This window comes from Bombina bombina, chromosome 1 (genome assembly GCF_027579735.1).
Source record: "Bombina bombina isolate aBomBom1 chromosome 1, aBomBom1.pri, whole genome shotgun sequence".
NCBI classification, from domain to species: Eukaryota; Metazoa; Chordata; class Amphibia; order Anura; family Bombinatoridae; genus Bombina; species Bombina bombina.
In genome coordinates, this window is record NC_069499.1 from 1,274,435,453 (window position 1) to 1,274,570,600 (window position 135,148).

Consider the following 135,148-nt stretch of genomic DNA (forward strand, 5'->3'; position numbering starts at 1 on the left):
AAGTGTCCTGTAAGTCTATTGTGGACATGAAATGACCTTGCTGAACAAAAGGCAGAATAGTCCTTATAGTCACCATCTTGAAAGTTAAAATTTTCAGATCCAGGATTGGTCTGAATGAATCTTCTTTCTTTGGGACAATGAACAGATTTGAATTAAAACCCATACCCTGTTCCTGCTGAGGAACTGGGACAATCACCCCTGAAAGCTTTAGGTCTAAAATACACTTCCGAAAAGCCTGAACCTTCACAGGCTTTGTTGAAACATGAGAAAGAAAGAATCTTCCCATGGGAGATCTTATTCCGAAACCTATTCAATACCCTTGAGAAACAATATCCTGAATCCACTGATTTTGAACAGAATCTGTCCAAATGTCTTTAAATAAATTCATTCTTCCCCCCACCAGTTGAACTGGTTTGAGGACTGCACATTCATGCAGTCTTAAAGGCTGGATTTGGTTTCTTATAAGGCTCAGATTTATTCCAATTCGGAGATGGTCTCCAATTAGAGCCAGAGGCCTTAGGGGAAGGAGAGATTTGTTGTTCTCTATTCTGACAAAAGGAATGAAAACGATTGGGAGCTTTAAACTTACCCTTAGATTTCTTATCTTGGGGCAGAAAAAAATCCTTTTCCCCCAGTGATAGTGGAGATAATAGAATCCAATTGAGAACCAAATAAATTATTACCCTGAAATGATAGAGATAGTAATGTAGATTTAGACACCATTTCAGCATTCCAAGATTTAAGAAATAAAGCTCTTCTAGTTAGAATAGATAAAAACATAGATTTAATATCAATTTTAATTACATCAAATATAGCATCACAAATTAAATGATTAGCATGTTGAAGTAAAAGAACAATACTAGACAGTTCAGGATCTGATAACTGCTGTGCTAAGCTGTCCAACCAAAAAGTTGAAGCAGCAGCAACATCAGCCATAGAAATAGCAGGTCTAAGAATATAGCCAGTATGTAAATATGCTCTTCTAAGATAAAATTTAATCTTTCTAAAGGATCCTTAAAAGAAGTACTATCTTCCTTAGGAATAGTAGAGGTTTCCAAGAGTGGAAATAGCCCCATAAACCTTAGGTACTTTTTCCCAAAACTCGAAATTGGCCACAGGTAAAGGATACAGCTTTTTAAACCTAGAAGAAGGGTTAAAAGAAGTACCAAGCTTAGACCATTCTTTAGTTATCATATTAGATATATCATTTGAAATAGGAAAAACTTCAGGAATATTCTCAGAAGTTTTAAAAACAGAATTCAAACCATTACTAGTTTTGTTATCAAAAGGACTAGACTCCTCAATACCCAAAGTAAACAATACTTCCTTTAATAAAGAATGAATATATTCAATCTTAAAAGGAAAAGAAGATTTGTCAATCTCGATCTCTGATGTAGGATCCTCTGAGCCAGAGAGATCCTCATCAGCAGAGGGTACTTCAGTATACTGTCGATCAATACAAATTTCATCAGATTTATGAGGTTTGGAAAGACCTTTTACATTTATTTGAAAGCGGTATAGCAGTCAAGCCTTCTCTATGGTTGCAGCAATATAATTTTTCATATCTGCAGGAATATCATGTACATTAGACTGTGAAGGAATAACAGTAGATGTATTTGTACTTATAGAAACATTATCAGCATGTAATAATTTGTCATAACAAGTGCCATATATTTGAGCTGAAGAAAGAAGATCAGCTAATTTACAACAAACACACTTTGGTAGAATTGTGTTCAGGATCAGATTAAGACATCTTGCAAAATGTAACAAAAAAGAAAAAATAACATTTAAACAAAATATCCAATTTCCTCAAAATAGCAGTTTCATGAATGGGAAAAAAGGCTTATGATAAAATTATTATACAAAGGTAAAATCAAAAGCAAACATCATAGCCCTCTATAAACAAATGAGGGCAGAGAGCAAAAGAGGGAGAGACTTAATATAACACATTTTGGCGCCAAGAATGACGCAAACAAAGATAATGCAAATGTAAAGGTAAAAACTTTTGGCTCCAAAGCTAACACAATGAAATGATGCAACTCGTGTCATAACAGGCACAACTTCGGGCTCCAAAAAAAATTGCGTCAACAAAGACGCAATAAATGACGCAATAAAAAGTAGCATTTTGCGTCATCGTGAGCCTAGTTTGCCCACGAAAATTTTGAAAAACAGACTCCAAGTTACAACTAACTGGAACCCCAGGTAAAAAAAAATACCTAAATTCTCCCATAAACATATGGCAAATATATGCAATATATATTAAAAACTGTATAATATAAAGTGCCAAACATAGCTGAGAGTGTCTTAAAAAATTATATATACTTACCAGAAGACACCCATCCACATATAGCCAACAGCCAAACCAGTACTGAAACATAGTAGAGGTAATAGTAAAGGAGTATAATGTCGATCTGTAAAGGGAGGCAGCAGATGAATCCCTGCGATTGATTTACAGAGAGCCCTAGAATAGATTTCTTATTGGCAAAAACATGGTATCATCAGGCAATACTCCCTTCCCATCCCTCAAACAAACACTGTATTTTCAGAGGAATTGGTCTTCAAAATGCTTAGAAGCACCTTTTACAGATGAAATCAAGCACATCTTGCTTCACCACCTCCAAAGTTTGTAAAACTGAGGTATGAGTGAGGTGGGAGGTGTATTTATGGGAATTTTGGGGTTTGGGAAACTTTACCTCCTCCTGGTAGGAATGTATATCCCATACGTCACTAACTCATGGACTCTTGCCACTTACATTAAAGAAATGACCACTCACAGTTTTAGTTGGCACCAAAAGTAAGGTGCTGTAAAGGCAGGCTGACTCCGGCATATATTGCTTCAGTGTTTCCTTCTGGATTTTGCTACATCGAACGGTATTCTGAAGTAGACATTACAACCACCGATTCCAATGAACAAGCTCAGTCTCATGTTATAGCTAAATCTTTTTCAGTTCTTATGTTCCAGTGGTCAGCAACCTACAGCACACTAGTCATGTGTGGCACTTCAAGGTGCACCAAAGGGTGACGCAGTTTTAGGGCAAAGCTTGTCTGTGTGAACTCAGGTCCAACACTACCCTCTTCAACACCCTTGCACTGGCCTTATCTGTAAAAGCTAAGTCAGAACTGCAGCTAGATGTCCAAGGGGATATTAAATCTCAGGGCACTTAGTCAGAGATCTGATAAGCCTGACAGAGGTGATGCAGAGCTAGTGGTCTGTCCTTTCTTTATTATCAGATCGAATAACAAAAAATAGGTTGTCACACCTGGTCATTTTATAGTATTACTTCAGCACAACGCTCATGAAAAGTTACTACCGTGTCCTTATACATTTCCCATATATACAGGGAGTGCAGAATTATTAGGCAAGTTGTATTTTTGAGGATTAATTTTATTATTGAACAACAACCATGTTCTCAATGAACCCAAAAAACTCATTAATATCAAAGCTGAATAGTTTTGTAAGTAGTTTTTAGTTTGTTTTTAGTTATAGCTATTTTAGGGGGATATCTGTGTGTGCAGGTGACTATTACTGTGCATAATTATTAGGCAACTTAACAAAAAACAAATATATACCCATTTCAATTATTTATTTTTACCAGTTAAACCAATATAACATCTCAACATTCACAAATATACATTTTTGACATTCAAAAACAAAACAAAAACAAATCAGTGACCAATATAGCCACCTTTCTTTGCAAGGACACTCAAAAGCCTGCCATCCATGGATTCTGTCAGTGTTTTGATCTGTTCACCATCAACATTGTGTGCAGCAGCTACCACAGCCTCCCAGACACTGTTCAGAGAGGTGTACTGTTTTCCCTCCTTGTAAATCTCACATTTGATGATGGACCACAGGTTCTCAATGGGGTTCCGATCAGGTGAACAAGGAGGCCATGTCATTAGATTTTCTTCTTTTATACCCTTTCTTGCCAGCCACGCTGTGGAGTACTTGGACGCGTGTGATGGAGCATTGTCCTGCATGAAAATCATGTTTTTCTTGAAGGATGCAGACTTCTTCCTGTACCACTGCTTGAAGAAGGTGTCTTCCAGAAACTGGCAGTAGGACTGGGAGTTGAGCTTGACTCCATCCTCAACCCGAAAAGGCCCCACAAGCTTATCTTTGATGATACCAGCCCAAACCAGTACTCCACCTCCACCTTGCTGGCGTCTGAGTCGGACTGGAGCTCTCTGCCCTTTACCAATCCAGCCACGGGCCCATCCATCTGGCCCATCAAGACTCACTCTCATTTCATCAGTCCATAAAACCTTAGAAAAATCAGTCTTGAGATATTTCTTGGCCCAGTCTTGACGTTTCAGCTTGTGTGTCTTGTTCAGTGGTGGTCGTCTTTCAGCCTTTCTTACCTTGGCCATGTCTCTGAGTATTGCACACCTTGTGCCTTTGGGCACTCCAGTGATGTTGCAGCTCTGAAATATGGCCAAACTGGTGGCAAGTGGCATCTTGGAAGCTGCACGCTTGACTTTTCTCAGTTCATGGGCAGTTATTTTGCACCTTGGTTTTTCCACATGCTTCTTGCGACCCTTTTGACTATTTTGAATGAAACGCTTGATTGTTCGATGATCACGCTTCAGAAGCTTTGCAATTTTAAGAGTGCTGCATCCCTCTGCAAGATATCTCACTATTTTTTACTTTTCTGAGCCTGTCAAGTCCTTCTTTTGACCCATTTTGCCAAAGGAAAGGAAGTTGCCTAATAATTATGCACACCTGATATAGGGTGTTGATGTCATTAGACCACACCCCTTCTCATTACAGAGATGCACATCACCTAATATGCTTAATTGGTAGTAGGCTTTCGAGCCTATACAGCTTGGAGTAAGACAACATGCATAAAGAGGATGATGTGGTCAAAATACTCATTTGCCTAATAATTCTGCACTCCCTGTACTGTGTATATATATATATATATATATATATATATATATATATATATATATATATATATATATATATATATATATATATATGCTTTTCAGTATTATACAGGTTTCTTTTTAAGATAAACCTCAGTTGCATTTTTCTATTGCTACTCTATTTTATCTTCTTGTGCATCCTAGAATCCTTTTTAAGTAACCCCCACTGAGAAATGCTGAGAAAAGTTAAAGCAACTGGGACCTGTAACACACTGCAGACCGATATCATGCAGGTTCTCTAAACTGATAATAAACACCTAAACTATATATATTCAAAGGCTGTTATAAAGCTGAGTTTTTAGCCTAGGGTAAAATAAAAAAACACCTTTTGTTCAAGAGAGTATTTTATTTATAAAAGCACTTATTTTTAGTGTACCGAAATCACGGAAGAGCACCTAGGTACTTATAATATAAATACAGAGAATGCAAATATACATGCAGTGTATTACACAATGTGGATTTCCATTTTATTTTACCTTCTGGTTCCTTTCAACGTGCTAATAACAATAAAGAGTCATGTAAATTGAATGTTTTACAAGCGTGTAAATTTTTTAGATTACATTTAAACTATTTTTCTTTGGCTGAATCGATTTCTGAAAGAATGTAGAGATGTTAGAATATTTTGAGATGTCTACAAGAACATACAAGTAATATTTATACTAAATATATAACATAAAAACAGTACTATGACATTTTCTTTTTTACTTTGTATTTAATACATTTGTAAACACCATTCACTGGAGCTTAGGAGCATGGGTAATTTGACCAGGCACCCAATTCACTCTATTATCAATTATATGACAAAACATGTAAATATTGGTATAACTGTCAGATTCTTAATTGAACGTTAATGATTACAATTTGTAATAAATTCTAGTACTTTTCATAACATTTTTAGAATGACATTTTTCATGGAAGGCAAAAATATTATATAGCATTTACAATTACAATTTCATTTTTTAGGTAATGAAGCCATGTTGTGTAAACAGGGACATTTGTCCTGATGGGGAGAGCTGCAGAATGAGGGAGTCATACTTCCCAACCCATCACAACCCTTCTATATCCTAGACAGGATATTGGCAGTATTGCTATCACTATAATTTTATAGTAGTTTACATAGAAAGTACTCAGTCTTACTATTACTTGGGAGCTGTCACAGTATGAGTTGCTGTAATTGTGTGAAGTTTCAGTATGATTACACACAAGCAACCAATAACCCCTTAATGACCATGACTTACCTTGTACGTCGCTGGTCGTTAAGGGTTTTTTGGTTATAATAGTGAGGGTCTTGCCGCTATTAAAAATGCAAGCCCCATAAAAAGTACATGGCACATTGCTGGCCCCTAAGGGGATAATAGAGGTAGGACTGTAACTTTGCTTTAACTCAGAAGTTATCAATATTTGCAAGCAAAAATGATTGACTAGTAACACTAAGCTGACTTTTTCTGGTACTTTCCCATATACATTCTACCTTCTCTCGGTTTACAAAGTGCTTAATTAATCATGAACATTCAATTATTTTAATAAAGCTTTGCACATAAACAAACTGACATCATAGATAAACTATTACGCAAGTTTTAATGCTTTGGTTTAATTAATTTATCTACACAGATATGAATCATAAAAATAAGCATGATTCCTTCTATGCCAGGAAATTTAGTTGAAAACTACTCAAAGTCTCTAAACCATTAATGAAGACAGGAATTCTGAACCTCATACCCTTACTGGCAATTTCAGATCAACTTATTGAGTTTTGTCTTGGTACCATCTTAAAGGGATATGAAAACCCAAAAACTTGTTTTGTAATTCAGACCATTTTAAAAAAAAGTTTCCAAATTTACTTCTTTTATGAAATTTGCTTATTTCCCATGATATTCTATGTTGAAGAGATACCTATGTAGGCATCTGGAGGAAATGGCAGGAAATAGTGCTGCCAAACATTCTTGCAGAACTGCTGCCTCTAGAAATGGGCCAGCTCTTAAGCCTATATCCCTGCTTTTCAACAAAAGATACCAAGAGAACAAAGAAAACTGATGATAAAAGTATATTAGAAAGTTGTATGTAAATTATTAAAGAAAATGTTGGGTTTCATTTTGCTTTAATACTGGTTGACTCTTAAAAGACACATATCTGATCTAATATACTGGCCATCATTCATTTTCCTTTAACAAGTAAGATAAGACAATATTGTCACAAGAGTATGGAAAAGACATCATTTCTTAATTATATATTAGAACAATCTATTGTATATTAGATTACTCCATACAATTTCCTTAAATATATTTATACATAATACAATAAAATAACACATAAAACAGTGCAAGTGCATCATCCTAGCATGGGTGTTACTTAAAAATAAATAACTGTGAAGGAAATAATCCCACCAAATACAAAGCAAGCATAACTTTATTGATTCTTGTGAAACACAAGCCTAGATTTTAAGACTCTGAAAAAAGCTATTTTGATGTTTTAAACAGCTTTTCTCTAGCAATTTTCTATACTCATTGCAGTTATGATTCTTCTAATGCATCGTGAAAAAATTCTCATACATCTTTAAATTACGGAAAATGAGATACATTGCTGCTGAATACGTATTTAGTTGTAATTTCTGGAATGTTTAGATTTGGCAGTTTGAGAATGGTCAAACATTGTGGTCAAAAATAATAAATACATAATAAGGTGCCATGGTTATTTAACAAATTATTTACAAACTTGTTTAAAATATAGTAAGTACAATAGTTAAAAGGACATCATTTTAATTTTTTCATTAAGTGGGTATATACATTGTATGTATGTATGAATGTATGTATGTATATTTTAATACACTGGCAAATAGTAATTCGCCTTATCCCACTGGCTTCCAGTAAACCAAAGAACTCACTGATTAAACCAATGGTGGAGAACGACACAAACAGACTCAATCAAAGTCTGGAACTTGCTTGCTCTTAGCCACAAGCCAGTTTAAAAAACAGAGCCAGTTGTAGATGTGTATGCATTAGGGCCACATAAGACTCGGGTCAGCAGGTTATTAGGGAAAACTGCCAGGTCCCAAGTGTAGCTACCATGGTGATCTTGCAATTAGTATTTGTCAAGCCTAAATGTATAAAAATGATGGAAAATGAAAGCTCACATAGGTTCCCAATAATACATTTTCAAAATGTTAATTTTACAGACCAACCATATTAATTTCTGTCAAGATCATTCATTACTGATGTTTATCAGTTGGACATATTTACTCGTGTTTAGAAAACCCAGAAACCATGGAATCTAGGTAAAAGGTAGGCAAGCTGGTGTATTTTTGCAGCTTGCTTCCTGAGTATTGGTTTAATGGTCCCATTTCAATTTTTAAGCTTTAAAACAGCCAGTATTCTACTGACCTGTGTCTATTTAAGTAGGAAAATAGCTCAAAAAAATGACCTGTAACAAAACTCTCAAGTGCTGAATTTGTCCATTCTGCTATTAGATTTGTATAAATAATTGATGTTCTTTCGTTGGTTATTAGCAGCAGACTGTAAGATTTAGAAAGTGTATTAATAATAAACTTTTAAGCCACTGGCATTTTGTAATAAAATTGTTATCTTGTCTGAGTAAAGGAATGGAACACATTAAGCATTTCAGGTAAACATTTCAATTAGGGTAGTTAACAGAGATTATCAGGTCGACTTCTAATTAGTGGAACAGAAACCAAATACTTGATGTTCCCCTTTTAAGCAGTGCCCCTTTTATGCATTCAGCCATTAAGCAGACTTCTACAATTACCTGTGGATCTACGGGTTAAAATTTCAAAGAAAAGTGGTGGTATTCTTGGAAAACCATTAAAACCTTTAAAGAAAATAAATTTTTCAATTTACAATTATCCAGATGATGTTTTTTGATTTACATTATAGAATTGCACCATTTATTCCAGGTTCACAGATGCCTAAGAATAAAAAGGGGAAAAAGGATTAATTAAACCACGCTGTAGTAGAGCTCCCCTTCAAGACCTGCCTTGCTGGTCTGTTTAGGTAAAGCAGCTGGTTTCTGTGATGTGGGCTTGTCCTTCTTCTCCACTCCAGCATTGGCTGCATCTCTCACCATACTGTAGCTGTTGGTGGTCATATACATCTGTCTCCTTTGGCTTTCATGCTGTCCACACTTGCAAAGCTTCTTAAAGGCAGTGCGGAACTTCTGAGACATTACATTGTAGATGACGGGATTAATGGCGCTATTAGCATACACACATATTCGACAGAACAATAGGAACCAGGGATCTAGATAAGGTTTGTCCATAAAGGAGTTTACCAGGACTAAAGTCCTGTAAGGCATCCACAAAAGAGCAAAAAGTATAACAACTACAGCCAACATCTTGGTGACCTAGAAGACAAAAGAAGTAGGTTAAGTACTTTTAGTAATAGTTCTGGTATATTTGTTTATATAGTGTCATATAGAGGACAGGACAGCTAGGTGTAGAGATATCTATGTGCCAAAAACAGTGTTTGTAAAGTGAACTTTATGTAATTGTTAGATATGCCATATACAATTGAGGAATTTATTCATCTCAGTAAAATATTTATCCTAGTATTAGATGTTTTATTAGACAAATTTCTCCTAAATACAGAACTACAGAAACAGACATTTTGATAACCAATAAGAGCCAGAAGGCCAATTTAGTATACCATATCTATCAATATCTATCTTTCTATCTATATTTCTTTCTTTCTCTCTTTATTTCTTCCAGTTTGTCATTGTTTTGGTTATATCCCTTAAGTCTTGTAACTACTCAAAGCAAAACAATTTGGGCTAGGTTACAAGTGGTGCGGTAACTACCGCTTGCGCTAGAGGATTAATTGCGCTTGCAGTAAACCCTTTGCACAAGTCGGGTTGCGCTGATATTACAAGTTCAAAAATCAACATTTTTGCTCTAGCGCAAAACCTTGTTAAAAAAAAGTTACTGCTAGCGCAATAATCAAATTTAAAAAAACAAACAAAACCAAAGGAAAAAGCTTTCATTCTATTGGCTGATTTGAAATTGAAGATTCAAATCAGCCAATAGGAATGCAAGGGTACCCCCATATAAAAGGGGTACCTCACATTCACTATTCAGTGTGCAGCTGGGGACCACATGAAGATGAGTTCCCTGTTCCTGCTCTGAAGAGGAGGACCACAGTCACCGCCACCTCCTCTGCCACCAACGGGGTGAAAAAAGAAGATGAACCACCAGGAAGAAGATAAGAAGATCGATAAAGATGGACCGCTGCTGGGATGTAGATGGAGTGCCGCTGGGATGTAGATGGAACGCCGCTGGGATGTAGATGGAGTGCCGCTGGGATGAAGATGGAGCGCCACCGCCATCAACATTGGTAAGTACCAATTTAGGTGTTAGTGTTGTTTTTTTTTTTAGAGTAGGTGTTTAAGTTTTTTGAGCAGCAAAAGAGCTGAATGCCCTTTTAAGGGCAATGCCGTCCAAATATTTTAGTTATGTTTTTTTATTTTGGGGGTTTGGGGGTGGGGTTAGTGTTTTATTTTCATAAAAGAGCTTGATTGCTTAAGGACTATGCCTTATTTTGGGGTGTTTTTTTAAGGGGTATTATAATAGGATTATTATTTTATTGTTTTTGGTAATTACTTTTTTTATTTTATGTAATGTTAGGTTTATTTTTAAGGTAAGATTTGAGTATTTTAATTTGGGGTGTTAGGTGTTAGGTTAGGGGGTATAGATGTTAGTTTTTGACTTTGTGATATGGGGGGCTGGTGGTTTAGGGGTTAATAGTGTGGTTTAGTGTAAGCCATGTGGGGGGATGATGGTTTGGAGTTAGTAGTATAGTTAGGTACTTTGCAATGTGGGGGGATGGCGGTTTAGGGGTAATAATATAGTTAGGTAGGTTACGATGTAGAGGGGTGGCGGGCTAGGGGTTAATAATTTATTTAGGTAGTTTGCAATGTGGGGGATGGTGGTTTAGGGGTTAATAGTGTGTTAAGGGTAACTATTTCACCTAGACAAACTCTTTACGCAAACTTTAAGTTTGCGTAAAAAGTTTGATCGTAAATGCGATTGCACTTGCATGATTGCATTTACTTTAAACTTGTAATACAAGCGCTACTTTTAAATTACCGCAATTTCACGCAAACAAATTTGCAGTAATTTTGAGATGGATTTGAGCGTAAAGAACACTTCAACCTTGCGATCGTGTTTACGCTCCTAGCACTATTGATTGTCCTCCACTTGCAATCTAGCTCTATGCATTAATAAAGTTTATCATTAAAAATACATTGTTATAATCACATTCTCCTATGTAAGATCATGTCATTGTAGCTACAGTAACTATAGAGTTACAAAAAAAAGCTCACAAAAAAGGGGATAATCACAATCTTGCACTTGTTTTTGGCGGATAATGATTTTTTAAACTCGGTATTGTATTGTGTTTTTTCGAGTGATCACAATACCAAAATGCCCCTGAAAATTGTTACCTAACCTAATTGTTACCTAACAAAAGGCTAGATTACGAGTTTTGCGGTAAGAGCGGCTTGGTACTAACTTGCAAGTTATTTCCACCGCTCACCTCCCTATAGCGCCGCTATTACAGGTTTTCATAAACCCGGCGTTAGCAGGCAATATGTGAGCGTTGTGCAAAATTGAGCTCAATACCCCACCACTAACTTTAATATAATAAAATAAATCTAAATAAAAATTACTATCATTAACTAAATAATTTCTATTTAAAACTAAATACTTACCTATAAAATAAACCCTAAGCTAGCTACAATATAACTAATAGTTACATTGTATCTATCTTAGCTTTTATTTTTATTTCACAGGCAAGTTTGCATTTATTTTAACTTGGTAGACTAGTTAGTAAATAGTTATTTACTATTTACTAACTACCTAGCTAAAATAAATATGAATTTACCTGTAAAATAAAACCTAACCTGAGTTACACTAACACCTAACCATACACTACAATTAAATAAATTTCATTAATTAAATATATTTAACTAAATTACAAAAAAAAACCACTAAATTGCACAAAATAATTAAACTAATTACACCTAATCTAATAGCCCTATCAAAATAAAAAAGCCCCCCCCCCCCCAAATAAAAAACCCCTAGCCTACAATAAACTACCAATGGCCCTTAAAACGGCCTTTTGCGGGGCATTGACCCAAAGAAATCAGCTCTTTTACCTGTAAAAAAAATAAAAACACCCCCAACAGTAAAACCCACCACCCACACAACCAAACCCCCCAAATAAAATCCTATCTAAAAAAACCTAAGCTCCCCATTGCCCTGAAAAGGGCATTTGTATGGGCATTGCCCTTAAAATGGCATTTAGCTCTTTTTTCGCCCAAACCCTAAGCTAAAAATAAAACCCACCCAATAAACTCTTAAAAAACCTAACACTAACCCCCGAAGATCCACTTACAGTTTTTGAAGACCCGACATCCATACTCAACGAAGCAGCAGAAGTCCTCATCGAAGCCGGCAGAAGTCTTCATCCAGACAGCATCTTCTATCTTCATCCATCCGGCGCGGAGCGGCTCCATCTTCAAAACATCCGGTGCAGAGCATCATTCCGATTGGCTGATAGAATTCTATCAGCCAATCGGAGGGTAAAGGGTAAAAAATCGAAGGGTAAAGGGTAAAAAATCCTATTTTTTTTAAAGAGTTTAAAATCCTATATAGGATTGAGCTCACATTCTATTGGCTGATTGGAACAGCCAATAGAATGAGAGCTCAATCCTATTGGCTGATTGCATCAGCCAATAGGATTTTTTACCCTTTAATTCCGATTGGCTAATAGAATTCTATCAGCCAATCGGAATTCAAGGGACGCCATCTTGGATGACGTCCCTTAAAGGAACCTTTATTCTGGAAGAGACGTCAATTGAAGAGGATGCTCCTCGCCAGATGTCTTGAAGATGAAGCAGTTCCGCTCAGGATGGATGAAGATAAAAGATGCCGTCTGGATGAAGACTTCTGCCGGCTTGGATGAAGACTTCTGCCGGCTTGGATGAAGACTTCTGCTGGCTTGGATGAAGACTTCTGCCGGCTTCGATGAGGACTTCTGCTGCTTCGTTGAGGATGGATGCCCGGTCTTCAAAAACTTTAAGTGGATCTTCGGTTTTATTTTTAGCTTAGGGTTTGGGCAGAAAAAGAGCTAAATGCCCTTTTAAGGGCAATGCCCATCCAAATGCCCTTTTCAGGGCAATGGGGAGCTTAGGTTTTTTTAGATAGGATTTTATTTGGGGGGTTTGGTTGTGTGGGTGGTGGGTTTTACTGTTGGGGGTTGTTTGTATTTTTTTTTACAGGTAAAAGAGCTGAATCTTTGGGGCAATGTCCCGCAAAAGGCCCTTTTAAGGGCTATTGGCAGTTTAGTGTAGGCTAGGTTTTTTTTTGATAGGGCTATTAGATTAGGTGTAATTAGTTTAAATATTTGATCATTTCTTTTTTATTTTGTGTAATTTAGTGTTTGTTTTTTGTAATTAAGTTAATTGTATTTAATTAATGTAATTTATTTAATTGTAGTGTAAGGATAGGTGTTAGTGTAAGACAGGTTAGGTTATATTTTACAGGTAAATTTGTATTTATTTTAGCTAGGTAGTTAGTAAATAGTTAATAACTATTTACTAACTAGTCTACATAGTTAAAATAAATACAAACTTGCCTGTGAAATAAAAATAAAACCTAAGATAGGTACAATGTAACTATTAGTTATATTGTAGCTAGCTTAGGTTTTATTTTACAGGTAAGTATTTAGTTTTAAATAGGAATTATTTAGTTAATGATATAAATTTTTATTTAGATTGATTTTAATTATATTAAAGTTAGGGGTGTTAGGGTTAGACTTAGGGTTAGGTTTAGGGGTTAATAACTTTAGTATAGTGACGGTGATGTTAAGGACAGCAGATTAGGGGTTAATAACAGTAATGTAGGTTGCAACGATGTTAGGGACAGCAGATTAGGGGTTAATAATATATAACTAGTGTTTGCGATGCGGGAGTGCGGCGGTTTAGGCGTTAATATGTTTATTATAGTGGCGGCGATGTCCAGAGCAGCATATTAGGGGTTAATAATTTTATTTTAGTGTTTGCGATGCTGGAGGGACTTGGTTTAGGGGTTAATAGGTAGTTTATGGGTGTTAGTGTATTTTTTAGCACTTTAGTTATGAGTATTATGTTACAGCGTTATAGCATAAAACCCATAACTACTGACTTTCAGTTTACGGTATGGATCTTGATGGTATTGGCTGTACCGCTCACTTTTTGGCCGGACAGGCAATCTTGTAATACCGCCACAAAGGACTTTTAGAAAGCTGCGGTAGTTATGTTGCGTTATGTTGCGTGCAGGACAGCTAAACCTGCAAGACTTGTAATACCAGCGGTAGTGAAAAAGAGCCATAACGCTGCTTTTTCACTCATACCGCAAAACTCGTAATCTAGCCGTTAAACAACAAAAAATTGTGATTGAAAAATGAAATGCACAAGATTAACAACAAATAAAATGATAATTTTAAGGGTTTAGTGATTTGTGATTACATCACTGGTTGAAGTGCCTCTATGTTAATTAATCCCTTTTCATTGTGTGCAGTGATGCTGATAGGTAATTTATAGAATGAACCCTGGATAATTTATAGAATGAAACCTGGATAGCGCTTGCTGACTGGTGGGTACATTTAGCTACCAATCAGCAAGCTGCAAGCAGGTGCTGAACCAAACATGGGCCGGTTCGTCAGCTTACATTGCTGCTTTTTCAAATAAAAATACCAAGAGAATGAAGAAAAATTGATAACAGGAGTACATTTGAAAGTTGCTTAAAATTGCATGCAGTGTCTGAATCATGAAAGAAAAAAAAAACTGGGTTCAGTGTCCCTTTAACAGGGACTTTGGGGCCGAATTATCAAGCTCCGAATGGAGCTTGATGCCCCCGTTTCCATGCCAGCCTTCTGGCTCACCAGAAAGACCGCTGCTCCAGAACTGGTCCGCCTGCTCTGACATCAATCCGCCCGATCCTATAAAATCGGGCTCAATTATACCCCCTGCTAGCGGTCGATTGGCCGCGAATCTGCAGGGGGCGGCATTGCACAAGCGGTTCACAAGAACTGCTTGTGCAATGATAAATGCCAACAGCGTATGCTGTCTGCATTTATCGATGTGCGGTGGACATGATACGCTACATCGTATCATGTCCGCTTGCACTTTCATAAATCGGCCCCTTTGTCTTTATAGTAGGCAGGTGTGTTTGTTGAGTTACCGATTTTACAAATTTGTATTAGTATAAAAGTTGTTATTATTCATTTTTCAACTCAAATTAATTGAGCGGGAAGAGTTTGTATCTGTCTGGGAATGTTGTTTCCTAACATCATTTCATATTGCAGAAGCTAATAGCATGTTTTACCCAAGAGCAAAATCGGATTTTAGGTACTCAGTAGTAAGTTGAAAAGTGTTTTCTGTCCTTTTAGCTGTTGATTTTGACAATTGAAAAACGTCCCTATATATATATATGTCTTTAAGTATTGAGAATTTGGATTGTGATACAAAACAGGACTGGCATGTGTTAAGTACAGGGCCATTTTTCACTGAACAATAATGTAAAGTGCTGCCGATAAAAAATAAAAATAGTTGATTGTGATTGTATCAGCAGTGAAAACGTCAGCTGTTATTGTGCCAATAATTATAAAAGGATAGATTATTATCAAGCCCTAGTTGTTTCATGGGTTAAACACAAAGTTATATGTGCAATTGAATGTGGCAGTGCAATTGAATGTCTCATAATAAAAAGCATCTTAAGAGATTTTAAATTGATTTATTGCTACTATAGAGCGATTGGAAACGGTGTTATAAATAACAAATTCAATAGAAATAAATTAAATCTAAAAATATACCAGCACTTCCATAATAGGGATTATATAATTTATAGTCATGTCAAATAGTCAACAATTACTATGCAGTATTCAAACTGTGCAAAAAAAATCACATGGCTTTCCACACGGTTTACTTATTCAAGCTCATTCCAACCCAATATAAAATCATTAGAAATCTCTTTCATGATTCAGGTAGAAAACGCAGGTTTAGGAGAATTTCCCATTTAAATCCATTATCAAATTGTACACAGTCTCTGTATATGCACGCTTTCTGAGGCACCAGCTGTTGCTGAGCATGTGCAAGAGTTTACAGTGTATACGTATATGAGCCTGTGGTTGGCTGATGGCTGTCACATGATACTGAGGGCTGGCAAACTGAAGTAAATTTGAAGTAAAATTCAGGGTAAGTTTTATTGCATTGTCTTTTTGTTAGGTACATGTTGATTATGAAATTCTACTTTAATGACCCTTTGAAGATACATGAAAGTCAAAATTAAACTTTTATGATTCAGATACAGCATACTATTTAAAAAAAAATCCATATGAATTTTATTATCAAATTGATCTCAAACTTTAAAGCATACTGTGGTAGGCTCAAGAGTGTGCATGTGTCTTTTGCACTGTATGTATAATATTACATTATCAAATTGACCTTAAACATAGCTACTTTCCATTAAAGCATACTGAGGCAGGCTCAGGAGTGTGCATATGTCTTCTGCACTATATGAATAACATTATAACAAACATTAATGCAAACACTGTTGTCATATATTGCCTAAGATACATGCATGTACCTGATCCTACCTACAGAAACAATGGTCCGATTCTCTAAAGCTCATTGGTCTGGCAAGATTATTTAAAGGGACACTGAACCCAAAAATTTTCTTTTGTGATTCAGTTAGAGCATGCAATTTTAAGCAACTTTCTAATTTATTCATATTATCAAATTTTCTTCATTCTCTTGGTATGTTTATTTGAAAAGCAAGAATGTAAGTTTAGATGCCGGCCCATTTTTGGTGAACAACCTGGGTTGTCCTTGCTGATTGGACAGCACCGTTAAACAATTGCTGTCCATGGTTCTAAACCAAAAATTTGCTGGCTCCTTAGCTGAGATGCATTCTTTTCAAATAAAGATAGCAAGAGAACAAAGAAAAATTGATAATAGAAGTAAATTAGAAAGTTGCTTAAAATCACATGCTCTATCTGAATCATGAAAGAAAAAAATCGGGTTCAGTGTCCCTTTAAGGAGTCTCATAAGTACTGTCCCTTAAAATGTAAAAAGACAAAAACTCTCTCACTATAGGGATTTTTGATGTGAAGGAGAGACTCATTTGTTTTATTTAAAGGGACATAAAATCCAAAACAAATCTTTCAAGATTCAGATAGAACATACAATTTTAAACAACTTATAAAAGTACTTCTTTTAGCAAATTTTCTTCATTTTCTTGTTATTCTTTCTTGATAAGCAGGAAGGTAAGTCCAGGAGCGTGCACATGTCTACAGCACCATATGACAGCAATTTTGCTAAAATGTTATACATTAAAGGGACATAATACTCATATGTTAAATAACTTGAAACTGATGCAGTATAACTGTAAAAAGCTGACAGAAAATATCACCTGAGCATCTCTATTTTTTACCTCACAATCTCCTCAGCTCAGCAAAGTAAGTTCTGTGTAAAAAGTTATACTCAGCTGCAGCCCAGCTGCAGGTAAAAAAAAAATATGAAGAAATGAACAGCAGCCAATCAGCATCAGCAGTGCTGAGGTCATGAACTCTTTTACTGTGATCTCATGAGATTTCCCCTAACTCTCATGAGATTTCATTGTAAACTTCCTTACACTCAATAGGGAAATAAGATGAATGTGCACGAAAGCTCGCTCCTTCCACTGTCCCGGGACAGACATACTGATTTGCTGCTTAGAAGTCCTTTACAATGGGATGTGGCTACTGAGAAACTTCTGAGGTAAAATATCTCTTTTTTACATAGAGATGTTCAGGTGATATTTTCTAGTCAGCTTTTTACAGCTATGCTGCATCACTTTAAGTGTTTAAACATTTGGGTATTATGGCCCTTTAACAAGAGCACTATAGAAGGCAGCACTATTTCCTGTCATGTAGTGCACTAGAGATGTGCACGCTATACCGATCTAGATATCTCTTCAACAAAGAATAACATGAGAATGAAGCAAATTTGAAAATAGAAGTAAATTGGAAACTTTTTTAAAATTGAATCATGAAAGAAAAAATGTAGGTTTTATGTCCCTTTAATATATTTTTCTTCATGGCGTTACATAATTATTATATTTGTCAATTTCATATATTTTTTATTCATATTTATAGGTACTTTTTGTGTATAAAATACATACATTTAACGTAATTCTGAATTATTCAGATAATTTTATTATATATATATATATATATATATATATATATATATATGTCCTGCATGCTATAAAAGTGTTTACCTTTGTGAATACTAGTTGTAAAGGGCATTTGAGCTAAAACAGATGAGTCCATTAATGATTAAGCTTTTAATCGCCTCAATATAAACTTTGCACACATTAAGGGCTAGATTGAGCGCTAATTTACGCTCCCACTTGAAGTAAGCTTTTTGCGCTGGTTGGGTTGCACTCATATTATGAGTTGAAAGTAAACTGTTTATGCTGCTGCGCTAAACCGGAGAGTGCTAAAAGCTGAACTTACAATATTGCATGCACATTCACGTATTCCCCAAAGAAGTAAATGAAAATAAGACCCCCCTCTAACGCAAACCCGATTACATATTCTCAAGTGCGCTAACCCAACTTGAAAATATGAATATTTGACAATCCAATTATCTTCACACATAAGAATATCTTAAATAAATATTTCTACATATATCTGATTTTTTTTGTACAATATATATCTATACCTATTTATTTATAGACTAGTCCTAAAGCCCGTTCACACGGGCCATTTTTTGCAGTACAGTGGTCCCACCCCTAGCGCTCTCTCCCTCCCCCTCTCTTTTGCTCTCTCTCTCTCCCCCCTCTCTTTTTGCTCTCTCTCTCTCCCCCTCTCTTTTGAGCTCTCTCTCTCCCCCTGTCTTTTGAGCTCTCTCTCTCCCCCTCTCTTTTGAGCTCTCTCTCTCCCCCCTTTCTTTTGCGCTCTCTCTCCCCCCCTCTCTTTTGCGCTCTCTCTCTCCCCCTCTGTTTTGCGCTCTCCCCCCTCTCTTTTGCGCTCTCTCCCCCCTCTTTTTTTGCGCTCTCTCATCCTCTCTTTTGTGCTCTCTCTCCCCCTCTCTTTTGCGCTCTCTCTCTCTCCCCCATCTCTTTTGTGCTCTCTCCACCCCCTCTCTCTCTCCCCTCTCTTTTGCGCTCTCCCTCTCCCCCTCTCTTTTGTGCTCTCTCTCTCTCCCCTCTCTTTTGCGCTCTCTCCGCCCTCTCTTTTTCGCTCTCTCTCCCCCCTCTTTTTTGTGCTCTTTCTCCCCCCCTCTATTTTGCGCTCTCTCCCCCTCTCTTTTGCGCTCTCTCTCTCCCCTCTCTTTTGCGCTCTTCCCCCTCTCTTTTGTGCCCTCTCTCTCCCCCCTCTTTTGTGCTCTCTCTCCCCCCCTCTTTTGCGCTCTCTCTCCCCCCTCTCTTTTGTGTTCTCTCTCCCCCCCTCTCTTTTGCGCTCTCTTCCCCCTCTCTTTTGCGCTCTCTCTCCCCCCTCTCTTTTGTGCTCTCTCCCTCTCCCCCCTCTTATGCTCTCTCTCTCCCCCCTTTCTTTTGTGTGCTCTCTCTCCCCCTCTTTTGTGCTCTCTCTCTCTCCCCCCTCTTTTGCGCTCTCTCTCCTTCCCTCTCTTTTGTGCTCTCTCTCCTCCCCTCTCTTTTGCGCTCTCTCCCCCCTCTCTTTTGCTCTCTCTCTCTCCCCCCTCTCTCTCCCCCCTCTCTTTTGCTCTCTCTCTCCACCTCTCTCTCTCTCCCCCCTCTCTCTCCCCCCTCTCTCTCCCCCCTCTCTTTTGCGCTCTCTCCCCCCCCCTCTCTTTTGCGCGCTCTCTCCCCCTCTCTTTTGTGCTCTCTCTCCCCCCTCTCTTTTGCGCTCTCTCTCTCCCCCCTCTTTTGCTCTCTCTCTCTCCCCCTCTCTTTTGCACGCTCTCTCCCCCCTCTCTTTTGCGCTCTCTCTCTACCCCCTCTTTTGCGCTCTCTCCCCCCTTTCTTTTGCGCTGTCTCTCCCCCCCTCTCGTTTGCTCTCTCTCCCCCCCCCTCTTATGCTCTCTCTCCCCCCTCTCTCTCTTTCCCTCCCCCTCTCTCTCTCCCCCCCCTCTCTCTCTCTCCTCCCCCCTCTCTCTCTCCCCCCCCTTTCTCTCTCCCCTCCTCTCTCTCTCCCTCTTTCTCTCCCCTCCCCCTCTCTCTCCCCTCCTCTCTCTCTCTCCCCCCTTTCTCTCTCCTCCTCTCTCTCTCCCCTCTCTATCTCTCTCCCCTCTCTATCTCTCCCCTCTCTCTATCGTGCACCCGACCACGCCCCTTCACGCCCGACCACGCCCCCTTCACGGCCATCCGTGCCCGGTCACGCCCCATTCACGACTGGTCACGCCCCTTCATGTCGGTCACGCCCACTTCTGCCGCAGATCAGCTAGGGACTCAAAGGCCAGGTGTGTTTGTTGTCGTGCTGTCTCTACTGTGCATGACAGCTTCGTACAAACACACTTGGCCTTTTTTATTATAGGATGGTTATATATAGGTATAGATATATACAGATATATAAAGGAATATTATTACAATCCATAATAAATGCTTCTGCCAGGCTGATCTTTCTTACACGTTGCTCCTAATCTGCTGCACCTCTCTGCCAGTTCCTTCACTGGCTTCCTCTAACCTCCAGACTCCAGACATAAAATCCTGACTATATCTTTTAAAGTTCTATATAACACTGCTGCACCATATATCTCCGACCTAGTTCCCAGATACTCGCCATCCCACTCCCTTCGCTCTGCTCATGACCTCCTCTCCTCTTCCCTTGTTACCTTCTCACATTCCTGTCCCGTCTACAAGACTTCTCCAGACTGGCTCCTATTTTGTGGAACTCTCTGCCTTGCTCTACACGACTCTCCCCTAGTTTTCATACTTCCAAGCGCTCCTTAAAGACTCTACTGTTTAGGGATGCATATAATATACACTAACATTTTCCTGTTTTAGCCCCTCCTTTAGCTATCCCCTTGAACCCCCTTAGCATGTAAGCTATTAGTCTAGCTGCTTTGTAAATCACTTTCATTAGAGATGATTTACAACAGTGAAACTTTTGCGATTGTGCTCAAGTGATTGCATTTACTTTCAACTCGTAATACAAGTGATAAACCTAAGGAGCTCAAAGACTCACGTTATATCCCTTATAGCTCGCGTGCAAATGTTTGTGCTCCACTCATAATTTGGCCCTTTATCATTTTTCAGCTACCATTGACATCAATAAGAGCCAAAAACAACTTCCCTCTGCCGTACCTTGGCTAGTGCAAAACGAAAAACCAAGAGCTTTGTAAACTACTTGGGTGGTTTTTGCAGCTGCTGATTTATAAATCGGTGTAATCTATGCTATAATAAGCTAAGGTCAGTAATATAAAATGACATGTTCTAGCAAATAAAAACATGTAGATTTTACCATATAACATCCCTTTAAAGCTGGGAGGCATATTTTAATAAATATAGCAAACACTCTGCAAATTACTAACAATATTGATGCTTGAGCAATAAACCAATTTAGAAAAACAGCTTATGAATTCTGCTATAGTAAAGGTGGGTCAGATGATGGGATAAATAATAATTAATAATTTAACTGAATTAGTTTTTGTGTAGTGTCTACATCTTCTATTCAAGTTTAATCTTTTCTCTCAATATTAAACTTGGGATGAGTTATAATTGACTTAGAGGTACATGAAACCCAAAATTGTTCTTTCATGATTCAGATAGTGAATACAATTTTAAACAACTTTCTAATTTTATTACAAGACCAGAGACTCCTATTTTATGCATTACTCTTTCTTTACTACTCAATGCAGCCTTTTAAAGAACAATAACATTGATAAGATAAATATAACATAATACATAAAATAAGCAGCTAACAGAAGCTTATTATAATGAGAGAAAAAACAACCAATCAGCACAGAGAATAGTCTATAAACTGAGAACCTAGCTAACACTCTTCCTCTTTCTTTTGCTGCTCAAATTCAGATAAGTAGTGCAGTCTTATAATAAAATTTTTTTATTTATTGTTATTGCATTTATATATGTTTTATTCTTATTTTAGCTTAATTTTCTGTTAATTTATTGGCTTTCTATATCCCTTTTTCTAATTCCGTTTTTTCTCCTATTTGTTTTTTACTCATTTTTTGTTTTATTTTTTGTGGCTTTATTCTTCTGTTTAAATTTTCCCCCTTTGTCACCCTTATTCATTCGCTTGCTCGTTTTCCTATCTACACAAGCGTTTTCTGCCTAATCTTACCTTTTTCATTTTTTCCCCTCTCCTGTTTGGTTTGTCCTTTCGGCCGCCATTTTGTGGGCCGCCCCCTTCCCGCCCATTATCGCTGACGCGATAGTTCTCTCCCCTCAGGCAGCCGAAGTCTCATACCGGGTGGTAACTTTGATGCTGTTTCACTCGGTCGACATATTTCAAGACAAAAACTATTTACAGCCCTATACTGCCATCTTCTGGCATTTTATATTACATTATAATTGTTTTACAAATTTAGCAAACGTTTTCAGTACTTTAGTTTGCAAGCTATTATTTTTACCTCAGCTGTGTTTTCAAAAAATGTTTTGGGTCAAATTCTTTTATTAATTGAAGCTAATATTAATATATGTATATAATTCTTTCTTAAAGGAGATATTTATTTATTTAAATATTTTAATATTTTCTTTTACATTGCTACCTGTTAAAACATTTGATAAGCAATGTCTGAAACACAAACAAAATCACCTCCATTAACTTTACATACAGTACAATCTATGATAGATTCCTCTATGGATAATTTATTTAACAAAATGACCTCTTTGATGGGAGAGAAACAAAGAAAAATATCTTTAAAAAGAAAGAACCCATCTATTGCCTATAAAGCAAGTAAACAACTTATTGAAAAGTCACGTCAGCTTTTAGCTGAGCCTAATATTCCTCACAGCAAAGGAAGAAAAACCGCTGTCAGTAGAACCCTGCACCCCGAGGGTAACCAAACGGGGGATACCTATATATGCAAAAAATTAAAATTTAAATAAAAAAACATTACTGATAATCCATCTTCAGAATCTGAGGATTCAGATGGTGACGAATATACTGACATTAATTCAGACAATTTCAATGAATCGGATAATTCTGATGGCTCCCCTGCAGCCAAAAAACTGAAAAAGAAAACCAAAAAATCCTATGATTACAGTGAGTACGAGGAGGACTTTATAGATTGCTTGGGCAACCCTAGGTTTAAACCTAACGAGTTACACCATCCCCGGTCCGCCGAGTGGTGTCCCTCCATTGATTTAGCCAAATTCATTGACCATCAATTACGTAAACCCCTGAAAAAACAAACCCGTAACAAAATGAAAGCTGAATGTCCTCGTCCCTTGTTACCAAAAAATGCCTCTATCACCCCTGAGGTTGACCCCAAAATCCTAAAATTATCGGAACCCCAGGTTATAAATTGAAAAAAGGAGTAGATAGATCCTGGAAGATTTGCCAGGATAACCTTTTAGATTCTGTTGGGCCCCTCACTAAAGTATTCGAATTATCTGAGCAAGGTGTAGCTGAGAATTGTCCTTTGGACCCCTATGTAGTCAGAGAATGGGTCCAAAGACTTCTCTGTTTTATTGGAAATACTAATTGTGCAATGTCTGGAGAAAGAAGACGTAACATCTTGAGGAAAATAGATCCTAAAATTTCCGATTTTTCCTCAAGCAATATCGCTTCAGACAACAAGGGTCTTTTGTTTGGAGACTCATACTTCAAAGATTTAAGCCAATATGTCAATACTTTCACTAATTTAAACAAAGTAAAGACATCTGTAAAGAAAATTTTCTACCCTAACCAGGGTTTTTCTGACAGGGCCGGGAGAGGCAGAGGCCGCTTTCCCGGCCGCCAATCCTTTTCATCCAGGTCTCACTACTATCCCCAACAAAACCAATACCAACATCAGTTTCAGACCCAATTTCAAAGAGGTTATTCAGAACCATCTACCTCCTCCTTTTTCCCGACAAGAGGTCGACCCTGGACTCAGAGAGGTTTTAGGACCAGAGCCAGAGCTAGACAAGCTCCAGGTAAGTTCATTACTTCCTCTCCAAGTCTTTTTTTTCCCAGAAAAAAATTGGTGACAGACTCGCCCTTTTTGCTCAAAATTGGGCTTCAATTACTTCAGACCCCTGGGTCTTACAAGCTGTGTCAGGTATTCTCATAGAATTCATTTCTCTCCCAACTCAAACTTGTTTTCCTCATCCCATTCATTTTTCTCAGGAGGACTCTCTTTTGGTCAAGAGAGAAATTTCTACTCTCTTTTCCAAAAAAGCAATTCTTCCAGTTATTCAACCCCAAAATTTTTACCTAAGCAACCTATTTTTAGTAAAAAAGAAAAACAATCAGTTCAGGCCAGTCATAAATCTAAAGTCTTTAAATGCCTTTGTTGTGTACCATCATTTCAAAATGGAGGGAATTCATTTATTAAGAGAATGCTTAAGAGGAAACGATTGGTTGGTTCGGTTAGATCTTACAGACGCCTATCTAACCGTCCCAATCGCTCAAGAACATTGGAAATTCTTGACATTCCACTGGGAAGACCAGTTTTGGAATTTCACTTGTCTTCCCTTTGGCCTGTCTTCAGCCCCTTGGATTTTCACCAAGTTACTGAAACCAGTAGTGGCCTGGTTGAGACTCCGAGGGATTTGTCTGATAATTTATTTAGACAATATTTTAATTATGGACCAAGACTTTTATTCCCTTCAGAATCATCTAACTACTACAATTTCCTTACTGGAATCCTTAGGTTTTATTGTGAACAAACAGAAGTCAGTTCTTTTCCCTACAAAATCGCTGATTTTCTTAGGTTTCAAAATCAATTTGATACTCTCCACTCTGAGTCTTCCTTTGGACAAAGTGAAGAATATCAAGAAAGAAATTGCCAAAACCGTATCCAAAGATTCAGTCCCTATCAGAACTATAGCCAGAATAGTAGGGTTACTATCATCCTCTATTCAGGCTATCTTTCCTGCCCCCTTACACTACCGAGAACTTCAGAGATTAAAGATTCTTCATTTGAGAAAAGGGTTTTCCTACTCTCATTTGATTCCTTTGTCTCTGGAAGCCAAAGAAGAACTATCTTGGTGGCTTTCTCACCTAGAAGCCTGGAATGGGAGAGCCATTTTTGTCAGAACTCCAGATTTCGTTATAGAATCCGACGCCAGTCTTTCAGGCTGGGGTGCGCGTTGTGGTTCTTCCATCACAGGTGGCAAATGGACATTGGAGGAGAAATGTTTCCATATCAATTGTTTGGAATTATTGGCTGGCTCGTTTGCAGTCAAAAGTTTTGCCAAATTTTCTTCTCCAGTTTCTATTCTCCTTCGCATGGACAATATTTCAGCAGTGCGATATCTCAATCGTTTGGGAGGCACCAAATCAAGAAATTTGTCCAACATAACCAAGGAATTTATTCATCTTTGTTTAGACAGGAATATTTCTATCAAAGCGGAATATATTCCAGGACAGTCGAACGCAGCTGCAGATTGGGGATCTCGTCATTTGACAGATTCCAGCGATTGGAGATTAGACAGGAAAATGTTTTTATTCCTTCAATCTCTCAGAGGTCCATTTTGTTTGGACCTTTTTGCGTCCAGGACCAATTTTCAAATTTGCCCATACTTCAGCTGGCGCCCAGATCCAGAAGCGGCGGCCATAGATGCTTTACTTCACCCATGGCCTCCCCAGAAAGCTTATGCTTTCCCTCCATTCTCAATGATCCCGAGGACAATTTCAACAGTCCGCAGGGATCTCCTATGCCTAACTATAGTGACTCCCCTTTGGCCAACCCAATCTTGGTATCCCTCCCTTCTGGAGATGTCCATCAACCTTCCATTTCTTTTTCCTCCGCATCCTCACCTGTTAGTCAACTCGGAGGGCGAATATCACAGTCTAATTCTCCAAGGCTCTCTTCTTCTGATAGCATGGACAATATCAGGGGACCCTGGTCTCTCCGAGGCCTTTCGGAGGGAGCTAGATCCCTCATTCAAGATTCCTGGGCCCCAGGTACCCGCAGATGCTATTTTGCCGCATGGTCAAGATGGTCTAGCTGGTGCTTGCGAAGGGATTTGGATCCCGTTTCTTCGGATTTAACCGAGATTATTAACTACCTGTCCCATCTTTTTGACTCAGGCCTAGCATACAGAACCATTAACGTTCATAGGTCAACTATTTCAGCCAGACATAATTTAATTAATAATTTGCCTGTTGGCAAACACCCCTTAGTCTGTAGAGTTCTTAAAGCCATTAGATTAAAACGCCCTCCTGTTCCCAAACATGAATTGTTCTGGGATGTAGATTTAATTTTCTCTCTTTTTAAATCTTGGCCAGATAATAACTTGTTGTCTTTAAAACAACTTTCCGCTAAACTTGCTACCCTACTCTGTCTTATTTCTTTCAGAAGAGTATCTGATGTGAAAGCCTTGGACTGGAACTCTAAACGTTTCTCTCCTGAAGGAGTTACCTTTTTTCTTTCTCGCAGAACTAAAACCTTATCTACTTCCATCTTCTACCCTTATCTTCCTTCCGAACCTTCTCTGTGTGTGGTCGAATGTTTAAAGTCATATGAATCTAGAACCTTGATTTTTAGGAAACTTAACTATAATCAACTGCTTATTTCTTTTGTTCCTCCTCATGCTCCTATCACTTCTACCTCTATTGCTAGGTGGGTTAAATGGGTCATGAAAGAGGCTGGTATCAACATTTCCTTTTCAGCTCATTCAGTCAGAGGTTCTGCTGCTTCAAAAGCCTTTTTAAAAGCGGCTCCTCTCCAGCAAATTTTAAATGCTGCTGATTGGTCTTCTGACTCCATTTTTAAACAATTTTACTTCAGACCCATTCAACATGCCTCGCTTAATTTATTCTCCTAATTTGCTTTAAACTTGCTTAAAATAGGAGTCTCTGGTCTTGTAATAAAATTCCGATTATCCTAATTTTTTGAAGGTATAATCTAGATTTTATTAAAGACACAGAGACGAGTATTTTCCCTCCACAAATTGATAATTGTATTTTTTCCCACCCTTATATTTATTATTATATGTTATTAATATTTCTTGTTTCTTAACAGTATCCATGTAATTTCAACCCGTTTTCATCTTCTGGATTTTCTCCTACAACTCAGAGGCTTCATCATCCATCCATCGAATTCTGGACATCTAATCTACCTTCTATCAAATTCAACTTTCCATGGAGCTCCTTACATCAATTCTACAGGAAGTTGGCGTTCACTTTACTTTGTTGTTTCGGACTTTTTGGACTTATCATGATGCTTAATATTTTATTTCTTTTGAGCATCAATTAGAAAGAGGAAGAGTGTTAGCTAGGTTCTCAGTTTATAGACTATTCTCTGTGCTGATTGGTTGTTTTTTCTCTCATTATAATAAGCTTCTGTTAGCTGCTTATTTTATGTATTATGTTATATTTATCTTATCAATGTTATTGTTCTTTAAAAGGCTGCATTGAGTAGTAAAGAAAGAGTAATGCATAAAATACTTGTCTCTGTGTCTTTAATAAAATCTAGATTATACCTTCAAAAAATTAGGATAATCGGAATTTATTTCTATTATCTAATCTGTTTCAATCTCTTGGTATCATTTGTGGAAGGAGCAGCAATGCACTACTAGTTTCTAACTGAACACATGGGTGAACCAATCACATTCAATATATATATGCAGCTACCAATCAACAGCTAGAACCTAGTTTATCTGTTGTTCATGAACTTGCCTAGATAAACCATTCAGCAAATGATAACAAGAGATGGAAGCAAATTAAATAATAGAAGAAAATTGGAAAGTTGTTTCAAATTGTATTCTCTATCTGAATCATGAAATAATTTTTTTTCTTTGTTTTTCTATTTCACTCTGGCGTTCTGATTAGATAGAATTTGTCTTTAAATATGCTCAGTGTTATCTGTCTATTGAATAGAAATGTTAGTTCATTCACAGAACATTATTTAATAACGTTACAGTAGAAAATGAACGTCCTTGTTTTCTTACTCCTACAGCCCAGAGGATCAGAATACATTTAAAATATTGTATGATTTGAGAATAAATAGTAAAAATAAATGTTATGACCTATTTAACTTGTTCAGTAGAGAGTCATTGCTCATTTGTCTGCTTAAGCTTTTTTTTTAGATCTTTCTGCTATTTGAAATGTAACATCAATTTTAGATCCTTTTTACATTCAAAATTAAACTTTCATAATTGAGATAGAGAATAGCTTTTACAAAAAAAAATTAGATTTTATTTCTATTATCAAACTCATTCCTTGAACCTTAGCTCCTTTTTCATACAGTCTTGAGCATTATGAGCCAGATTACAAGTGGCGCCCTTATTAGCTCTGCGTATTACAGATGAAAGTAAAATGTTTTCAAGCGAGTGAAACCCTATGCGTGCCAGCTTTAGGACTTCGAATATCACAACTGTGCTAACTTCTTCTCCCCATAGACTTCAATTGAGCCCTTTATATATAAAAAAACAAAACTAACATGTAACGTTGGCGTTTTCACCCGACGCCGCATTAGACCTACAGAAGAAAATGTTCTTTTTATATTTAAATATATATTTCTATAAATCTGCTTAAGTAATAAATTTCTTTTGCGTGTGAGCGATAAGCGTTTTATCGCGGATCTTTGTGCACTTCAGAAGTAGAGCTCATATTGCAGGTTGTATTTACTGTAAATATTTCACACTTCAGTGTTCTTCACATAGGGGAATATGTTCTAAGTATTTTTAATTATCGGTTGCAATATTTAAAGTTCAGAATTTTGTGTGCATGAGATTAGTGCTCGTGCGAAAAACGTTTAACTTTTAACTTATAATATGCGCGTTACTCAACATGCACAAAAATCTTACTTCTAGTGGAGTTAATGTGCGAGCGATAAATTAACGTTCCCCTCGTAATCTAGCTCTATATATACCTATATATACCTATAACCTATATACAGTGGGTATTGAAATAAATCAGCCCCTCCCCATAAAAATAATCACATTTTGTTGCTTAGCAGCCTGAAATAAAGACAGACACAGTTTTTGTTTATCCAGTTGTATTTACTCAGTGCAACTTATAATAGCCAAGTGAAAGATATAACACCACAAATATAGAAAATTCAAAAACAGAATCACTGAGTTGGAAAAAGGATTTACAGCCTTTAGTCTGTTGAGATATGTCTCTACTAACTTTGCACATCTAACTTGCACATTTGATGGTATTTTGCCCCATCCATTATTCCTTCTATGCTGACAAGTGCTCCAGTGCCTGCTACAGAGAAACACCCCCATAACAGGATATTACCACCCCCATGCTTTACTGTAGGTATGATCAGGGATAGGCAAGGTGTCCGTACACGGACACTGGTGTCCGTGACTGGCCCTTGTAGTGTCCGCCACCAGTTTTGGAGGGGAGGGAGGAGTAGGACAGATGAATCCTGGTCCTCACTCCTTCTTGACCCAAGCAGCGCCACACTTATTAGCGGGAAAGTGAGGGAAGAAGCAAGCTGCCTGTAGTCAACTAACCGTGAGTCGTGACCCATCCCAATTCTTTGATCTGTGCAGCAGCGTGGTGCTGGTGTCTGTGTGTAGAAGACCACTGCCTACTCTGACAAACCTTACGTAACCAAGTAAGTAACCAACCGTGATTATCATGCAATTAACATCAAGGTGGGTGGGTTTGGTCAGGAGTTGCAGACTCTCAATATAGTCAAAAATAAATATAAGGTAATACCATAAGCAGTATTTATATAAATGTTATTTTAAACTTTTTTGATTAGATGACTAATTTGTACTTGTGGAACTAGACCAGGGGCATCCAACGTGCAGCCCATTTCACAGCAAAGTGTCGCTCTCCTGACTTATAGAAACATAAAATATGTCAGGAGATAGGAACCATTCGGCCTATCTAGTCTGCCCAATTTTCTGAATACTTACATTAGTTCCTGGCCTTATCTTAAATCTGGCATAGCCTTATGCCTATCCCATGCATGTTTAAACTACTTCACTGTCTCTACCACTTCTGCTGGATGGCTATTCCACCATGTATCCACTACCCTCTCTGTAAAGAGAGTGCTTTTTGATGTTTTTAATTTGAAATGTACCTTGGTGTCCTTCACTAATGTCTGTTTTTTGGAAAATGGCCGCCACAGCCTTGGTCCGTGCCTATCCCTGGGTATGATGTTATTTGGATGGTGAGCTGTATTGGATTTCCTCCAGCCATATAATTTGGTGTTGAGGCCAAATAATTAAATTTTCATCTTATCTGACCATAACACCTTTTTCCATGTGGCCTCAGAATCTCCTAGGTGTGTTTGGCAAAGCTTAGTCCTGACTGCATGTGGCCTGTCTTGAGGAGTGCCTTTTTTTTGCAACCCTCCCATACAAGCCACATTTGTGGAGAATTCGTGATATTGTTATCACATGCACACAATGACCACTCTTACATAAATTCTTGCAACTGCTTCAGAGTTGCTGTGGGCCTCTTGGTAGCTAGTGATGTCCCGAACTGTTCACCCGTGAACGGTTCACAGCGAACATAGCTTGTTCGCGCTCGCGTTTGTGGGCGAACACATGGCGATGTTCGATCCGCCCCTATGTGTCATCATTGTGGAAACTTTGACCCTTTATGTCACAGCCGCCTGACACATTAGAGCCAATCAACATCAAACACTCCCTCACAGACCCTCCCAGCTACTTGGAATCCGCCATTTTAGACTCATAACGACCTTGCTTTCTTAATAAGAGGACGTGTTGTGTTTTTGCTCCTGACATTAATAGGAAAAACATAGCTAGGCTAGTGTATTTACAGTCCAGAAGGACTCCACTCATCTCTGCTGCAAGCACAGCACCCCAAAAAGCCCTTTTTAGGGCTATATTTCGTGCCGTTTTTTTTTTTTTTTTCGTTTTTTTTTTTTATTAGCATTTGCCTGGCTTTCAGCTGTGTGTTTAAGGCTCACAGCATATGCTGTGACTACTGCCACCACTGATATCTCCCTAACAACATTAGTTTAAATTTAACTAATCAAAAAATTTAATTATTTTTCTAGTGTAATTTTATTTCATTTTCTATCAGGCCAGTGTCAGCCAGCAGCCAGCAGCCACCAGTGTTAATATCCGTTTATAACATTATTTTAAATCTAAATAAATAAATAAATATTTTGCTAGTGTAATCTAATTACATTTACTATCAGGCCTGTGTCTGTCAGGCTCACTCAGCATTAATATACCTCATTTTTTTTTCAGTCTTTTGGTTAATTGGTCTGTGCCAGGCAGCCACCCAGCACTCATATCTATTCTTCTTCACCTTAATTTTAATATAAAAAAAAAAAGTTTAAATTTGTTTGCTAGTGTAATCTAATATAATTTTCTATCCGGCCTGTGTGTTTTGCTGACATACAGAGCCTACTGTGTTTACTTGCTGCCCTCCCAAGTCTATGAGCCACAACTCATATGTGTTTAACCTTTTTTTAATTCCCCCCCCCCCCAAAAAATAATTTCAATAATTTTTCTAGTGTAATCTAATAGTATTTTCTATCAGGCGTGTGTGTATCCGACTTACAGAGCCTACTGTTTTTAATAGCTGCCCTTCCAAGGCACGACTCATATGTATGTGCTTAACCTTTTTCTTAAAATTTCCAAAAAAAAGTCTTTAAATCATTATGCTAGTGTATCTAATTGTATTTTCTATCAGGCATGTGTCTAACTGTCTATCTGACTTACACAGCATACTGTTGTTATAATTGCTGCCCTACGTAGCAGCCAGCCAGTGCGACCACTCATAGAGTCATATGTGCATTGCACTTCTTAACATAATTTTAATATTAAAATCTCAAATTTTAAAATATTTTGCTAGTGTAATCTAACTTAATTTTCTATCAGTCCTGTGTTTTTGTCACTTACACAGCATACTGTGTTAAATTGCTGCCCTACCTACCATCCACGACTCATATCTGCCAGCCTGTGTGCCAGGCCCAACTAGCCAATTAGTGGCACCAATCACAATTCTTGTAACAGTAATTAAAAAAAAAATCATAATTTTTTGGACTGCAAATATTCAGTCTCCTAGTGCCATTGAATTGCATTTACCTCCTGCCTGCCACTGCCAGCCTTTTGTGCCAGGCCGTCTAGCCAACTATTTACACCAATCATAATTGTTGTCACAGACAGTATAGTTAGTAATTTAAATAAAAAAATTTTTTATTGCTGATCTTAATCCTCAGTTTGCTCGTGCCCTAGAATTGCACTTTTCTACTGCCTTCCAAGCCTGTGTGCCAGGCCTACTTGAAAAATATTTACACCAATCATAGTTGTTGGGACAGTATTCTTAATAATTAAAAATTAAAATTGTTGGTAATAGTTGTTGAGAATCCTCAGTTTGCTGGTGCCATTGAATAGCACTTTCCTGCTGCCTTGCAGCCTGCTGTGAGCCAGGCCCACCTAGCCAATTGTTGCCAGCAATCATATTTTTTTTAGCAGTATTGCAAAAATTGTCAATCATCACTGTTTTGACTGTCAGTAATCAGTCTCCTAGTGTCCTTGAATTGCATCTACCTCCTGCCTGCCAGCCTTTTGTGCCAGGCCGTCTTGCCAACTATTTACACCAATCCTAATTTTTTGTCACAGTATAGTTACTAATTAAAATAAAAAAATTCTTGATTGTTGATGATCTTAATCCTCAGTTTGCTCGTGCCCTAGAATTGCACTTTTTTACTGCCTTCCAAGCCTGTGTGCCATGCCTACTTGAAAAATATTTACACCAATCATATTTGTTGTGACAGTATTCTTAGTAATTAAAAATTAAATTTTTTGTTAATAGTTGTTGTGAATCCTCAGTTTGCTGGTGCCAGTGAATAGCACTTTCCTCCTGCCTTGCAGCCTGCTGTGTGCCCGGCCCACCTAGCCAATTATTGCCAGCAATCATATTTCTTCTAACAGTATTGCAAAAATTGTCAATCATCACTGTTTTGACTGTCAGTAATCAGTCTCCTATGAAGACCTATGGAGGCCTATGAAGGCCTATGAAGACTGAGCAAAGGTTGGATTGTAGTATTTTGTTCGGCTAATCATGATGGCCATATAGACCACCCGTAACAGGGATGAAAGTGCTAAGAATAGTACTAATTGAAACAACCGAGTTAGCCATGGGTGTTAGTCTAAGACCACTCGGCTTTTTTTTTTGGGCTTGGGTGCAGCTAATCATGAAGGCCAGATAGACCTGCCACCATTTGGTGTTGTAACAGGTATTAAACTGCAAAGAACAGTACTACTTCACACAACCTACTTACCATGGGTCCCAGAGCATATGTTTGGTTATTATATTTTGTAAGGGTAATCATGCAGGCCATATAGACCTCCACCGATAGGGTGAGTATGAGTAACAGCTATTAAAATGCGAAGGACATTACTAATTAACACAACATAGTTACCATGGGTCGCAGACCAAGAGCAGATGTCTTATTATTATATTTTGTATGGGTAATCATCCAGGCCGTATAGACCTCACCAAATAGGGGGAGTTACAGAGATTAAAGTGCTAAGAATGGTGGTACTTAAAACACAACCTAGTTAAAATAGGTACCAGACCGCATGTCTTATTATTATATTTTTTCAGGGTAATCAGGCAGGCCATATAGAACACCCCTGATAGGGGGGGGGGAACAGGGATTAAGTGCTAAGAAAAGTACTAATTAACACAAGCTAGTTGGGTCCAAGAACGCATGTTTAATTATTAGACTTTATTAGGGTAATTATATATCTAACAAATCTATCTATTTCTCTTCTATCGATTCTATCTAACTATCAATCTATGTATATCTATCTATCCTATCTATCAATCTATCTTCTGTCCGGGATGTTTTGAGACAGCCACTTTGGGAATGTTAGTTGATTTAGGCCCATTATGGCTTAAAAGCAGACTCTGCATAAACTATGTAATTTTCCATGGGAGTTTTGCCAGGGATCCCCCTCCAGCATGCGACAGTCCAGGTGTTAGTACCCTTGAAACAACTTTTCCATCACTATTGTGGCCAGAAAGAGTCCTTGCAGGTTTTAAAGTTCACCTGCCTATTGAATTCAATGGCGGTTCGCGCGTTCGCGAACAATACCGGAAGTTCGAGTCCGCCGTTCGCAAACCGAAAATTTTAGGTTCGCGACATCACTATTGGTAGCCTCTCTGACCAGTTTCTTCCTGACTCTTTCATCCAGTTTGGAGCGACGTCCTGATCCAGAGGGGGTCTGTGTTGTACCAGATACCTTCCACTGCTTAAAGGGACACTAAACCCAAAATGTTTCTTTCATGATTCAGGTAGAGAATACAATTTTAAACAATATTCCAATTTACTTCTATTATCTAATTTGCTTCATTCTTTAACAATGCACATGGGTGAGACAATCACATGAGGCATGGAGCAAAATAGATCATAGAAGTAAATTAGAAAGTTGTTTAAAATTGCATGCAATTTCTAAACCATGAAAGAAAAAAATTGGGTTTCATGACCCTTTAATAATAGACTTCACTGTGCTTCTAGGCATTGATAAAGCCTTTGATATTTTCTTGTATCCATCTCTTGACTTGTGCCTGTCCACAACTTTATCCTGGAGATCTTTTGACAGTGCATTGCCACCCATAGTTGATTGTTTGCTTCAGTTGCACTACCATGGACTGATATGTTCCAGGAAAGCTCTTTTCATGCTGAGCTAATCAATATGCCCACAGCTGATTACAGTTGAAGGTCAAATGACTTTGTGTGTGGCGTTGAGAATGTGATTAGCTACATCTGATTGAGTTTACAAGTAATTTTAGTAGGAGGTGATCCTTTTTCCAACTGAGTGATTCTGTTTTAGAATTGTCTTTATTTTTGCCTGACATGTTGGTGTTATATCTTTCACTTGAATGTTATAAGTTGTACTGAGTAATTACAACTGGATAAATAAAAACTGTGTCTGTCTTTATTTCAGGCTGCAAAGCAACAACATGTTATTATTTTCAGGGGGGTGATTCTTTTCAATACCCACTGTAGCTATATGAATTTATACAGGTATAGATATATAGATATAGATGTATAAAGGGATATACAGTATATATATATATATAAAATACTAAGAACATATTATACTATGGGAAGAACATTGAATGTAAAATATGTAAAGAAAATACACAGTAAAACACATTTTAAAATATTAAAATTAAATAAAAATTATTTTTAAAGTATTAAGGTATTTAAGGAGAAAGTGTGTATATGCGTGCATATATGTATATGCACATATTTATATATATATATGTTTATATGTGTATATATGTATGTATATACATATATAAATACACATGTATATACACATATATGTACATATATACACACATACACATAGTTACACACACATATATATATATATATATATATATATATATATATACTGTATATACAGTATGTATATATATATATATATATATATATATATATATATATATATATATATATATATATATATAAAATCACCAGCCACTTTATTAGGTACACCTTGCTAGTACTGGGTTGGACCCCTTTTTGCCTTCAGAACTGCCTTTAATCTTTGTGGCATAGATTAAACAAGGTGTTGGAAACATTCCTCAGACATTTTGGTCCATATTGACATGATAGCATCACATGATAGCATCAGACAGTTGCTGCAGATTTGTCAGCTGCACATCCTTGATATCAAATCTCCCGTTCCACCACATCCTAAAAGTGCTCTATTAGATTGAGATCTGGGGACTGTGGAGGCCATTGGAGTATAGTGAAGTCACTGTCATGTTCATGAAACCAGTTTGAGATGATTTGAGCTTTGTGACATTGTGCATTATCCTGCTGGAAGTAGCCATCAGAAGATGGGTACACTGTAGTCATAAAGGGATGGACATGGTCAGCAACAATACTCAGGTAGGCTGTGGCATTTAAACGATGCTCAATTGGTACTAAGGGGCCCAAAGTGTGCCAAGAAAATATCCCCCAGACCAATACAACGCCACCACCAGCCTGGACCGTTGATACAAGGCAGGATGGATCCATGCTTTCATGTTGCTTACGGCAAATTCTGACTCTACCATCTGAATGTCGCAGCTAAAATCGAGACTCATCAGACCAGGCAACATTTTTCTAATCTTCTATTGTCCAATATTGGTGGGCCCGTGCGAATTGTAGCCTCAGTTTCCTGTTCTTAGCTGACAGGAGTGGCACCCGATGTGGTCTTCTGCTGCTGTAGCCCATATGCTTCAAGGTTTGACGTGTTGTGCATTCAGAGATGGTATTCTACATACCTTGGTTGTAACAAGTGGTTATTTGAGTTACTGTTGCCTTTCTATTATCTTGAACCAGTCTGCCCATTCTCCTCTGACATCAACAAGGCATTTTCATCCACACAACTGCCACTCACTGGATATTTTCTCATTTTGGACCATTCTCTGTAAACCCTAGAGATGGTTGTGATTGAAAATCCCAGTAGATCAGGAGTTTTTGAAATACTCAGATCAGCCCGTCTGGCACCAACAATCATGCCATGTTCAAAGTCACTTAAATCCCCTTTCTTCCTCATTTTGATGCTCAGTTTGAAATTCAGCAAGTCGTTTTTACCACGTCTAGATGCCTAAATGCATTGAGTTGCTGCCATGTGATTGGCTGATTAACAATTTGTGTTACCAAGCAATTGAACAGGTGTACCTAATAAAGTGGCTGGTGAGTGTATATATATATATATATATATATATATATGTGTGTGTGTGTGTGTATAATACATATATATATACATACATATATATATATATATATATATATATATATATATATACTCACAACAACCAACTCAGCACAGACTTAATACTTATTTAAAGGGACACTCAAGTCAAAATAAACTTTTATGATTCAGCTAGAGCTTGCAGTTATAAGACACTTTCCAATTTACTTCCATTATCAAATTTTGCACAATCTTTTTATATTCACACTTTCTGGGGAACAAGCTCCTACTGAGCATGTGCACAAGCTCACAGTGTATACCTACACTAGTTTGTGATTGGCTGATGGCTGTCACAGGATACAGGGGGCCGGAAAATGGGAGAAAAAATAAATTTGCCAGAAAAAATGTTTATTTAAAATTCAGAGTAGGTGCTAAGTGATTGTCTTTTTATTATGCACTTGTTAATTATGCAATTCGGAGACAGACATAATACTTCTTTACTACAAGCAACAGACACTCTCCTTCCTGTTACTCCACTGCTAATCTCTGCAAACACCCATCTTTCTTGCAATGTAAATTCCTCTCTGCAATCAAGGCATGTGTGACCATGTTTTCCACATTTGTTTGTGCCATTTTACAAACTCTCTGTGTTTCCTGCTCTGTTGCCTTATCAGATTCCCATCTCTGTCTGCAACTAATTCACCCCCTTTAACACCCTGCATAGCTTCACATATTTACTCACAACAGCCAACTCAGAGAGACATAATACTTCTTTACTACAAGCACCAAACACCCTCCATTCTACTGCTAATCTCTTCAAGCACTTCCCACCCAGTTGTTTTTATTGTATTGTATTATGCCCTTATGATTGTAATGCACCTTTGTATAGCGCTGCTTAAAATATTGGCATTTTATAAAGAAACAATAATAATAATATAATAATATATATTATAGCCCTTTCCATTCAAATACCTTGTCATATATACTTTTAACCAATATATATAACCCTTATATTATTTTTGTATTAATATTTATATTAATTTTTTCTATCATATAGTGTATATGTGAGTGTAACACATGTATTTATGTTGTGTTTGGTGCACATTTATTTTTTAACTCTTATACTCGAGCAAACAAATTTTTTTTTATAACTTGTTATAGGCGAGCCTGGGCTCATTTCCATTGAGCCGTAATTAGGTTTACGCGCGCTTTCAAAACGATAAATATGCTGTCGGAAGCAATTTCATTCACCAACTGCTTCCAAACATGCATGCCGAAAACATTTTTGTACCCCATAGAAAGTATCAGAAGCTTCTAATCTATAAATAATACCAGGTTTCCAATGACAGCAAAAACGTTAATACACTGTAGATACATTGAGGCTGTCGATATAGCTCTTTTGCTGCCCATTAAAAATTCCCTAATCTAAAAAAAAATAAAATAAAACTAACCCCAAAGAATGTACTCACCGTTCCTGAAGTCCGGACATCCATCTTCTTCCAGGCAGAGCAAAGTCTTCATCCAGGTGGGGACATCTTCATCCAGCACGGGGACATCTTCTATCTTAATCCCGGAAGTGTGGAGTGGTCTTCCGATGCACTGAGTGGTCTTCGGTGGCGGCACGGTCATCCGACACGGAGGCTCCTCTTCATGCAATCATCTGCCACACACTGAAGTTTGAATGCAAGGTACCCATTTCATATTGGTGTACCTTGCATTCCTATTGGCTGAAAATTTTAAATCAGTCAATAGGATGAGAGCTGCTTAATTTTCATTTTTTTTTAATGTAATCTTAGATTTTGTATTTAAATTAAATCTAAGGGTTTTTTTTATGTAATGTTAGGATTTGTGATTTTAATTTTAGATTAGGATTTTTAATTTTGGTATTTTAATTAATTTATTAGTTTAATATTCTTTTTTTATTTTATGTAATGGGGTTAATTTAGGTGGTGTTAGGTTAGGGGGCTTAGTGATTAGATTAATACTTTGCATTGTGGGGGATGGCGGATTAGGGGTTAATAGTTTAAATAGGTTGATTGTGTTGTGGGGGGATGGCGGATTAGGTGTTAATAGTTTAAATACAGTATGTACTTTTAATTGTGGGGGGATAGTGGTTTAGAGGTTAATACATTTTATTCTTAATTGCGATGTGGGGGATGGTGGTTTAGAGGTTAATAGGTTAAATAGGTACTTTGCGCTGTGGGGGAATGGTGGATTAGGGGTTAATAGTGTAATTAGATACTTTATCATAACACACCGCACTTGTATCCGGCGCCATGTATGTGATCGAGTCCCATAGTGTAAGGTCGGGTTACCATAGTAACTAATTCATTTTCAAGAAATCCAGCATCAGATGGAAGCATTAACACAATGCTAATTTACACCTACACGAAAAGGGCGACTGTGCGTAATCCGCTAAATAATTCAATGGAAACCTGGTACTAAAATGGAGCCGTAAATTACTTTTATTTTTAACGTCTCAATGGAAATGAGCCCCAAGTTCTATGCCTATGTATTGGTTTTGTAAAATGTGTTGCTTACAATGGAGCATAATCATAAATATATGAGCTGTGTATGTGTGATATTGAGATTATCAGTTGGTATAAACCATATCAACCTGTTGTTATGTGCACAATGGTAGAGTCAGGAAGTGCCTCTTGCATAGTGTGTGTGTGGATAGCATTCTTAATAAAGTTTACAGTTATGAAGACCTGTGCTTGATCTCCTTATACAAACTAAGATTAAACATGGTTTCAGAATAAGGAGTTCCCTGCTTCTATCTGAACTGACAAGCAAGGACTCTTAGGAATCCATAAGAAATCTTTGCAGCAAATTGAAAGTGTGAGAGTCAAGGCTCTGGCAGAGTGACTACAGCTTCTTCTCATGAACTGAGTAAGTGCATCATAACTTGTACAATTGACTTATTCTAACAGCACTAGACTTTTATATTAATACTGCATAATTCAGAACATTAAGATGGAAAAGTTAAATCCTCCACCAGAATTGAAAATGACTGGTAATGTGGAAGATGCTTGGCAGAGGTTTAAGCAAAGATTCCAGCTTTTTGAACCTTGTATTCGCACAGGAGTTTGTACCTGAAGATTCTCCAAAGGCTTTGAAGCTCGGTCATAGTATTCATTCCTTTTTTCTCTGAGTTTCAATTTGGTTTCTATTACATGTTTTTGTGGGAACCTTTTCCAAGGTTTCACAACTGGTACTCGTGTGACCAGCTGTCTGCCAAACAATAATTCTGCCGGTGACTTCCCACATTTTAAAGGAGTAGCTCTATAGCTAAGAAGAGCCAGACATGGATCCTCGTTTGCATCTGTTGCTTTACGAAGTATGTTTTTCACTATCTTTACTCCAGCTTCTGCTAATCCATTTGCTTGTGGATATCCCGGGCTGGATGTTCGATGTTCAAATTCATAGGTACTGGCAAAAACCCTAAACTCTCTACAATTGAATTGAGGACCATTGTCTGATATTATTACTCTTGGAATGCCATGTCTCGCCAAAATTGCTTTTACTTTTTTGATCACTGTACTTGCTGACTCATCTTCCAATAATGCTATCTCTGGGTAATTAGAGAAGTAATCCATTACTAAGATATAATGCTGATTTTTGAAAACAAACAAGTCCATTCCTAACTTTTCCCAGGGTGCCAACGGGAAGTCCGTATCAAGTATAGGCTCTTTAGGTAACTGAGGTCTGAATTTTTGGCAAGTCCGGCATTGAGTAATCATTGTCTTAATGTTTTGATTCATGTTTGGCCAGTATAAAATGTCTCTAGCTCGTCTTTTTGTCTTTTCTATACCTGAATGACCTTCGTGTAGTCTTTTCAGTATTTGACTTTGCAAACTCGCTGGTACAATTATCTTTTGTCCTTTCAAAAGCACCCCTTTTATCAAAGAAATTTCAGAAATGTATGGTCTATACAGTGATGGCATTAGTGTCTTAGATTTGCCACTAGAAACTGCTTTCTTCACTTGACTTAAAAGAGCATCTGTTTCTGTTGCCTGTTCTATTGCTGCCCACATTGCATGACTAAACGGGGCTGTCTTCAAGATCAGATTGACGTGAACAATCACCTCTTTCTGCAACTGTAAGTCCTCATTGTTAAATGGTAAGTAAGCTCGTGACAGAGCGCATCCGTTACCACCAACTCCTTACCAGGTATAAAATCCAAGGTGAAGTCATACCTTTGAAGTCTCAGCAACAAACATTGAATTCTTGGAGGTGCATCTATCAAACCCTTTTGATAGATGTGAATCAAAGGTTTGTGATCAGTTTCTGCTTAAAATACTCTCCCATACAAATAAACATGAACTTTTTCACATCCGTAAACTAGTCCCAGTGTTTCCTTTTCAATTTGAGCATATGATTTTTCAGTATCTGTCAATGTCCTAGATGCATAAGCCACAGGCATCCATTCCGATACTTGATTTTGAAATAGAACTGCTCCCAATCCATTTTGTGAAGCATCAGTTGACAACTTTGTTTTTGCTGTTGGATCAAAGAATTGTAGAGTTGGTGCAGTAGTAAGCATGTCCTTCAAAAACTTCCATTCTTTCTGGTGATTCTCTGACCATTCCCAGGCATAGTTTTTTCTGAGTAGTTGTCGCATTAGTACAGTTTTGTCTGGTAAATTAGGTATGAACTTGCCAAGGTAATTCACGATTCCTAGTAAGCGTTGTATATCTTGCTTATTTTCTGGCTGTGGCATTTCTGTAATTGCCTTAATCTTTTTCATGTCTGGTAAAACACCACCTCCCGTGAGTTGTTCTCCCAAATATTGAATTGAAGTTTTTCTGAATTGACACTTTGTCTTCTTGAACTTCAAATTATTCTCCTTAGCAACATCTAAGACCATCTTTAGCCTTTCATCATGTTCTTGCTTGGTTTTACCCCAGATCAGAATATCATCAATGAATACAGTTGTGCCTGGTATTCGTTCAAGAAGTTGCTGCATGGTACTATGAAACACTTCTGGTGCTGAACACAAGCCAAAGGGCAGTCGTTTGTAACAGTACCTCTATTAAGGAGTATTAAAAGTGCAGAGTTTCATGCATTCCTCCTCCAGTGGAATTTGCCAAAATCCTGAGGATGCATCCAGTTTACTGAATACAGTTGCTCCACTTAGCTCCCCAAGCAATTCTGGTTTTGTTGGTAAATGGAAGTGTTCTCTTAAGATGCTTTTATTCAGTTCCTTGGGATCAATACAGATTCTGAGACCCCCATCCGGTTTTTCCACCAACACCATAGAATGAACCCATTCAGTAGGTGTCCTGATTTTCTTTATAATACCTTTATCCTCCATCCTGGCAAGTTCCCGTTTAAGACGATCCCTTAGAGCAACTGGAACATTTCACATGGCATGCACTACTGGACGAGAACCTTCTTTTAGTTGTATTTTATGTTGCATTGGAAGACATCCTATTCCTTCAAATACTGCAGCATAGTCTGTTAATAAATGTTCTATGTCCTCTTCTTTATTATTTCCATCAATGGCATTTACCCTTTTAATCAGTCCTAAAGTTTCACACATTTGAAGACCCAGTAGTGCTGGTTTGTTTCCTGGAACTACCAGAATGTTCATTTTATGCGTTTGATTTCCATATTCCAGGAAAACACTGCACTGATAAAACAGTGTACAAAATAAATTTCATAATTTAAAAGAGTTATGTGAATATTAGTTTTTAGTAAACCCTGAAACATGTGCCTGAAACAAGCAAAAATATGTTTGTTAAAATATGAAGATCCAAAAGCTGTTCTAAAATGGTCTTCTGTAGACTGGAATACTGCCAAATTGCCTCCAAGCAAAACTTTACTGAAAAACCACATGATATCTAGCGCTTCACTATAAAGACAAATGTCAGATGGTAGCGCAACTGTGCCCCAAGCCCCATGACATTTGTTTTGTTATTGTATGCTTCTATAGAAAAAATAAAAATTAGAATTTTGAATGTAACATTTAAAAATGTGAATGTAACAATTTAATTTAAACACTGATTCCCACAAAATTGAAATTACATTTTTTATTTATTTATTTTGCAAAAACAAATGTTACATTTTTGCTAAACAATTGGCATTCATTTAGAACAAATACAAATCAATAGTTGTATCGATCAATTTTTACATTCAAAAATTATTTTTTGTTCTACTGTGTATGCAGAGTATTACAAAAGCTATATATATTGTTTATCTTTTTCGTTTACAATTAAATCATTGGATAGAAATCTGTGGTTCAGATGCTGATTGGCTTGAGTAACATATTTATGAAACTGTAAGAAGGTGGAGCTATGACTTTTTTTTTTAAATGTCAGAATTTTTAGAAAATGCGTATATAAATAAGTCATAATCCAATATGCCATCTGTCTGTTCTCGTATTTTTCTAAGTTACTAATTAGATGTACTTGGGTGTTTGTCTGAAAGTGTCCCCTTCTGAACTGATTGGAGGAGATCAGAGACCTATTTAAACAGCTTTGCATCCTAAGCTGACCTTGACACACCATATGTGTTACCCGTCTCTTCCGTCAGACAATTTATCTCTAATCTATGATAGAAATGTTTACCTAGTAAAAGAAAATGAAAAAGGCTGTTTTTTATGTATGTTTCTTAGCAGCTGTTCAGCTTTAATTTCATAACAGTTGCTTTTAATGCAGGTATCTTCTGCAGAAACAAGTCCATAGGTTTGGAAGCCAGATACAAGCCAAAACAGCAACAGCAAAATATGTGTTCGACTGGGTGTCCAAAAATAATTATTACCCAGATTTAGAATTAGAATGAATATAGTATCACAATTCTCACTGGATGCTTTAATTCACATTCATACAAAAAAACGTACCTTCATCTCTTAATAAGATGTGTGTTATAAAAGAACCAATTAGGGCATGGCAGGATATATGCAAGCTAAATAGACAGTCAACTCAAAAAAATGTATTATTTAAAACAATAGATAATCCCTTTATTACCCATTCCCTAGTTTTGCACATAAAACATGGTTATATTAATATAATTTTACCTCTGTGATTACCTTGTATCTATGTATCTTTTGACAGCCCCCTGATCACATGACTTTTTATTTATTATCTATGGACTTACATTTAAGCCAATTAGTGCTGTGTTGTGCACAACCCACAAGCGTGAGCACAATTTTATCTATATGGCTCACATGAACTAGCACTCGCCTGTTGTGAAAAGGTAATAAAAAAGCATGTGATCAACTAAATGAAACTGTCCGGTGGGCGGGTGCAACAGACAGCAGCAGCTCTAGGGAGCTCTGTGTATTTGGACTTCCAGAACTGTTTAAAAGTCCGTATATCGCCTGAAAAAGCTACACTCCTTGGCAGAGTATTGCTAATACTACTGCCCGGACCTGAATTAGCAAGGAGAGCAAAAGACCTACTCCCCCGCCATCAAGTATCCTTGACACACCAACAGGCAAGTGATCGCGGCTGCGATCGAGGGGTTTGGAACCCCGTGGAGGAATTGTTGAGTAGGCGGCGAGTATCAGGAACCAGCTGGTCACAGCCACTTCGGCCACATCTCGTCCGGACGGACCCAGTGTCTGCAGAGAGTTTGGCTGCTTTCTAGCCACGCAACGCGGTGCTGATCGCCATTTTGGATAACGGCTGGGTAGTGGAGCGGTAAGGCCGGATCCTCACAGATCCTCTGTTTTTTTCTGCTCATAATAACAGTTGACAGGCTCATGTGGGGAGAGTGAAGTTAGAGTTGCAGCTTTCAGAGTGGTGGGAAGTGTTTGCAGGCCACGTTACATATAAGAGATCACTTTTTGAGCCAGGATCTGCCACTTATTAAGGACTGTGACTAATTGTATGAACTTTGGGTAGACTCTCACTTAAGCCTCAATAGGCTAGGATAGCACCCCCACACCACGCTGTCATTATACACTGATATCTGGAAGGACCTTAAGCATATATAGACGGCTCACCGCTCCCAGTGGGGCCATTTGAGAGAATTAAAGATTCCCCCAACTAGTAAAGTCAAGAAGGAGCGAAATCCTCTCGCATCAGGGGAACAATATAAAGAATAAACTACTGTCACACAGGGCATTTTATTAGAAAAGTCAGGGAGGGGCAGAGGAGCAGAACCAAGCAAGTACATTTTTCTCATAGAGGTGCTTCTTTGATGGGGCCTACACAAATGGCAATGGAGTAGAACACCCCTGATCCCCCTCCCTAAGTTCCCCCCCCCCCCCCCCGAAACATCAACTTCAGTCCAATGGTTGTGGTATCCTAATTAGAATCGATAAAGTGGAAGAAACTGTTTTCATGTCATGAAGTGGATGGTGTTCCTGTGTACTTGTTATCATACTTTGTTCAGATTGCGTCCTATCTGGATTCTGCAGTAGTCTTTGCGGGGCAGTCACGTGATATTCATGCTCCTGAATTCTATATTGCTGCTTGCCTTACATCTGCAATAGGTGTGGGGTCGCTCACATTTCTGCATGCAAAAATATTATACACCATATAGCAAAAAAACTGACAAGATGGCCAGGAAGCAGTGTTAGCAAGAAAGGAGACTCAAGACCCAAGTAGAAGTTCATTCCCCGCCTACAACATCCTCTGAAGTGGTAGACCCACTACAACAGGATACACACCCTATTGTATCCCAGCTCTCAGCCCTCTTTCTTCCGAAAATAGAGCAGCTACAAACAGGGTTGGATACCTTAAAGCAAAAAGTGGGTGGGGAGCGCTCCAAAGGAGCTATGAGTTGGACTATCTGATTAGTGTGCAATGTGAATTAATTGAATAGAATGTTGTGCACTGTATAAGTGTCCGTGACTAAAGATGTGAATAAATTATTCTTTTATGCTAGAAGTTTCCGTGACTGGGTTACGTTTGTAAAAGTAAATTATGTGTAAAAATATCCGTGACTGAATTAGTCTATAGCATTGAGAATAAATCCTCAATGGTTATATTGTGACGTTGAAATTAATAAACAATTACGTGAAATAGATGTGTGCATAAGCGGGGATTGCATTTGGCACTAAAATAGTGCTATTATATCTTATGGTGTGTACCAATATCTAATGTGTCCCAGGGAATGTCTTAAATAAAAGTTTGCATTGACATCTGCAAGAATAATGTCGAAAAAAATAGGATGGCTCCTGATAAATGCACTAAGCAGTGCCCCGGTGCACAGTGTTTATGGTTGATTTACCTAATGTGTTGCTGCAGTAAAATTATAAACTGAGACAATAAAGTATTAAAAAATAAATTTACTATCTAAAATTCAGCAGATCACTGTTTATAAATTGTACAATACATTTGCAATAAAAACTTGTTACAGATAGCAGCTGTATATATTAGCAATAATAGCAGCAATGATAGCAGCAACAGATAGCGGCTGTATGTATTAGCAATAATAGCAGCAATGATAGCAGCAACAGATAGCGGCTGTATGTATTAGGATTGAAACATACAGGTGTACCGCAAATCAAGCATGCAAGTATAACGTAAACAGTTCTTGTGTAGGAATATAAGTTGTATCAATGGGTAAAAAAATCGATCTGTGATGATCTAAGGATAAAAGGTTATAAGTTGTGGCCACAACTGTAAAAATATCCGCAAGGATTGTATCCAAAAGGACTCTTGGAAAAGTTCTCTGTGTAACAGTTTTTCTGCTCAGAAGATAATACTTTTCATTAACAAGCAAATATATTAGAAAATAAATTTCAAGACAAAGGATATAAAGACAATATAATTAAGGAAGCAAAAATACAAGCTATGCAAAAAGATTGAACAGAACTATTACAATACACTAAAAAAGATGTCAGTAAAAATTCACATAAAAAAAAATATCCTTTATAACAGAATATAATGAGGATCATAGAATCATACAAAGAATCCTAGAGAAGCACTGGCATACAGGGAGTGCAGAATTATTAGGCAAGTTGTATTTTTGAGGATTAATTTTATTATTGAACAACAACCATGTTCTCAATGAACCCAAAAAACTCATTAATATCAAAGCTGAATAGTTTTGGAAGTAGTTTTCAGTTTGTTTTTAGTTATAGCTATTTTAGGGGGATATCTGTGTGTGCAGGTGACTATTACTGTGCATAATTATTAGGCAACTTAACAAAAAAACAAATATATACCCATTTCAATTATTTATTTTTACCAGTGAAACCAATATAACATCTCAACATTCACAAATATACATTTCTGACATTCAAAAACAAAACAAAAACAAATCAGTGACCAATATAGCCACCTTTCTTTGCAAGGACACTCAAAAGCCTGCCATCCATGGATTCTGTCAGTGTTTTGATCTGTTCACCATCAACATTGTGTGCAGCAGCAACCACAGCCTCCCAGACACTGTTCAGAGAGGTGTACTGTTTTCCCTCCTTGTAAATCTCACATTTGATGATGGACCACAGGTTCTCAATGGGGTTCAGATCAGGTGAACAAGGAGGCCATGTCATTAGATTTTCTTCTTTTATACCCTTTCTTGCCAGCCACGCTGTGGAGTACTTGGACGCGTGTGATGGAGCTTTGTCCTGCATGAAAATCATGTTTTTCTTGAAGGATGCAGACTTCTTCCTGTACCACTGCTTAAAGAAGGTGTCTTCCAGAAACTGGCAGTAGGACTGGGAGTTGAGCTTGACTCCATCCTCAACCCGAAAAGGCCCCACAAGCTCATCTTTGATGATACCAGCCCAAACCAGTACTCCACCTCCACCTTGCTGGCATCTGAGTCGGACTGGAGCTCTCTGCCCTTTACCAATCCAGCCACGGGCCCATCCATCTGGCCCATCAAGACTCACTCTCATTTCATCAGTCCATAAAACCTTAGAAAAATCAGTCTTGAGATATTTCTTGGCCCAGTCTTGACGTTTCAGCTTGTGTGTCTTGTTCAGTGGTGGTCGTCTTTCAGCCTTTCTTACCTTGGCCATGTCTCTGAGTATTGCACACCTTGTGCTTTTGGGCACTCCAGTGATGTTGCAGCTCTGAAATATGGCCAAACTGGTGGCAAGTGGCATCTTGGCAGCTACACGCTTGACTTTTCTCAGTTCATGGGCAGTTATTTTGCGCCTTGGTTTTTCCACACGCTTCTTGCGACCCTGTTGACTATTTTGAATGAAACGCTTGATTGTTCGATGATCACGCTTCAGAAGCTTTGCAATTTTAAGAGTGCTGCATCCCTCTGCAAGATATCTCACTATTTTTGACTTTTCTGAGCCTGTCAAGTCCTTCTTTTGACCCATTTTGCCAAAGGAAAGGAAGTTGCCTAATAATTATGCACACCTGATATAGGGTGTTGATGTCATTAGACCACACCCCTTCTCATTACAGAGATGCACATCACCTAATATGCTTAATTGGTAGTAGGCTTTCGAGCCTATACAGCTTGGAATAAGACAACATGCATAAAGAGGATGATGTGGTCAAAATACTCATTTGCCTAATAATTCTGCACTCCCTGTATAATTAGAAAAGATCCACTTTTATCAGACATTTTAGATCAACATCCAAATGTAATATACAGGAAAACACAAAATTTAAAAAGCATACTAGCACCCAGCCAGTTCAATAAAACCATAAAATTAAAAGAACAAGATCTATTAGGAAATAAACTACATGGTTTTTTTCCATGCACTAGTTGCAAAGCTTGTAAATTTGGTAAAAAAGATAAAGAAATTTTCAATAAAAACTTGTTACATCTAATTGTGTCTTTTATAGGGTGTTTGAAATTGTTGTTTGAAGATATGACATCTTCAAACAACAATTTCAAACACCCTATAAAAGTCACAATTAGATGTTCAGACACAAACATAATCTATTTAATACAATGCCAATGTAAATTACAGTATCTAGGACAAACGAGTCGACCACTGCATGACAGAATAAGAGAACATCTCTCTAATATAAAACGTGGTAATTGTAAACATTTACTCTCTAAACATTTTACAGAAATACACCAGAAGAAACCAATAGGATTCAAATACTGGGGCATAAAAAAAGTTGTAAATAACAGGGGAGGCGATATAGAGAAAATCCTGCTACTTAAAGAGGCAGAACTAATATTTAAATTCAATACACTGACCCCCAATGGCCTCAATGCTGAACTTAACCTCAATCCATTCATCTAGATAAATAACAGTAAAGAGTTGGACTATAAATAAATAAATACATATTCACTCTCTCTCACGATTTGGCTCTAACACTAATATATACACTACAATCGTCCACTTCACTAATAGCAAGCTAATAATAGCAAGAATTTATTGCAATATGGGAAACAACACATAAAACTCATAAGCCCTCTCTTTATATCTATTCTTTCATGTCCTCGTAACTATACACATAATTATACCTTAATTCAGTTTATAGAGGTTATATGATTACACAGATAATATACACACGTGCACACATACACTATTTTGTATATAATTATAGAACAAATGCACACAAATTTATTTTTCATATTCATTTTCATTTCATATTTTAATTTTTTCTTTTTATTTTCTTGGTTCAAATATCTTAATTTATACTCTGAGTCTTTAATATGTATATAAGATTGTCATCCATAAATGCAACAGAGTAACAAATATTCTGAACCAATCTCATCACCCCTGGGAGGAGTTCCCCACATCAATGGGACTATAAAGGAGCCGTACAAACACACAAGATCATACAGTCTTGATAAAGGCGCACATCCAGTGCTGAAACGCGTAGATATTGACTTTCAAGTGTGAACAGCATCGACTATAGCAAAAGAAACACAGGACCGCAATTAGAACACTCCCCCCACAACCCGACTACCTGATTGGACCTCCGAGAACCACGTGTCATCGACCACACACACGCTCGGGTAGGAAGTGTTTGCCGGGAAGTTTGAACGGTAAGACGCCGACCGGAGATGGAACTTAATCCCGCTACTTTTAAACACCTTTAAACACAGAGGCAACCTTCCCATAACCAGAATTCACGTCAGAGGAGGTAAGGCATATCGATAGTCGGGGTAGGGGGAGCATCGCTACAATCTTTCTTTCAAGCTTGAAATTGTATTTACTCTGTTACACAGAGAACTTTTCCAAGAATCCTTTTGGATACAATCCTTGCGGATATTTTTACAGTTGTGGCCACAACTTATAACCTTTTATCCTTAGATCATCACAGATCGATCTTTTTACCCATTGATACAACTTATATTCCTACACAAGAACTGTTTACGTTATACTCGCATGCTTGATTTGCGGTACACCTGTATGTTTCAATCCTAATATATACAGCTGCTATCTGTTGCTACTCTTTATATATGTATTAACCATTGATACCGCAACAAATTTGAATACTGTAACCAGCTGGAATATCGCAATATACATTGTAACAAGTTTTTATTGAAAATTTATTGTACAATTTATGAACAGTGATCTGCTGAAATTTAGATAGTAAATTTATTTTTTAATACTTTATTGTCTCAGTTTATAATTTTACTGCAGCAACACATTAGGTAAATCAACCATAAACACTGTGCACCGGGGCACTTCTTAGTGCATTTATCAGGAGCCATCCTATTTTTTTCGACATTATTCTTGCAGATGTCAATGCAAACTTTTATTTAAGACATTCCCTGGGACACATTAGATATTGGTACACACCATAAGATATAACAGCACTATTTTAGTGCCAAATGCAATCCCCGCTTATGCACACATCTATTTCACGTAATGGTTTATTAATTTCAACGTCACAATATAACCATTGAGGATTTATTCTCAATGCTATAGACTAATTCAGTCACGGATATTTTTACACATATTTTTACACATAATTTACTTTTACAAACATAACCCAGTCACGGAAACTTCTAACATAAAAGAATAATTTATTCACATCTTTAGTCACGGACACTTATACAGTACACAACATTCTATTCAATTAATTCACATTGCACTAATCAGATAGTCCAACTCATAGCTCCTTTGGAGCGCTCCCCACCCACTTTTTGCTTTTTGACTCTTGTATCTGATTTTGGGAGCATATCAGATTTGGGGAAGCAGTTGAGTCTGATATCAGTATCACCACACACACCCTGAGTAGGCTTAGATACCTTATCATCAGACCTAAAAATATTCTCCTCAAGACTTACCACAGTTGAACAAAAGGTGGCGGACACAGAGAGTCAGCAGAGAGAGGTGACGTTAAACGTCACCCAACTACAGCGGCAAAATAAAGCTCTTAGAGAAAAACTGGGTGACCTAGAGAATAGGTCCAGACGAAATAACGTTCGTGTGGTGGGTCTCCCTGAATCAGTCCCTGGCTCCACCCTTATTGACTTTGCAGAACAAGTACTCCCAAGGTTGCTAGGACTAGCACACGTCAACATACCCTGCGTGGCTGAAAGGGCACATAGGGTTGGATTGATCCAACAAAAGGAAAATCAAAAGTCTCTCCCCAGACAAATTATGATTAAGTATCTAAATTTCAAGGATAAGTCTCTAATCCTTAACCTCTTAAGGACATATGACGGAATTTTTCCGTCATAAAACAATTGAGCAAACAGAAAGCTGTGTCCTTAAAGGGTTAAAGCCTATAGGTAAACCATTGAATTGGTCTATGAGGGCTGCAAGCTACATCTATTCCAGGTAGCTAAAAAGAGGAGAGAGTTCTCACCCTATTGTATTCTAGACAAAGGAGAATCCATTGCCCTACTATACCCGGCTAGACTTAAGGTTCAGACTGCACAAGGACCAAAATTTTTTGAGGACACCAGCCAGCTAAAGATCTACTTGAGGTCTCTTGCTTCCAGTAAAAATAACCCGATAGAAGCGGAAAGGAGCGAGGAAGAGGAGGGCTGACATGACTCTCTACTGGATCTCGGTTGATCCTGATATTGTGACCTGAGGGTCCTGTACAATGGAGGACAACGGTATTCAAGGACTGAAGACTTTAATGCCTATGGGCAGAGTTATCATGCCACTTATGGCATATGTTACATATCCTTTTTGAAAACGGGGGGGTTCATTTTTGACTGTTTCACTGTTCAGCTGTTCATATCGTTATATTTGTTGTGTTTTACTGATTTTGACCTCTCTCTGAAGCTCAATATTATTGTTATTACTTGTCTTTATTCCTCTCTGGTTTTAGCTCAACATTTTAGCCTCCTCTGCTGGGAAACTGGAGGTGACATACCAGATAGCAGGATCTTTCTAAGCAGTGTCCCGGGGTGTCAAACTGTGAGTATATATTCTGTAGCCGCACAAAGCACACACTCTCCATTAATTGGGTCTTAAGAGCCCTATCATAGCTATGGGAATTTACATTATGTCCTGGAACGTGGGGGGGTAACATCTCCCATAAAGCGGAAAGCCATCTTAAAATATCTCAAAGAGTTGACATTGCCATATTAGAAGAAAAACACTTAAAACCCAGTGAGCATGAAAAATTTAAACAACAATGGGTGGGGAAGGTTATATACACCCCCTACGCGAGCAGCAGAGCCAGGGGAGTGGCCTTCCTGTTTCGGAAGAACCTTAGTTATAGGATCACTCAAACAATACTGGATCCACTAGGGAGATTTGTCCTCCTTAAAATTGTATTGGAAGGTCTGCCCTTAACCCTGGGAGGAGTCTATGGGCCCCACACACACAAAAAAGAATTCTGGAGCGCAATGAGGGTACACATACTGAAAGTAATACTGGGAGGAGATTACAATATAACACCACAAACACCGGCAGATAGGTTCAGGAACCCAAGTCTTCCTGTGTCAGGCCCTAGCAGACAATATAACACCAAACGAGACACCATAACATTAAACAAGTTTAAAAGAGCACTCCAGCTCACAGACATTTGGAGGGAGAGAAATCCGGAAGCAAAAAGCTACACATGCATTACACCCACGAAGGACACGTTATCACGTATAGACTTTTTCTTGACATCTCCCACTTTGAATGCGAGAATTATAGAAGCTGAGATAGACAATCCGACCATCTCGGATCATGCCCCAATCTCACTTAAACTCAAACTTGGACTAGTCAGGACTGGTAGAGAGGGGTGGTCATTCCCCCGATACTTTGTACATGATGCTAACCTCAGGAACTATTTGGTAGGTGAATGGCTAGCGTATGATAACCTAAACAGTGGGCATAGGGAGAACCCACCCCTCTTCTGGGAGGCGGGCAAGGCAGTCCTCAGGGGGTAGTGACCTCCTATGTAATAGCTGCCAGAAAATAGAAAAAACTTAGGCCTAGATTTAGAGTTTGGCGTTAGCCGTGAAAACCAGCGTTAGAGGCTCCTAACGCTGGTTTTAGGCTACCTCCGGTATTTGGAGTCATTAAAAAAAGGGTCTAACGCTCACTTTTCAGCCGCGACTTTTCCATACCGCAGAACCCCTTACGTAAATTGCGTATCCTATCTTTTCAATGGGATTTTTCTAACTCCGGTATTTAGAGTCGTGTCTGAAGTGAGCGTTAGACATCTAATGACAAAACTCCAGCCGCAGGAAAAAAGTCAGTAGTTAAGAGCTTTCTGGACTAACGCTGGTTCATAAAGCTCTTAACTACTGTACTCTAAAGTACACTAACACCCATAAACTACCTATGTACCCCTAAACCGAGGTCCCCCCACATCGCCGCCACTCGATTAAATTTTTTTAACCCCTAATCTGCCGACCGCCACCTACGTTATACTTATGTACCCCTAATCTGCTGCCCCTAACACCGCCGACCCCTATATTATATTTATTAACCCCTAACCTGCCCCCCACAACGTCGCAGCCAGCTACCTACAATAATTAACCCCTAATCTGCCGACCGCAAAGCGCCGCCACCTACGTTATACTTATGTACCCCTAATCTGCTGCCCCTAACACCGCCGACCCCTATATTATATTTATTAACCCCTAATCTGCCCCCCTCAACGTCGCCTCCACCTGCCTACACTTATTAACCCCTAATCTGCCGAGCGGACCGCACTGCTATTATTATAAAGTTATTAACTTCTAATCCGCCTCACTAACCCTATAATAAATAGTATTAACCCCTAATCTGCCCTCCCTAACATCGCCGACACCTAACTTCAATTATTAACCCCTAATCTGCCGACTGGAGCTCACCGCTATTCTAATAAATGTATTAACCCCTAAAGCTAAGTCTAACCCTAACACTAACACCCCCATAAGTTAAATATAATTTTAATCGGATCAGCCAATCGGATTGAACTTGATTCTGATTGGCTGATTCCATCAGCCAATCAGAATATTCCTACCTTAATTCCGATTGGTTGATAGAATCCTATCAGCCAATCGGAATTCGAGGGACGCCATCTTGGATGGCGTCATTTAAAGGAACCGTCATTCGTCGTTCAGTCGTCGGCCAGGATGGATGTTCCGCGTCGGAGGTCTTCAGGATCCTGCCGCTCCGCTCCGGATGGATGACCATAGAAGATCCCGCTTGGATGAAGACTTCAATCGGGTGGAAGACCTCTTCTGCCCCGCTTGGATGAAGACTTCAGCCGGATCATGGACCTCTTCAGCCCCCCGCTTGGGCTTGGATCAGGACATCGGAGGAGCTCTTCTGGATTGATCGGTGAACCTGGTATGGTGAAGATAAGGTAGGAAGATCTTCAGGGGCTTAGTGTTAGGTTTATTTAAGGGGGGTTTGGGTTAGATTAGGGGTATGTGGGTGGTGGGTTGTAATGTTGGGGGGGGTATTGTATGTTTTTTTTTACAGGCAAAAGAGCTGAACTTCTTGGGGCATGCCCTGCAAAGGGTCCTGTTCAGGGCTGGTAAGGTAAAAGAGCTTTGAACTTTAGTAATTTAGAATAGGGTAGGGCATTTTTTTATTTTGGGGGTCTTTGTTATTTTATTAGGGGGCTTAGAGTAGGTGTAATTAGTTTAAAATTGTTGTAATATTTTTTTTATGTTTGTAAATATTTATTTATTTTTTGTAACTTAGTTCTTTTTTATTTTTTGTACTTTAGATAGTTTATTTCATTGTAGTTATTTGTAGGTATTGTATTTAATTTATTTATTGATAGTGTAGTGTTAGGTTTAATTGTAGATAATTATAGGTATTTTATTTAATTAATTTATTGATAGTGTAGTGTTAGGTTTAATTGTAACTTAGGTTACGATTTATTTTACAGGTAAATTTGTAATTATTTTAACTATTTTAGCTATTAAATATTTCTTAACTATTTAATAGCTATTGTACCTGGTTAAAATAAATACAAAGTTACCTGTAAAATAAATATTAATCCTAAAATAGCTATAATATAATTATAATTTATATTGTAGCTATATTAGGATTTATTTTACAGGTAAGTATTTAGCTTTAAATAGGAATAATTTATTTAATAAGAGTTAATTAATTTCGTTAGATTAAAATTATATTTAATTTAGGGCGGTGTTAGTGTTAGGGTTAGACTTAGCTTTAGGGGTTAATACATTTATTAGAATAGCGGTGAGCTCCAGTCGGCAGATTAGGGGTTAATAATTGAAGTTAGGTGTCGGCGATGTTAGGGAGGGCAGATTAGGGGTTAATACTATTTATTATAGGGTTAGTGAGGCGGATTAGGGGTTAATAACTTTATTATAGTAGCGCTCAGGTCCGGTCGGCAGATTAGGGGTTAATAAGTGTAGGTAGGTGGAGGCGACGTTGTGGGGGGCAGATTAGGGGTTAATAAATATAATATAGGGGTCGCCGATGTTAGGGCAGCAGATTAGGGGTACATAGGGATAATGTAAGTAGCGGCGGTTTACGGAGCGGCAGATTAGGGGTTAATAATAATATGCAGGGGTCAGCGATAGCGGGGGCGGCAGATTAGGGGTTAATAAGTGTAAGGTTAGGGGTGTTTAGACTCAGGGTACATGTCAGGGTGTTAGGTGCAGACGTAGGAAGTGTTTCCGCATAGCAAACAATGGGGCTGCGTTAGGAGCTGAACGCAGCTTTTTTGCAGGTGTTAGGTTTTTTTTCAGCTCAAACAGCCCCATTGTTTTCTATGGGGGAATCGTGCACGAGCACGTTTTTGAGGCTGGCCGCTTGCGTAAGCAACTCTGGTATCGAGAGTTGAAGCTGCGTTAAATATGCTCTACGCTCCTTTTTTGGAGCCTAACGCAGCCTTTATGTGGACTCTCAATACCAGAGTTATTTTTATGGTGCGGCCAGAAAAAATCCGGCGTTAGATTTTCGGGTTGTTACCGACAAAACTCTAAATCTAGCCGTTAGAGAGGAACTACTACTGAAGCAATTACTCAATGCAAGAAATCGCTACCTGCGCAATCCCATAGAAGCAAACAGACTCAAATATAAAGATACTAAATTGCTAAGGGACACATTTCTATTACAGGGGGCAGCTAGAGACATGACAAGGGCACATGCTAGGTTCTACAGGCACGGAAATAGGACAGGTAGGTTACTCACCAGACTGACAAAACTGACCAGATGGCCCAGTCACATAGATCGGGGTTCGATTCTCTCAGACATGTCTGATATTCAACAAGCCTTTACACGGTACTACTCGGCACTATATAAGACCCAGGGAGTAGACATTGCACATAGGGACTCATTTTGGGAGGCAGTTATGCTTTCACAAATAACAGAGAGTCAGAAGCGCTCCCTGTACGCACGAATTTCAGTAGAGGATGTTGAGAAAGCCATAGAGAAACTGCCGTAGAAAAGGCCCCGGGACCGGACGGGCTCCTGGGGGAGTTTTACAAAATACTGCGGCCCGAGGTAGCAGGGGTGTTATCTGACCTCTTCAATGGTATCTTAGATGGGGGGGCAGGGTCTCAATGATTCACCGAGGCTAATATTAGTTTGATACTCAAGCCTAATAAGGATCCACTTGATCCACTCGTTACTTTTTCAACAAAACACTTACCATCATAAGCAACATCCCACCACAAGACTGCAACCTTTCAACTGCGCCCCCGGTCACCCCCTCCAACACTCTCAGTACCTTCCCCCCAACCACTGAGAATGAAGTGAGTTCCCTAATATCTTCCTCACACCTCACTACATGCCCCCTTGACCCTATCCCTTCACATCTAATACCCTCTCTGTCCTCTACCCTCACCCCAGCTCTTACTTACATATTCAACCGATCCCTTACTACTGGTTCATTTCCATCATCCTTCAAACATGCAAAGGTCACCCCCATCCTCAAAAAACCCTCCCTCGACCCCAATTCTCCTGCAAACTACCGCCCCATATCACTACTTCCGCTAGCTTCTAAAGTCCTGGAAAAACTAGTTTTCGATCGCCTAACACACTTCCTATCCTCCAACTCACTGCTTGACCCCCTGCAATCTGGCTTCCGTCCCCAACACTCAACTGAGACTGCCCTCACCAAGGTTACTAATGATCTTCTTTCTGCTAAAAACAATGGCCACTATTCTATACTTATCTTACTTGACCTGTCTGCTGCCTTTGACACTGTTGACCATCCACTCCTCTTACGGACTCTCAGCTCCCTTGGGCTCTGTGACATTGCCCTCTCCTGGATCCACACTTATCTCTCTAATAGGTCCTTTTCTGTCTCATTTGCTGGTGACTCATCCTCTCCACTGCCTCTATCTGTTGGAATACCTCAAGGCTCTGTTCTAGGCCCTCTACTCTTCTCTATTTATACTTCCTCGCTGGGTCAACTTATTAGTAGCTATCGCTTCAACTATCACCTCTATGCTGATGATACTCAGATCTACCTATCCGACCCGGCACTCTCTCCGTCTGTCCTTTCCCACATCAGCAGCTGCTTATCTGGCATTTCTTCCTGGATGGCCTCTCACCACCTAAAAATCAACATGTCCAAGACTGAGCTTCTTCTAATCCCCCCAACTAATTCTACTCCAGTTTCTAACTTTACTATCACTGTCGGTGACATCACTATCTCCCCATCACCCCAAGTCCGCTGCCTTGGAGTTACACTCGACTCCAATCTGTCCTTCATACCCCACATCCAATCACTCTCTTCATCCTGTCGCAACCACCTATGCAATATCTCCAAAATTCGTCCTTTTCTGAGCGCTGAAACTACTAAACAGCTAATCCATTCCCTAGTAATTTCCCGGCTTGACTACTGTAACAACCTACTAACTGGCCTTCCTCTCTCCCGCCTCTCCCCCCTTCAATCAATTATAAATGCCTCTGCTAGGCTAATCCACCTCTCCCGACGCTCTGTATCTGCCGCACCCCTCTGTGAGTCCCTCCACTGGCTCCCCATTCACAGCAGAATTAAATTCAAAATTCTCACTTTGACCTACAAAGCCCTTACCAATGCAGCCCCCCCATACCTGTCCTCACTCATCAACAAATATACTCCAGCCCATCCCCTAAGATCCAACAATGATCTACTCCTTGCCTCTTCTACCATCACCTCCTCTCATGCTAGACTACAGGACTTCTCTTGTGCGGCACCAACCCTCTGGAACGCACTTCCTCATGCTGTCAGACTTTCCCCCAACCTCTCCTCCTTTAAACTCTCCCTAAAGACCTTCTTGTTCAGGGAAGTCTATAACCAAATCAGTAGCTAATGAATTCCACTTGCCTAATAGTTGCCCTCATCTAACTTCACACTAACATCATTCCCACCTTTGCAGTCCCCACCTCCTGTTTCTCACCCTCCTACCCATTTAGATTGTAACTTCCCACAGGAACAGGGCTCCCAATTCCTCCTGTATTTGTTGTTAAATTTTGTCTGGTGTCTCATATTGTACTGTCCTTTTATCTTTGTTACCTATGAACAGCGCTGCAGAATCTGTTGGCGCTTTATAAATAAATAATAATAATAATAATAAATAATAATCCAGCATCATACAGACCGATTTCACTTATGAACTCAGATTACAAAATCTTAACAAATAGCTTGGCGTATAGACTGGCGCTTATCATGCCAGAACTTATCCGGGATGACCAGACAGGCTTCATTAAGGGGAGGTCGGCAGTTAAAAATGTAAGAACTCTCCAGCTTCTACTCACACACTATTGGAGTATCAAATCGCAAAAAATGTTCTACTTGTAGACGCAGAAAAAGCCTTCGATATTGTCCTCTGGGGATACCTTTCTTTCACCCTTACACAATTCGGGATTGAGGGCTCGTTCGTTGAGGCCCTGCAAACCCTATACACTAGCCCACAGGCTGCGGTGCTGGTGAATGGAACCCAGTCGCCACCATTCTCCTTAGAAAGAGGCACAAGGCAGGGGTGTCCTTTATCACCCCTGCTCTTCGACCTAGCCCTGGAACCCCTAGCAGCAAAAATTAGGTCGCAGACTGAGGGACTTAGGGTTGTATCATCCACCCTCATGTCACTCTTCGTGGACGACATGGTCCTATATGTGCAAAATCCTTGCTTGAATGTCCCCATCCTAATGGAGATCATAGTAAACTTTGGCCAAATATCTGGGTATAAGATGAATACCGACAAGACGGAGATAGTGTGGTTGACTGGTACTGATGATGCACCGGGTCTCCAATACAATTTCAAACAAGCAGGGAAGTTTTTTAGATACCTGGGGATTGAGCTATCACTAAATCCTTCGGATTGGTATGGCGCTAATTATACGCCGCTGAAGAGAGAGGCTACAGACTTAGTGGCGCATTGGGCTAAACTACCACTCTCACTGTCGGGCAGAATAGGACTTATCAAAATGATCCTCTTTCCCAAAATTCTCTATAAGATGCAAATGCTACCGTTGCTCATCAATAAGGAGGATCTGAAATTTTGGAACTCTCTGTTTTTATCCTTTATCTGAGCTAACAAAAAGCACAGAATTAGATCAGACCGAATGTGTAGCGCATCTGAATTTGGGGGCATGGCCGTACCGGACTTGGAGCTATATAGCTGGTCAACCCAAGTTAAATACGTCTTTGACTGGCTGATGGGGGGAAACCACTTCACTGTCCCAGACTTAGAAAGACAACTTACACACCCATGATCCCTGGCCATGTTGCCTCATTTACAGCCTACAAAACTGGACAAACATTTGACACAACACGCCCTAATACAACACCCACACTATGCATGGATGAAAATGTGTAATAGATTACAATTCAAGTATGAGGTAACTAGGTACACTCCGTTGCAGGGAAACCCCAATTTTATCCCAGGGATGACAACACGTACGTTTAAGGACTGGGGAACTCGAGGCTTGAACACAGTGTTTAAGATGTTAGAGGGGGATGGGAAGACGATACGCACATTTGCTTCTATACAAGAGTCATACACGTTACCTAGATCCCATCATTTTGCGTTTCTGCAAGCCAGACACTACATAGCGGAGTTGTTGGGGTCTGAATCTCTCCCGCAGAATGACAATACTGTCTACCAATTGGCTAATCTATTCTCCCAAGGGCATACCTCAATTTCTCTGATTTACAAAGCCCTGCTGGCACCTATCAATGAGAACACCAGGAAACACATTAGCGAAAAGTGGTCAGAGTTATTACACACCGACATCTCCACGTTGCAGGTTACACATAGTATCCATAGAGTACAGCGTGCAACATTGTCTATGGATATTAGGGAATCCCACAATAAGCTCCTTGAGACAGCGTACATTACTGCAAAACTGTATAAAATCTGGGACACTGAGTCTTCAGGGAACTGCCCACGCCGCATGCAAAATAATGCGGACCTCTTACATATGATCTGGAATTGCCCCAAGCTCACCAGGTTCTGGGGTATGACCCATTTCTGGTTGAAGTCTATTGGAATCTCGCTGGAGAGATTTACTCCACAGACACTTATCTTCTTAGAGTGTCAAAACACTAATAGGGTGACCACAATATTTGTGCACAATGTAATCTTGCAGGCAAGGAAGATTATCCTTAAGAACTGGTTAGCTCAGGAGGCCCCAACACTAAAGCAGTTAAAAAGAGAAATTCATCAACAACTACTTTACGAGCAGGCAGACACATTGGGAGACACCCAGGGACGCACAAAACGTTTTATGGGCAAGTGGGAGGTTTATTTGCATACACTAGATCAGTCGCAACAAGTGCAAATACTGTATCCAATTCGCAATACGAGCTACATCTTGGAGGCTCAATTGCGGGGAGAGTGGCAACTCGACTTTGAGAGTTACACTCCATGTTTGAGGAGGGGGACCTAGACAAATCGAGGCGCAGAACAGTGACACCCCGGGGTAGGGAGAGTTGAGTCAGACAGAGAGGTGGAGGGTTGGAGGGTAAATGAACATTAATAGAAAATGAGGTCACGCACTGACAAAGCTCAATGATATCTCTTATCTTTTATTGTTGAATTTTTCTTCTGTATGTTTCTTGTTGTTCTTATGTATAATGAGGTCACATGAGTGACTATGTGAACAGCCTACAATGTTTGTATCTATTGATTGAGATGCAAGTTGTTGTGTGACTTTTGCATAAATAAAGAATTTAAAAAAAAAACTAAATGAAACTATTAACCCCTAAACCTAACAACCCCCTAACTTTAAATTAAAATTACAACATCCCTATCTTAAAATAAATAACAACTTATCTGTGAAATGAAAAAAAACTAAATTTAAACCAACAATTAACCTAACATAACTACTATACTAAAATTAAAATAACTACAAATTAAATAAACTAAATTACACATTAAAAATACCTAACACTACAAAAATAAATTAATTCTAAAATTACAAAAAATAACAAATACTAAATTACAAAAAATAACAAACACTAAATTACAAAAAATAACAAATTAAATGATCTAAAATAAAAACAATAACACCTAATCTAATAGCCCTATAAAAATAAAAGCCCCCCAAAATAAAAAATAAAAACCTATCCTACGATAAACTACCAATAGCCTTTAAAAGGGCCTTTGTAGGGCATTGCCCTAAAGAAATCAGCTTTTTTACCTATAAAAAATGCAAAGACCTCCCAACAGTAAAACCCACTACCCAACCAACCCCCCAAAATAAAAAAACCTAAGTCTAACAAAAACCTAAGCTACCCATTGCCCTGAAAATGGCATTTGTATGGGCATTGCCCTTAAAATGGCATTTAGCTCCTTTGCATTGCCCTGAAAAAGGCATTTAGCTCTTTTAAAAAGCCCAAACCCTAATCTAAAAAAAAACACAAAAAAAAGTTAAAAAAAACCTAACACTAACCCCCGATTTTTGAAATCCTAGTAGCTGTTCAAATCAGCCAAAAGGATGAGAGCTACTCAAATTCTATTAAACTTAGTTTTTTTTTTCATTTCACAGGTAAGTTTTTATTTATTTTAAGATAGGGATATTGTAATTTTAATTTAACGTTAGGGGGTTGTTAGGTTTAGTGGTTAATAGTTTAATTTAGTTATTTGCGATGTGGGGGGCTGGCGGTTTAGGGATTATTAGGTTTATTTAGTGGCGGTGATGTGGGAGGTCAGAGGTTTAGGGGTTAATAACTTTATTTAGTGGCAGCGATGTTGGGGAGCGGCGGAATAGGGGTTAATATCTTTATTATAGTGTTGGCGATGTTGGGGTGCGGGGAACAGGGGTTAATAACTTTATTATAGTGGTGGCGATGTCGGGGAGCGGCGGAATAGGGGTTAATAGCTTTTATTAGTGGTGGCGATGTTGGGAGTGGCAGATTAGGGGTTAATAAGTTTAATTTAGTGTTTGCGATGCGGGAGGGCGGCGGAATAGGGGATAATAGGTAGTTTATGGGTGTTTGTGTACTTTGTAACATTTTAGTTATGAGTTTTGTGTAACAGTTTTGTTGCGCAAAACTCATAACTACTGATCTCAGATGGCGGTATGGATCGTGTCGGCATAGGCTGGAATGCAAGCATTTTAGTCTCACCGCACAACCTGTAATACCGGCGCTATGAAAATCCCATGCAAAAACATAATTTTTTTGAGTGCGGGATTGATGTTGCATTACAGGCTAAAATGCTTGCGGTATGGCTATACCGACAAGAATCGTAATGGCTGCGTTACGGTTTTTACGCTGAAATAGGCATTTTTTTTCAGCATTAAAACCGCAACGCAAAACTCGTAATCTAGGTGAGAGATAATAACTCATTTAAAACTTTTCAAAGTAAAGAATTTAAAATCCATAGTCACCACCTATTTGCCTTTTATCAAATTAGAAGTTATACCCATAGCTTAACTGAACTGATTTGGACATAATTGGAGTTTAGATTTTATGGATAAGGTCCTATTTTGGGCTGGTATCTTTTCTATTTCATTGTTATATAAATGAATAATGAATAAGAAAAGCATGCAAATACTCACTATATGTAAACAAAAATGGGATAATCTTTTAAATGTCAATATTAAGGACAATGTACAGTGGCGTCACTAGGGGGTGCGGGGGGTGCGGGCCGCACCTGGGTGACACCCTCCAGGGTGAAATTCAAAGAAATACAAAGTTGAGATGCATAGATTTTTTTTATTAGAGGGGCTGGCATTTGTGAACATTAGTGGGACTGGGGAAGTTGTAGACACACAATTTTTTTGCCCCTTGAGCCAGTACTGCAATTTCAACAAATAGTTTTCCCAGCTGCTTTTGCTTGTTTGTACTTTGCTTCTCCCCTGCCCAATTTCTCTATGAATGTTGTGGGCGTGCCGTGGGGCTTGCAAAGTTGAGCTGCTAGCCTAAACCTGCCTGCCTATCTGTGCTCACTGCTCAGTGACATGTGGAGCAGTGGAGTCACTCACTGCTGTGCTGTCTCTCTAAACAGGAACTGGGAAATCATGAGGGGATGCCTGGCACCTGACCGCATGACTGTTTGACACTGTCTCTAAAGTGAAGGAGCCACGTATGATGCCCACCAGACCTTTACGGTTACGGTACACTAAGTGCACACTGAACAGGTAGGAGGGCGGGTGGGGGTCTGGGGGTGAGCAGAGTGCAGAAGTGATTGGCCATAAGAAGCGGTAGGCACGCGGCCGGGGGCTGTGCACTGACAGACTTGGAACAGAGTCAGAGAGCAGAATTTTCATAGGTTGCGCACCTAAACATTTTCTTCAGTGATTTATTTTAGAGTGCTCTGTTTTTCTTTCATTTGATGCTCTGCTGAGCCAGGGAGCAGCTCTAAAGCATGAGCTTTATAATTAATGCAGTGCAGTTTACATATTTTGTATGTGTGTGTCTAAGTTTTTGTGTGTGTGTGTGTGTGTCAGTGTTTTTGTGTGTGTGTTTTTGTGTGTGTGTCTTTGAGTGTGTTTCTGAGTGTTTGTGTGTGCATTTGAGTATGTTTTTAAGTGTGTCTGAGTGTTTGTATGTGTGTGTGGCTGTGTTTTTGTGTGTTTCTGCTTTCTGGGGGGGGGGGGTGACACCATAACTTACCGCACCGGGTGACACCAACCCTAGTGACGCCACTGACAATGTATTGATCAAAAGTCTTAAGAGAGTGGACAAAACCTCTTTGGCGGTATACTATCAGGAAGCGCAGATTATATTAATTCATATGGCATATTTAACTCCAAATCGGTTGGCAATGTTTAACAGGGAAAAGGAAGCTTTATGTATAAAATGTGTATATAGTAACGCAAATGTATTACATTGATTTAGGTATTGCTACAAGATAAGAAAGTGTTAGTATAGAGTGTGATTCTGGCTAAGTAAAATATGTCAGATTGGAGTAAATATAGATATCCAGGATATTTTCTTGTTGCTTATTGTTTCAAGGTATAAAGGAGTGACTAGATTTATAAATATAAATATGTCTATATTAATTGGCAGAAAGATCATTTTAAAATTATGGACGTTCCGAAAGGGGCTCACTACTGGGGAATTAATGAAGGGATTTACGTAATCAGATTATAACAGAACAAGTTGATGCTCTCTTTCATATTGATCACCGTATTACTAGTTTTATAAAAAAATTGTGAAAATATATCTTATCTCAAGAGACAGGATTTCAGAAGTAGGTTTTGTTGTCTTTCTCTAATTCTAAAACGATGATAGAATTGAGGTTAATAGGACAATGGACTTTTGCTGATGAGGGAGAGGCTTAATAATTTAGTGGTTTTTTTTTATCTTTGCATATCAGCTGGTGAAAATAAAGAGACTTTGGGGCAGATTTAACAATCTCCGTATCGGCCCCTATGCCTCTGTTATCGCGCGAGCCTTCAGGCTCGCTGGAAACAAGAGTTAAGAAGCAGCGGTCTTAAGACCGCTGCTCCTTAATGCGTCCGCTGCTTCTCAAACAATCAGGTTGATTGACACCCCCTGCTAGCGGCCGCAAATCTGCAGGGGGCGGCATTGCACAGGTAGTTCACTAGAACTGCTTGTGCAATGATACGCTGTCAGCATTTATCGATGTCTAGCGGAAATGTTTGCTAAAGCGGATCAAAGAATGAGGTATTATGTGAAGATATTTCTGCATAAAAATACACGTAAAATATACTTTTAAAAATTCTAGCATAATTTGCACCTGAACTATAGGGATGAGGTTCTTAGTAAACATGGCTGAGTGACTCACGTAGCCCTGGGGCACATAACCTAAGATCCAATGAGATTAAAAAATGAATTCCTTCTCTCTCTGTTATCTACTTTTATTAATACCATGCATTCAGAGAGGGATTGCCTGGTATTTCAGCGCTGGACTGTCATTGGGCAGGCTCAGACTGATATGCTACAGTCTCTATGAAGGGGCATAGTGTGCTAAAAGAACGTGCACCCTGAGTTGCAATAAAAATGAAAAGGCATGGAAGTTATTCTAGCTTTTGTTCTATCTCAGGAGTGCTGTTCTCTCTCTTCTGATATTTATGCAAATTACTCTTGGGTCTCCCTAAGAGTAATGGGGAAACCAGACGTGGACTGCGTGCACACATGCCCTTAGAGAGATACAACCGCACCTCACTGATGAGGCCTACAGAAAGCGATCGAGTGGGGTTGTTGTTTCTCTTGTTTAGAGAGGAATTGCCTGGTATTTCGGCGCTGGACTGTCATTGGGCAGGGTCAGACTGATATGCTACAGGATATTTTTTCTCTGTGAAGGGGCATAGTGTGCTAAAAGAACGTGCACCCTGAGGTGTTACAATAAAAATGAGCAGGCATGGAAGTTATTCTAGCTTCTGTTCTATCTCAGGAGTGCTGTTCTCTCTCTTCTGATATTTATGCAAATTACTCTTGGGTCTCCCTAAGAGTAATGGGGAAACCAGACGTGGACTCCGTGCATACATGCCCTTAGAGAGATGCGACTGCACCTCACTGACAAGGCCCACAGAAGGCTGAAACGATCATCTGGGGTTGTTGTTTCTCTTGGTCAGAGAGGAATTGCCTGGTATTTCGGTGCTGGACTGTCATTGGGCAGGGTCAGACTGATATGCTACAGGATATTTTTTTCTCTGTGAAGGGGCATAGTGTGCTAAAAGAACGTGCACCCTGAGTTGAAATTGAAATGAACAGGCATGGAAGTTATTCTAGCTTTTGTTCTATCTCAGGGGTGCTGTTCTCTTTCTTTTAATATTTATGCATTCAAAGTAACATGTTATGTTTTCATGATGTAGCTAAATAACTCTATAGTTTTATGGAATATATTGGTACTCTATAAATGTACTATTATTATTAATAATAATAATAAAAATAATAGCCTAGTATGGAGTGTGTACAAATAAAAAGAATATCCCAAAAATGTTTTAAAATATTTAAGGCTCTGAGGCTCAGTTTCCATTCCCTTTCATATTGTATTAGCATTTCTAAAAAAAATATTAAAAAAGTAAAATGATCAATCTTGCAACATAATCAATGGAATTGTCTCTATCAGGGGTTTAATTAAGTGTAAAATCACCTCCATGGGAGTCGTATTGCTATTTACAATAAAGCATACAAAAGTATACCCAGCGTTTACTTTTGATTCTCTTTATTATAGATGCTGTAATATTAGATTCATTAGTTCTAGGCATATCTCATTTAGGGCTCAATCAAAATCTATTGGCTTCCGAAAACACTTTTTGGAATACCAGTCGAATTTGGAGTTGAGTTTCTCGAGTGATCTCAATGTAATATCATATTGTTTGTTAAAAAATCCAAACTGACGCACACAATAGCTCATTCACACCTCTTAAGATTACAGGAATACTCTATTCATGTGATCCCTTTTTTCACTCAGCAAGGAAAAAACTAATTTACATGTGTGACATTCAATTATTATCATAACAAGAAATCCTCAACAACAACAGTGTCACTGTGAATGCCATATGTATCTTGGGCGGATTGACATACTTCTATAGGCACTTCAGGACAACACATCTACAAATGGCTGATTTTATTTTTTATTTTTCATATTTAATAGTATTTCTTACTTGTGCTGTCATAATTGTCATAAACAGTACAGGGCTTATGAATATTGTGTTTTTAAAGGAGATCGCTTAGTTACCACTTTCAGAGTCAACTATTGCAATCTATTTATATCTGCGCCACTACTAACCGCTCTAAACGCAGCTTTCAGTTCATCTGGATGGGCAGAAAGTGCACTGTTTTTTATGACGATATGGGCATTTGACAAATTTATAAATTTTTACAGGCTCTTCACTTCTTTAAAACTGTAATTCATGACCCAGCTTCCTTGCTGTTTAGTATCTTCCTAAAAGACCCTTAACCCCTTAACGACCGAGGACGTGCAGGGTACGTCCTCAAAAAAAAGGCAGTTAATGCCTGAGAACGTACCCTGCACGTCCTCGGTGTGGAAAGCAGCTGGAAGCGATCCTGCTCGCTTCCAGCTGCTTTCCGGTTATTGCAGTGATGCCTCGATATGGAGGCATCCTGCAATAACCTTTTGAAGCCATCCGATGCAGAGAGAGCCACTCTGTGGCCCTCTCTGCACCGGAGATCGGTGGCTTCCTTCGTTGGTGGGTGGGAGCAGTACCGGGAGGCGGGTGGCGGCCATCGATGGCCCTGGAGATGTGGAGGGGGGCGGGATCGTGGGCGGGGATGCCCAGGGGCGCGCACGGACGCGCGCGCGTGCACGGGAGGGCGGGGGCGGGCGCGTGCACGGGGAGGGAGCGGGTGGGAACCGCTACACTACAGAAAAAGGCAATCAGTTCAAAAAATGTATAAAAAAAAAAATACGATCAATGAGATGGTGGGGGTTTGTGGTGGGGGGGGGGGTGTTTGGGGAAGCTACACTACAGAAAAAAAATACATAAGAAAGAAAAATAACACTAAGAAAGAAAAAAAAAAAGCCCTTTTTTGTGCAAGCTGGGTACTGGCAGACAGCTGCCAGTACCCAAGATGGCCCCCAATAAGGCAGATAGGGAAGGGTTACAGAGCTGTTTTGGGGGGGATCAGGGAGGTTGGAGGCTAAGGGGGGTCCTACACAGCAGAAGAATTATTTTTTTATTTTTTAAAAAAACCTAAACCCCCAAAAAGCTTTTATTTTAGTACTGGCAGACTTTCTGCCAGTACTTAAGATGGCGGGGACAATTGTGGGGTGGGGGAGGGAATGGAGCTGTTTGGGAGGGATCAGGGGGTCTGATGTGTCAGGTGGGAGGCTGATCTCTACACTAAAGCTAAAATTAACCCTGCAAGCTCCCTACAAACTTCCTAATTAACCCCTTCACTGCTAGCCATAATACACGTGTGATGCGCAGCAGCATTTTGCGGCCTTCTAATTACCAGAAAGCAACGCCAAAGTCATATATATCTGCTATTTCTGAACAAAGGGGATCCCAGAGAAGCATTTACAACCATTTGTGCCATAATTGCACAAGCTGTTTGTAAATGATTTCAGTGAGAAACCTAAAATTGTGAAAAATTTAACGTTTTTTTTTTATTTGATCGCATTTGGCGGTGAAATGGTGGCATGAAATATACCAAAATGGGCCTAGATCAATACTTTGGGTTGTCTACTACACTACACTAAAGCTAACATTAACCATACAAGCTCCCTACAAGCTCCCTAATTAACCCCTGCACTGCTGGGCATAATACACGTGTGGTGCGCAGCGGCATTTAGCGGCCTACTAATTACCAAAAAGCAATGCCAAAGCCATATATGTCTGCTATTTCTGAACAAAGGGGATCCCAGAGAAGCATTTACAACCATTTGTGCCATAATTGCACAAGCTGTTTGTAAATAATTTCAGTGAGAAACCGAAAGTTTGTGAAAAAATTTGTGAAAAAGTGAACGATTTTTTGTATTTGATCGCATTTGGCGGTGAAATGGTGGCATGAAATATACCAAAATTGGCCTAGATCAATACTTTGGGATGTCTTCTAAAAAAAAATATATACATGTCCATTGATATTCAGGGATTCCTGAAAGATATTAGTGTTCCAATGTAACTAGCGCTAATTTTGAAAAAAAGTAGTTTGGAAATAGCAAAATGCTACTTGTATTTATGGCCCTATAGCTTTCAAAAAAGCAAAGAACATGTAAATATTAGGTATTTCTAAACTCAGGACAAAATTTAGAAACTATTTAGCATGTTTTCTTTTTGGTGGTTGTAGATGTGTAACAGATTTTGGGGGTCAAAGTTAAAAAAAGTGTGTTTTTTTCCATTTTTTCCTCATATTTTATAAAATTTTTTATAGTAAATTATAAGATATGATGAAAATAATGATATTTTTAGAAAGTTAATTTAATGGCGAGAAAAACGGTATATAATATGTGTGGGTACAGTAAATGAGTAAGAGGGAAATTACAGCTAAACACAAACACCGCAAAAATGTAAAAATAGCCTTGGTCCCAAACGGACAGAAAATGGAAAAGTGCTGTGGTCATTAAGGGGTTAAACAAGATTGCGGAATCATGAATGGGTTTTTATAGGGGATGAGCCTCCATGCACACTAAGTAAAAAAAAGCTTATTCATAACAGTGCATATGTTATTGACTTTTTTTTTTTTATTTCTTAATGTTTATTGAATTTTCAAAAGAAGACAAATTACAAGTAAATGCAATAGCTGGTGAGAACTCACAGGTTCAGCAGGAAAAGAATTACATTTACATTATCGCCTCTAGTTATCAAGCCGTCAACCTCAAATACGCTGGAATTCCGCAGCGTATTTGTGGCGAGGCTGATTCGCCAAAGTTATCAAGCCCTTTACACCGGCAAAAGTAGAATTTTGTGACGTAAGCTTCGATCCGCCGGACTCAGTCCAACACAGATCGATTCTTACGTCACTCCAGATGTTCCGCACACAAGTTCGGCACAATCTTACTACTTTTGCTAGTTATCAAATGACTAGCAGGTACGCTCGGCACTTTTCCGGCCCAGCGTACCTGGTTTTCAATCCGTCCGCCCTGGCGGCGGATCCCATAGGAATCAATGGGAGTCTGACCATAGCGAAAGTTCATGTTCGCTGCTGCCCGACATCCCATTGATTCCTATGGGAGCTGTCTACACCTAACACCCTAACATGTACCCCAAGTCTAAACACCCCTAATCTGCCCCCCCTACACTGCCGCAACTAAATAAAGTTATTACCCCCTAAACCGCCGCTCCCAGAGCCCACCACAAGCTACATTATACATATTAACCCCTAATCTGTCCCCCCCTACTCCGCCGCAACTAAATAAAGTTAATAACCCCTAAACCGCTGCTCCCGGACACCGCCGCAACTATAATAAATGTATTAACCCCTAAACCGCCGCTCCCGGACCCCGCCGCCACCTATATTAAACTTATTAACCCCTAATCTGCCCCCCCTACACCGTCGCCACCTATAATACATTTATTAACCCCTATCCTGCCCCACCTAAACTGCCGCAACTATAATAAAATTATTAACCCCTAAACCTAAGTCTAACCCTAACCCTAACACCCCCCTAACTTAAATATTAATTAAATACATCTAAATAAATTTAACTCTTATTAAATTAATTATTCCTATTTAAAACTAAATACTTACCTTTAAAATAAATCCTAATATAGCTACAATATAAATAATAATTTTATTGTAGCTATCTTAGGATTTATTTTTATTTTACAGGCAAATTTTAATTTATTTTAACTAGGTACAATAGCTATTACATAGTTATTAACTATTTAGCTACCTAGTTAAAATAAAGAGAAATTAACCTGTAAAATAAAAACTAACCTAAGTTACAATTACACCTAACACTACACTATCATTAAATAAATTATTCCTATTTAAAACTAAATACTTACCTGTAAAATAAACCTTAAGATAGCTACAATGTAATTCATAATTACATTGTAGCTATTTTAGGATTTATATTTATTTTACAGGTAACTTTGTATTTATTTTAGCTAGTTAGAATAATTATTAAATAGTTATTAACTATTTAATAACTACCTAGCTAAAAGAAATACAAAATTACCTGTAAAATAAATTCTATCCTGTTACAATTAAACCTAACACTACACTATCATTAAATTAATTAAATAAATTACCTACAAATAACTACAATTAAATAAACTAACTAAAGTGCCAAAAAAAAAGCTGTTACAAAAAATAAGTTACAAACATTTCAAAAATATTACAACAATTTAAGCTACTTACACCTAATCTAAGCCCCCTAATAAAATAACAAAGTCCCCCAAAATAAAAAAATGCCCTACCCTATTCTACATTAAAAAGTTAACAGCTCAATTACCTTACCAGCCCTTGAAAGGGCCTTTTGCGGGGCATGCCCCAAAGAAAAGAGCTCTTTTGCCTGTAAAATAAAAATACTACCCCCCCCAACTTTAAAACCCACCACCCACATACCCCTACTCTAACCCAAACCCCCCTTAAATAAACCTAACACTACCCCCCTGAAGATCATCCTACCTTTAGCCGTCTTCAGCCAGCCGACCACCGATGGAACCGAAGAGGAGATCCGGAGCGGCAGAAGTCATCATCCAAGGGGCGCTGAAGAAGTCTTCCATACGATTGAAGTCATCATCCAGGCGGCGTCTTCAATCTTCATCCATCCGGAGCGGAGAAATCTTCAGACGAGCCTACGCGGAGCCATCTTCTTCCACCGACGACTGAATGACGAATGACGGTTCCTTTAAGTGACGTCATCCAAGATGGCGTCCCTCGAATTCCAATTGGCTGATAGGATTCTATCAGCCAATCGGAATTAAGGTAGGGAAAATCTGATTGGCTGATCCAATGAGCCAATCAGATTGAGCTCGCATTCTATTGGCTGTCCCGATCAGCCAATAGAATGCGAGCTCAATCTGATTGGCTGATCCAATGAGCCAATCGGATTGAACTTTAATCTGATTGGCTGATTCCATCAGCCAATCAGAATTTTCCTACCTTAATTCCGATTGGCTGATAGAATCCTATCAGCCAATCGGAATTCGAGGGACGCCATCTTGGATGACGTCCCTTAAAGGAACCTTCATTCTTCAGTTGGACGTCGGAAGAAGAAGATGGATCCGTGCTGAAGGTCTTCAAGATGGAGCCGTTCGTCATCGGATGAAGATAGAAGATGCCGCTTGGATCAAGATGGTTGCCGGTCCGGATCTCCTCTTCTTCCCGGATAGGATGAAGACTTTGGAGCCTCTTCTGGACCTCTTCAGCCGACACTTGATAGAAGACTTCAGCCGGATTATGGATCGCCAGCCCCTGCTTGGGCTTGGATGAAGACTTCGGAGGCTTGGATCAAGACTTCGGAGGACGGATCGGTGAACCTGGCATAGTGAAGATAAGGTCGGAAGATCTTCAGGGGCTTAGTGTTAGGTTTATTTAAGGGGGGTTTGGGTTAGATTAGGGGTATGTGGGTGGTGGGTTGTAATGTTGGGGGGGGTATTGTATGTTTTTTTTTAAAGGCAAAAGAGCTGAATTATTTGGGGCATGCCCCGCAAATGGCCCTTTTCAGGGCTGGTAAGGTAAAAGAGCTTTGAACTTTTTTAATTTAGAATAGGGTAGGGCATTTTTTTATTTTGGGGGTCTTTGTTATTTTCATAGGGGGCTTAGAGTAGGTGTAATTAGTTTAAAATTGTTGTAATATTTTTCTAATGTTTGTAAATATTTTTTTATTTTTTGTAACTTAGTTCTTTTTTATTTTTTGTACTTTAGTTAGTTTATTTAATTGTAGTTATTTGTAGGTATTGTATTTAATTAATTTATTGATAGTGTAGTGTTAGGTTTAATTGTATTTAATTGTAGGTATTTTATTTAATTAATTTATTGCTAGTGTAGTGTTAGGTTTAATTGTAACTTAGGTTAGGATTTATTTTACAGGTAATTTTGTAATTATTTTAACTATTTTAGCTATTAAATAGTTCTTAACTATTTAATAGCTATTGTACCTGGTTAAAATAATTACAAAGTTGCCTGTAAAATAAATATTAATCCTAAAATAGCTACAATATAATTTTAATTTATATTGTAGCTATATAAGGGTTTATTTTACAGGTAAGTATTTAGCTTTAAATAGGAATCATTTATATAATAAGAGTTAATTTATTTCGTTAGATTTAAATTATATTTAACTTAGGGGGGTGTTAGTGTTAGGGTTAGACTTAGCTTTAGGGGTTAATCCATTTATTAGAGTAGCGGCGAGATCCGTTCAGCAGATTAGGGGTTAATTATTGTAGGTAGCTGGCGGCGACGTTGTGGGGGGCAGATTAGGGGTTAATAAATATAATATAGGTGTCGGCGATGTTAGGGGCAGCAGATTAGGGGTACATAGGTATAATGTAGGTTGCGGCGGTGTACGGAGCAGCAGATTAGGGGTTAATAATAATATGCAGGGGTCAGCGATAGTGGGGGCGGCAGATTAGGGGTTAATAAGTGTAAGGTTAGGGGTGTTTAGACTCGGGGTACATGATAGAGTGTTAGGTGCAGACGTAGGAAGCGTTTCCCCATAGAAAACAATGGGGCTGCGTTAGGAGCTGAACGCTGCTTTTTTGCAGGTGTTAGGTTTTTTTTCAGCTCAAACAGCCCCATTGTTTTCTATGGGGGAATCGTGCACAAGCACATTTTTTAAGCTGGCCGCGTCCGTAAGCAAAGCTGGTATTTAGAGTTGCAGTGGCGGTAAATATGCTATACACTCCCTTTTTTGGAGCCTAACGCAGCCATTCTGTGAACTCTAAATACCAGCGGTATTTAAAAGGTGCTGGGGAAAAAAAGCATGCGTAGCTAACGCACCCCTTTGGCCGCAGAACTCTAAATCTAGCCGTTAGGGTTTATTTTACAGGTAAGTATTTAGTTTTAAATAGGAATAATTTATTTAATGATAGTGTAGTGTTAGGTGTAATTGTAATTTAGGTTAGTTTTTATTTTACAGGTTAATTTCTCTTTATTTTAACTAGGTAGCTATTAAATAGTTAATAACTATTTAATAGCTATTGTACCTAGTAAAAATAAATTGAAATTTGCCTGTAAAAAAAAAAAAAAATCCTAAGATAGCTACAATAAAATTATTATTTATATTGTAGCTATATTAGGGTTTATTTTAAAGGTAAGTATTTAGTTTTAAATAGGAATAATTAATTTAATAAGAGTTAAATTTATTTAGATGTATTTAATTAATATTTAAGTTAGGGGGGTGTTAGGGTTAGGTTTAGACTTAGGTTTAGGGGTTAATAATTTTATTATAGTGGTGGCGGTGTAGGGGGGGGGCAGGATAGGGGTTAATAAATTTATTATAGGTGGCGGCGGTATAAGGGGGGCAGGATAGGGGTTACTAGGTATAATGTAGGTGGCGGTGGGCTCCGGGAGCGGCGGTTTAGGGGTTAATACATTTATTATAGTTGTGGCGGTGTCCGGGAGCGGCGGTTTAGGGGTTAACAACTTTATTTAGTTGCAGGGGGCTCCGGGGGCGCAGGTATAGGGGGTAGAACAGTGTAGTTTAGTGTGGGTGCTTAGTGACAGCTTGTCAATAAAGCTGTCAAAAATCCGAAGAGCAGCGAGATCGAATGAGTGATAACTATCACAGTCCGCTGCTCATCGCCCCGTACTTGGTGCACGGCTTTTTGACAGATTTATTGATAACTTTGGCGAGATTTTTCAGGTCCGCGATGGCGATGGTAGGCGAGCTTAGGCGGGCGTATTGGGCCGGCGAAGGCAGGTAAGTAGACACGTTGATAACTAGCGGCCTATATCTTTTATATGAATTAACTTTCTGAAGATGGAAAAGTCAAGTCTCTGAATGCCAGTTCATCTCCAGTCCGCTCCAATTCAAGATTGGTATATTAGGCTGCTTCGAAAATAAAAGTCCAGTATAGTCTCATATATGAGACACGCAGCCAATTAAAATACCAGCTAAGATAAAATGCTAATCTAAAAGAAACAAAATAATCCAAGGATAAATATTTAAAAAGAAAGGTAATAAGCCTTGGCAACCTGTCAGTATGCTTTATATTTACTTTATTGTGGTGGGTATTTTATATTGGGATGTAGATATATATGGTACCCAAAACCTAACAGCTAACCCTTAGCTAGTATAGGAGTATTGTTCCCAGAGGCAGAGCATGTTATGATAAAAAGGCATTTGGTTTGTTTTAAAATAGGGAAGTCTTTCTAATATCAATGTGTTCTTTACTGCTGCTGACCACTCCTGAAGGGATGGGATATGCGCGGACTTCCAGTTTATAGGGATTAGTCGCTTAGCAGCATTAATCATTATTTGAGAGAGGCATCTCCTAATTCTACAGGGTATGTCTGTATATGCATTGAAGAGGAACCTATCTGGGGTTATGTCTAATTGTATGCCGATTGCTTTACATATTTGTGTGTGAATCTTTTCCCAAAAGGGACGCAGTTTATTGCAATCCCACCAGATGTGCCACATTGTACCCTCTTGTTCACATCCCCGCCAACATTTTCCATTGGCACTGGGGAACATGTGTTTCAGCCTACTCTGTGTTAAATACCACCTAGTAAGGATTTTTGTGTTTGTTTCTAGGGCAGCTGCTGAGTGGGCTGATTTAGCCGTCATTTTAAACCAGTTTGACCATGTTTTTGGGGAGATTTGTTTGTTCATTTCTTTTTCCCACTTTCAGGTGTAGCTGGGTACAGGGGGTGAACAAGCTCAAAGTATTCCGTTATACATTAGTGAAATCACCTTTTTCGGCTGATTTTGCATGCGGCACATGGTTTCAAATGGAGTTAACTGGCGCAACATGTCTAGCTGCTGTTTATGGGTATGTAAATAATATCTGACTTGGTGATAAAGGAACCATGAGTTGAAATGGGTTAATCCCTTGTCTAATAATGTTTGTCTCTGGACCAGGCTACCATTTTTTAACCAGCTCGTGCACAGGCAAATAATCTGACATATTTATGAGATGTTGGGTCTGATTTCTATGTGTTTGGGTTTCAAGTTGGAGATCCTTATTTAGGAGAGTGGTCAAAGGGGAATATGGTGTGGAGATCAGGGGATATCTATCTTGTAAGGTGATCCAATCTAGCCAAACTGTTTTAATGCATGGGAATGGATCGAGCAAGGATCTAGTTATTTGATGAGGAGACCAACACAGCCTCCCTATATGGGTAGTATTCAGCAATTGTGTTTCTAAGTGTATATTTCTTTTATAGGTGTTCTGACCCTGCCTGCACCACTCTATAACTCTATTTAGTGATATTGCCCATTTATAGGCTTGTAGATTAGGGACCCCAAGGCCTCCGTCCACCCTACGAGCGTAAAATGTGCTTTTTGCAAGTCTAGGCGGTTTGCGCTGCCAAATATATGAATTTATGATATTCTGTAATTTGCCTATTTCTACATCAGCTCCGGGTATTGGCAATGCCTGCATAACATATAGGGCTTTGGGTAGTAATATAATTTTAACCGATGCTATTCTGCCCAGCCATGAGATATGTTTGGGTAACCAAGAAGAAATCAGGGAGAGAAATTGCCCTTGAAGATGGCCATAATTAAGATTACGTAATTTTTCAATATCAGTAGATATATGGATACCCAAATACTTCAATGCTGTATCTTGCATTTTAAAAGAAAACTTCTGTTTGATCTCATTAATATCTGTTTCAGTGAGATTGATTGGGTAGATCTCAGATTTTAAACAATTTACTAAAAAATTTGATACTGCCCCAAAATTCTCTAGTTCAGTTTGGACAGCTGGAATAGAAATTAGGGGGTATGCCAAAGTCATCAAGATGTCATCCACAAACATTGACAATTTGTATGTTTGATCTGCTATAGTAACTCCCTGTACGTGTGGATTTTGCCTCAATTTTATGGCAAGAGGCTCTAAGGAAAGGGCAAACAGGAGGGGGAGAGGGGGCAGCCCTTTCTAGTGCCATTGCGTATTTCAAAGGACTCTGAAAGAGTGCCGTTGACTTTCACTTGCGCGGTAGGGTTAGAATACAGTGCCAAAATTTGATCTATAAGTTTAGTGGGGAATCCGAATTTAATAAGGGTGGATTGAAGGAATGTCCAGTCTAAGCGATCAAATGCTTTTTCTGCGTCTGTGGAGAAATATATGGAGGGGATTTTTGAGTTTTTAACGTGGTCAAGGATGTTGATTATTCTGCTGATGTTGTCCTTGGCCTCTCTGTTCGGGACGAAACCGACCTGGTCTCCTTGGACCAGTTCTGGTAGGAACTTATTTATTCTATTGGCCAGTATCTTAGCATAAATCTTCGCGTCTACGTTGAGCAATGATATAGGCCTAAAATTTGCTGGTTTCTTTGGAGGTTTACCTGGCTTAGGAATAACAGCAATGGGCGCCTGAAGCATTGTGTCCGGGAAAGGATTGGTATGTGATGTGCGGTTAAATAGGGTTAATAGGTGTGGGGATAGTTGGGTTACGAATGTTTTGTAGTAGCGGTTCGAGAAGCCATCTGGGCCTGGAACCTTGTCGTATTTTAAATCTTTAATAGTATTCATTATCTCAGAAATGGTGATAGGGGATTTTAAGCTCTCAGCGTCTTCAATTTTTAGTTTGGGTAGTTGGATTCCTTCTAGATAAGCATCGCATAGTAGCTTGTGTCTATAGTGATCTCTTTTAGGAAAGAGGTTGGATAGCTTATGGTAAAAGAATTTGAATGATTTGCTTATCGACAGTGTGTCCTCTATCTGTCCTCTCTGCTCTTGTGTGAGGGCATGTATATAAGTTTTGGATCAATGTTTTTTTCAAAGCTCTGGCCAGCATTTTGCCAGATTTATTCCCTTCTCCATAATATTTCTGCTTTAGATATAGTTGGTGTTTTTGGGTTTCAAGTTGAAGATGGTTGTTTAATTTATTGCGCTTATCTTTTAATGCATCTTGCAGGGACTGGTCTGAAGGATTAATTTTCAGCAGGAAATCTGCTTCTATTACTTCTTGGGCTAAGGCATTATATATGTTTGTGGATTGTTTACGTTTTTGGGCTTTCAATTTAATGAATTCCCCTTTAATATAGGCTTTATGTGTTTCCCAGATCGTTGCTGTTTTCATATCGGGGGTGTTATTTACAGAAAAATATACATCTAATTGTGTAGATATCTTTTCTATTAGTAATGGGTCAATTAATAAGGAGTCGTCTAAATTCCACATAAAAGGTTTTAGTGGGATTGAGGGCCATCATATGAAACATTCTACCCTAGAGTGATCAGACCATGAGGTGTGTTTGATATTGACTTGCTTGATAAGTGATAAGGCCAAATGATCTGCTAGAACATAATCTAGTCTGGAATAGCTCTTTTGATGGTTAGAAAAGAAGGTACAGTCCCTAATAAGGAGGTGAGTGTATCTCCATGTATCATGGAGTGTGAGAGTTTTAAGATTTTCCCAGATGTTGCGCAGTGCCTTTTGGTTAGAGCGGGTAAGTGGGTTTGAGCTGTCTACTTCAGGGACTAAAGCTATATTAAGATCCCCTGCGACTATAAGAGGACCTTGAACCCCATCTAGGATTTTGTTAGTGATGCAGGAGATGAAGGCCTCTTGGCCTGTGTTGGGAGCATAAAGGTTTACTAGAGTTATTGGCTTACCAAATAGTAATCCTGTGATTCCCAAGTAGCGTCCTTCCTTGTCTCTGTCTAAGTGTATTAATTTAAAGGATAGAGATTTATGTATCAAAATACTAACTCTGTTTGTTTTTGTTTTTTCATTAGTGCTATGGTAGTGTTGTGGGAAATGATTGGAGAAGTACTTTGGAATCTTATGCGTTTTAAAATGTGTCTCTTGTAGCATTAAAATCTTCCCTCCATTTTTACGTAGGTCTTGGATCCCCAGGGATCTTTTGTTAGGACAATTAAATCCCTTTACATTTTGAGTGACTATCTGAATATTCTGCATTGTGTTGTAAATCATGTTATTAGTGGATAATATGGAACATTATGCAGGGCAGGTTTAGACAACAAAATAAATATAATTTCAAAAATGTTTGTCTTGAATGCTAATTCTCCTTGGAAAATAATGAAACAATAGAAAAAGATAAACAAAACATTATTCAACACATGTGGTGCACAACAGGTGTACAAGAAAATATGTAATAACATATCTCTAATAATAGGGGAAGTATCCCCGGTTGGGCATAGTTGTTGGCCTAAATATAAATAACTTTAATGAACTTAATGAACAGACTGTTATCTTAGCAGCTTAAAGGGTAATACATTAAAACATTTAAAGCTAGATTAGCAGATGAGGTATATATGATAATAAATATCAGCGAGATACTAAGAGAGAAACAATAAGATCTGAAATACAATTAGGTAAATATACACATCCCTTCACAAGGGAATTTACCGTCCTTCAGTAACAGGCTTGACTTTCTTGTTATCTCCCTGTGAAGCCTTCTTTGCGGGAACTCTTTGCCATTCAGGCCTCTGAGGAAGAGGCGTAGAATGTTGTTTTTCTCTGGAAAAGTTGGGCTGGGTTGGATCTTGTATGACAGGAGGGGATATTTCCAGGTCTTTGCAGATTCTTCCAAAATCTTCTGAAGTGTTGCATATCCATCTTCTTCCCTTCCAAATAACTTGTAAGTTAAAGGGGTGTCCCCACCTATATGGGATGTTGTTTTGCCTTAGCTTGGAGGTCAGTGGGCGAATGTCCCTTCTTTTTTGCAGGGTCCTTGGAGTCAAATCCTCAAAGAGTTGTAAAGGATCTGTCCTGAAAGTTATAGGGTGCTTTTCTCTTGCCTTCTTCATAATATTCTCTTTGATTGGGTAGCAAGACACTCTTACAATGATATCTCTTGGCGGTTGGTCCCCCAAGGGTTTTGCTCAGAGGGCTCTATGAAATCTATCCAAGGCAATTGTAACTTCAGCATCTTCATCTGTCAGATATGAAAATAGGCCTTGTAGATAGTCTTCCAGGGCATCCGGAGCAGTGGTCTCTGGGACTCCCCTAATTCTTATGTTGTTCCGGCCACTTCTATTTTCTAGGTCATCAATTTTGTTCTCAAGCTGGAAGATAGTCTCGTCTTGCTGAGATATTTGTGATTTGATTGAGGTAAAATTGGCACTGAGTAGGTCTGAATCTCCCTCCAGCTTTTCAACCCTTTGGCCGACATTTGTCAGCTCTTTTTTTATCTCCGAGATTTCTTCTCTGATGCATTGCTTGACTTGGCATACAAGATCAGAAAAATCTTTTTTAGAGGGGAGTGATTTTAGAAGGGCTTTAGGTATTGTTATAGCTGAGTCTAAAGCATCATCTTCTGATTCTGAGGATGGTGAGGAATCTCTGCTAGTAATGACTGGAGGATTTTTTGTGTCTTGGAAGGAGCCTCTATATGTTTAAAGAAATCATTCACTGTTGGTGTGGAGGTGGGTAGTTTTTTTTATTGCTTGTCCATCTTGTTCCCTTTTTTGGGGGACATATTTTTTAGATAGTAGGTGGTGCAGTCCTATACTCCACTCCTCTCGAAGCAGAAAAAAACCCTTGTAGGTTTCTTTTACCAAAATGTAGTGAGGCAAGTTTGTCTGCAGATCAACAAATTGTATAAGTCCCAGATTTCTGGAAAATTCCAGATCAAGATATTCGTTAATTTAGACCCCTTTAATATTCATATAGCTATGGGCGCAGGGGGGTATGCTGTTTTGTTAGTCCAGCAAGACAAGATATGTCCCCGGTGCAATTCTACTTTCGGTTTGTGTGTGTGATGCAGCTGCAATACTCAGGAGGCCAGATTTGCGTAGTAAATTATCTGCAGAAGTCTTATGTCATCTTCCCATTAAAGCTCTGTTTCAGGATCGGTAAGTATAGATATTTATGTAGTCAGGTTTTTATCGCCACATGACCTCCATAATGTTATAGGCCGTTATTTGCATCAACTTGTAGGCTGCAAATTAGTGTGTAATTAATTGTAAATACCTGGTGTTGCGTGATGCAGTTCTATGGATCGATGATGCAGATCTTGTTTGCTCATTGTAGTGTTCCAGCACAGCCTATGTTTCAGGCCCACGTGTACTGCTCCGTATTTTGGAAAATGCGTAGGTGCCGATCTTGGTTTTTACCTAGTGATTTTCGCCAGATACACTTCACTGCAATATCACTTTAGTACCTCGCTGCTTCCCATATTGTAAACCATAGGAATTGTGGCCATAAAAGCTCTGATATTGATATTGATATTGTTTTTGCCAGTTAGGGATCCAGGAGCTCACTTGCGTGCAGCCTTCTCCATCGAGCGCTGGCTCCGCCCCTCCATTATTGAACTTTTAATGTGGAACACCGTGAGTTTAATAATATATGTATGATCGTGAACAAGCTTAATGTGCCTTTAACAAACAAGACAAATCAATATAGTTTAAAAGAATCCTCGTAAAAGTTGTCAAACACCCATATAGCGATAGGAGAACATTGCACAGTCTGCCCATCCAGATAATAAAGATGCATTTATAGGGGTTAGCAGTGGTGCAGATGGAAATGGATTGCAATAGTTAACAATGAAAATTGTGACAAAGAGATCTCTTTTAAAAACCTGATTTTCATAACACCTGTACTGTTTGGGACAATCATGACAGTGCGAGTGAGAAATCAAATCAAATTGAACAATGAAATATGAAATCACGTCATTTGTAAATGTTCTTGTCTAGAAGTTATTTTCCTGCAGATCCACATAGCTGTACTTGATATTGCGTAGTTTCACATTTATACATGTATGTCATTTACATATGTATATAAAACACTGAAATGGACTGCACTATAGGAAAATTATAAAGGCCTGTGTTAACCTTGTTTGTATCTCAGTTTGTTTAGTTGAAAACTAGCATGTGTGGCTGTAGGATAGGAGCCCAAGGTAGGTAGAGAATTTGATGCGGTCCTGGACATATCACTATTTAGCCAAATACTGTAACTAACTCTTTCCTTTTAGCATTAATCTAGCTGTGTGTATGTGTTGTGTTTATATTATTATGTCATTTTTTTCTTGTGGGCTTTTCACAGGAAAAACTGCTGAGTCACTGAAAGCAAATGCAGCTGCCTGTGAGTGCTGGCGAGCACCCAGAGCTGTGAGTTTTTCAGTGGCATGATATGTGTACCCACAACATTTTGAGAGTGAAGTCCATTTACATGTTTTGAATGTCTCAAAGGAAAATTACAAAGGCCTGTGTCACCCAGGGAGGAATAAACATTGACCTGGTCCTTGGCCTATCACTATTTGGCCAAATGTTGTAACTATTTCTTCCATTTTGCTATTAACCTATCAATGTATCCTTCCTGGTAAAATATTTTATAAATAAATAAATAACCTAGCAAATCTAAAGTTTGCAGGAGTATATGCCAAATAATTCAGAAAAAAATATTTAATGAAGTAGTATGGCTTGTGATAAATGCAAGTGCATTATAGTTTTTGCTTTTTTGTCTACAGAGCCGATAAGATATTGTTTTAAGGACAAATTCAAAGCTGTGATATAGCTGTTGACATTCATGCTATTAAATGCATGTTCCTCTTGGGGACAGCTACTGGTATAACCGCTATAAAGCAGGCTAGGGTAACAAGTATTCCCATTTCTATTTGCTACAAGGGCAAAGCAAGTCATTGCAATATGTATATTCAGCTTTGGCTACTTGGCTGCTATACTTGAATAGTAGCTCAAATAAAGATAATTAACATTGAAGACTTTATTTTAGTTTGGCCTGTCCCCCTTTTAGATTCTGCCTTTTGCAGTAGCAAACTGAGTGATATCAATTCAATTAGATAGAGAGGCTTTGTAATGTATGTCTTACTGAAAAAGAAAACTAGGCAAAAACTAGGATTCAACAATATGACAGAACCACAACTTTAAAATTAATATTTCAAGAATTAACTACCTTTGAAAGAAATTAAGAAGTACTCAAAACTAAGTAATCTTGATATCACATGGATATGAGAGAACAAAGAGTAGAGCTTAAGACAATATTTTTATGATTTAATCACTTGAATACTCATGCCCTTTTAACACATCATAGGCGCTGATTGGTTACTACACCTTAGGAATCGCAGTTGTCATTTTTATCAGAGAAAGAAGGCTGTTCATTATAGACTATTATATCCGAAGAAAGTTCACAATGCCGAGGTATTATAGTGCACTTAAGAGTTATGCACCTACCAGACTGTTATCCCTCCTCGATCAAACTTTACAGTAGATACTATGGGGTCTATTTATTAGTGTGCGAGCAGGCATGATCCAATATTGCGGATCATGTCCGCCGCACATCGATAAATGTTGACAGCATACTCTGTCGGCATTTATCATTGCACCAGCTGTTCTGGTAAACTGCTGGTGCAACACTGCCCCATGCAGATTCGCCAGCCAGCAGGGGGTGTCAATCAACCCGATAGTATTGGATTGGGTTGATTTCTGGTGATGTCTGTCCACCGCCTCAGAGCAGGTGGACAGGTTTTGGAGCAGCGGTCTTTAGACCGCCGCTTCATAACTTGTGTTTCTGGCTAGCCTGAAGGCTCACCAGAAACACGGGGATTCAAGCTCCATACAGAGCTTGATAAATATAACCCTATGCATTCTGGTATGTAGCGATCTCCTGTACACAAGCCTCACATTAACATGTGCAATTTTGGAATGGGATGTCCAACAAGCTCATAAAGGTGTGATGGACAGCTAACCAAATACTTTTAGTCATGTACTGTATATATTCCGGACAGTTTAAGGATGTGGCTAGGACATAAATACCATTTTGACTAAATTAATGAAGGAATGCCATATTGAACAGGGGACGCTCATAAACTTGATCATTGGAAAAACTGGAAAAAAAAATAACTCTCTTCTTAGGAACAATTAAGTTATTGAAAAACATCCTGACCCTTCTTTTGTGGATGTACAAACTGAATGACCCAATGATCTACAAGTATATCATGTAACCCTAGAAAACATTATTTTTTACCCAAGGGTATGGTAGACCATGAGAGACATGTTCCTGGAAAAGTCTCAACCAACCATCTTAAGGGAAAGACAGATTAAGGGCTCCATGTACTAAGCAGTCAGCGAGCTACCCGCAGCAAATCTCGCGGCAAAACTCGCAAACTGATATGTACAAAGTCGTCAACTATGTTCAAACTCGCATCTTTAAAATTGCGAGCGTACTTATCCGCCAAACCTCGCTACCTCTCCATTTTTCACTGTAATTAGACACATTTGACCACCAACTCGCCAAAAACGAATGTACTAAAAAATCTATTTGTCCGCTCGCTACAATTTCCGCTCCCACCTCGTTATTTTTGCCTCGCCACCTTTTAGGTGGCGGGCAAGGTACAAAACAATAGGAAAGTCAATCTAGATGCCAGTCTAGACATATATAAAAGGCAGTAATATCAGCATTGTACAGCATAACTGGCGTCTAATTTGTCTCTCATTTCCATGTACATAAATTGCGCCAAATTTGTCGACTGTAATTAAAGAGTAATCTATATTTTAAATTTGTATTGTATAGTTGTCAATCTTTATAATTATTTTTATATTAATATTTATATATTATCAGATCCAGATGAAGCCATATCCAAATTGTAAATAAATATTACAAAAATAACGCTCTGTTATCACTCTTCAAAAAATTTTGAACAATAATAAAGTTGTTTAGATAAGTTGAACTTTTATAGGAGCAAAATTCTATTCCCGCGACTACTATGATGTTCGTGACACCTTGCATGTCACGTGTTAATAATTGGCCAGACAATTCAACTGAAAGTTAAGTACATCAGCTTAGTCGCGGCCAGCGAGGCGTCAAATTTATCAATAATCTGCCACTGCTCGCGGCGGGCTAGACTTGTCTATTTATTGGGGGATTATTAGTACATAGTGACAGCGGACACCATTTCGCCCGCGGCGAGTAACGGCGAGTTTATCTGCGTCTAAAATGACGGATGAATTGACGGCTTAGTACATGGAGCCCTATGAGTGGCTTCAGCAACACTTTGGGTTTAACTTGTGGTGCCTTCTTGGAGTTTCTGGAATTAGATTTCCAGGCAGACTTCAGAATGTTAAAAGTAGTTTCTGAGATGAACCTCCCTTGGTATTGTTAGGACAAAAACAAAATGTACTGTTATAGGGAATGTCCATAAACAAATATAATGTCCACAAAAATATAACCATTTCCTGTGGACCATGTCTGCCATCCACAAAGTGCAAAAAGAAATCCAAGCACCGCCTTATAAAAATAATACGTTTCTCTGTTCAGGATTTTAAAAAGCTGTATGACACATATTTTTTCTAAGTATATGTGATTACAGCAGAATATGCTGAAACGCGTCAGTTCCATGGTTTTTGTACTGCTTCTTTTACCTTGAGCAACATGCTCATAATCAGTTTTCCCCTTAAGATGGCTGGTTGAGGCTTTTCCATAAACATGTCTCTCATGGTCTATCATACCCCTGGGTAAACAATAATGTTTTCCAGGGTTACATGATATACTTTTTTCAGGACTTTTACATGACTTGTGTTAACTTTTACCTTGAGCAAGGTAAAAGAAGCAGTACAAAAAGTACGGATCTGATGAGTTTCAGAGTATCCTGCTGTGATCATAGAAAAAATATGTATAATACAGCTTTTTAAAATCTAGAACAGAAACGGTTGTAGTCTTTTCAGCCAAATGGAAAATTGCCCCAAAAGTGTCACAACAAAATGAGATTGACAATTCATTCTCAAATGCTAATATACTAAATAATCTAATCAACAGAAGAATATGCAAATTTTCACTTGAAATATCAGATTTTTAAACCCTGAGTGAGCCTGAGAAATCAAAGGAAACTATTCATCTACATCTCTTGGGCAATTACCATAACAGTCAGAAGAAACTGAATGATATGATTTGCTACCATGCTTTTATCTACTAGAATTGGGAAATATTGATCACTCAGACCTTAGGACAGAGGACTATTTTTACAAAGAATAACTGAAGTTTATATGGTAAAATTAATATTAGATTGTAGCAAGTGTGACACAAAAGAATAATGAAAACCTTGCTCTCTCTAATTTAATTACTTGAAGGGTAGGGGATGTCATTGTGAAAAGTATAACATAACTTAAAGGGACAGTCTACACCAGAATATATATTGTTTTAAAAGATAGATAATCCCTTTATTACACATTCCCTAGTTTTGCATAATCAACACAGCTATACTAATACACTTTTTACCTCTGTGATTATCTTGTATCTAAGCCTCTGCAAACTGCCCCTTATTTCAGTTCTTTTGACAGACTTGCATTTTAGCCAATCAGTGCGAGCTCCTAGGAACTCCACATGCGTGAGCACAGTGTTATCTATATGAAACACATGAACTAACACCCCCTAGTGGTGAAAAGTATAAAAATGCCCTTAGCTAAGAAGCGGCCTTCAAGGGCTTATAAATTAGCATATGAACCTCCTCGATTTAGCTTTCAACTAAGTGTACCAAGAGAACAAAGTACAATTGGTGATAAAAGTAAATTGGAAAACTGTTTAAAATCACATGCCCTATCTGAATAATAAAAGTTTGTTTTGGACTAGACTGTCCCGTTAAACCATTTTCACATAAATCATGCAAGAAGGGCAAACCCTACAAATGGAGAAGTTCAGCTTACTTTTACCCTTCATCATACGAGGAGCTGCATTACCAAGAGTGCTGGCTTCCTAAGACATCTCTAAGTAAAAAAAAAAATAATAATCATTAAAAACAATTCAAGGTAACTTGTATACTCTATCTGAGTGAATATTTAAAAAGGTGCGAGCGGCATTTATCATTGCACCAGCAGTTCTGGTGAACTGCCGGTGCAATACTGCCCCCTGCAGCCAGCAGGGGGTTTCAATCAACCCGATCATATTGGATCGGGTTGATTTTCGGTGATGTCTGTCCGCTGCCTCAGAGCAGGCAGACAGGTTATGGAGCAGTGGTCTTGATAAATAGGCCCCTATGAGACTGATGATCAAAAAATTGCTGGCATGAAGAGAGATCATCATCCTAGGCGTCACTACAGGGGGGCAAGGGGGGCAAGTGCCTCTCCTAGTTTAACCTTTGCCCCCCATGTGCCCCCCCACTGAGCCATGAAGTTTTCACCTCGTTTACCTACTTGCTCATTGTTTGCTGACTGAGAGGAAGAAGCTGCGACAGCAGTGTGGAGGTGGGATTGAATGAGCTGTCCACTGAGCTGAGAGGACAGAAGTGGTGTTATTAGCAAGAAGGGAGGAAATAGATTGTTAGGAAGGCGAGCAATGACAGGTGGAAGTAGAAGGTACGGGGCCCCAGACAGCACGAGAAGAAAAAGGAGCAGCTGAAGAGGAACCACCTTCTCCTAGTTTTGATGTATATTAGCGCTCTTTCCAGCTTTCAGAGGTGACCATTTCTTAGCAGGCTTAGTGACTGTCTGACTGTGCCATTTGTAAAACTAGAAACAATCAGTTGTGCTAACATAACATTGAGACACCGGGCTTTCCACTCCCTTCTGTCCCCTCCCCTTCTCTTTTCCCTCACGCGGTGCTGAAAATATTTCCTGTTCAGTGAGGAAGCACACTGTGCACACACACGGCTAAGGCAGGAGGTCAGAGATAAACTGAGCCATAGAGGGTAAGAAAGGGAGCAAAGGGCATCTATGTTTTAAAGGTGCCGATTGTCATCTGATATTATGGGTTACTGGCTTTTATGTCTGCTTCAAGCATCATTAAACAAGTAACCTCCCCCATCTCTGACCTGCTACTGAGCCTCTCCTCTGCTAGATAGAGTGGCCAGAAGTTTTTTTAACATTTTTTCTTTCACTCATTTTTCTTTTACAGCATTTCTTTAACTCCTTCCTGTACACACTCTCTCTGTAGCACACAAACACACACCACATCTCACACAAAAAACCCAGACAGATACATAAATATGATATGCAATAATTTTTAGCTAACAAAAAAAGAAAAAAACACTTTGTATGTGTTAATGTGTATGTATATTTTATTTTATATATACTGTGTGTATATATATATATATATATATATATATATATATATATGTATATATATATATATATATATATATATATATAATATACATACACATTAACACATGCAAAGTGTGTTGTTGTTTTTTGTTTGCTAACAAATTATTGCATATGATTCTACAGCAGCCTGGACTATTTCCTATTACTGAATATTCTATTAAAAAAGATAAAATAAAAAAACCTACAAGAGAATATAAATTCAAAATGCTTCCATGTATCTCCCACTTGCTGATCTTCCCTACAGTGTATAAAATTAGCATGTTTGGGATTCTAAAAGTGTGTGGAAAAAAACTTGCTTAAAGGGAAAATAAAGTTAAAATTACGCATTCATTATTTAAACAGAGCACACAGTTATAAACAACTTTCCAGTTTAATTCTATTATCTAATTTGCTTCCTTCCCTTGGTATTCTTTGTTGAAAAGCAGATATAGGCAGGCTCAGGAGCAGTAAAGCACTACTGGTTGCTAGTTGCTTATTGGTGGCTCCTCTTGTCATTAGTTCATCCAATGTGTTCAGCTAGCTCACAGTAGTGCATTGTCATTCATTTGATAAAAGATACCAAGAGAATAAAGCAAATTTGATAATAGAAGTACATTAGAAAGTTGTTTAAAAATATGTGCTCTATCTGAATCATTAAAGAAAAATATTGTGTCCCTTTAAAAAGATACTTACAGGGCTTATACAACAGAGGCTAACATGTTTTTTTTTTCTCTTTAATTTTTAAATAAAGCTTTGCCAGATGATGACAATGATAAATTAATATTAAATGGCACAGTGCAGAGGTTTAGTAGGTACCGTAATAAATATAATATATATGATTTGGTGGTAAAAATGATTAGTGCCCCCCAAGGTTTGACTGTGGTATCTTATGTGCCCCCCCCCCTATATATTGTTCCTAGAGTCGCCACTAGGTGAGTTTTAGCTATGTTATAGAGATTAGTATAATACTCATGAAAAGTATGCCGGATTTCTTTAGTTGTAACTACTGTTGTTTTGTGGTGTGGGTGTTGGATTTCATAAATGAATGACTTGAATCATTTCTTTTTTAATGCGCGAGCCAGAAGTTTACCTGTTCTATTGCTTTCGTAGTGAAATAAACTATTTGTTTTTTTGCGAAGTGTTTGGTACTCTATATCTAAAAATGTATCTAGAGCTGTGCGCGCTGATTTATATTCTTGCGCTATTATGGGATCAGTCGGATTCATTTTTAATGCATGATCCAATCGCGAGAAAGTTTCAGATAGATCCTTATATTGTACTGTCGCGCTTGGGCTTTCATTTTTATTAATTCTCCTCGGAGAATGCATTTATGTGCTTCCCAAATCTTATAATTATCTGCTATAGAGTTGGTATTAAATGTGAAGTATTCATATATGAGTGTGGAAAGGGCATTTACATGTTTTGGATCATTCAAAAGGGTTTCATCTAATTTCCATGTATATGGCTCTGTCGATACTTCAGGCCATGAGAATTTTAATTTTACTGCTGAATGGTCAGACCATGACATGGGTGAAATTTCACACTTGTGTATATAAGGGAGACCTTTCTAATTGGTGAATATGTAATCAAGCCTGCTGTGTGTTTTGTTAGGGTAGGAGAAAAAAGTATAGTCTCTTTTATCATTATGTATTAAACGCCAGATGTCATATAAGTTGAGATCTCTTAAATTTTTCCATAAATATGTGGAAGTCTTTTTTGACACTGAAATTTTGTGATTAAAGCTATCTTTTGCGGGTTGTAGTGGGAAATTGAAATCGCCAGCAAAATATATAGGGCCTACAGCTAAGTCAAGTATTCTTTTGAACACGTTTCGAAAAAAAGGGATCTGGTCACTGTTTGGAGCATATGCGTTCACTAAAGTTATGGGGCGACCATACAGTGTTAGGTTTTTTTAAGGGTTTATTGGGTGGGTTTTATTTTTAGGTTAGAGTTTGGGCACTTTAAAAAGAGCTAAATGCCCTTTTAAAGGCAATGCCCATCCAAATGACCTTTTTTTAGGGCAATGGGGAGCATAGGTTTTTTTCGTTAGGATTTTATTTGGGGGGTTTGGTTGTGTGGGTGGTGGGTTTTACTGTTGGAGAGTTGTTTGTATTTTTTTTTACAGGTAAAAAAGCTGATTTCTTTGGGGCAATGCCTCACAAAAGGCCCTTTTAAGGGCTATTGGTAGTTAAGTTTAGGCTATGGTTTTTTTTTGGGGGGGGGGCTTTTTTTGATAGGGCTATTAGATTAGGTGTAATTAGTTTAAATATCTGATCATTTTTTTTAAATTTTGTGTAATTTAGTGTTTGTTTGTTTTTTAATTTAGGTAATTGTATTTAACCCCTTAAGTGCTAACGACGGCTCTGAACCGTCACAAAGTTTCCCACTCTGGTGCTAATGACACTAGCACTCTCCTACCTTGAGGGAGATCTGGGGGCTCGCACCCACTCCTACCAAGGCGATCGGGCCTGCATAGTGACAGGCATTGCCGGGGCTTAACGTTTTGCGTGGTGAATCATGTGCAGTGACATGGGGACGTCACCGCACAACTTTATTAAAAATGTACAATGCAAAGTATAGGGAAAGGGGGCATGCTGCTTAGACGCCTGTATCTCAGGCATCTAAGCAGCTACAGACCCCCAAGACCCACCGTTGGAAAGGTAATCTCATAAACCTCCCAACGGTGTAAGTCTTGGGGATCTGAAATACAAAAGTTGAAAAAAAATCAAATTTAAAAAAAAACAAAACTTTAATCACCTTAGCACCCAGGTGGGAAAGTGATTAGCACTCAAAGGGTTAATTTAGGTAATTTATTTAATTGTAGTACAAGGTTAGGTGTTAGTGTAGCTCAGGTTAGGTTTTATTTTACAGGTAAATGTGTATTTATTTTAGCTAGGTAGTTAGTAAATATTTAATAACTATTTAGTAACTATTCTACCTAGTTAAAATAAATACAAACTTACCTGTAAAATACAAATAAAACCTAAGCTAGCTACAATGTAACTATTATTTATATTGTAGCTATTTTAGGGATTATTTTATAAGTAAGTACTTAGATTTAAATAGGAATTATTTAGGTAATGATAGTAATTTTTATTTAGATTTATTTTAATTATTTTTAAGTTAGGGGGTGTTAGGGTTAGGGTTTGACTTAGGTTTAGGGGTTAATAAATTTAGTATAATGGAGGCGACGTTGGGGGCGGCAGATTAGGGGTTAATAAGTGTAGGTAGGTGGTGGCTATGTTAGGGGCGGCAGATTAGGGGTTAATAATATTTAACTAGTGTTTGCAATGCGGGAGGGCGGCGGTTTAGGGGTTAATATGTTTATTATAGTGGCAGCGCTGTCCGGAATGGCAGATTAGGGGTTAATAAGTATAATGTAAGTGTCGGTGATGTCGGGGGTGGCAGATTAGGGGTTAATAAGTTTAAGATTAGGGGTGTTTAGACTCGGGGTTCATGTTAGGATGTTAGGTGTAAACATAAATTTGTTTCCCCATAGGAATCAATGGGGCTGCGTTATGGAGCTTTATGCTGCTTTTTTGCAGGCTCTTTATGCAGGCTTTTTTGCTTTTTTCATTCATTGATGTCTATGGGGAAATCGTGCACGAGCACGTAAAACCAGCTGACCGCAGCTTTCAGCAGCGCTGGAATTGGAGTGCGGTATGGAGCTCAATTTTGCTCTACGCTCACTTCTTGCCTGCTAACGCCGGGTTTTTATAAACCTGTAATACCAGCACTGTAGGAAACTGAGCGGTGACAATAACGTGCAAGTTCGCACCGCACCCTCATAACGCAAAACTCGTAATCTAGCCGTAACTTTCTCAAACTTATAGCATATGATGGTGGTTGGATCATATCTACAATTGGTGTCCATAAGATGCTTTAAGCATTGCTTGCAGAAAATATGGAAAAAATGGTTTATTCTAAGTAAACCCACATCTCTGTATCAAAACAATATGTGAAGTCAATGACTGCAAAGTGCAGAAAGAAAGAAAGACTTGCATATTTTGCACATTGTATTTTTTCTCATAGTGTTTGGACTCAATATTTTTAAGTAATGTTTAAAAGTTTGAATGATAATTTTTAACATATCTTTAAACACCATAAGGCCCATCATATAAATCAAATGAGTGATAGATACATTACATAAACAAGAGACAAAGAGGCCTATTTATCAAGCCGTCAAACACAAATACGCTGGAATTCCGCAGCCAAATTGTGGCGAGCTTGATTCCCCTTATTTATCAAAGCCTACAGACTGGCAAAAGTTGAAATGTGTGACGTAACATACGATCCGCCGGTCTCAGTGCGACACAGATCGATGCTTACGTCATTACAAATGTTCCGAATACAAATTTGGCACTATCTGACTACTTTTGCAAGTTATCAAACTTCTAACAGGTACGCTTGCCACTATTCCGGCCCAGCGTACCTGGTTTTCAATCCGTCACCCTGGAGGCCGCGGATGCCATAGGAATCAATGGGAGTCTGAAAGCAGCGAAAGCTTATGTTCAATGCTGCCAGATATCCCATTGATTTCTATGGTAGAAAACAAGTTATGTTTTCACCTAGCACCCTAACATAAGCCCCGAGTCTAAACACCCCTAATCTGCTACCCCAACATTGCCACCACCTACATTATACTTATTAACCCCTAATCTGCCGCCCCGACATCGCCACCACCTACATTATACTTATTAACCCCTAATTTGCCGCCCCCGACATCGCCATAACCTACATTATACTTATTAACCCCTAATCTGCCGCCCCCGACATCGCCGCCACCTACATTATACTTATTAACCCCTAATCTGCCGCCCCTGACATCACCGCCACCTACATTATACTTATTAACCCCTAATCTGCCACCCCTGACATTGCCGCCACCTACATTATACTTATTAACCCCTAATCTGCCACCCCGACACCGCCGACACCTACATTATACTTATTAACCCCTAATCTGCCACCCCAACACCGCCGCCACCTACATAAATTTATTAACCCCTATTCCGCTGCTCCCGGAACCCGCCACAACCTACATAATGTTATTAACCCCTATCTCGCCGCTCCCGGAGCCCACGGCAACTAAATAAAGTTATTAACCCCTAAACCCCTGGCCTTCCACATCACTAACACTTACTAAACCTATTAACCACTAAACCGCCAGCCCCCCACATCACCATAAACTAAATTAACCTATTAACCCCTAAACCTAACAACCTGCTAACTTTATATTAAATATTAACTCATCCCTATCTTATAATACATTTAAACTTACCTTTAGATTTAAATTAAACTATATTAAACTATTAATTAATCTACCTTAACTATTATACTACAATTACATTAAACTATATTAAACTAATAATTAACCTACCCTAACTGTTATACTAAAATTACATTAAACTATAATAAACTTATAATTAACCTACCCTAACTATTATACTACAATTACATTAAACTATATTAAACTATTAATTAATCTACCCTAACTATTATACTAAAATTACATTAAACTGTATTAAAATATTAATTAATCTATTCTAACTACTATACTAAAACTACATTAAACTAACAATTAAATTAACTATATTATATATTAAAAAACCTAACCCTACTCAAATAATTTAAATCTACAATTAAAAATTACAAAGTTACAAAAATAACAAACACTAAGTTACACTGGTTTACTGTTATTTGACAATGCTTAATTTGATAATATTGTATTATTGCTTATTTGCCTACTATGTCAAGAATTTATATTTTGATTTGCTGTAACCCGGTGAACCCTATTCTAATAAAAATCATTTAAACAAAAAAAAAAACACACTAAATTACACAAAATAAAAAATAAATTATCAAATATTTAAACTAATTACACCTAATCTAAGAGCCCTATGAACATTAAAAAGCCCCCCCAAAATAAAAAATAAAAACCTAGCCTAAACTAAACTGCCAATGGCCCTTAAAAAGGTCTTTTGCTGGGCATTGCCCCAAAGAAATCAGCTCTTTTACCTGTAAAAAAAAAATACAAATACCCCCCCAACAGTAAAACCCACCACCCACACAACCAACCCCCTCAAATAAAAACCTAACTAAAAAACCTAAGCTTCTCATTGCCCAGAAAAGGGCATTTGGATGGGCATTGCCCTTAAAAGGGCAGTTAGCTCTTTTTCCTGCCCAAACCCTAATCTAAAAATAAAACCCACACAATAAACCCTTCAAAAAACCTAACACTAACCCTCGAAGATCCACTTACAGTTTCTGAAGACCGGACATCCATCCTCAACGAAGCCAGCAGAAGTCCTCAATGAAGCAGCAGAAGTCCTCAACAAAGCCGGGAGAAGTCTTCATCCAACCGGGCAGAAGTGGTCCTCCAGACGGCAGAAGTCTTCATCCAGACGGCATCTTCTATCTTCATCCATCCGAATCGGAGCGGCTCCATCTTCAAGACATCCGGCGCGGAGCATCTTCTTCAATCGAAGTCTTCTTCCAGAATGAAGGTTCCTTTAAGTGATGTCATCCAAGATGGCATCCCTTGAATTCCGATTGTCTGATAGAATTCTATCAGCCAATCAGAATTAAAGGCAATCAGCCAGTAGCTTCAATCCTATTGGGTTATCCAATCAGCCAATAGGATTGAGCTCGCATTCTATTGGCTGTTTAATTAGGTAATTTATTTAATTGTAGTGCAAGGTTAGGTGCTAGTGTAACTCAGGTTAGGTTTTATTTTACAGGTAAATGTGTATTTATTTTAGCTAGGTAGTTAGTAAATATTTAATAACTATTTAGTAACTATTCTACCTAGTTAAAATAAATATAAACTTACCTGTAAAATAAAAATAAAACCTAAGCTAGCTACAATGTAACTATTAGTTATATTGTAGCTAGATTAGGGATTATTTTATAGGTAAGTATTTAGTTTTAAATAGGAATTATTTAGGTAATGATAGTAATTTTTATTTAGATTTATTTTAATTATTTTTAAGTTAGGGGGTGTTAGGGTTTGACTTAGGTTTAGGGGTTAATAAATTTAGTATAGTGGCGGCGACGTTGGGGGCGGCAGATTAGGGGTTAATAAGTGTAGGTAGGTGGTGGCTATGTTAGGGGCGGCAGATTAGGGGTTAATAATATTAAACTAGTGTTTGCGATGTGGGAGGGCAGCGGTTTAGGGGTTAATATGTTTATTATAGTGGCAGCGCTGTCCGGAGCGGCAGATTAGGTATTAATAAGTATAATGTAAGTGTCGGTGATGTCGGGGGTGGCAGATTAGGGGTTAATAAGTTTAAGATTAGGGGTGTTTAGACTCGGGGTTCATGTTAGGATGTTAGGTGTAAACATAAATTTTGTTTCCCCATAGGTATCAATGGGGCTGCATTACGGAGCTTTATGCTGCTTTTTTGCAGGTTCTTTATGCAGGCTTTTTTGCTTTTCTTCAGCCGGCTCTCCCCATTGATGTCTATGGGGAAATCTTGCACGATCACGTAAAACCATCTCACCGCAGCTTTCAGCAGCGCTGGTATTGGAGTGCGGTATGGAGCTCAATTTTGCTCTATGCTCACTTCTTGCCTGATAATGCTGGGTTTTTATAAACCTGTAATACCAGCACTGTAGGGAACTGAGCGGTGACAATAACGTGCAAGTTCGCACCGCATCCCTCATAACGCAAAACTCGTAATCTAGCGTAACTTTCTTAAAGTTATAGTATATGATGGTGGTTGGATCATATCTACAATTGGTGTCCATAAGATGCTTTTTGCATAGCTTGCAGAAAATACGGAAAAAATGGTTTAGTCTAAGTAAACCCACATCTCTGTATCAAAACAATATGTGAAGTTAATGACTGCAAAGTGCAGAAAGAAAGAAAGACTTGCATATTTTGCACATTGTATTTTTTCTCATAGTGTTTGGACTCAATATTTTTAAGTAATGTTTAAAAGTTTGAATGATAATTTTTAACATATCTTTAAACACCATAAGGTCCATCATATAAATCAAATGAGTGATAGATAGATACATTGCATAAACAAGAGACAAAGAGGCCTATTTATCAATAAATTTAAACTTACCTTTAGATTTAAATTAAACTATATTAAACTATTAATTAATCTAGTGTTGAAATTCCCCTATGGGTAAAGGGGAATTCGGTATGGGGACAGGTTAAAGTTCTCTATAATCCCTGCAGGGTCAGCCTATGTATCACTGGAGGGCAGTGCCTGATACCAAAATATATATCAAAAAAATATAGAGAAAGAAAAAACATCTTTTTTTTTTTTACAAAGCAGTAGGCGAAACGCGCGTCAGGCGTTCGCTCTGCGTCTCTGAACATGTTTAATTGTTGTGAACAAATAGAATTAATTTAATCTGTTGGCCGATTTCGGCATCTTTAGTTTAAAAACTTAGTTTTAAAAAACTTAGCGGGTTTTAGTGGGGTTTGATTCTCCATATAATTATGATGCTATAGTAGTTATCCTCGGGTTAAAAATTTAACTATTGTGACCAGTAAGGGAGCGGTTTTGTGGCGTGTGCACATTGCTCTCAAGGATAATACCATAAAGCCCTTTTTCTGATATGCAGTAATAAAATACATACGTATCTAACCTCACACTACCCAGCACCAAGTTTTTGAGCTAATTTATACAATTATAAAAGCTACGCTATTTTGGGATCCTTTTCCCTGTATTTGACTATGAGAAGCAACACACATTTTTTACTTTAATCCTGTGTTCCAGGGTAACACTGCACTAACGATGTTAACATTCAGTATGGGGTATAAGTAAACCAAACACGACCAGTAGGTGAGGTCTTTGCCTAATTTAAAACTAATAACTGTGAAACAACATATGGTTAATGCGCTGCTAAGTCTAAGCTAATTTATTTTGACTATTTCTGGGGGAATCCTGTGATATCCTCCAGGCAACCCCCCTATATCGATAATTGCTATATCTAAGCTTAGCCCAGCTTTTTGAATAGAATTGCTGCTACACTACCTCACCATATGACTTCGTAAATCACATATAACTGTGTCATACCCTATCTAACCCTGCTTGGACCAGGATACAGTATTTTTATAACCTAATAATTTTCTTGATTTTAAAACTTATCTCTAGTATTGATGATGATTTAGATCATCATTTAGGGTATATGTCACTTATTTGACTAAACATTAATAAGACAATCTATATATGTACTATACAGCTTTGTCTGTAACCAATAATAGACTAAGAGTTGTTTCTATGCCTTTGTAGGTGATAGTAAACAATGGATTGTATTTTTGTACTATAGTTACGCCTATATACCCTATTTTTAACTACTATACACACAATCTAGTTGTTTTTTTTATTTTTATTCAATATAATAAAAGTTATATTTTAATTTTACTCCTTCCTAGTGCCTTTCTGATGATTAAATTGTAATCACAAGCTCTCTATCTAAGTGTGCCACCAGATATCCCTTTTTCTTTCTCTATATTTTTTTTATATTAATTAATCTACCCTAACTATTATACTACAATTACATTAAACTATATTAAACTAATAATTAACCTACCCTAACTGTTATACTAAAATTACATTAAACTATAATAAACTAATAATTAACCTACCCTAACTATTATACTACAATTACATTAAACTATATTAAACTATTAATTAATCTACCCTATTATACTAAAATTACACTAAACTGTATTAAAATATTAATTAATCTATCCTAACTATTATACTAAAACTACATTAAACTAACAATTAAATAAACTATATTATATATTAAAAAACCTAACCCTACTCAAATAATTTAAATCTACAATAAAAAATACAAAGTTACAAAAATAACAAACACTAAGTTACACAAAATAACAAACACTAAGTTACAAAAAAAAAACCCACTAAGTTACACAAAATAAAAAATAAATTATCAAATATTTAAACTAATTACACCTAATCTAAGAGCCCTATGAACATAAAAAATGCCCAAACCCTAATCTAAAAATAAAACCCACACAATAAACCCTTAAAAAAAACCTAACACTAACCCCCGAAGATCCATTTACAGTTTCTGAAGACCGGACATCCATCCTCAACGAAGCCAGCAGAAGTCCTCAATGAAGCAGCAGAAGTCCTCAACAAAGCCGGGAGAAGTCTTCATCCAACCAGGCAGAAGTTGTCCTCCAGACGGCAGAAGTCTTCATCCAGACGGCATCTTCTATCTTCATCCATCCGAAGCGGAGCGGCTCCATCTTCAAGACATCTAGCGCGGAGCATCCTCTTCTTTTCTTCAACAATGAATGTTCCTTTAAAGGGCCATAATACCCAAATGTTTAAACACTTGAAAGTGATGCAGCATAGCTGTAAAAAGCTGATTAGAAAATATCACCTGAACATCTCTATGTAAAAAAGAAAGATATTTTACCTCAAAAGTTCCTCAGTAGCCACCTCCCATTGTAAAGGATTTCTAAGCAGCATTTTAGTGTGTTTGTCCTGGGACATCTGAAGGGACTAGCATCGTGCACTCTCATATTATTTCACCAATCAGGTAAAGGAAGCTTACTATGAAATCTCATGAGAGTTAAGTCAAATCTCATGAGATCACAGTAAGAGTTCATGACCTCAGCACTGCTGATGCTTGTTGGCTGCTGTTCATTTCTTCATTTTTTTAAATTTGTTTACCTGCAGCTGGGAGCAGCTGAGTATAACTTTTTACACAGAACTTACTCTGCTGAGCTGAGGAAATTGTGAGGTAAAATATCTTCCTTTTTTACATAGAGATGTTCAGGTGATATTTTCCTGTCAGCTTTTTACAGTTATACTGCATCAGTTTCAAGTGGTTTAGCATATGAGTATTATGTCCCTTTAAATGACGTCATCCAAGATGGGGTCCCTTAGATTACGATTGGCTGATAGAATTCTATCAGCCAATCGGAATTAAGTTAGAAATAATCCTATTGGCTGATGCAATCAGCCAATAGGATTGAGCTTTCATCCTATTGGCTGATCCAATCAGCCAATAGGCTGAGCTCACATTCTATTGGCTGATTGGATCAGCCAATAGAATGAAAGCTCAATCCTATTGGCTGATTGCAACAGCCAATAGGATTTTTTCAACCTTAATTCCGGTTGGCTGATAGAATTCTATCAACCAATCGGAATCTAAGGGATGCCATCTTGGATGACGTCTTTTAAAGGAACATTCATTGTTGAAGAAGATGTCGAAAGAAGAGGATGCTCCACGCCGGATGTCTTGAAGATGGAGCCGCTCCGCGCCGGATGGATGAAGATAGAAGATGCTGTCTGGATGAAGACTTCTGCCTTCTGGAGGACAACTTCTGCCCGGTTGGATGAAGTAATCTCCCAGCTTCGTTGAGGACTTCTGCCGCTTCGTTGAGGACTTCTGCCGGCTTCGTTGAGGATGGATGTCGGGTCTTCAGAAACTGTAAGTGGATCTTCGGGGGTTAGTGTTAGGTTTTTTAAAGAGTTTATTTGGTGGGTTTTATTTTTAGATTAGGGTTTGGGCAGGAAAAAGAGCTAAATGCCCTTTTAAGGGCAATGCCCATCCAAATACCCTTTTCAGGGCAATGGGGAGCTTAGGTTTTTTAGATTAGGTTTTTATTTGGGAGGGTTGGTTGTGTGGGTAGTGTGTTTTACTGTTGGGGGGAGTTTGTATTTTTTTTACAGGTAAAAGAGCTGATTTCTTTGGGGCAATGGGCCGCAAAAGGCCCTTTTAAGGGCTATTGGCAGTTTATTGTAGGCTAGGGTTTTTTTATTTTGGGGGGGGGGAGTTTATTTTCATAGGGCTATTAGATTAGGTGTAATTAGCTTAAATATTTGATCATATATTTTTTATTTTGTGTAACTTAGTAGTTTTTTGTAACTTTGTAATTTTTTTATTGTAGATTTAAATTATTTGAGTAGGGTTAGGTTTTAAACTATGTAATATATTTAATTTAATTTGTAGTTTAATGTAATTTAAGTACAACAGTTAGTTAAGATTAATTATTAGTTTAACATAGTTTAATGTAATTGTAGTATAATAGTTAGGGTACGTTAATTAATAGTATAATATAGTTTAATGTAATTTTAGTATAATAGTTAGGGTAGGCTAATTATTAGTTTAATATAGTTTATTTTAATTCTAAAGGTAAGTTTAAATTTATTATAAGATAGGGATGAGTTAATATTAAATGTAAAGTTAGCGGGTTGTTAGGTTTAGGGGTTAATAAGTTAATTTAGTTTATGGTGATGTGGGGGGCTGAAGGTTTAGGGGTTAATAGGTTTAGTAAGTGGTAGTGATGTGGGAGGCCAGGGGCATAGGGATTAATAACTTTATTTAGTTGCAGTTGGCTCTGGGAGCGGCGGAATAGGGGTTAATACATTTATTTAGTTGTGATGGGCTTCGGGAGCGGCTGGATAGGGGTTAATAACTTTATTTAGTTGCGGTGGGCTCAGGGAGCAGCGGGATAGGGCTTAATAACTTATTAGAGTTGCGGTGGGCTCCGGGAGCAGTGGAATAGGGGTTAATAACTTTATTAGAGTTGTGGTGGGCTCCGGGAGCAGTGGGATAGGGGTTAATAACTTTATTAGAGTTGCGGTGGGCTCCGGGACAGGCGGGATAGGGGTTAATAACTTTATTTAGTTGTGGTGGGCTCCGGGAGTGGCGGGATAGGGGTTAATAACTTTATTTAGTTGCAGTGGGCTCCAGGAGCAGCGGGATAGGGGTTAAACATTTTAGTATAGTGGCGGTGTTTAGTGACAGGGTATAAATAAAGCTGTGAAAAAGCCGAATAGCAGCAAGATCGATGACTGTTTTGTTAACAACAGTCCACTGCTCATCGCCCCGTACTTGGTGCGCGGCTTTTTGACAGCTTTTTTGTTAAATATGGAGAGCATATTCAGGTCGGCGGCTGCGATGTTAGGCGATGTAAGGCGAGCGTATTGGTGCCGTCTAATGCAAGTAAGTTGACGGCTTGATAAATATCCCTCTATATATTGACCTAGGCATTATATTTCTCTTAAGGTCCATACTTCAATATTTGTTAACAATGTAACTTTTTAAACAATGTTTTTTAAACAATAAACTATCCTGAGGTTTGAGCATAATACAATGCCACTCATTAACAAAATAATGTTGTCATTCTTTGATTGATTAATGTTAAACAGTTAGTTTACCTGTTTTCTTGATGATAGTGCTCCCTTACTTCTGGGACGATTGAGAGATCTGTTGCCTTCTGTTTCCATTCCATTTTTCTCCTTTGAGCTTTTCTCTCGCCAACGCTCAGTGGTGCTCTCTGGCTGATGTGGCATTGGACTTAGAAACAAGATTCTTCCAATGAGACCATAAAGAATGGTGGCCACAAACAGTGGAATAACATAGAAAATGGCAAAGTCAGTCATATAAATAGGCAGATAGAGATTACGAGAGACCTTGTAACCACATTCCACCTGCTGGTTCTTGTTTACATGAATATCCACTAGGAAAAACCAAAGCATGCAGTAAATTGAAGTGAAGATCCAAACTATGGTAATGATACGTTTAGCCCGGGACACTGTACAGACAGTCTGTGCTCTCATTGGATGGCAAATTGCAATGTATCTATAAAAAACAGAAACATTGTGGCACTTATAATACATAGCAAACTTCAGATACTAAAATATGTTGCATTTAGTTGTATTGGAAACAGAAAATAGAGTAAAATGGTACAATTATGTTTTGAAGTTTAAAATTGCATCATGGATTGTATCAATCAGTAGAACGATATTGCAATTTTAAGAGCCCAAACTTGAGATAGAAAGGCAACAAGGGTAAAATGATTAGATAAATTCTCCATATTTTAAATCAAAGTAATATACAGACTGCAAATTCTGATATTTAACTGAAAAGAAATACATGAACAAGGGCAAGTTTACAAGTGGAGCAGTATTTCATGCTCCTGCTCGCATGCTAACTCTGTTTGAAATAAGGTTTTTGCGCATGTCGAGTAGCGCTTGTATTACAAGTTGCAAGTAAAACGATTTTGCTTGAGCGCTAACCCGTTGCACACAAAAAGCAGAACTTAGAATATCGCAACCGCGTTAACATATTCCCCCATAGAAATCAATGGTACAAAAAAGTGGGAAAAAACACCCTACTCGCGCTCAAACCCGATCGCATGTTCTCAAGTGCGCTAACCCAACAGGAAAATATTATTTCACATTCCAGTGTTCTTCACATAGCAGAATATATTATTCATAAATACATATTACTACATATATCTGATGGATTTTGGTAATATATATATATTTCTATGCATGCATATATATATGATTATATATACATAGACAAGAAAAGGGGGCACGCAGATAATTTATGTATCTCAAGTGTTATATGCAAGTGCTAACAGTCTCAAATAATTATTTTGCACTTAAAGAGATAGGGTTCTATATATAATAATATGAACCAAAGCAAGACAAGGTTGCACAAGCTAACACATTTAAACCAAACATTTATTAAAGAGAAACCAGGTCTGCCTTTACAAAATATTTTTTCCAATGTTTAAATACCAGATAAAATGTGAAGCAGATAATAGCATATCACAATTACATACATATCAACCATATCCCCAAAACAAAGCATGTATATACAAGCTGGTCAGCAAACAGTCCGTTTGATAATCCAGGCTCTTATTGTGAAAAACACGCTCCGGTGAACTGATACATGTACCGTCTCTTTATTCTGCTCCTATCCGGGCACTTAAGTGTGAACACACGCTCCGGTAGCAGGATATAAGTCCGGTCTCATATAAACAAAGCAGGACTGAAAGGATTGAAGAGAAATTCTCAGCTGGACAGTGTAATCACAACACAATGCTCATGGGGTAATACGTGTTGCAAGACTTCAACCGCACGGCTTACCTATAACTTCCTAGATTCAAGATTCATGAGGTGAATGCCATTCTGCTTCAATCTACCTCCATGATCCTATATTAATGTGTTGCATAATGCCGATGCGGGTCTTCACTTGCTGGGCTCCGGTAAAGGTAGATATTGTGACCAAGTGCTTATCAGAGCTGCTTCACCTGATAACGCCATCAGGTATAATATAGGATCATGGAGGTAGATTGAAGCAAAATGGCATTCACCTCATGAATCTTGAATCTAGGAAGGTATAGGTAAGCCATGTGGTGGAAGTCTTGCAACAGGTATTACCCCATGAGCATTGTGTTGTGATTACACTGTCCAGCTGAGAATTTCTCTTCAATCCTTTCAGTCCTGCTTTTTTTATATGAGACCGGACTTACATCCTGCTACCGGAGCGTGTGTTCACACTTAAGTGCCCGGATAGGAGCAGAATAAAGAGACAGTACATGTATCAGTTCACCGGAGCGTGTTTTTCACACTAAGAGCCTGGATTATCAAACGGACTGTTTGCTGGCCAGCTTGTATATACATGCTTTGTTTTGGGGATATGGTTGATATGTATGTAATTGTGATATGTTATTATCTGCTTCACATTTTATCTGGTATTTAACCCCTTAACGACCAAGGACGTACGCCACATGTCCTCAAAAAAAATACAGTTAATGACCGAGGACGTGTGGTGTACGTCCTTGGTCTGGAAAGCAGCTGGAAGCGATCCTGTTCGCTTCCAGCTGCTTTCCGGTTATTGCAGTGATGCCTCGATATCGAGGCATCCTGCAATAACCCCCCTTGGCCATCCGATGCAGAGAGAGACACTCTGTGGCCCTTTCTGCACCGGATATCGGTGGCCGGTATCGTTGGTGGGTGGGAGCAAGTCTGGGAGGCGGGTGCGCGGCCATCGATGTGCCGAGTGGAGTGGAGGGGGGCGAGATCGAGGGCGGGACAGACGGACACGCACGGGAACGCGCGGGTGCACGGGGGCGGTGGGCCTGCACGTGCACGGGGTGGGAGCGGGAGGGAACCGCTACACTGCAGAAAAAAAAGTTAAGAAAAGTTTAAAAAAAAACAAATATAAAAAAATAATAATGATCATGCCAGTACCCAAGATGGCGCCCATTAAGGCAGAGGGGGAGGGTTAGAAAGCTGTTTGGTGGGGGATCAGTGAGGTTGGGGGCTAAGGGGGGATCCTACACAGCAGCATATGTAAATATGCCACACAAAAAAAGCCCAAATATAGCTTTTATTTTAGTACTGGCAGAGTTTCTGCCAGTACTTAAGATGGCGGGGATAATTGTGGGGTGGGGGAGGGAAGAGAGCTGTTTGGGAGGGATCAGGGGGTCTGATGTTTTAGGTGGGAGGCTGAGCTCTACACTAAAGCTAAAATTAACCCTGCAAGTTCCCTACAAGCTACATAATTAACCCCATCACTGCTAGCCATAATACACGTGTGATGCGCAGCGGCATTTGGCGGCCTTCTTATTACCACAAAGCAATGCCAAAGCCATATATGTCTGCTATTTCTGAATAAAGGGGATCCCAGAGAAGCATTTACAACCATTTGTGCCATAATTGCACAAGCTGTTTGTAAATGATTTCAGTGAGAAACTTAAAATTGTGAAAAATTTAACGTTTTTTTTTATTTGATCGCATTTGGCGGTGAAATGGTGGCATGAAATATACCAAAATTGGCCTAGATCAATACTTTGGGTTGTCTACTACACTACACTAAAGCTAAAATTACCCCTAAAAGCTACCTACATGCTCCCTAATTAACCCCTTCACTGCTGGGCATAATACACGTGTAGTGCGCAGTGGCATTTAGAAGCCTTCTAATTACCAAAAAGCAACGCCAAAGCCATATATGTCTGCTATTTCTGAACAAAGGGGATCCCAGAGAATAATTTACAATAATTTAAGCCATAATTGCACAAGCTGTTTGTAAATAATTTCAGTGAGAAACCAAAAGTTTGTGAAAAAAATTAGTGAAAAAGTGAACGATTTTTTGTATTTAATCGCATTTGGCGGTGAAATAGTGGCATGAAATATACCAAAATGGGCCTAGATCAATACTTTGGGATGTCTACTAAAAAAAATATATATATATACATGTCAATGGATATTCAGAAATTCCTGAAAGATATTAGTGTTCTAATGTAACTAGCGCTAATTTTGAAAAATAATGGTTTGGAAATAGCAAAGTGCTATTTGTATTTATGGCCCTATAACTTACAAAAAAAGCAAAGAAGATGTAAACATTGGGTATTTCTAAACTCAGGACAAAATTTAGAAACTATTTAGCATGGGTGTTTTTGGTGGTTGTAGATGTGTAACAGATTTTGGGGGTCAAAGTTAGAAAAAGTGTGTTTTTTTCCATTTTTTCCTCATATTTTATAATTTTTTTATAGTAAATTATAAGATATGATGAAAATAATGGTATTTTTAGAAAGTCCATTTAATGGCGAGAAAAATGGTATATAATATGTGTGGGTACAGTAAATGAGTAAGAGGAAAATTACAGCTAAACACAAACACCGCAGAAATGTAAAAATAGCCTTGGTCCCAAACGGACAAAAAATGGAAAAGTGCTGTGGTCATTAAGGGGTTAAACATTGGAAAAAAATATTTTGTGAAGGCAGACCTGGTTTCTTTACCACGTCTTTAATAAATGTTTGGTTTAAATGTGTTAGCTTGTGCAACCTTGTCTTGCTTTGGTTCATATTATTATTTATAGAACCCTATCTCTTTAAGTGCAAAATATGATTATATATAGGTATACTGTAGATCTATACAGATATATATATATATAGGAATATTTTTTTATAAATACATAGAACATATTCTGCTACAAGCAGAACTTTGGAATGTTAAATATTTACAGTAAATACACAGTATAATACTTTATTAAATATAAATATAGCATCAAGAAGATTTATATATATATACGTACATACAGTATGTATTTATGTGTTTATATGTGTATATATGTCTGTAAATACATATATTCACATATAAATACATTGAATACATATGCAGACACATAGAAATATATATATATATACATACAAATCCATATTTAGACATGTATATGTATGTATCGCTATGTTAAAAAAGCTTTTTGCCTGTCTTTATTTTCTAACAACTGAGACCTCATTGTCACGCTGCCACCTCTTGTCTGTTGCTATGGACGTTACCATGGACGCAGCGGTGGTGAGCGTGCGGCGATGACATCATCGACATTCGCTGTCTCTTCCTGGATGCTGCCTGGATTGCACCTGTGGTTTTTCCTTGGCCCCAATCTGCGCCTATGTAAGTGCCTCCTTTTTTTCACTACTCTGCCCAGGTATAGGTGTTACTGTTTGTGTACATTAATGAACTCTGCCTGTCTGACTACTCTGCCTGTTTAACCCCTAAACTGCTGGATTGATATACTGTTGCTGAACTCTGCTTGTCTGACTACTCTGCCTGCTTAACCCAAAACTGCTGGATTGATATACTGTTGCTGAACTCTGCTTGTCTGACTACTCTGCCTGCTTAACCCCTAAACTGCTGGATTGATATACCGTTGCTGAACCCTGCTTGTCTGACCATTCTATTGGTTTACCCCTGAACTGCTATACTGTTGGATTTCCCTTTATTGCTGATTCCTGCCTGTTCCTGGTCATTCTATTGGTTTACCCCTTATCTACTATACTGCCGGATTGCCTTCCTATTGCCGCCAAGGACTGCCCTGCCTTCTGTGAGTACTGCTTACCTTATTTTACAAACTTCCTCTGCTCTGGGATATTCCCTATCACTCCACTTGATGCCGGAATAAGAAGACTACTGGCCAAGTTTGGTTTGATAGAGGACTATCCCACGAGCATTACACTCATATCTTTGAGCCCTTATAACTTTTTTGTGCAATATCTTTTTGTAATAATTTTTTTTATAGTGTTATTATCAGTTTGACTGTACTTTTTAATGTATTCTTGATGTTTTGTGACACTTTTGTGTTTCGCAAAACAGTTAACCAGAGCTCTGAGGATGCACTATCCTGACGCATGTTAACTTCAATTGTGCTCAAGCAATCGCCTTTACTTTCAACTTGTAATACAAGCACTACATCCAACACGCGCAAACACCCACAATAAACCTCTTTTCCCTTGCACGTAACTGTTAGCGATCCACTCCTAACCTTGCCCTAAATGCATGAACAAATATATAAACAAACAAATTAATGAAAAAATACATGGGAATAAAGTATCTAGAACCATAAAAAAATTGGTAGTTATTTAATTTAGTAGGAATAGTTGGCTAGATATAAAAGGACACTTTAAATGTCATTCCAATAAATGCATAGCTTGCAGTCATGCAAGAATAACTAGACGTTTTCACTCTAGGACTACACATAAGTTTTGATTTGTACTAATTGTACCAAATGTGAGCTACAATACGTGGGTTGCACTTCTAGGGAAGCACGCACAAGCATTTGGGTACATCTCAATATATTGAACAGGGAGAAAGAAGAAAGTTCTGATTTAGCATGTCACTTTATTGTCAAACACAACCAGGATGTTTGTTATTTCAAATGGCAGCTGATTGAATGGGTACGAGGGTCCCCAAGAGGTGGTATAGGACCACTAAACTCTTTTACAGGGACGTATTTTGGATTTTTCAGTTGCGTACTATGAGACCACATGGTTTTAATATTGAGGGTTACATTATAAATTTTTGGTAACGAGACTAGTACTGCAGTTCCAGCATTCAACTGTACTTATTGAAGTTGAATTGAATTAATTAAAATAAGGCACAATTAAGTAGTGAGCCTTTTGCAGTAGTTGCTGAATTATAGAGAACTCAGTTAATGATTTAAGGTTTATGTAAGGAAATGACTAAGAGCAGTTAACGTCATAACTGGTTACACTAGGATAATATGCATAAAGGTATCCAAGTTTATTAGATATGGGATCCTATTTTGTTTACTTAAAATTGTGTAACTGAATAAGTTAACAATGCATGTATATTTCCTGCATATATGCCATGGTTCCAATGTATAACGTATCTTTATTGTACAATGCGGTTGTTTCTTTAAGATCCACAGCATGAAATTATTTGCTAATGATGATTCCCTATATTAATACCTAGAGGCCTATTTAACAAATGTCTGTCGGACCTGCAGATTTGCGACCAATCGGCCACCAGCAGGGGGGTGTCAATCAACCCCATCGTACTCGATCAGGTTGATTTCCAGCAATTCCTGTCCGCCTCATCAGAGCAGGCGGACAGGGTTATGGAGCAGCGGTCTTTAGACCGCTGCTCCATAACTTGTGTTTCTGGTGAGTCTGAAGACTTGCCAGAAACACGGGCCGTCAAGCTCAGTTTGGAGCTTGATAGATAGGCCCCCTATTCCTCAGTGAGTTAACATGTCTATGATTAAGGCATACATTGCTGAAACGCGTAAGTTCTCCATTTAATAAACCTTTTTCGACTTATTGAGTGCTTGGAGGATAGCTGGTCTTTTTGAACATTTTGAGTTATTTAATCATAACGATATATTAAAATATAATTAATACTTAAACATCGGATATGTTATGATATCACAATTCGCCTGTCTATATGCATATTGTATTCTATATGTCTATATGCATTTATATTTAAACATTTTGGGCTAGATTACGAGAGGAGCGCACAATTGCGTTTACGTGAGCGCAATATATGTGCTCTACTTGTAATCCCAGCTCACAAAATTGCATGGTAGCTTTGCACTCGATTCCATATGTTCTAGTGGAAGCCTCATTCTCATACCAATAGCCACGGCAGAGAACCTAGCGTAGCAAAGGGGGTAAGTCGCACATCGATGGGCAGCAAAATTAATATATATATACAGTATATGTACACTGTCAGAAAAAAAGAGTACGGTTGGGATTCCTTTTTGTAAACACTTAGGGGTACAACTTCTGTGGTTGTACCCTCAACGGATCATAATTACACCTTAAAGAACTAATATGTACAATTTAGGGGTAAATAAGGTACTGTTTCAAACTGTCAAAGGGTACATGTCTGTACCATTTAATCACCCAGAAAAGGTACAATCACTTGTGTGACTAAAATGTTGAGGGGGATGGGTGGTTCAAGGCTGCCAAACCCTGCAAGTCTATATAATTTGTGCACCTCATTTATTCAATGAACACATAACTGGCAGTCACCAAAAATGAATTCAACATACATGTTGTACAGCAAAATAATTAATGTTCAATGGTTGTTAGTAATACACAAGAAGTGTGCAAAGCAATAAAAAATACTTAACCCATACCTTCAATGACACTGTGTTGCTGTTTATAAATATTAAAAAAGCACTTAACATTTTAATGTTTATATTGAGAGCATCAAGATGTTAACTCTTAAACATAAAGCAAATATATTAACTTAAAGGGACAGTCTAGTATAAATTAAACTTTCATTATTCAGATAGGACTTTTAATTTTAATCAACTTTCCAATTTACTTTTATCATCAAATTTGCTTATTTCTCTTGGTATTCTTAGTTTAAACTAAACATAGGTAGGCTCATATGATAATTTCTAAGCCTTTGAGGGCTGCCTCTTATCACAGGCTTTTAAATCTCTTTTCAACACAAAGAGACAGAACGTACACGTGGGCTATATAGATAACACTGTGTTCAGGCACAGGGGGTTATTTAAGATCTAGCACAAAGCAATGCTAAATTTAAGACAATAGATAATTAACAGTCACAGTCATGTGATCAGGGGGCTGGAAGAAGGTTCCTAGATACAAGGTAATCACAGAGGTAAAAACTGTATTAATATAACTGTGTTGGTTATGCCAAACTGGGGAAAGGGTAATAAAGGGATTATCTATCTTTTAAAACTATAACAATTCTATGGTAGACTGTCCCTTTAAATTACAAAGATTTTTTTTAAATTCTATAAAATAAACAAGAGCTGTTTAAGAACCTATTTAAAAAATAAATTTAAAAAATTGTAACTGTTCCCCAGTCACATACATGAACATTGTGTAACACGCCATAGCGCCATCTATTGGTTGAAAGTTCCTTGACATGTGTAACACAGCTCCATCTATTGGTAGAAGGTTCATCACCAAAATGTGCACTGGGGGAAATAGACTCATTTCGTTTGAATTATATTTTATTATTGTGCTTTTTTCTATATGTTTGCTATATATTTATGTTTTATGTGGTGTGTCACCCTAAGTTAAATAAGGTGTTGATAGAGTCTAGTACAGAGTGAAATGTAACATTTTGAGTTGCTCCTTTTGGAACTGGTGCTTTAGCCTGGTTCTTTCAGGAGTTCCTGTAGCAGTTTAAGGCCCCGCTATTTGGCTGCACTATCCAAACTTATAAAACTGCAGTGTGGCTATTGTAATACTGTCTGAACAAGTTCACAGTAAATTAATGCATATTTGAATGTTATATAATAAAATTTATAGTGCAGCAATTTAATATGCTGTGTTGAGTACAAATTTGCCATCATGAGGTACAAAGGGCTTGTCACTGGGGCAGTACCCTTTAAAGGCCAAGTGTGCACCATTTTTAAGGGTACATTATGGTACCTTAGCATTGAGGTCCAATCTAGTCACCAAAGGTACTCATTTGCCTTTGTAAAGTTACAATCTGCAAGGGTATCAATATGAACCCATGTTAAAGGGTACAACGGGTGTACCTTTGAGGGTACTGCCCCAGTGACAAGCTGTTGTACCCCTAAAGGTACAATTGTTGCACATATATGAATATATACATATATATTTATGTGTTTATATGAGTATATATACACATATTAACACATAAATAAACACATAAATATATATGTATATATAACAGCCCATGTAAGTGGCCGATTGACCACCAGCGAGCAAGGGGCAGAATTGTACAAGCATTGCTGGTGCAATGCTTATGCAATGTTAAATGCAAACAGTATATGCTGCCCACTCGCAGCGAGGTCAGGCAGAAATGATTCAGGGAGGCCAATCATGTCTTTCCAACAATAGTAAATGGAGCCCAAAGTCATTTTGTGAGTGTTAAAGCCAATCGGAATTAAGGTAAGAAAAATCTGATTGGCTAATCCAATCAGCCAATCAAATTCAAATTCAATCCGATTGGCTAATCCAATCAGCCAATCAGATTGAGCTTGCATTCTATTGGCTGTGCATTCTATTGGCTGTTCCGATCAGCTAATATAATGCAAGCTTAATCTGATTGGCTGATTGGATCAGCCAATCAGATTTTTCCTACCTTAATTCCGATTGGCTGATAGAATCCTATCAGCCAATAGGAATTCGAAGGACGCCATCTTGGATGACGTCACTTAAAGGAATATCCATTCGTCGGGTAGGCGTCGTTGGAAGAGGATGGCTCCGCGACGGCTCGTTTGAAGAAGGCTCAGCTCCGCTCCAGATGGATGAAAATTGAAGACGCCGCCTGGATGAAGACTTCTATCGGATGGAAGACCTCTTCAGCGCCCCTTGGATGAAGACTTCTATCGGATGGAACACATCTTCAGCGCCCCTTGGATGATGACATCGGCCCGGCTGGGTGAACACGACTCAAGGTAGGGAGATCTTCAGGGGTGTAGTGTTAGGTTTATTTAAGGGAGGTTTGGGTGGGTTAGAGTAGGGGTATGTGGGTGGTGGGTTTTAATGTTGGGGGGGTTGTATTTTTTTTAACATGCAAAGAGCTGAATACTTTGGGGCATGCCCTGCAAAAGGCCCTTTTAAGGGCTGGTAAGGTAATAGAGCTGTTAACTTTCGTAATTTTGAATAGGGTAGGGAATTTTTTTATTTTGGGGGGCTTTGTTATTTTATTAGGGGACTTAGATTAGGTGTAATTATCTTAAAAATCTTGTAATATTTTTTTATTTTTGTAACTTAGTTAGTTTATTTAATTGTATTTAATTGTAGGTATTTGTAGTTAATTAATTTAATTTATTTAATGATAGTGCAGTGTTAGGTTTAATTGTAACTTAGGTTAGGATTTATTTTACAGGTAATTTTGTATTTCTTTTAGCTAGGTAGCTATTAAATAGTAAATAACTATTTAATAGCTATTGTACCTAGTTAAAATAAATACAAAGTTACCTGTAAAATAAATATAAATCCTAAAATAGCTACAATGTAATTATTAATTACATTGTAGCTATCTTAGGGTTTATTTCACAGGTAAGTATTTAGTTTTAAATAGGTATAATTTATTTAATTATAGTGTAGTGTTAGGTGTAATTGAAACTTAGGTTAGTTTTTTATTTTACAGGTAAATTTGTCTTTATTTTAACTAGGTAGCTATTAAATAATTAATAACTATTTAATAGCTATTGTGCCTAGTTACAATAAATTGAAATTTGCCAGTAAAATAAAAATAAATCCTAAAATAGCTACAATATAATAATTAGTTATATTGTAGCTATATTAGGGTTTATTTTATAGGTAAGTATTTAGTTTTAAATAGGATTAATTTAGTTAATAATAGTAATTTTATTTAGATTTATTAAAATAATATTTAAGTTAGGGGGGTGTTAGGGTTAGTGTTCGACTTATGTTTAGGGGTTAATTAATTTAATATAGATGGCAGCAGTATAGGGGGGGCAGGATAGGGGTTAATAAATTTATTATAGGTGGCGACAGTGTAGGGGGGGCAGATTAGGGGTTAATAAGTTTAATATAGGTGGCGGCGGGGTCCGGGAGCGGTGGTTTAGGGGTTAAACAATGTATTTAGTTGCGGCGGGGTACGGGATTGGCAGGATAGGGGTTAATAAATTTATTATAGGTGGTGGCGGTTTAGGGGGGGCAGGATAGGGTTTAATAGGTATTATGTAGGTGGCGGCGGGGTCCGGGAGCGGCGGTTTAGGGGTTAATAAGTTTATTAGAGTGGTGGCGGGCTCCGGGAGCGGCGGTTTAGGGGTAATACATTTATTTAGTTGCGGCGGTGTAGGGGGACAGATTAGGGGTGTTTAGACTCGGGGTACATGTTAGGGTGTTAGGTGCAGACGTCTCCCATAGGAATCAATGGGATGTCGGGCAGCAGGGAACATGAACTTTCGCTATGGTCAGACTCTCATTGATTCATATGGGATCCGCCGCCTCCAGGGTGGCGGATTGAAAACCAGGTACGCTGGGCCGGAAAAGTGCCGAGCGTACCTGGTAGTCATTTGATAACTCCCAAAAGTAGTCAGATTGTGCCGAACTTGCATTGGAACATCTGGAGTGACGTAAGAATCGATCTGTGTCGGACTGAGTCCGGCGGATCGAAGCTTACGTCACTATATTCTACTTTTGCCGGGCAGCAGGGCTTGATAACGTAGGCAAATCAGCCTCGCCACAAATACGCTGCGGAATTCCAGCGTATTTGAGGTTGACGGCTTGATAACTAGAGGCCCATGGGTGAACTTTGAAGCCCATTTGCTTTACTGTACCCTGGAAGTGATTCCTAGTTCTAATAAATTCCTTCCCCACTCTAACCTATTCAGCAAATAAAAATGTTCTGGCTTTAAAACATTTATATGATAAACTGTCCCTTGGATTGTGTCTGAGAAAATGTTTTGTTTTTCATCTAAAACTGAAGCAAAGTTATCTTTGAGGTGATTTGGCCTATTTGAATTGGATGAAGACATGTTTAATACATTATAAGAGCAGAATAATTCATCCCTTATACAGATTTTTGTTTTGATTTATGTGTTGTAGTCAAATCTTCTTCTGAAATGATCTGATTCTTGTGAATGATTTTACATTTGTGCTTAATATGTGCTTTTTCATTATGTTTCCTTTTCTTTTACTTTATATTGTTTATGCCTCTACATGTTTTTTCAACTGTCCATATTCCAATGTCCTGTACATAGCAGAATAAGTATTTTTAAATAAATATTCCTTTTTATATCTGTATATATCGATACCTATATATAATTATGTATGTGTATATATATATATATATATATATATATATATATATATACACAGTATATACAGTATATATACAGTACCAAAAAAATATGAGATATATGTAGAAATATGAATTTATGAATAAATAGAACATATTCTTCTATGTGAAATATTCATATTTTCATGTCGAGTTAGTGCACGTGAGAATATGTAATCAGGTTTGGGCAAAAGTAGGGTGTTTTTTCCAGTTTTTTTTTCTCCATTGACTTCTATGGGGAATACGCGAACGCGAACAAACACGCAATATTCTAAATTTTGTTTTCTGCGCTCGTCAGGTTAGTACAAGCAAAAACAATTTATTTTCAACTCATAATACAAACGCAAACCTAGGAGTGCAAAAAGCTTACTTCTAGAGCAATAGAGCAGGAGCATTAAAGGACCAGTCAACACAGTAGATTTGCATAATCAACAAATGCAAGATAACAAGACAATGCAGTAGCACTTAGTCTGAACTTCAAATGAGTAGTAGATTTTTTTCTGACAATTTTAAAAGTTATGTCTTTTTCCACTCCCCCTGTACCATGTGACAGCCATCAGCCATTCACAAATGCATACACGTACCATGTGACAGCCATCAGCCATTCACAAATGCATACACCCTTATTCTTGCACATACTCAGTAGGAGCTGGTGACTCAAAACGTTTAAATATAAAAAGAATGTGCACATTTTGTTAATGGAAGTATATTGGAAAGTTGTTTAAAATGGCATGCTCTATCTGAATAATGAAAGTTTATTTTGAATGAGTGTCCCTTTAAATAGCGCACCACTTAAAATCTGGCCCTATGAGTTGCTTGTTGTAGGATTATTTTGTTTACTACTTTACTTCCATATGTCAAGGAAATAACAACATCCTTTGATAACTTGTCTACTGTAGTGATACTTTCCTTTGCTTTCAAAAGACTAAGGTCTTTCTTTATTATTAGTTTCTAATTATTTCCATTTTTTTTTTGAGCTAGACCAAAAATAAACTGATATCTAAGGGCAGTTGGTAAGTATTCACTAAACCTTACTTTCTTAAAGTTGTAACATATGATTAAATATTTTCTTTATATATATAAATATATATATATATATATATATATATATATATATATATATATGTACACACATACAACAATATTGCAGCTATTTGTAATCCTCCATAGAGTGTCACTTCCTGAATATTGCCAGCATCTTCAGGTTTATGTGGCCTCAAGTAAGGGGGCTATATTTTACTAAGGACTTTATGGTTTGAGTTCATGTGTTTTGGAATTTTTCATGTGAAAATATTGACCTCAGTTCAGCTATTTGTTACCCTGTCTGAGTTATGAATGTGATAGTACCAAAATATATGGGTTTCCTGAATTTGTATTGGATAAACATTTGAAATTCTATTTGTAGCAGACATCTGTCCATGCATTTTGCTGAACAATAAAAAAAAAAAATGCAGAAACTGTCATTATTTCTATTGATTGCCTCCCGTGTTTGATATGTCTCCTAATAAGCTCAATTCATTAAATATATGCAAATGACCCTTTTGTTTCATTTTGTGCTTAATTATAATTAACATTAGGGATGCACTGAAATTTCGACCGCAGAAACGTTTTGGTTCAAAATGGCATTTTCGGTTATTTTGTTTTTAGGGGGGTTTTGGGCTGTTATTTTCTGTAAAATTATTGTGTAGCATATTTCGAATTAAATGCTAGCCTAGAGCTGCTGTTTGAGTTCATTACTTGACTTACTGTTTTGCATATAATAATAGTTTTCTAGGACTTGACTTTATTTGGATAATTGGTAAAAAAAACAACTGTTAAATCTGATTCTGTTCCAGAGAACTAAATACAAAATAATACAGTATATTGATAGTTAATATTGTTTTAAGTAGGGATGCAGAATCATTTTGGCCTGAAAATGGCATCATCATTTTTTTCTATTTAATTATTTTTTTCGGTTTCTTTTTTTTTTTTTGCCTGTTTTTTTCTTCTTAAAATTATTGTGTAGCATATTATTGTTTTAAGATATTTTTGTCCAATTTTAGTGTGTTACTTTCAATAAAAGATTGGTTGTTATATTTTATTGCCTTGCAGTTTTTCAATTCAGATTAATTCATTAAATAGTCTAATTATGCAAAAAAAAATATATATTTTAAAATAATTTAAAAAAAAGTAATTTTTGAAACCCTTACCGGAGATCCTCTCTTCACACGTCAGCAATGACTAATCAGGCTTCCTCCAATCATGGCATGGCCTCAGGCAATGACTCCCCTGGGGGGAAGCCGTGATTGGAAGAAGCTGGATTAGTCATTGCTGATGTGTGAAGAGAGGATCTCCAGGTGGGGGAAGTTTCTCCGGCTGTGAAAAGAAGAAAGGTACGTTCACTTTAAGGGTTTCAAAAATTACTTTTTTTTAAATTATTTTAAAATATATAAAAAAAAATTGCATAATTAGACTATTTAATGAATGGATCTGAATTGAAAAACTGTAAGCCAATAAAATATATCAACCAAACTTTTATTGAAAGTAACACACTAAAATTGGACAAATAATATCTTAAAACAATAATATGCTACACAATAATTTTACCAAGAAAAAAAACAGGCAAAAAAAAATGAAACCGAAAAAAAAAAAACGAAATAGAAAAAAACGATAATGCCATTTTCAGGCCAAAATGTTTCTGCATCCCTACTTAAAACAATATTAACTATCAATATACTGTATTATTTTGTAATTAGTTCTCTGGAACAGAATCAGATTTAACAGTTGACTTTAATTTACCAACGCTAGGGTGAGAGTAAATGAGACCCTTTCAGAACCTTTTCACATATCCAACGGAACCCGACAGGGCTGCCCAATATCCCATCTGCGTTTCATTCTCTCCTTCGAAGCCCTGGCCCCAAAAAATCAGACTAAATAACAATATCACAGGACTAAAAACTGGCACCATAAAACACAAACTTATAATGTATGCTTACTATATCCTTTTTACGTTATCCAACATAGACACTACCTTACCAGAATTACTGCTCAAATTACATAAATATGGCCAAATCTCCAACTTTCATCTCAACCTGTCCAAGTCTGAACTACCTAACATATCATCGCCACCACACCTCATCCAACAAGTTGTCTCAACACTTCACCAAACACTAGCCTCTGATAAACTAAAATACCTTAGAATATACCTCACCGCAAAACCTGACTCTCTATTCACTCTCAATTATTTGCAATTAAAAAATGAAATAGCGAAAAACTTAAACTCATGGAACAGTAAGCCCCTCTCCTGGCTGGGTAGAATTGGAATTATTAAAATTAACATACTGCCAAGGATACTATACACTCTTCAGACTCTGCCAATCCCTCTACCCACAAAATTTATACTACAACTACAAGCCCTCATAGGCAATTTCATATGAGGCGAGAAGAAGAGCAGAGACAAACCAAGTACCTACCCAGAAGCAGAGGTGGTCTAGGAGTAATTAACTTTGATCTTTATAGAAAAGCTATACTCTTACAACAGATCCTACAATTCGGACCAAAAAGTCTGGGTCCAATTAAATAATTACATATTTAACAGAGGCAATGTTGCAACACTAGCTTGGACAGAACCTAGAAAAAGGCCGGACTTGTTGCCCCACTACCCAACAATAGCAGAAACATTCAGGGTTTTGGATAAAATAACAGCCACTAATCCACATATCTCATCTACCTACTCACCACTTCTCCCTATCAGAGAAAACACAGACCTATCACTGGGAAACACACACTCATCCCATAGACCCCCTTACAGACCCACTTACAGACTGAGGGACAGAGTTCTACATGATGCGAATGAACAAGGAACCATAATGCCCCTAAAAAAACTACAACAATGGAACGAAACAACCTTTCCCAACTGGTTGTCTCGTTTGCAAATTATACATTACATTTCAATGCATAGACAAATATCTAAAATGCAACGAGACCTCACTCCTTTCGAACACCTATGCACTCAAAGCACTCCCCCAAGACACGCTGTTTCCCTATTATACAAAATCCTGCTACTGCCTGATGAACAAACACTACCTACATACACCTGGGCCTGGAATACATAAATGAATACAGAATATGATCCAAAAATATGGCACAAATCTTTCCAAACAGCAGTTAAAGCCTCCTGCTGGTAACTAACCCCCTCTAGACTAAACAAATCCAACCCACACATCAGCAACAAATGCTGGAGAGGATGCGGACATAGAGTCACCATGCACCACATATAGTGGTCATGTCCTCAGATGGCAACATTTTGGAACTTAGTATTTAAAACCATGTCTACGATGGTAGGCACTGACATCATACTCAACATGCAACTGTTGCTATTCCTGAATATATCCAAAATGCAGAACCAAATTAAAACATCCCTTCTCCTTATAATGATTAACAGGGCTAAGAAACTTATCACGAAACACTGGAAATCAAACGCCATACCCACACTCCTAGAGTGGCTTTCACAAACCTTAGACTTATTACAAATGGAACGATTTCACTACATAAAAACAGGCAAACTGGATTACTATCAGGAGATGTTGAACCTGTGGTGCAGTTTTAAACCCTAGTAGGAAGGGGAGCAATTCATTCAGAAACCCCAGGTAAACCTACCCTCCCTCCAGCCTACTTTCCCCCCTTCCCCCCTTTACCACATCCTACCCCAAAACAATACCACTACAACTACCTAAAGCCCCTTCTTTTCTTTCATCACCTCTTTCATTGCTATCACCATTTTATTGGTTAAAAAGTGTTAAACTGCTTGAATTTAATTTACTAATGAAAAATGTTATAAAAATAAATGCAACAAAGGCTTGTCGACTTATACTCAATGAACACTCCTACCATCTCGACATATGGACTGTGTCAGTAAGAAATATTAAGCATTCTAAATTCTACCCCTGTCCATGATGGAAATGTGGCACTGACCGACAACTTTATATTGTATTAAGCTGTCCACTTTTCTTGTCAATGCCATCTGTTACACCTTTCTATATGTGAAAATATACAAATAAAAATGTTTAAATTGAAAAAGAAAAAAAAAATCATAGTAGAAATAAATTGGAAACTTTTTTAAAAATGGAAGAAAAACAAAATTCAGTCTTGGTTTTCGGCCAAGTGCATCATGGATTTTCGGGTTTGGTTTCGGTCCAGAATTTCCATTTTGGTGCATCACTAATTAACATTTTTTACAATTTTCAAACACTTAAAGGGATATGAAACCCAAATTTATTTCATGATTCAGATAGACCATGCAATTTTCTAATTTACTTTTATTATCAATTTTTCTTTGTTCTCTTGTTGAAAAACAGGGAAGTAAGCTTAGGAGCTGGCCCATTTTTGGAGCACTATATGGCAGCAGATTTGCAAGAATTGTATCCATTTGCAAGAGTTCTGGATGACAGCACTATTTCCTGTCAGAGAGTGCTCCAGATACCTACCTAAGTTTCTCTTGAACAATGAATATAATGGGGAGTAAGCAAATTTGATAATAGATGTAAATTGGAAACTTTTAAAAATTATATGGTCTGTCTGAATCAAAAAAGGGTTTGTTTTTTTGGAGTTTTAAATCCCTTTAGATGCAATCACAAACAAGCATTTATAGGACAATGTTATTGAATATTATATTTAATCGTTTAAAGGTATGACATTTGATACTTTTTCCATCTACATTTTAATGAAACCATGAAATTATTATTTTCAAAAAATAAAATGAGTATGATTGATAGTCTTAAGTAAAACGTTAAGATATACCATGTGAAAATGGTCAACTGGGTTTTAAAGAGGTCGAAAGTAATTAAAAAATATATTTAAAACATTTTTTTTGAACCCTCCCTTTTTAACTTGGGAAAGGTTAAAAAATAAAATTATCCCTTTAAAAATAAATATTTCCCTTTGTATAAACCTATATAATGTATAAAAAAACACATACAATTCTGGGTGGGGTATGGAGGAGGGGAGAGAGAAGAAGGGGTAAGATGAAGACATTGAACATAATTAGTGATATTTTTTCCTGTGTATTTTTATTAATATAGTTATAGTAAGTGATAACTTTGTGCTGATTTTAACGTAATCTGAACCTGTGTTTTTCTTTATTTTTTTGTGTTTTTATTGTCTTTTTGTAAAAAAACAGAAGAACAAAAACAATAATACAAAAACTAATGTGAAAACAGTTTTTCTGATGGACTTTAATATCTCTTTTGAAGTATCTCAATGCTTAGTATCTGACAAGTTTATGCCTTGCAAAGTAATTTAAAAAACTAGTAAACCTGGTCTACTTATGTATTGACAAAAAATATGAAAACTACTTATAAGACTGTGTAAACTCATTAAAATTGCTCTTCAAACAGACTGGAATCCAGAAATACAAGATTGCAGTCTGATCCCTATGATCTACAGTGTGCTGTAAACTTAAGTGAGAATACATGGACATCTGGGTAGCCAATGACTTGGGAACCTAAAGATGTAAATGTGTCTCTAGTTTTGTAAATTATTTATTAGAAAAAAACTGGTGTAGGTTGTAGGCTTACCTCTCCACTGTAAATGCTGTGATAGAGCAGGAAGACACATTGATTCCCAAATACTGAAAGTAGGTTATTCCTAAACAGCCAGCATGCCCATAGATCCATGTTCCTGCCAAGCTGTCTGAAACATTGGGTAATCCAGCAGCTACTAGTACCATCAAGTCTGCAACAGCCAAGCTAACTAGGTAACAGTTTGTTGGGGTTCTCATATCACGGGTGGTAAACACAACCAGAACTACCATAATGTTTCCAATGATGCCAACACCACATATCACTAAAACCAGGAATACAGAGATTGCCTTGTACTCGACCATACTAAAAACCAAGTCGTTGTTAGCTAAGGAGACATTGGTTGGGCTATCAAATTTGCTGCTGTTCTCCATCTTGCTTGTAATTCAGTAGTTGGATGATGAGCTAGAACTGTTTAGTTAAAACAATAGTAATGTATCCTAGGCAAGCCTATGATGATTGGGAAAAGCTTGTCTCATGGTGAGATTGGGAATGAAAGTAATCTTCAAAATACCACAAATCAGCATACAACAGGACATAATCAGTATTTATCCACCATCTGCAATTAAAAAACAAAGAGAGTTAAGGAAGGATATGACTGCTGACACTCCATAGAGCTTCAGGATCTAACAAGTACTTGGAATTTTGTAATCGTATAGGGCCCATAGCCATTTTTCTTCAGAGAATGCTGCAGGGCTGACACAAATAGTATATAAATGAACATGTTCTGATAGATATGTGTAATCAGTATGAACGCATTTTCTTACAGAAAGCAATATAAGAACAATGGGCAGTGATCTCAATCTAGAGGGAGGAGGCCCAAGAGTAATTTGCTGAAAAACATTTTTGCGGAATGGGAGCTTAACTGATTGAATTGATATCCAATAGTAGTGGTAAGGACAAATACTGTGAGCAATAAAGGAACCTTGGGCTACGTATATTCAAAAGTAAATATGGGCAGACTCAGTGGGTCTTCTGGTTCTCATCTGCTTTAAAAACTATGTTTTTTTGTGATTGCTTGCTACAATCAATCTTCTAAGGACATATTTTCCCCATTATCTTCCTTATATTGAAAGCACTATGAAAATATATTCTTGAGGTTAAACCCTCTAATAAAAATCTATCGTTCTGTACAGAATGCATTTATTCTTCTTAGTCTGTGTGTCTGACAGAAGTATCATGCACACACACATAGACATATATATATACACATTCATTTTCAATGAATATACTGTATGTGTGTGTAGATTTCTCTAAATTTTAGTAGAAATTTTAGATAGATAGATAGATAGATAGATAGATAGATAGATAGATGATAGATAGATAGATAGATAGATAGATGATAGATAGATAGATAGAGATAGATAGATAGATAGATAGATAGATAGATAGATAGATAGATAGAGATAGATAGATAGATAGATAGATAGATAGATAGATAGATAGATAGACCTGTTGACACCTTCTCTGGAGATCATCAGATTAATTCCTGAGCTATCAGCTGGGGGATTGAGAGACCTCAGACTGTCTTTATAAACCTGCAGGTGGTTCTATATTTCTTTGAGTACAGATCTTATGTTCCTCTTTTCCATTAGACACATTTATACACTTTGCTGCACCTTTTTGTGTGAAAAATGAGCAAGTTTCTAAGTACTTGAACTAAATGTAAGCACTTTATGAATGATAATTTATGTGGCAACGTAATTTAAAACATTGTAGCCTAGAATTATATACTAATTATTGACATGTGCAAGTGATTACAAATAAATTATTTACTTTTCTTCCTCCCATTTTAAGAATAGTTAATTTCTCAACCTTGACCCCTCTTTCTCAATGTTTTCATCTATTTTTTTTCTCTGCCCCTGTCTTTCTCACTTCTATTTTCTCACTAAGTCTTTCTCTCTCTCTCTCCTTCTGCTTCTCTGCATCTCTATTTTTTCCTTCCAGTAATAACACTAGGTGCATAATGTAATCCTTACACTGAACAAAGCTTTGCAAACTTCATTTCATGCTTGTCTCTCACCTACAAAACCACAAATCAGGAGGAACACATTGTATTGTAGACTTATACTGTGTTATACTAAAACAGAAAACAAATCCAGCTTATTCCCAGGCTTCAATTATCTTTTCCAGAGCACAACTGCCATTGATTTACCCAGAAAGGCAAGGTCGGGCATTCAGAGTTCATTCTATAGTCTCTCTGTAGTCAGATATATCCTCATAAATACTTTAAATGGTTGAATGTTAACTACTTTGACAGCCAGATGTCATTCCTCTGTGCAATGGCAGAAGTGTTTAGCCTACATGATCTCAATTAAACATTGGCAAACATGTCAAACCTGACTTTTAGAATAATTTGAAAGCGACAAACCAAAAGGCTTAAAAATAATACCACAAAGAGTTTTGGTTCTCCAACGTTCACTGATATTATGTATTACTGTGCTGCAATCAATGTGATTCAAAGTTAAAGGGACATGAAACACATTGTAATTACAAGGCTTTATGTGTCCTTTCACACTAAGACTGGATCTGCAACTTGACTGTGCTTAGGTACAAATTACTATATTATCATATTTACTCCTAGTGGAATCAGCGTTAGAATTTATGCTTAATAATAACCTTCAATACAATAATATTTTCTTATTAACAAAATTCCCCAGTGAATCTTGAAATTGAATATACCAGGCAGACATTTTTAGCATATAAAATAGAAGAACATTTAATAGACAGATTTACTCACAGCCTCTTCAATCCACCCAGTCTCCAGCAGGCATATGCCTTTAGGTCTTTCTGAATATTACTCGCTAAAGCTCATAAACATCTCCATTTCTAATGAATTTGCTCTGCAAAGTATTATAGGAATTTGTGAAATTAGATAGATTGGACAGGTTGGTAGTGAAGTCACTCCACAGTCTTGTGGATTGCAAAGATAAGTTCCTTGACCAGCCATAAAAGGATCACTCTTTTATGCAATATTTTAAGAGGAACTTCCAGCAAAATACTCCTGAGGAAGAGACTGGTCAAAATGTATCCAGCTTATTTGGAAGTTTTATTAAAAAAAATGGTATCTTGCTTTTAAGGTTTTAAATTATATTGTTATATGTACATGAACTGAAAGATTAGCATAATTATTGCTGTTTATATATTAAATAGAATGGTATTAGTACTAACAAAAGAAGCATTGTGTTTCACTGTCAGAACTTTGTTGGAAAATCCATTATGCCTGATCACACTTTAATACAGTGTTTCCCAAGCTAATTTTTAATAATGGCCTCCAGTTTTGTATGATCAGGGGCTCCACAGTAAAACCACCTGAAAAGATGCATCTCAGTGTCCCAAGTGCACGTGATGTACAAGAAACATCAGCTGTAGCTATAGGTCTTGTATAATTTTGTTGATGTCTTGAGAGAAACAGTATGGTTCATAGTCCATTCATTTTTAGCTATGATGGAGGAACTGGATAATAGTTAGTGGCTCCACAGTGGCTGAATTGAGGTCCTGGTGTTTCACCAATAAATATTAAGCCCTAAAATTTCCAAGGCTGAATATGGGGAACACTTTTTAAAACAGAGTATAGAGAATGCACGTGAAAAGACATTGTTCATGTACTGAAGTGAAAGAAGTAAAAAAGTTGTTTTTTAAGAAAGGAAATAATGCATCAAAAAAGGATTGATGGAACATATTGCTATTATCTGAGTAATTAACCAATTTTATGTGTTTAGAAGTGTATGTGTCCCTTTAATTATATCCAAAATCCAACATGCATTAAATTGCTAGTCAAGTGTGACCATTCTAAAATTAGCAACAAGCTTTTATGATAATGACCTGAGCTACAATGCAGCATATCCTAGAGAAATATAATTATACAAAGGGTAACTGAATTTGTGACAAACACTCAACAGAACCACAATAACAAGAGACTTGTTTGTAGAAACGGCCAATTAACTCAGTGTTATCAGCCTCTTGTTTAACATTTATGTGTTAATTGATTATTATGTTATATTGATCTTGATAATAGATGCATGTTATCGTCTCCAGCTCTAAATAAACACTAATTATAATAGAAAATGTGGATACATTTTTGAAAAATTAAGATATGGAGAAAGGGAACTATGCCCATATCTTCTATCTTGTTACAGGAAAGCTGCTTCAAATTCTGATTTAGAACTTTCATCTATATCCCAATTATAATGCTGCAACAGATCAAATTTACTCTTCTGAACATATTATAAAATTTAACAAATCTATTTATAATGCTATATTTAAGTGCATATATATAATGTATGTCTGTATATATGTGTATGTGTGTGAATATTCTGAACATGCATTTATATTTACAAAATTAGACAAAATAGCTTACTTTGTTGATATGGTACTAATTGTGCATTACATTTTTTTAATATTTTTGAAAAGGAATGTAACTGAGCTGTTTAAAAAAATGCCTTTATTTGTTAATACATTTTGAGGCATGACCCTGTCCTCCAGTAAAAGTAGTATGATTTATCAGCCTTGTCTTTCTTGGCAATAAATATTTGTTATCATATTTTTTTTACTGTTTCATTGTCAACTGTGTAGAAATGTATTGCCCCAGAGCTGCTCTGATCATTTGCTGGTCCTAGCTACAGAAGAGTTTGAATGTGTCAATATGTAAAGTAACAACATCCTGCAGTTGCCCAGTAGATTAGATACTAAATAAAAGCTCAACTGGATGAATCAGATACAAGTTAAAGTCAGATGTGAGGTCAGCTTCAAAAACAAACAATTTTTGAAGCATCCGCTTCATTTTAATAACATTAGCTTTGTGCTCAGGGAAGACAGCAGAAGGTAAAATCTCTCTAAATACAATTTTGCATTGGTTTTGGCAAGCTTACTTTTGTAACAGTAACAGATTAATCAAATAATTGCATTGTTTGATGTATTCAGCAATGGCATTAAGCTTCAGCATGTATCGTTCTGTATTATCATCTACACTTGCTTTTCGCCCAGCCAATATAGATAATTTTAGTTCTTTCTATTGATCAATTAAAGGATTTATCGGTGTGCAATAAGGGTCAAATGAGCTGAAAAGTCATAAAGGATGAATTATTTCACACTTCATTCTACAATATATTTCTAACGCAGCTAGTTTGTTTAAGAAATGATCATATTCTCTATGGTGCATATTATCTTCAGATGAAAGAAGAAGAAAAACAACTACAAAACATATATCTGTATTAGTCGAGAAAATACCTTAAGGTATAACATTACACCCCAAATAAAGGCAGAACTATAAGACTGCAATGAAAACAGAATGCTATAATAATAATACAAGATTGGTATTTGGGTTTCTTTTCATACTGTAATTCAGGCATTTACCAGCAAACGAAGTGGCAGAAAACTTTAAATAAAAAAAATAAAAAACACTTACTGTGCATTCCTTATTTTGTTCATCAGAGGATGAGTGGGTTGCTGGTAGCTCAGGGTACGAGCTGGTTGGTCTGTCAGTTACCGCTTCCCTGCTAGTCCTTGCGTCTAAGCTTCTCCCCTTCCAGCTCTTTTCCTGATGCTGACAGTTATATGGGGACTTCTCATCAGCTGATGGCTCCACTCACCCCCACACCAGCCTATGAGAAAGAAGCTAACCATTCTACATCCCTCTCTATTAGAGTCTGTAGAGGGGCTTACAGTAGAATGTGTGGGAATCTGTTATTAATCCAGTTTAGAATTGCTGTATTTTCCTTTACAATATAATGTTATTTTTGTCACCTTAGACTTTAATAAAAATGTGCTTCCTATTACTTTTTACCATATTATACAATAATATGCAATATTTAACTGCCAAACATTTGTCTTTTGCAAAATAGAATTCTACAGATTTAGCTCGAGACTGAGCTATGCCAATGAGACTGCTGTCCAGGGTCCTGAATATCTCTCGATGTTAAAATGCTGGCAGCAGATGGAGCTGCATTAACATATGAATGGAAAAGGCAGACGTTTATGCTACAGGGTGCATTTAAAAGTATACTGTTACCTACATACCTGTTTGATCGCTGATTTTATAATGCAAAATAATAAACCTCTTTAGATTGTTGTAAATTTAAAATTCTCTCTGCCCCCCCCACACCAATATATGTGTATTCGTTTAACAGCTGTTATTTCTATAGGTATATATGTAGAGGGTGTAGAATAAAGCTCAGATTTATGATGCGCTTAAGTACCAACTGACATCTTTGTGCTCCAAAGAATCTTGTGGGCATTGGGCAATGGTGTATTTTGAACTATAGATGCCCTAGGGCACAGCATATTGGGGAGGCAACAAATTCTAAGGATATTTAAATGGCATGATGCGTTTCTACTCACATGTTCCCCAAACATTTTAAATATTTATTTTTACAATCATTCATTTCTCATTAAGTCTCTGCCCTTTAGTTGTGGGAAATATATGAATCAAATATGAGCTACAATTGCTGTGGGTGGGTTTTTCATGGGGCAGCAGATTGTCCGTTCCTAGGGCATGAGAAAAACCTAATGATTGTGGGATATATTTACTTGTGATCTAAGCTAGACTTAAACAGTTATGTGCTAATAATGTGTATAGCCCGATAGTTTTAAATCCATATGTCTTTTGCCATCAACTATAACTACAAAAATACTACAATCGAAACAAAGGAAATTTGATAACAAAAGTAAATAGAAAAGTTTTTTTTTTTTTTTAAATTGCATGATCTGTCTAAATCACAAAAGAAAATTCTGGGTTATGCATCGCTTTATTAAGTCTCAATACACTGAAAAAAAGTTTTGTAGTCTAAATAACGTTGGCACCTTTAATGATTGAGTACAGCCATTTTGGCCTCATTTTTCAGACTTTTCAGTGGTTGTTAGGGTTTTATGCAATTGGCCAAACAACATTTTCTAAAAACTGTATAGGATACTTTTAAAATCTTTATTTTTCAGTAGCTCTAAACCTAGCTAATTTATGGCTCCCTTGCATGTCTTACCACCCACCACCTGCTTCTTGCTCTTGTTCCATATTTTGTAGCCTGCCAAAGGCTGTACTGCCATATTCTTTTGCCAAGCATTTGGGTGCAGTGTAGAAACATAAGCATTACACACTGCTCTAATGCCTACTACATAGCTGGTAGGATGTTTAATAAGCTATATGTGTTCTTAATTCCTAAGATAATGTACTCAGGAAAGAGCATATGAAGATTTCATTGCGGCTACAGGAACATCTTGTAAAACAGGCTGGGCCATCTCTCACATCCCCACCAGGAGGTTGATTCCTGCTGCTGCCTCTTGTTTAAATGACATTTGTTTAGCTAATATTGCAGTATTTACATTTTCAGAATAGGAGACAGTTTAAACAGACAAAAGCATCTATTGCAAATGTAAAATAGAAGTTAAAGGGACAGTCAAGTCAAAATTAACCTTTCATTATTCCGATAGGGAATGCAATTTAAAACAACTTTCCAATTTTCTTTTATTCTCAGATATGTTTTGTTCTCTTTGTATTCTTTGTTGAAAGCTTAACCTAGGTATGCTCATAAACTGATTTGTAAGCCGTTGAAGGCTGAATCTTACCTTAGTGCATTCTGACAGTTTTTCACAGTTAGACACTGCTAGTTCATTGTGCTCACTCCCATGGAGTTATTAATGGATAAAGTTCTTCGTCCATTTGTGGAACAAGCTCAATATTTTGCTAAAGACACTAGTGACTTTTTAAAAAAATTGAACATGGTGGCTCTTCCGGGTGATAAATATATTTTACATTCCCTGGATATTGTGAACCTTTCTACATCTATTTGTCATACCAGTAGACTGGGGGCAGTATATTAAACGTGGGCATTGAGTGGGACGTTTTCAGAGATACAATGCACATTCTTAATTGAATTACTTAGCATTATCTTAAAATGCAACTATTTTCATTTTCAGGGACTAATTCTATATGCAAGTCCAGGGGAAAGCAATAGGCTCGTATGTTACCCCCAATTATGCCAACATAAATTTGTGTATAAGAATTTGTTGTTAAATCAATATGGTGGAACTTGGTGGCACTATATCAATTATATTTTTGGCATTTGGTGTGGCGAAATTAGGTCCTTTCTAGAGTTTGTTGCAGATTAGAATAATTCCTCTAGATTTATTAAGTTTAAGGTTACATATAGTGAGACACACATTTACTTTTTGAATACCACTGTCTATAAGAAAGAAAGTTCAAAAAACTATAGATAGTAAAAACGTATTAAAATATAAAAGTGCACATCCTCCATCTTTATTAAAGCCTCTTCCATATAGTCAACTTTTACAGGTCAAAAGAATTGTCTCAGATCTTGATTTGGTAGAGGATAGATTAAATAGAATGGTTAAACTATTTTTGGACGGGGTTATCCCAGAGAATTAATTCAGAATATCATAGATAGAGTTCGGACTCTATCTAGGAAAGATTTATTAGATAATGCTAGTTATAGGAGTAAAATACAGAGGAATAAGGATCGGCTTGTTTTTGTAACATAATTTAACAGACAGAGCATACAAGTTATGAACATTATTAGGAAACATTGGCATGTTTTAAGAGAGTGTAAACCTTCAGTGACAGAATTTAAAGACTTCCCTATGCCCGCATATAAAAGAACCCCTTCTGTAAGAGACACTCTTATTAGAACAGATGGTGGTACTTCAAAAATGGATAGGATGGGCTATATTACTAATAAGAGTAAAAGATGTTACCCATGTTTAGGCTGTTTTAGTTGCCGCAATATGATTAAAGGACAGCCTTTTGTACATCCACATACTGGCACTAAATTTAAAATGAATGGTTATTATACATGCAACTTTAACTTTATTGTTTATCTAATAAAATGTCCATGTGTCCTAGTATATGTAGGTAAGTCTATGAGGAAGGCTATGGAACATATGAATCAATATAAATCCAACATGAGGAGATTTGGATGCTCCGGTCTTTAGCCAGTTTATAAGGTTCCAGGTTATTGAACAAGTTGAAAGATCAAGGAGAGAAGGTGATAGCGAATCTCTTTTAAAGAGACGTGAGGCTTTTTGGATATTCAAATTGGATACCCTCCATCCCAGGACCCTTAGTAGGGAGCTTGATTGGTCTTTATTCTTATAATATTTTGTTAAGTGCCATATTCTGTTTGATAATGTGAAAAATGTCGTTCTAGAGAGTCATATTTGGAATATATCTCATGACAATCTTTGGGTTTAGTTGTGAATATGTGTAACTTATGTATTATTAACTTATGTATACTTGTAATACAGGAGGAATTTAACTTGCATGCAAACAGCCGTGGGATATGAAACCCAAAAAAAATATTTTGTGATTCACACGGAGCATACAATTTTAAACAAGTTTCCAGTTTACTTCTATCATCAAATTCCTTAGTTCCAATGATATTCTGTGTTGAAGAGATACCTAGGTAGAAATATTGAGCACTACATGGCAGGAAATAATGCTGCCAACTAGTGCTCATGCAAATGAATAACATTCTTGCAAAACATCTGCCATATAGTGCACTAGACCCATGCTCACTCCGGATTTTACATCCCTGCTTTTCAACAAAAGATATCAAGATAACAAAGGCAAATTTTATAATAGAACTAATTTAGAAAGTTGTTTACAATTGCATACGCTATCTGAATCCTGAAAGGAAAAAAATAGGTTTCATGTCCCTTTAATGTAACTTTATTTATTTATTTAAAAAACATAATGATACCATTTTGTTTTACATATGTACCATTTACTAAAAACAAGGGAGAGGTGATGCATTGGTCTCCCCTAACAAATACCAAAAATAATAAGGTTCTACATCTTATCGTACAGTTGTGCTTGATATCATCTTTGACTTTAAAAAGTTACTTTGCAATCCATACACAAGATATTCAAATGCAAAATAAGATACATATAAGTAATTTAATTCTGTGAAACACTATGTTGCGCACAAGTGTTTACATATGTATTTATGTGTGTTTTTGAATTCTTATTGTAAATATATATCGCTAGATGTAATTGAAGCATGTTACGAATATTTTAAATTCCTATGTTCTTCACATCAAAAAAAGTTAATTTTTATTATTATTAAATATATATATATATATATATATATATATATATATCTGATAATGTTAATGTAAAATAGATATCTATACTTATATATCTATATGAATAGATATATAGGCAGTGGAGGCTCCTCTATAGGAGCACTTGAGCACATGAACCCCCTGACCCCTGATGAAAAAAAAAAAAACTAATTACATTTTTAAACCTTTTTTGCTTATTAAATAAAAAAAATCCTCCAGGCACCACTGCAGTTTTGACTAAAAAACATTAAAATTGTTATTTTTAAATCTTTAGCCTGAAAGTGGAATGGGCTTTTGCCTAATACTTCTATCGCACATGCTGTGCAGTGTGATAGATAGAAGTATAGGCAAAAGCAATTATATAAGGTTAAGCTGCGCTTCTCTGCTCTGGCTATATCAATAAAATAAATTAAATATCTGGGTAGTAAATGGAAATTCGCAGACAAGTGCCTATAAACAGTCAAAGTTACATTAAAATATATATGTATCTGACTAAAACTAGCCACAATGAAACATCAAACCCAATGTATGTACAAATAAAGTAAAAACAATAACAAAGGGGTGAATACTTCCCAAATATAGGAGGATACATGGATGATGCTCTAGTATAAATGTCAGGGCTGTGCTCCTGCTCACAAAAGGAACTGCAGAAAAAGAAAAAACACAGAGTGCATACCACTCTAAGAGTAACACTGTCAGTGTGCGAGTGTCATGTGACAGCTGTCTCTCACTCGCACACTAAGAGATGTGCGGTTAGGAAGGCTATAGGCTGGCCTGTAGGTGGCGCTAAAAGCAATGCAGGCTAAAAGTGGAAAGTGCTTTTGCCTATAGAAAAAGAAAGAACACAGAGCGCATACCATTCTAAGAGTAACACTGTTTAATAGGTGCAAAACAAAAAGCGCTGTTAAAATAATACGTACAATGTGTCAAAAGATAATAAACACAGTCACCAATTTGCAGTATGTTTCACCGGCTACTGTGGGTGTGTTATTCATCACCCTGTCAATTCTCTCCTCCGTAGGGCTTCTGGAACGCCGCAGGAAGCCGCGCTGAACTGGGGGATACTTCAACGTAGAGCCCGGTGTCACAAGAATGTGGTGGAGATGATAGAAAAGCCTCTATGCATTTCGTCAGGCTACGACCTGACTTTCTCAAGAGATGTATGTGAGGTAATGCCCCTGTCACTTTTTAAACTTCCCGGGTTAGACACACCTCCCATCCGTGAAATCTCATTGGTTATAACATAGCTCAAGTCCCAATGGAGGCTGGTAAAAAGTCTTGTATCAATAACATCCCAAATGATATTGTCACTGCATAAGATACATATATAAAATCGAACATAGAGATTAAAATACATGATGTGTATATTTTAAAAAAAATCATAAACCACAATCTATATAAAAGATACAATTGAAATAAAACTCAGCGTCATTCTATCCCTATACAAGTACTTATACATAACCAAAAAATATTACCCTACATCCAGAAAATAGACAGATTATAAAAGCTGTACTTAATAGATTTTTATATTAAAATATCGATAAATTTAAAATTATGATAGACAAGAAGAACAGGAAGAAGGTAATCTCCTCATGTGTAATTGAATCAAATGGGAGCTAGATAGAGTAAGCTAACATTACGAATGGGTTGACTGTAAAAGAAAAATTAAACTAACTATTAGGAGGTAATATAAATATGATAATCTCAAGGAACATAAACTTCCCAAAAAAACTAGCTGTGAAGAGACAAGACAGACTAAATGAATGGAGGACTATTTTACATAAAAGCTTGTAGGTCTAAATCAATATTTAGACCTTTCTCGTTAATTGTATTAAGAGTTTGAAGTTCGTGAATCCAATATGTTTCACGTTGTCGTAAGCTCTTGAGTCTATTCTTAGAGCTATTCGGAGGGATCCAATGCAACACCATAATTCTAAGTCCCAATGAGTTAGCATTATGGTGACTGTTGAAATGGATAGGGACACTATGATTGTCAATTTTATTCTTAATATTATTAAGGTGTTCCCTGAACCTGTTTTATATAAGTCTTTTGGTACGCCCTATATACATACTCTGGCAATCGCACATTAGGAGGTACACTACAAAAGTAGATTTACAAGAAAACTTGTGTTTAATTTTATAAGATTTGGAATTATTAACATTATTAAAAGTGTCACCCCTAATGATGCGGCTGCACATACTGCAATTCTTGGTTCCACAGGGCCATGTCCCATTTGTTCTACTGAGCCAATGTTTATTATCTGTTTGTGTAGGTTTCTGAATCCCTTTGAACTTAGAAGGTGCTAGCAAATTCTTTAAATCCTGATTTTTTTTCTAAAAGTTATGGTTGGTCTCTCTGGTAATGTTCTGCCTAGTATAGGATCTGAAGTAAGTATCCTCCAATGTTGCTTTAGGATATTCTCTATCTCTCTACTACCCTGGCTATAAGTAGTAATAAACCTTATATTATTCTCCTCAGATTGGTATCTTATATTCTTGGTCTTGGGATTTAGCATGATATCTCTATCTATATTTGATACCTTCTCTTTAACGGTGGTAAGGAGAGTTGCATCATATCCCTTTTATTTAAACCTATTATCCAAAGTAACAGACTCTGTAAGGAAATTTTCAAAGTGTGTACAGTTTCTGCGTATTCTTTGATACTGTCCGAGTGGAATATTCTTTTTCCACCTCAGCAAATGTCCACTTTTAGCATTTAGGAAGCCATTCTTGTCCGTAGGTTTCCTATAATTTTGGACAGCAATTTTACTATCTTTATCAACAAATAACAATAAATCCAAGAATGCAATTTGTTCCTTATGAAATTTGCTGGTAAATTTTAGATTCATAGTATTATTATTGATATATTCAATAAAATTAGTGGCTTGGTCTTCCTGACCTTTCCAAATAATAATAACATCATCTATGTATCTAAAGTAGCTAATTAGGTGACCATTGAAGGGATTTTTTGACCAAATATACCTATTCTCAAAGAAATTCATAAATAAATTGGCATATGATGGGGTAAAAGTCGTCCCCATCGCTGTGCCCTGTAACTGTAAATAAAATTGGGAATTAAACTCAAAATAATTGTGCTTTAAAATAAAATCAATAATTTTAAGAATAAAATCTACCTGTATGGATGGTAGATTGCTGCCAAGCATGCTTTCCTTCACCGCTTTAATACCAAGGTCATGTGGGATGCACCTATATAAAGATGTAACATCACATGTCAACCATAGATAATCCTGCTCCCATTTTATCCCCTCAAAGGTTTTAATAGTCTGAGTGGCGTCTTTTAAGAATGATCTAGTTGTTCTAACTATGGGTTGAAGAAAATGATCAATATAGACTGATAAATTACTGGTCAGTGATTCGATCCCAGAAATGATCAGCCTGCCCGGAGGGTCCACCAAAGTTTTGTGGACTTTGGGGAGGTGGTAGAAAAAAGGTATAGTAGGGTCTCTATCTATCAGAAAATGAAATTCCTCATTCTTAAGAACGCCATTGAATTTGGCGTTTGTAAGGATAATATTCAGTTCTTTAGCGAATTTACTAGTTGGATTATGCAATAATTTCTTATAAGTATTATGATCATTTAGAATCCTTAAGGCTTCCTTTAAATAGTCTGATTTGTCCTGTACCCCAACACCACTCCCCTTATCTGCCGTCTTGATGACAATTTCTGAGTTATTTCTTAAATTTAATTTCTTGGATTTATTGTTATTTGTTGATAAAGATAGTAAAATTGCTGTCCAAAATTATAGGAAACCTACGGACAAGAATGGCTTCCTAAATGCTAAAAGTGGACATTTGCCAAGGTGGAAAAAGAATATTCCACTCGGACAGTATCAAAGAATACACAGACACTGTTCACACTTTGAAAATTTCCTTACAGAGTCTGTTACTTTGGATAATAGGTTTAAAGAAAAGGGATATGATGCAACTCTCCTTACCACCGTTAAAGAGAAGGTATCAAATATAGATAGAGATATCATGCTAAATCCCAAGACCAAGAATATAAGATACCAATCTGAGGAGAATAATATAAGGTTTATTACTACTTATAGCCACGGCAGTAGAGAGATAGAGAATATCCTAAAGCAACATAGGAGGATACTTACTTCAGATCCTATACTAGGCAGAACATTACCATAACTTTTAGAAAAAATCAGGATTTAAAGAATTTGCTAGCACCTTCTAAGTTCAAAGGGATTCAGAAACCTACACAAACAGACAATAAACATTGGCTCAGTAGAACAAATGGGACATGGCCCTGTGGAACCAAGAATTGCAGTATGTGCAGCCGCATCATTAGAGGTGACACTTTTAATAATGTTAATAATTCCAAATCTTATAAAATTAAACACAAGTGTTCTTGTAAATCTACTTTTGTAGTGTACCTCCTAATGTGCGATTGCCAGAGTATGTATATAGGGCGTACCAAAAGACATAAAAAACAGGTTCAGGAAACACCTTAATAATATTAAGAATAAAATTGACAATCATAGTGTCCCTATCCATTTCAACAATCACCATAATGCTAACTCATTGGGACTTAGAATTATGGTGTTGCATTGGATCCCTCCGAATAGCTCTAAGAATAGACTCAAGAGCTTACGACAACGTGAAACATATTGGATCCACGAACTTCAAACTCTTAATACAATTAACGAGAAAGGTCTAAATATTGATTTAGACCTACAAGCTTTTATGTAAAATAGTCCTCCATTCATTTAGTCTGTCTTGTCTCTTCACCACTAGCTTTTTTGGGAAGTTTATGTTCCTTGAGATTATCATATTTATATTACCTCCTAATAGTTAGTTTAATTTTTCTTTTACAGTCAACCCATTCGTAATGTTAGCTTACTTTATCTAGCTCCCAT

General features: G+C 37.6%; 1 protein-coding gene across 1 annotated transcript; it reads right to left on the reverse strand.

Annotated features, from left to right (window-relative positions):
- Positions 1-8,877: 8,877 nt before the first annotated feature.
- LOC128642247 (thyrotropin-releasing hormone receptor-like) lies at positions 8,878-120,562 on the reverse strand. The gene is made up of 3 exons (XM_053694952.1): positions 120,186-120,562; positions 100,984-101,407; positions 8,878-9,282 (listed from the first exon to the last, which is right to left on the reverse strand). The coding sequence occupies exons 1-3, from the start codon at positions 120,560-120,562 to the stop codon at positions 8,878-8,880; spliced, it is 1,206 nt and encodes a 401-aa protein (XP_053550927.1).
- Positions 120,563-135,148: the final 14,586 nt, after the last annotated feature.

Excerpts from the sequence above, each read along its gene's own strand:
- LOC128642247 (XM_053694952.1), bottom strand. The coding sequence starts at position 120,562 with ATGGAGAACAGCAGCAAATTTGATAGCCCAACCAATGTCTCCTTAGCT. Across the intron at positions 101,408-120,185 it reads ACAGCATTTACAGTGGAGAG|ATACATTGCAATTTGCCATC; the intron begins GTAAGCCTACAA and ends TGTTTTTTATAG. Across the intron at positions 9,283-100,983 it reads CACTATCATCAAGAAAACAG|GTCACCAAGATGTTGGCTGT; the intron begins GTAAACTAACTG and ends TTTGTCTTCTAG.